Source organism: Gymnogyps californianus, chromosome 3 (assembly GCF_018139145.2).
Source record: "Gymnogyps californianus isolate 813 chromosome 3, ASM1813914v2, whole genome shotgun sequence".
NCBI lineage: Eukaryota > Metazoa > Chordata > Aves > Accipitriformes > Cathartidae > Gymnogyps > Gymnogyps californianus.
Genome location: NC_059473.1, coordinates 110,803,662 through 110,916,636, shown reverse-complemented (window position 1 = coordinate 110,916,636; position 112,975 = coordinate 110,803,662). Strand labels below are relative to the sequence as shown.

Here is a 112,975-nt window from a genome sequence, read left to right as displayed (position 1 = left end):
CTGACGCGAAGCGTCCCCGGGAGGCGGTGGGGGGGGACGGGGACGGTGCTGCAGAGGCTGGGGGAGCCAAACGGCCGCTTGGTGCTGCCTGCTGTGACGGGGGCCGCGCTCCTGCCTTCCCCCGGCGGCGGCCACCGGGGGCTCCGCCTCTCGCCTTTCTGTCGGAAGCGGGTTTACCGTTTTATCATTTATCAGGTTATCATTTGGGGCTAGAGGTAAAAACAGGAAGGAGAAAAGCAAAACGCGGGATGCGGCGCTGCCCTGCCTGGCTTCTCCGTCCCTCACGCCACCGCAGAACCCGGAGTCTGAGGCAGGGCTCGATGCTTCCTGCATCCGTAGTGGAATAGGTGCCCCGCAGAAAATGCGTGTGCTATGTAATGGGCTGCTAGGAGCTCCTTAATCATCTAATGTATTAAAAAAGCTTGTGAAATAGTGTATATTAAGTTCTGCCTTGCTGAGAGACTACCGGCAGAATCAGCAAATCTGCCTGTGTTCTAGCAGCTGCTGCTCTGAAGGAGGGGCTGCTAGATCCATGCTGGTGGCTGGAAGGAGCCGCGAGGGACGTGGGTGTGCTAGGTACCACGATGCCTTGCTGCACCACTTGTCGCTGAGGGTGGCTTTTGGTCTGTCAGGGACCAAGTGTTTGCTTAATGACAAACACAGCAGCAGTCTGGGGACTGTAATCCAGCACTGCATCACAGATCTAAGCTCCTCCTTGTGCATCTTCCATTGTTTTCTGCAGCGTGAGCTGTCTTCAATAGGCTCTCTTCCTCCTTTGTTCTCTTTCTTCCACCTGCCTAAAATTTCTGAAGCTTTGTAATTAAAATATTCTTCTCTGAAGCTGGGAAGTAGGGTTTCAGCACTCCCTGATTGGGAGCCAGCATCCTGCTTCTCGACACTGGCCAGCCAAATGTTAAGTGAAGCAATTGAAATAGTAGGGCAGATACAGGAAACATGGTTCTGGAATACTCTCCGAACTCCCAGTAACTCAGTTCTAAAGCAGTAAATGTAACATGCTTCTTGCTTTAATTTTCAGGAACATGTTAAGTAGCAATGGCTGCTCCTTGAAGTATTACAATCAGTAGTTTTTCAGAAGTAGGGTTTTTTGTTGGTTTTGTTTGTTGGTTTTTTTAATGGGAGCATAATCTTTGGAGCAGGGATTGCATTGGATGCACTTTGTAGGGCATTTAGATTGTAGTTAGAAATAAAAATCATCTAATGCTTTTAAGTGGGAATATAAATTTAAAATTTTGTTTCTAAATCTGTATCTTTATATGCACTAGAAACTGACCTTTGCAACAGTCTGTAAACTAGGTAGCAGCATTTTTTTGATGAAACAGAAGCATAGAGAAGTTTTAGCAGAGAGCTTGAGGGACTTTCCCCAGTCACACATGAAGAACACCAGAGGAACATTCCTACTTCCGTTCTCAGAGTCCTTTACAAGTTTCCAGTTTTTGTCCACTCCTTCCCTTGATGATATGACAGCTTTAATTTTTATTTTTCCTACCTAGAAGATCTTCCTTGATCCAATTATGAAAAAATGTTTAGAAAAGGAAAAAAACGACACAGCAGCAGCAGCTCACAAAGCAGTGAAATCAGTACTAAAAGCAAGGTAAGCTGAATTGGGCATATACTCTGTTTATGGAAGCACTTTCGTTTGTTACAAGTTGACAGTTCAGTGGTTCGCTTGCGCTGATGGTAGGATGTGATTTCCATAAAATGCCATGTTCCACAAGAACTTTCTACTTCTACTATGCCTCAGATTGTGTTATGAGAGTTAAAAAAAAATATTTGTTATAAAGCCCTTGTATTCTGAGATGAATGCTCAATTGCTTCCATAGTGAAGCCCACAAACGCAAGAGTTTCTGGCAGCACATAGTAAGGTTTGGAGGAAAAAGTGGTACGTTTGTTCTGTAGTGATAAATAGTGTCTTTAAGAAGGTGCCTGGTGCTAGGTACCAAGAATGAGTTTATTCTTCAGTACTAGTTGGTTACTCAGTATCTCTAAAAAGTATTCTTCATTTTGAATAATGTGTCCATTTTGTCTGATAGGTTTTGGAATGATCAGTTGAATATTCTGGATTTTCCAAGGTGCCGTTTCACTTCCCTTGCACTGCTATGTTATTTCAAGCATTGGTGACAAGCATGTAGTTGTCAATTTCTTCAAGTTAAGATGCAGTACCAGAAAAGTCTGGACATAACCTTAAGGTTCATTTTCTCTTTTTCTTTTATTTCCTCCTTCTTTCAAAATATTTGTGGACTTCTCAAGGGTTCCTGCTGAATTTATATCAGTCTAATCTACATTGAGGCAGAAAGATAATTTCATGAAAGAAATAGGTGTTGTTGTTTTTTTTCTCCCCATTTTGCAGTGCTGCTTAAGTAATTAGAACATAAACACTAGTTTATTTTACAAAAAGAGTTGAGGCAGGGCATCTGAAAGTGAATTGCTAATATGGTCTCAGTAACTTTCTGATGATACTAATTTTTTTCTTAGTCTGTAGATTCCAGTCTTGGGGGACTTTCCAGGTCTAGTACTGTGGCTAGTCTAGATACAGACTCCACGAAAAGTTCAGGTATGTAATCACAGTTTGAGCAGATATGTATGAAGCAGGATTAACTGCATGTGTGTTCGTGTAAAAGAGCAGAAAATGGAAAAGGTTAAAATAAGTATTTTCAATAATTGTGAGTGAATCTGTTAGATAGCCTGTTGACTAATGCATGCATAGCTCTAGGCTTTTAAAGTATTATTAATGATTCGTCTAGGATTAAGTCACTGTTCTCGAAGTAAAGTGTCTGAGTAAGAAAAACTTCGTTGCGTTACCAGTCTGTAACACAGCATAAATCTGGTATAACTTTTTGGAAGCTACGTTTCCTGCTTTTATAAGTTCACATTTGTACTGAAATAATGGAAATAAGATTTGATTTTACTTGTTCTTGCTCACCAGATCACAGCGCATCACTGTTGAACTGTTGAACCAAACAGTTCATTTAAAACAAGTATATATATAGAAAAGTAGAACCAGCTTTTCTATGTTTTCTGATTCAAGGTTGTTAACTCCAAACTTGAATTAGTATAAACAATGCTGTATCATGGATTCATATGAAACTGTTGCCTTTACTAAGGGCTGTTCTGAATCAACCTAGGACAGTTCATTAAAGAGAGGAGTTAATATACTGTGGTGAGGTTAAGTGTTTGATGAAGGTCTGCAAAAATTACGGAATTTAATAAGTTAGCCCCGTTAACACCAATTAGAATAGCTTTACTGTTCTGGAATTCTTCAGAATTGCTTTGTTTTATTTTGTTGCAGGACAAAGCAATAGTAATTCTGATACGTGTGCAGAATTCAGAGTTAAATATGTTGGTGCCATTGAAAAACTGAAATATAATGAGAGCAAAAGTCTTGAAGGGCCATTGGACTTGATAAATTACATAGATGTTGCACAGGTAAGTGGGTTACAAAAGACAATACCAACAACATCAGAACATCTTAAGCTTAGGTGTATTTCTTTCATATTATCACGTGATCTGACATCTTTCTTTGTAAATTTTAGACTTACTAGAATAAAGTAGCTTACTTTAAAAAACATTAAGCTATGAATCTCAAAAGCTGTCACACTCAATTCCATCCTATTGAGTAACTGGAGAAGATGCACCCAAAAAGCCTTTCTGAAGAAGCAGGCTGAGCGAAGGCCCCTTTCATGAGTCACTACTGAACAAGTATCCCAATTGAAAGTTGTTATATTGTCTTCAGCACTGTTAGGATTAGTATCCGGGAAAGAATGTCTCCTCCAGATTTCCTCAGTATTGTAGAAGTTTTCCTGTAGAGGAAAATGTCAAGTTTCTGCTTATAATGACTTATGAACCTGTGACCAAAGAATCTGAATAATATTCAGGTCATCCTTGCCAAACTGTGGTTGCTTGTACTTATTTTTGTACTAAAAGCTGTAACTGGTTGTTCTCATTAGGTAGCTGATCGTTTGTATCTTTAAAAGCCTGGAATGTCTGTTTATCTTACAGCAACTTGACATTTCAAGTGTCTCAATATATGCTAAAACTATTTTTACAGCTACATAACAAAATTGCTGCCAGTATGGAACATAGATCACCCAGGGTCAGCACAGCATGACAGGGCATGCATTATTTTTCAGCCCATTTGATTTGACCACAGGGCCAAACTGCCCCCTGAGATGGTAAATTCCTTTCTGGAATCATGTAATATTTAGAATAGAATAGAATAGACTATTTCAGTTGGAAGGGACCTACGACGATCATCTAGTCCAACTGCCTGACCACTTCAGGGCTGACCAGAAGTTAAAGCGTGTTGTTAAGGGCATTGTCCAAATGCCTCTTAAACACTGACAGGCTTGGGGCCTCGACCACCTCTCTAGGAAGCCTGTTCCAGTGTTTGACCACCCTCTCGGTAAAGAAATGCTTCCTGATGTCAAGTCTGAACCTCCCCAAATGTATTTCACATAACGTTAAGAGATTGGATGAGTGCAAGAGTGGCAGGCAGGCTCCACGCAGCAAGATATGAGCAGGGTTAGCGATGTTGCTGATCCAGTGGACTGAAGTACACATAAACACATTCTCTATTATGTATCTTCATTGTTCATGTTCTTCTGTCTGCACTAAAGGCTTTTGTTTGTTTCCCTCCAAAGCAAGATGGAAAGTTACCTTTTGTTCCAGGTGAAGAGGAGTTTATTATGGGAGTTTCCAAATACGGCATTAAAGTTTCAACATCTGATCAGTATGTAAGTGATTCACAACAGACTGTCTTTTTGGTGAGAGTTGAAAAGTGTTTTTATTTATTTCTCTGATAGATGATCTGTGTGACCAAAATGTCACTTCTGGCTTTAAGCAAAAGTCAAACAAACAAACAAACAAAGCTCTCGTAGCAGCACTGCTTCATGTCGTATCTCCTCAAGGCTCTCTGTATTTCCCTGGTTGGATTGCTTGGATTTGTGACAAAAATCCACTCCTTTTGAGACAGAGCACCAGACAAAAGGCAAGCAAGCCTTTGCGCTCTTTGGGCACATCTTCCTTTCTCTGTGGCTGTCCTGCCATTCTCTCATGTGGAAAAGTAGCATGACTGTGGTGGCCAAGACTGTAGGTTCCTCAGCCTGAGTTAGTTAGTAATGCAATTCCTATTGATGTTACTGTGGAGAGGAAAAAACAAAGGATGTTTTTTTCAAGAATACCTGAGTTGTCTTCCCCTTTAAAGTTCCAGCCTTGCACTCCTAATCCAAGAGTGTGGGTTCACTCTAGCATTAAAGCCTCATGATTCCACTTTATTGATCAAGCCTGTTTTTTGTTTGCATTATTTCCTACATGTAGTTTATTTTCCTTTAGTGCGCTTCAAGTAGCTTTTTTGCTAAAAATAGAAATCCGGTCTCTTCCCCAGGGCCCTCCAGTTGCCTTTGTGTAGCTTTGTATTGCAGCCATGTGGTTTCCTTCTGGTTGCCCTCAGAGCCCCAGATACCATAAATACTTGGCCTTATGAAGTCATGACCCATCAACAACCCAGCAATGCCTCTTCATAAAAGCCTCGAGTATGAGCATGGTGAATAGCATTGCTCATAGCTGAATACTCTGAAGATAGCCAAGAAGTTTCCTTTGGTCCCTTCAGAAAATAAAACACTTGTTTCTAATGCCTGGGAGGAACTGTAGTAGTTGTTACTCAAACTTTGAATTCTTTTGGGTTCTGTTTTCGCTGTCCTCCTAAATTCTTAATTGTCATTAAGAACATAGGTTACGCTGTTATTAAATTCCTTTGTCCTTTGATAAAATTGAATAGGTAATTTTAAGACTTTTATCCATCATTCTTCTGTCTTCAAGCTGAAAGCATGCACAAGCTGATAAAGCCTTCTGTGATTAAGCTAGCTTGCACTGGCATTTTATTGCATTGCATTCTGTTTCCCAAATTCTGGCTTTTTGCATCTGTGTCACTGTTGACATTTAATTTGTCCTTTAGTGTGTTAGTCTACCTAACTCTTTTCATAGGGTTCCAAGATGGAAAGGCTTTCTCTGCATTCATGCAAAGAATTCAGTCTTTTATGACTTTGGGGGAAAGGTGAGAGTTCTGTGATTTGTAGATACCTTTGCAGGTGAACAGGCAGGTAGCTATTTCAGATGCCAAAAAGAGAATTGACTGCAGGATACAAAATTTTTCCTCATGGATTTCAGCCAGCGTTTGAGAAATTATTTCATTAGTGACTGAAATATGTACAGATACGTAATCCACCGATACATTTCCATTGTTTGTGGATGCAACCACTGGAAACCAAAGGCAAAGTATTTATAGAAGTCATACTGAGGCTTTGGCCTTCTTCACATTCTGTTTGCATGTATTTGTGCATTATATACACGTATGGCACAGTTTGTCCATCTGCCATCTCATTTCTCTCTCAACTGCAGAATTCCCTCATAGCCAAATACTGGAAGGAGAGGAGGAAATGACTTTACAGGGGGACTGTGTACTTTAAAGAATTCTGTCCTCCCTCTTTTAGTGATAATCCACATGCACATTAGTACTGTAGCAAGTTCCAAGCAAGTCACTCTAAAAAGTTGCAAGTAATTGGAAATCTTGGCATCTTTCATACAGAGACTGGAGGGTTGATCCAGTAAGTTCCACCTCGGGTCCAGCTGCCTTCAGCATGGTATGATGGTATGGATAATTGTGAGTGATTGCCGAGTGAATGTCAGGGATGGAGATGTTTTTCAGCAAGGTGATCTCGGAGCTCTGGTAGAGGGCTCTCCCTCGAGGGTTTCATAGCAGGCATCAAGCTCACTGTTCATTTTTGCAGCTTCTGTATTGAAGTGGACATTTCTTGAGACCCTTCAGCTACTGATAGGGACAAGGTGTTTGATGCCACGAACATAGAAAAAGAGCTGTCTTGAAGTCTTAAGACCCTAGAGGTGGTATGACTGGAATAAACCAGATGAATGTTATTGGTTGGGTAGAATGGCTTGAGAAGAAAGGCTTTGTGTAGGGTAGCTCTGCAGAGACCTTGTACTGGACAACATCAACCAATCCCTTTTTGGAATGATCAAGATCAGAACTGTTGGGACTATGGTAAAAGCCTGCAACTGTGGTGGAGAGGAGAAGTCTCCCGGACTAGATCTCTGCAAGAGTCAGGACCCATGCTGTGGTTCAGGCCACAAGTGGCCTGGCTATAGCCACATGGCTACCCACCCCCAAAGCAACTAACCTTGTCCATACCCTCTTCTGGGAACAGTTTCTCATGTGCACCCTTCCTGGAACTGAGACAGGGGATTGTCTGGAAAAACACTGGAAAAGTAAAAAGTTGTTTTAAGTTACCTCTGAGCCAGAGGTGCAGAGTGTACCACCTGTCCTACGCACAGAGGGCGAGCGAGGATAGGTGGGAAGCGAATGCGTGCTTTCGTAGTATGGCCAGGAATATAGTCCACATATGAATGCAATTCTAAAACAGAAGCGAAAATTAAAGCTAAAATTGTGTTGAACCACCACTAATTTTTTTAAAATCTTGACTAAACTTTCCATTTAAAAAATTATAATTTTACCAAGGAATACTTTCCTCCTGTAAATAAATCTGAAGTATTCTTTTGTAAGAGAGAGAATCAACACAGGTGGAAAACTGAAATAGCTGTTGCAGTGTTCCAGAGTAACTTTTATTTGCCACATGGTTTCAGGATGTGTTACATAGGCATGCTCTCTATTTAATTGTACGGATGGTCTGCTATGATGATGGTCTGGGAGCAGGAAAAAGTTTACTGGCTTTGAAGACAACAGATGCAGCCTCTGAAGAATGCAGCCTCTGGGTATATCAGTGCAATAGTTTGGTAAGAGTTTATGTTTACAGTATTTAATTTAGGTATCAGTGTTTTGATTGTAAAGGGAGGTTCTAAAACCCAAGGCCCTTGTGAAGGCTTTTTGGCAGAAGGGGGATTGCTCAATTAAAAAAGAGTATAAACGTGTCCTGCATGATTTAGGGGAGGAGGAGAAAAGCCCCGCTGACTGCATTTGATCAGCTTTGAGGAAAAATACCTACATTCCCTAAAATTGCCAATGAATGTACACACCTGAGAAAGCTCTTTGCAAGCTGAAGAGTGCTATTGTAGCTGCTAAGGACAATCCTCTGTTTGTATTTTTAAAGACAAAAACCTCTTAAGATCGGACAGAGCAGGGAGGGATTGAGTAACAATTCTGGTAATAGAGCATACATTCATATTTATAAGCAAGGGAAGTGATCCCTTCTTAAGAGTAGAAGAATTCATTGTCAAGGTACCATGATATGACACACACCCTTAGCAGCACTGGGGGAACACATGAACTGACCTTCTGAATGCTAGTGTCATGCTATGATGAAAGCTAACAACTCTGACTTGTTTCAAAAGAGCTCATTTAAAACGGCTTCCCACATGTCATTGCGAACCACAGAAATCAAATTAAATCTCACTTGTGCTACTCCATTTTGCATGTCTCTGCCAAAAGAATGATAAAGGTCACGTTCCGCTTTAAATGAGTTTTGAAACGTTTAGAAGTTCTTCAGAAAGTGTTAATGCGCGTGTTTGGTTTTTTTTAGGAACAAGCACAAGCTATTTGCAAAGTGTTATCTACAGCCTTTGATTCAGTTTTAATGTCGGAGAAGTCCTGATTTTCTTCAGCAGCACATGACTGTGTAGTACAAGAGGCCTTTGTGTGAGGAGGAAATGGGGCTCCTTTGTGATACCACAGACTGGCTGTAGCTACACACAAACCTAGAAAAGACATGCTGTGCAAAGAAGAGCCATGCAACCTTGCACGTGGTACTTTGTCATTCCCCAAACATGACTTGAAGAAATTACTCCATCTTCAGTTTCCAGGACAATACAGAATTTTATATTTAACACGATTTCTTTTCCTAAATCATGTTTTGTATATTAATGTCAATATTGTAGAAATGTAAAATAAAACTGACACTTGCTTCTATCTCTTTGTCTGAAAAATAATTTGTTAATATAGACTTCAGTTCCGCTTAACCTAGATATTAGAGTTAACAAAACAATAAGAGCAAAGTGATAACAGGTAGTCATTTGGCGTTTACACCTCTAATTTAATCTTAGGTGTGCCGTCTACACAGTTTCTACATTCAGCTACAAATCCACAAGATGTACTTTTTTTGTTCACGTGCTACTTGTTTGTATTTCTCATTTTACACATTGAAAAGACGACTATTGCCTAAGTAATGCAGAGTAACAGAAGAGAAGTAGCCAAAGGGATTTTAAAAGTAGTTTTATTTTTCCAGACATTTGACTGGTTAACAAGAGTAAAATTTATTAATCATGCTCTAATTATAAATCACTGCATCCAGGACATTGAAAATAAGAGTTGATTTTAGGTTATACAATATATACAGTTGCTCTGCAACTAAACAAAATAAAAACAACTGAATTGAATATTATACATCTCATAGCATTCTAAGCTGCATTTTAAGTGTCACTTGCTCCTTTTTAAACAGTTAACACAGCAACCTAATAGTCTGTCTATGAACAGGTTTTTTGAATCAATCAGATTTGAAAAGTTGTATGAAATATGCCAAAGTTTTGGACTTAAAATTCTTAATTTTATATTATAAATAGATATCTACAGGCTCTAGAATTTCTTTTTCCTCTGCCAGAGGAGCAAACTTTGAGAAACATGGAAAGTCTAGGGATAAATTTTGCTTAGCTGCTCTTTATTGGTCCTCAAGATTTTCTCTGTCTGCACTGTTAGTGCTATTAAGTTGTATTCTACAAGTTTCCTAGTCTAAGTGACCAGTGAACAAGGTTGTGACGTTTTAAAGTGTATTCCTTTTCTAGCGGAACTCAAGGAAAATTTGCATCATTGTTTAACTTTACGAGTTGTTACATACACTATAAGATTCTGTGTTAAAAATACTGTACATTAGGAGATCTGTGCAAAATAATATGCCCGTTTACTCTCTAGACTCTATCAGGGATAGAAACATACAAAATAGTGTTGCAAACTGAACATATCAGTAAGTGAATAACACTGTAGTGCTAAACTATTACTCTATTGTTTTACTGGGAACTTTGAAAATACGGACTAATTTGCTTCAACTTACAACAAAAATATCTTGAAACATTCCAGTTTGTTCCCCATTTATACTGCAGCAACAGCATCTAGGAAATGAAAGTTATGCGTATACTTGGCTGTACCCACACATTTGAGAGGCTATCAACCAACGGTACCATTTAGGAAAGGCGATACAAGGTAAGATCAGTGTTGCTCTTCCAGCACTAACGCAATGCGATTTTTCTCCAAATAAGCATATATGGTGGTGGCCTGTTTTCATTCCCTTCAATATGAAATGGCCAATTTAAACACCATTTGTCAGAAATTCAAAGTTCTCTTGATAAATCTAGAGATACAATATTCACGAACCGTGATCAAAGCCAATGTGACCTAGACATTGATTTTTCTTATCCTATGCCATCAGTTGTTTCCTGTAGCATAAGCAAAACCTGGTACAATTTCACAATATACAAACATCAAAATGACGTCAGATTTGCGTTGGTGTTTTGTATTCCATCAACCAACTGGGAACTACCCATGGCCTAGCCTTTGTTCACAAATTAGTAAAACAAATTTAACAACAGTGTAGCTACCATATATGTGGGTATATTATATAAATACAGAGTGAGTTAGCAAACTATCATTGTTTGCAAGGTAGTGGCACGCAAATTTTATAAAACAGAACATAACGTAGTGTACTTGTGAGGTGTCAGATACCTTATTGACCAAGGATAATTATCTAAGTGTTCCACCAAATATGTTCTCTCTGTGAACACATTGCTGGATGATTTAAGAAAATTCAAGAATTTAAAAACAAAGTCTAAACACTATAATGAGACAAGTGTAAGAAATGCTCTGCAATCCATCATCATAGTTCAGTACATTTCAGGAAGTGCAGTTTTCATATCCTTGAGTTAATGTAGTAACTCATTAATATTGCCATAGTTTAGTTAACCAGCAGTAGTCATATTAAATGACCAAAATGGATGTAACATACATAAAGAACATTCAAAAAACAGGTTCTACACACGTGCAGCATAGAAAAATGAAACAGTCTCAAGCTCACAAAATTAGAACTAGAAAGTTCAACGACTAACACAGATTTCAGATAACTCTAAGCAAATATCTACATCCATTCTGAACGAAAGAAGTTTCTCCTGTGGTAAACTGAAATACTTTTTCACTTTTACCTGGCCAAAGACACCCGATTAAAATAGTTTCTTCTGTAATTGTTGACATCCTGGATGACAGCCAGTATGGCAAGATGCTGAATGAGTGCAATTTAGTACTACGCAGCAGCTTGCATGTTTTGGTTCCAACACGTCAAATGGTATCGAGAATTGGATAAATTCACTGCCCTGTTAGATGCACACAATTTCTTTGACTGGGGAGGCAACACTGAACTGTGGTATTGTCATGTTACAAAAGGGAGAATAAAATTACAGTGAATTGATTGAAAAGAACATTAATAATGTTGTGATATTCACACACTTATATGGATTTTGATTGTTAAAGCTTTTCAGTTCACCTTGAAAAATACAGGAAGAGTTGCTTTTTTTAAAGTGTAAACTGCTCATGAGAAGTTTTCACATAGAAAAAAGTTTTAAAAGTCCCAAAATCAGAACAATGGCAATAAAAAAGTAAGCTACAGTACCTAGGACTTGGGCAGTGCTCTGGCAAGGTGTCTGCAGATAGGTAGATGAAATGAAATAGAGCAAAACTTATTTCTGTGACCGCTGGAAATGAGAAATGTCTCCACTTATCAGTAGCAATTTAGTCAACAATAAAGTGCACAAATGATACAGGGAAAGCTCCTTTCCGACTGGGATCTCCATCAATATGACCAATCTGAAAGAGTCCAGATATTTTTCAAGTTAATCTCAAAATGGCATTTCAGCGTCACCAAAATGAATACCAGTGACCTTCCCGCCTGTAGTACAACAAGCCTCTCCCTACATCTTTTCTGCTGTAGTGGTGTTTTTCTTTTGTGAATGGGAAAATTCAGTCCTACAGGGTGCATTTGTTTTTCGGCTATAGACATTCCCCCCCCCCCCCCCCCAATTCAAATGTTTTATCCAGTTCTTTGAAAGTAACACCTCTTAATGCAGTACCGCTGCTGCATCATTTCAGTGCGTTCTGTAATGCCTGACATATTCTGCCTCTGTTAAGTTGCTTCTGCTTCCCCCTCTTAACAATCACTGAAAGGTAAAAGGATGGATCAAGCTTCAACAGTTTTGGGTTTTACATGAATCTATTTGTGTTTATACAGCATTATTGTCAATTTAGACGCAATTTAAACTTCGCTAGCTAACAGAGTAAGGCAAGTGTTTTCATGCATAACAATTTCCCAAGACTTGACTTTAGCTGATGAGACTCTGGAACGTAAATAGTTGAGATGGTTTCCCAGCTCAAATAGACCATTTGTCAATCTCAGTCAGCTGAAGAATTAGGACAATACAAAGCTGTCCTTCTGAGGCCCACCACACAGCATCTGAAATAGTAGCAGATTCTTAAATTGCTCACACTGCCCAAGAATTTCCTGAATCACACAGACCATGTCCCCTGTGTATTGTGAACCCTACTAATCAGATATTTTTCTTTTCTGAATGAGAAAAGCTAAAAACTTGTCTGAAATTTGATTTTTTTTTTTTATTTGATTTTTTTTTTTAACAAAAGAAATCTCTGGAATCAGGTTTCCATGAGATGAAACTTCTTGTTATTTGGAAACCCAGCGGGGGATCTTCAGAAGTCAGGGTCAACCTCTAGATTGCATTTATTTCTTTCAAAGTGTGTTGATAGAAAATGCAAAATACTTACCCACCACTCCTGATCTTCTTCACCATCGACTACAATAATATCTCCCTCTGAAAAAGTTAGCTCATCTGGGTTATCTGCTACACAGTTGTATATTGCTTTTACTCTCTTGGGTTTAGTTTTTGACTGAAATATAAAAATAAGTAAATGTAAATAATACAGCACAGAAGAGACAGAATAGACTTGGAGTTGATCTAAAGAAAGCTTCAGAACTGCTTCCAACCATTATTTTTCATAGGTTAGAGTTCAGCTACATCTTTTATGCTGGGTGCTCGTGCTTCAGGCTGAATTTGGCAGCATCCAAAGCATTTTGGAACCACTGTGCCACCAACGTGGGCCAGGTTTCCCTTAGCAATCTTCCGTTTTGACTCATCTAAACCTGTCTTCAGAGCTCTACATCACTGCAGCACATACGATTTTATTCAGAAGATGGGGTGATCAAGATCAAGTGCTACGCAGCAAGTGTAACAGCAGCAGCATTACCAGAAAAAGGCCTGAGCCACCTGCCAACACACCCCTTCTTAATTCGCTAAACCCATTTCAGGAGTGTACAAACCCTCCGAAACGTCCTCTGCCTCTCTGTAGTGCTTTGAGGACTGCAAGCCACAGGAATGGTTTGGCAACCCTTCCAATAGGAAAGTTTAGTAAGGAGTTGCAATATTCCAATATTGTAGTGGGACTCCAATCCTAGTTGTGTTCTATTTGAAGTGATGCCAAAATTGTTTTGCTCTGCTATCACAGTATCCACCATCCTAATCTCACACTTCTCCCAGTGCAACCCGGCCTGCTGCTGCATTTGCTTTCAACCTCCTCATTCTCTGTTGCAGACCAACAACAATGCTACCTACATAATGTTTCCATGCAAGGAGTGGAGAGGCACAGGACCTGGAGGCAGAATATAAGCGTTCTACCATGAGTCCACCCTTTTCCCCAGTTTGCCCAGCCATAGCCAGCAAAAATCTCTCCTTTCTACCCTAAGATGCCAGAGCAGAGCTGTAAGTGCCATTTAGGTGAAGAGACATCTGTTAATGCAGTGGGTGTGTGGGACAGAGGCTCCAGATGGGATAAGGAAAAGGTCTTATCACCATCCTGGAGTCCCCCAGGGACTGGTCCCAGTCTCTAGTTAGGTCAGCCATAGAGCAGGAAGCTTGTAAGGGGAGAAGAGACTCCATTCACAAGTCTACTTCTCTCCACCAGCAAAATGCTGTGCTGTAGACAGTACTGCCCAACAGCCTCTTAATGTGCCATTTTGTTAGAGCTGAGCACCATGCAGAAAAAGGGGGATGTGGATGGGGAAGGAGGGAGGTAGCATGATTGTTATGCTCCTCTGTAAGCATCCATTTGCATTTTAGTATTAAAAACCTGACCTGCCCAGACCAGGCATCTCCTTAGGCTCTATCTGTGGGGCACACCCCTGTGAGTTGGCAGCCTTGCACTGCATCACAGCAATTTTGCCAGATGCTCCATCTCAGTCAAGTTACAGTTTGAACCACAACCACCTTTTAGGTCAAGAGGGAAAAGCTTCACGTCAGTACAACAGAGATATCATTACTAACTTCAAAGTGCAGTAATTACAGGTATTTCTTGTTCTTTAGAAGGCAAGGAAATTAAAATAGATCCCATTCCCAGAAGACTAAAATCTTCCAGGAAAGTTTCCCATGTATCTACAATATGGTTTCAAAAATCTAAAATATACATTTAAAAAAAAAAAAAAAAGGCATCAGGAATTTCCATCTGAAAAATAGGCCATTGGGTAAATGCACTGCCTAGGAGATAAGCCACTGGCTACATGGGCATGTACAACTAGACCTCTTTTTTCTTTACTCAAGGAGCACTTCTGCAATAATTTCCTAAATCTGGGCTGGCCTCTGGATCCTCTGGCAGGGTAAAGACTTAGCAAAAAAGGCTGGAGTATAAGGCTAAAAGGAGCAATTTAGCCAAAGTACTTTAGCTAGACTGATCTAGCTAAAGCTCTTTAGCTGAGGGGCCCTTGGCTAAATCGCAGCTAAGATACTTTAGCTAGATTGATTTAGCTAAAGCACCTTAACTAGCACACACTCCCTGAGCCAGGTTTCCCTTACTTCTCTGTCCTATGACAGAAGAAAATCATCCAGCTGATTTTCTCAGTCTCACAAAATTCACCGTACCGAAGCCCTAGAGACATCTGGAGGGTCAGATCTGTTCTTCATATTATGTGCAATTAATATTAAACAGTGGACTATTCCTAGAAGCTAGCCAGGATAGCCCATTCACTCATAACTAAAGCAATTTGTCCTATAAAGCAAAAACGGAGAGAACAAGATAGAGAAACTACTACAACTTTAATTTATACAGAAAGCCAGGTAAGAAGCTGTTTCAGAACCAACAGATATGTGGAAAAGATGTAGACAGTGCTCACACCTGAATCCCAGAACATACAACAGAAAGTGTGATCAGGGTCCAACAGCTTCACAAAGTAAATATGGGAATTCCCTTGGTGCATGTAAGCAAAAGGGATAGATATTCCATTTAACACTACTTAGATAATTTAATTTTATTGTGGCCTAAAACATGAAAGTTATTTTGATGCAAGACAGACAACAACTTGGTTGACCAACACTGGAGAAGGCAAGAAAACAGAAGATTTTATACTCCCAACTAATGCAAGATGAATTCCAGATGTCTCTGTGGCTTTTCAGCATTATCAGATGAGAAACAGCTAACAGGAATTCTAAGAGCTCAAGACAAATGTGCAAGGCTATGCACACAAACACACTGAAGTCTGTCCTGGAGAGTTACTATTTCAGTAGACATGGTTAAGGAAAAAACGGATGAAGGGAGAGAGACAGAGGACTGAAGGCAGGTCTTTTACAGTCCGTTAATAAGACAATCGCAGAGCCAGGAACAGCATGTCTCCTACCTCTCAGTTTATTATTTACCTACTGAACCACGCTCCTACACAGAATGTAAAACATGGAAGAGCCCAGACCTAGTCACATACAGCATCTCAGAAAGTATGGACTCTCTATATTGTGATTTCCTTACTGCAGAGAAACACTGTCATGATCAAGCATATGGATGTTTTATGTCTATCACACAAGAGAGCAACACAAAATTGGAGCAAGGACCAAAGACCTAGCTGAACTACACATAATGTACAGTTTCAACTGACATCTGGAAATCACTCCCTTTACCTACACTAGTATAAGAATACAGGTATTGGCACTAATATGTGTGTTACCAGTCATGGTCCTAGATTATAAATAATAAATAAGAGTATAAAAAGGCCACACAATCGGATCAAGAGTCCATCTAAATCCAGTCTTGTAACAGTCACTGTAAGGCTGGGGGAGGGTGGAGAAGAATAATATACAATACTTCCAGCCCGATACTTCCAGCCTTCCCCTTCACCCTTCAACCACCTTCTGGTTGGGGATGTCTCAAGTCAGATGTGGTTTCTGTGTACTTACCAAGAGATTTCTCTCCTGTCACCCAGTGAATGCATGACAAAGAGATGCAAAGAAAACCAACTGCACAAAGAACCAATTTCTTTTGTTTTGAGCTTGACTCCTACTAGTCTTGTCTGAAGCCATTTGATCTACCTTTGTAAACAACTACGAGTATATCTACTTCCATTATAAAAGTAAGCACAAAAGCTCCCTTATTACTTCACTGAAGTTTAAGAATGAAGTTACACATGATCTACAAGTGACTCACTCACCAAGTTCACCTACAAGTGACTAACTTATGAAGCTCATCTACCTTCAATAAGTCAAACCATACATTCTGTGGATTGTGTTGGTCACATTTGGACACAAGCAAAGAATCTATACTTCTTTTCTTTGGTTTCTCTTTGGTTTTTGTTGGTGGTTTTCATTTTTAATTTAAAATCACATACTATCATATAGGAAATGCAAGAAAAGCAAAGTTTTCATAAATATTTAGTACAATTCATGCACATATTTAACACAGGATACAGGCTTTATATTTTTCATGATTCTCACACTTTCTCCATAATAGGATACACTATCATATCAACAGTGTCAATATCAATAGAATGCAGAAGATTTAATAAAATCAAAATCCAGATTGCCTACTTACTATTTGTGATTTCCTTGGCATTGGTGCTGGTGGCTGGATTTGTGCCAAAGTATTTGTTGTAGAACCAGTTTGTGTTACTGGAATTTCGCATACAGAAGACGACTCTCCTGCTGCTAAGGTAAGTAAAACAAGTAAATTTTAGGCATGCTTTAAAAAAAAGTAAGAGTAATTACACAAATTGAAACCAAATTCATTCTTATTTAAAGGATACAAATAATTTTATATCCCATGAGTATTTCAGTTTTTAATGGTACTTTCTAAATAACTAAACAGAATTCTTCTATCCTTTTCCTTACCAAAAAAGGCCTCTTTTCCAAAAGACAATTACCTAAGACCTTTAATACTGCAGATATGCTAAAAGAGAAAAAAGCCTATAAAATAGATGAGAGCAGAACCAAATATCCCATTTCCCCATTCACTCACTACAGACTGTGTGCTTTTAGAACCCTTCTTTCCCAGTAAAGACCATCATTATCAAGATGCTGTATCCTTCACAGGAGACTCCTGACACAGATGGCAGATAGTCATTAGCAAATTACCCTTGGGTATGTCAAGAGGAAATAAAAAAGAATCACAGTAAGAACCAATGAACATAACATATACAGTGGAAGGGGAAACTGGGTAGGAGAAATTTCACTACAAGCATCACAGAATCCACACAAACTGTACTTTGGACATTTTACTGAGATGACATTATTGTAATGTCCCAAAGTAGTAGTTACTTTGAACAATGAAAAATGCAGAATGAATAATGAACTCTGTTCACTATCATGAAAGAAGCAACATCAATTTGCAATTTAATTAAGTGACACTATATTAGCTTTAGATTTTCAAACTAGAAACACATTCTTCTATTCCAAAATGTGTATCTGTTACCTTGTTTATGACACATGCAAACAAGAGAGTAAACTAACTAAAGTTTTCATAGTGCATCCTTTGTTTGAGCGGGATTTAGGTGAGGTTAGGAAAGCTAAAGCCCAACTGGAATTGAATCTGGCAAGGGATGTCAAAGACAACAAGAAGGGCTTCTGTAAATACATAGGTAACAAAAAGAAAATTACAGAAAACATGGGCCCATTGCTCAATGAGACAGGGATCTGGTTACACAGGACAAGGAAAAGGCTGAGGTACTGAACGCCTTCTTTGCCTCAGCCTTTACTAGCAAGACCAGTCTTCAGGAATCCTAGGTCCCAGAGACCAGGGGAAAATCTGGAGCAAGGAAGTGCAAAGTCCTGCACCTGGGGACGAACAAGCCCATGCACCCATATATGCTGGTGGCCACCCAGCTGGAAAGCAGGACCAGAGGCAATGGGCACAAACTGAAACACAGGAGGTTCTGTCTGAACAGCAGGAAACACTTCATTACTGTGAGCGTGACCCAGCACTGGCACAGGTTGCCCAGGAGGCTGTGGAGTCTCCATCCTTAGAGATATTCAAAAGCCATCTGGACGCGATCTTGGGCAACTGGTTCTGGGTGGCCCTGTTTGAGCAGAGGGGTTAGGCCAGATAATGTACAGAGGTCTCTCTCAACCTCAACCATTCTGTGATCCTTTTTCTTATTACACGGCCCCATTATTTACATTAATTGGCCCACAACTCTGTTCATGCAGAAGAGCTTGAGGCATGAGGGCCTACGAAATCAAGAAGAGAAACAACAAGAATACTAGTACTGATTGTATTTAGATGTGTAAGGTAAATAAAAAAACCCCACACTCTTCCTTAGACTGTTATAATGATAGCTTAATTACAATAAAATAAATCTCTAAACCACAATTACCAGTTTGTTGTAGAGACCCAAGTCCTCTGGACTGCCCTTTGTTAGTTAAGCCAGATGACTTCTCAGTCCTGTGCAGAAAGTTGGAAAGTCATCCATTTAAGAAACAAACAAGAACTTGAAATGCAACAATACAGAGTATTTTCCAAATTATAAAATTCTTGTCATGTCTTCAGTATATTCTGGTGACAGCTATGTTGCTTTTAAAAATACTACTTTGCTTCCATATTTTTGATTATGCCAATCATAAGCTGCACTTAATTTAAAAATGTAAGGCAGGAGAATAATATAGGTTCAATTACTGCAATTTGTGTAGAGCAGATTTTCTTTTCCCAAGTTCTGAAGTTCCTTTCACTGCTATTTTAAAATTCTTTGTTAAAATTATGTATCCATATTAGTCTGTACATTATAGCAAGCTTCAGCAAGTTGCTTCTCCCTTTTACTTAGTATGGTATATGCAATCAAAGGATTAGAAAGGGAGCTCAAAGGTCAAAGGTTGTTTACCTCTTTCATTCACAAAGGATCAGCCACGTATATTATTTATCTCACACACACACATACATGTCCCTATATCTTATAACTACCTAAGTTTGTACAGGCTGTACTCCGCCAAATTTTCAGTGTCAGAATCCAAAAACTTCCCAGACAAGTTACTACAATATTTCCCTATGCTTACGTTTGGAAAGCTCTCCCTAGTGTCTAACTAAATTATTCTTGCCACAACTTAAACAAAAGTTTTCTTTTTTAGAGCCATCATGAGATGTAAAAAGGAATGGCATAATCCAACACTTTGTACATATTTGAAGACGTGTATCTATGCTACAACTTCTTTTTTAAAAAAATATAAGAGAATCTTAATTCTTCCAAACTTTTCTCACAGGTCATATTTTCTAGACTTCTTATTACCTTTTTGATCTCCCCTGGTTTCTGCCTCACTATCTTGTATCTTTATTTTACTGCAATGCCCCATACTGAACACAGCAGTCCAGCTGAAGCATTACCGATGTTGAGGCAATTGGAGGGATTAATTCATATAGTTTGCAGGCTATAATCAAACAATACTATTTCTCTTTGACTCTTCCACAACAGCATGCATCATCTGACTTACTTTTATTTATGATTCACTATGTTCTTGCAGATCCTTCTCTTAAGGACTTTTGCTTAACCATACTCCACTGTTCTCCACACTTTGTTTTCGTAGTTGATTGTTCTTAACTACTAAGTGCTGCTTACTGAATTACACCCCTCTTCTCCCTTGACTACTACTCCAGTTTCTCAAGGCTGCTGTGGATATAATCCTGTTTTCCAGTACACTTGTCCCTTCTAACTTTGTTTCCTGCAAATTTAAAAATCGTATTTTCTGTTCCAGGTCTCTCTACTCCTGCCACGAATGAAAATATTGAATGGAACTGAACCTACGCAAAGCATGTGAACAATAAATGGCACAATCACACATAAGATCCCATTATCTCTTCTTTGTTATTAGATCAGAATTAGATATGGATTATTCTTTGTGGCTTCTTATTTCCATCACAGCTAAGCATTCTGTAGATACTCTGCAAGTCACACAATCTTAAATCACTAGGCTGTCTTGTTTTTACTGTGGGAATCCTTGTAATCTGCTCCCTTAGTGTCTGCCTTCTGTTCATTCCCATACTCTAGAACACATCATTGGCAGAAGTATGCATGCTTTATAGATGACTTGCATGTTATATACCATAAAATTGAAAAGTTACTAATAAATATGAAGTATATTAAATACTAAAATGACACCAGTTACCCAGGAATAGGCTTTCTTTGAGAGATTCTACTAGGAGGTTGTGGGGGCAGTGGTGGTGGGGTTGGCTTAGTTTGTGGAGGAGCTGGTTGCTGTTTGGATTGCTGGTTCAAAGCTTCTATAATGCTGGCTGTCTTTGCCACTGGAGGCGGCGGTGCTGGAGAAAGCACATCTATAGAAGAAAGTTAGACAGTGAGATGGAATTAAATTTCTATTTACCATTTTGTTTCTTGGGCTCTCATCCACAGGTTTTCCTGTTACAGGATTTACCCCCATCCAAGAAAAATGCTTTACTATATGTAATCAGTAACTTAAACAGAAAGCAATCCTTCCATTGGAAGGAGGACCTCTTTGGAAAGAGGTTTACCTTTTGTTTCACCTAGTCAAGGTCAGAGAGCTCACAAGTACTTCAATTCATGCAAGCATTAAAGTACAAGCAAAGAAAATTCTTACCGAAGTCAGTCATGTTCTTGAAAATAGTAGATCAGAATATATTTAATAAAGTGCTAATATTGTTTGCTCAATCAAGGCCTTCAGTTTGTGTTTTATGGAAAAGTAACTGAGTAACATCTGAGAAGTTTTATTTAGAGCAATGTCTTTTCTTAAAATCCTGTTATGATGAACATCTAACTAACTTCACATTAGGTTTAGCAATTAATTAAAAGTTCTATTGAATTCTTGAAACCACCACAACAGCAGCTGGCAATGCATTAAAACACCTTTTTGCATTCCTACGGTCTGCAAGAATCAAGCACAATGTGGAGACATAGCCCCAGGCCTACATGTAACACTCATCTTAACAACTAGTGAGAAATGCAGCATCGAATCTATAAAGTGAAGAGCTCTTTCGCTCTATTAATAGATAGCATTTCCTGTTGACCCTGCACTACACCATACAATCCTCACTGGAACATCAAAGAAGACAGTTCATACAAAGTTACTGGATGGGAACGATAGGCCAAAGCTACAGTCACCAAAAGAGGAAGTATGAGTTGTGGAAATGGAAAAATAAGCCAACTATGATTAGATACAGCAGAAGGGAAAACAGGGGAAAGTGGAAACATACTTGTAGATGTTACACGCAATGGCGGCACAGGGGGATGAATAGCTGGTGGATCTGATGAAGACCTCTGCCTGCTTATACTTTCCACTCCTAAAGAATTTGTCTTCCACATTGCATTAGATGAAGAAATTGTCTGAATACCACTGCCAAGAACTGAAGGCTGAACTAAAAAGAGAGGAAAATACTGTATTATTATTATTGCTTACCCTAAGCACAAAGTGTTAATATTCACACCCGTGCTTTTAAAAATGGTGCAGCTAGACCACTATATTCAGCAATAGGAACCACTGCCATCCTGCTGGAATGCCAGAGCAGAAATTAAAGTCTAGTGTAAAAAATTACATAGAAGTTTCTGGGTGAAGTCTTACTAACACTTAAGTAAAATTTGTCTCCAGCCATTACTTTAAAATATGTCAACACTTGAAAAGGCAGAAATTTCTCAACAAGAAGACAGAAGGCAAGTCTGGCTACCTTCTTTAATCCCTCACTGATAGCTGTAATCTTCTCAGGTACTGCAAGAAAAGGCCCTCACTCTCGCACGAGCATTAGCAGACATTGCTGACTCAAAGCGAAACATCAGTTTTGACTTGGAATTGACATAAAACTGTAACTCTGAATTTCACCCAAACAAGAAGCTATAATAACCAGTCATGAAACAGTTACAAAGTATGACTTCTTTGGGGCCTCCTAAATGACTCCATTCTTAGGCTGAACAGCCGCCTCCCCATTTCATAAAAACACACTACGGGTTTTCTTCATAAAGCCAATATTTTGCACATATCATGCCACTTCTCCCTACTCAGCACATGAGTATCATATTAAGAAAAGATGAAACAGAGTAAGGTATGAATAAATATTAGGTTGCAGGGAAAAGCATAAAAAGCTCAGAAGACTTGGAGAACAGCCTAAAGCAGGAGTAATAATACACCATAAGCATAACATCAACAACATCAGCAACCAACAAGAAGCTAAGATCGATGATACTATTGTAGCTTTTAACTAAGAATATAAAATAATAGGCTAATACATTGCTAGAGTAAAGAATATGAGCTAATAATCTAAGCCAGGCAGCATGCTTTCTTGGCGTGAGTTGCACTACACCGGTGCCCAGAAGTCTGGGGTTGGGAATGAAATTAAAATGACACTCTTTGAAAAGCGTCATTTAATCAAGGGCAAACAGTAAGTAAAACAGTATGGTTGGCCGTGATTAAAATAATATCAAAGGGTAAAACAGTCTTTTTAACGATCCAATTGTATTACTAATTTAGAGATAGAATCTAACAGTTAAACAGACTATGCAAGCTCCTTGGGTGAATTTTCCTGTTTGGTGGAGGAAACATTCCTTTCCATCAAGTAAAAAAGCGTCTAGATACTAAGCTTAGACTTCATGCAAAAATGTTAGATGAAAGGAATCCCACCCTGGTTAAGTTTTATATGCTGCTAAACTTCCCTCAGTCTCATGCTACCCTTTTTAAGTAACCCAGTACCATGCTGTTCTATTGTTCTCAGTTTTTCTGCCCCCAAAATAACATATTTTAATATGACTTTTATGCTGCAGCCATTCCTGTGAGACCAATAACTGACTTCTCATATTACACAGATGTTCAATTTGCCATCTCAGACACGACCACTGGTGCATGGCGTCTTGCATTCTGACCTCTGCACAGTGCTCCCAAAGGCAGAAGCCACTCACATATGCCTAGAACATTCCCCGCTCGTATCTCCTCTTACGGATTCTGAATTACAGCATCACAGAAAATCACATGTTTACAGTCATTTTTCTTGAATTGAACTTTACATAAATTTAGCATCCATGAAAGCTGCTGGATTAATAAAGGTATTAAAACAATGAAATACACCGAACATGTACTGTACAAAGAGGACCTATACAGATTTCTCTACGCTTCTTTACTATGATCCAAACAGATTATATATGAAGGTAAGAATGATGTTCACAGCATCAGCTTTAATGGTAGATTTGCAAGCACACAACCTTTCTGAATCAGGATGAGACGTGTACATTTCACATTGTTCTGCTGATAAGGGTATAACCAGTAATTGGCAGTTACATTTTCAGTCAGCCACCAGTTCTCTAAAATCATCCAGTTCTCCACATCATGACACTTATACTTTTATTTCAACAACGATGAAGCATATATTTATTAAGAGAAGACTTTGCAAGGTTAAAAACTCTCATGTTCTGCATACACTCTCCATTCTCCCCAGTCTTAAACAATTTTCCACAGCAGCCAAAAGCTATTGAAATTGTATGTTTAAATTGAACTCTGACAATGACATCTTCAAGAAACAGAAGTATGAAAAGATGGAATATAACAAAAAAAAAAAATTGCTGAACTAAATTGACTGCAGCCCTCCTTTTAATAAATTGTTTAACTCTATTGAGGTTACCTGGGCATCGTTTTCCCAAACACTATTGTGTACTTTCTTGCAGGTATACTGAAAATCAAACTCAGAACAGGTTGTGCAGATTCACTTCAAGTATGTAAAATGAAGTCATCAATAAACTGTTCCGATACTTACCTGTGAAAAATAACTGTAAAAGAAAACCTAAAACCATAATAATAAAAAAAATGTTACGATCCTATTCTTGTAACATACAATGATATTTTCTGGTGTTAGTACCTTTGCCAATATTCCTTGGAGGTAGAGGAGGCGCACTACTTGTAACAGGTACTGCAGGCTGAATGGGAGGTGGACTGCCACTGAGTATTGCTCCATATGTTTCATTCTGTAATATACTTGGCATAAATCCTCTTTGCTTATCCTTAGCAATGTTCGCTGCATCTCTTGCCAAGGATGCTACATTAGGCTGAAGTTGGTTCGATCCAAGTTGATAGAAGCTGACAGGCCTGTCCTCTCTCCGATTGGGACTGGGTTGCTTAAACACAATAACAAAAGTACTCACTCATATCACATTAGTTGTACTCATTTTATTTATTAGTTGATAGAAAGTTATTAGCTTCCAGAGAGAAAAAATGGCTTCTAAAATGCATTTTTGTTGCTTTTAATACATAATCTAAAACCTACATTCCGCCCTCTTCAAAAAAAAGTAACTGTGCACATTAACAGAAAAAAGATTAAATGTGAATTGCATTTCAAAACAATTATCATTTTCTCATTTTCTCCTGTAGTATACTCCTAGAGGATAATACTGTATCCTTATATACACAGGACTATACTCCTACAGATAGTCAATATAGATACTCAGACTGGATCAAGTAAAGTTTCCCTGTATCAAAATACCAGGCAATATTTTCAAGAGTAAATAAACAACTGAAGATCCTAAGCCTCATCTGAAGTTCAGCAGTGCTAGACCCCAAATAGGTGATCATGATCTCAAAAACCAGCCACAATTGCATCTAAGTATTCTACCTGTAGCTCAGCCAACAACAAATCAGGAGCCAAAACTTCTTGTGAACTCTGTTTAGCTCACTAATATCGCTGGACAAGTTCAGGAGATTACTTCAGTTGGCAGCTGGGACGGAACATTGCTCATCCCATGCACATTATCAAATGAGACCTAATTAGTTGACTTTGAGATTTACAGCAAGTCATCTGCTTGCTATGCACACTTAGCATTATTTTTCCTGTTTCAACAGCAAGTATAGTAATTATTGTTATCAAATGATAATTAAAATAGCTGGAGTTATAAATTCATGTGGCTAGTACAGGAATGGGTTGTAACAATCCACAGCTCAGAGAGCATAAATATGCCTTTAGAAATAGTGTTAGATAAACATGTCACTGACGTACTGTCTGTATGAAATTAAAATAACCATTTGTAGTAATAGCATTTAGGCAGAATAAAGATTTACATCAACAGTATCACAAATAAGCAATCGATTTTCCTCTGACTATATTCAATGCTTACTCTGGATTGATCATGTAGTGCCTTTAGACATGTTATAGCACAGCATTATAGTTCAAAGATTTATCAGCGTGATGTATGTGACAGCCAGACGCATTAATCCCTACCTTTACTTTGGCTTAGCAGCCTCACTCCTCACTGGCTGACACTCTCCATTCCCTGACCTCTCCCCTGTCCTGGTTCTGGTATTTGTTTCAGCCCATTTGCTTCTGCTTTCTAAACCAGCAGAAAATTCTTTTTTCTTTTGTTGATTTAGCTTTTCACTGGTTTACCTAACTGAAACAGCTCAATACAGGCACAAATGTGTGCCAGAATGGAGGCGAAAGATGAGGAAGGACCAGCCAGCCAGGGTGTGGAACAGCAGCAGAAACCAGTTGGATTGTCTCAGCCTTCTTTTAGGTTAGACTCTCTCTTATATGAAAAATTCTGGACTAAAAGAACTTCAGTTTCAGACATGGGCTTTTCTGACAAAGATTACAAAACCTATTCAATTGCTTTACGAGAAAGAGAGACAAGCCCAATAGTTTGACATCTGTAAACAGAACTCTGATGTGATCGTAAGCAATAGCAGTATTCACCAGTGCATTCAACGTAGTCACAGACACTGGTCTGTGATTAATAGTCCTTAATCTCCTTTCAAAAGTCCCTGTAGTATAAGCTTATTAATAGTGGGCAGTGAAGTAGCAGTTTCATTAGCCATTTTGCTGAGTAGCAGGTAACTTCCTATACGAGATGGAGCTCAGGGACTAGGCAAAAAGAGAACGCTCAACTACAGAAGACAACTGGCAACAATGAAGTGAAGGAAAAAACAGATCAAAAATATAAATTTAGAGTGTCCCAGAAAGGGATTTGCTAGATATCTAGTTGTAAATTACCCTAAAGGTTTTACAGCTGGAAAAAATGAAATCTCTAAAACATAACAGAAAGTTTCAAGCTGCTTTATCAAAAAGGTCATCATTACTGCTGTTATTATCTGAACGGTGATACAATATATAGCAATACATAAATACTGGGATATAATATGAAAGCTTACCCAGAAGAACTGGATTTAGCAGCTCACAGATTCCAGATTCTTGCACAGATACCAAAATTCTCAAGAAAAATCTTAAGAAAAGTCTCAGAAGGTAGGAATTGTGCTTTGAAAGGGATGGCTTGTGACACGTTTTTTGCTCTTTGTCGCTAACTAGTTCAAGTCAAGCACCAGAGGTAATAGCTATCTTGGACTAAAGAGACAGGACATGGGGAGAAGAATCCCATGCAGACAGGAGCTTGCAAAAACAGTATTTTGCAACATAGGAAACTTACTGATGTCAAAATTAGTCTCCAAAACATTAAGCCAATTCAATGGTCTGGTGACCTAGCATTTTTAAAGACATTCTGTGAAGGCAAAGAAAATGAACCTATGACTGCCAGGTTTTAATATTTCTGAAAACAAAGAAAAATCCAACACACAAGATCTGGTTTTACGTTATTAATTAAGTATTAGCAATTCATGCCCTAGCTGAGATGGGGAACTTTGCAAAAGAAGTATTAAAATGCTAAAACTTGTAGGAAGAAAAACAGACAAATTTCATTATCCAGAGGGGAAAGGGGTTTTTGTTAGCTACTTTCAAGAGAAAAAAAGGTTGTGTTAACATCTGAAGATTAACTAATATAAAGCCTATTGCATATTCCTTGCACTGTATCAAGGAAGCAGAAAAGGCATAAGCAATTCTAACACCGCACACAGAAAAAGAACAAAAACATGTGTTCAATACTTATATGGAATACTTCAAATTATGAAAGTTTCAGAATGTCATTAGTATTTAGGAGCCTATAAGTCATTTCAAATTACTTGGCCCCTAGAAATCCAAGACATTTTTAAGTGTTGTTCTAGTATCAAAACATAGTAGTTTGTTCCCTGTCTGTATGTTTAGGTGCTTAAATACTTTTTGAAGTTGGTCCCTAAATTGGGAAATTAAATTTTGAAAATGCAATGAAGTTCCTACGCTACTGGAATACTTTGTAATACTTGTGATATGACCACCCCTGGAGATATTCAAAAGCCACCTGGACATGGTCCTGGGCAACTGGCTCTAGGTGACCCTGCTTTATCAGGTAGGTTGGACCAGATGACCTCCAGAGGTCCCTTCCAACCCCAACCATTCTGTGATTCTGGACTCAATAGAACCACAACACCACCAGAAATTTCAGGTATGAAAAGGGAGAAAGCCAAAAATATTTTTACATGAAGATTCAGAATTAAGACCCTACCCTGCTATTAATGGATGTAGCTTATTTAATACGTAAGTTTAATTCCACTGAAGACAAGCCAATGCATAAAGTGTTCCAAAATTAAAGACATCGACTGGAGCTGTTTCACAAACATGAAGAGATACTACAAGGTGCATCTCTTTTTAAAGGCAGTTTTCCTAGCTCATGTTAGTTCTGCTTCACAATCAGCAGATCTAAATATTCCTGATGTATTGAAACAAACTATTGACTCCATCAATAAAAAGATATCACATCTGGCTAATCGTAATTTGATCATCACCACACGGTCATATGTTTTATACCTTACATTAAAGAGGAAAAAGAAAACAAACTATGATTTAAGGAACTAAAATTTAAGCTATGACATTTTACTACAGAACTTTATTTCGCAGTGTCTTCATGCCTATAGTAAAAAGTAGTGTTACTGAAATCATTGTGAACATCATGCTTACACATATACGTGTACAGAAAAATAACAACGTATTGATACAAACCTGCAGCTTTTCATCCACATCATCATCACTTTCGTCCAGATCTTCATGGAGTAACCGCCATTCATACTCTACATGAACATGAGAATTAAATCTTCCGGACAGTGCTTGAGTAAGCTAAGGAAAAAAAGATGACTGTTGACACCTATGTTATGTGCAGTACTTATTTTAAAACAACATATTTAAAAACAAACAAAAACCACATATAGAAGGAACCTTGGTTTCTAAGTACAAATATTACTTTTATTTTAAAAACAGATTTCAGTAATCTGGAAAGTTACCACACTGGGGCGAGTTTAAAGAATTACGCTCTGTGACTAAATACAACACAAATAAATCAAAAGCAACTAGGCTTGTCATTAACCATTGTAGGCCCATTCTCCATTTTCTGACAATAAACACCACAGGTTTTTTTGAATCAGACTCACTTATCAAGAAGCCTTGACCCCACTAACACATTTTTCTATTTTACTAAAAGTAGTGATGGTAGCCAACTTCTCTTCATTGAATCACAGAATGGTTTGGGTTGGAATGGACCTTTAAGGATCATCTAGTCCACACCCCCCACCGCTCCCACCCCCCCGCCATAGGCAGCGACATCTTCCACTAGATCAGGTTGCTCTAACTCCCATCCAGCCTGACATCGAGCACTTGCAGTGATGGGGCATCCACAACTTCTCTGGGCAACAAGAAAACGGCCTTCAACCATGGCCTTCACCCATAAAAAGTACTTTAGTGATTAGATTTCAGTGAGATGTCAGACACTTAGAATCACAGAATCATAGAATCATTTAGGTTGGAAAAGACCTTTAAGATCATTGAGTCCAACCGTAAACCTAACACTGCCAAGTCCACTACTAAACCATGTCCCTAAGCGCCACATCTACATGGCTTTTAAATACCTCCAGGGATAGTGACTCAACCACTTCCCTGGGCAGCCTGTTCCAATAACAGGAATAACCCTTTTGGTGAAGAAATTTTTCCTACTATCCAATCTAAACCTCCCCCGGCGCAACTTGAGGCTGTTTCCTCTTGTCCTATCACTTGTTACCTGGGAGAAGAGACTGACACCCACCTCGCTACAACCTCCTTTCAGGTAGTTGTAGAGAGAGATAAGGTCTCCCCTGAGCCTCCTTTTCTCCAAACTAAACAACCCCAGTTGCCTCAGCTGCTCCTCATAGGACTTGTGCTCTAGACCCTTCACCAGCTTCATTGCCCTTCTTTGGACACGCTCCAGCACCTCAATGTCTTTCTTGTAGTGAGGGGCCCAAAACTGAACACAGTATGCGAGGTGCGGCCTCACCAGTGCCGAGTACGGGGGACGATCACTTCCCTAGTCCTGCTGGCCACACTATTTCTGATACAAGCCAGGACTCTATTGGCCTTCTTGGCCACCTGGGCACACGGCTGGCTCATATTCAGCCGGCTGTCGACCAACACCCCCAGGTCCTTTTCCGCCAGGCCGCTTTCCTGCTGCCCAAGCCTGTAGCGTTGCATGGGGTTGTTGTGACCCAAGGGCAGGACTCGGCACTTGGCCTTGTTGAACCTCATACAGTTGGCCTGGGCCCATCGATCCAGCCTGTCCAGATCCCTCTGTAGAGCCTTCCTACCCTCAAGCAGGTCAACACTCCTGCCCAACTTGGTGTTGTCTGCAAACTTACTGAGGGGATCTTACTTGTGGATCTGGGACTAATAGCTCAAACAGAACCATCCCCTGGCCCCAAGAAGTTTAGCATTTCCAAAGCATCTAAAAAGAAATATAATTTTCTTCTTAAAAGCATATAACTTGATACAAGCATATAACTATTTCTAAGCATACAACTATTCCGTCTGGAATATATTTGTTGAATACTCGACTGTAAACTGTTAAATATTCAGACATGATTCTGCTTATAAATGCACAAACACACAGAAAGATGCAACACTTACCAACTCTTCACAGTGAGTATGTTTTAAACGTTTAGCTATATCAAGTGGCGTCTCTCCTGATTCATTAGCTATATTACAGAAAGAAAAGAAAGTTATGATGACAGGCATCACTATTAACTAGTCCATTACTAAAGACAAACCTGCAGGTACATAGTGAAGTACTAGACCAACACACTCTAAAATTCATCTCTTTCCTTCATATGCAGGTCCAACTCATACCAACCCTCTGAACGTGACAAACAGTAGCAACTCAACATGCCATATATATGGAATGATAGCCATCAAATGGCAGTATATAACTAGGCAACAAGATATCAGTTAAAAAATCTTGGTACTTACTTATCTAAATTTGTTTAAAAAACAAGTGTAATGTATAAGTCAATTTTAAACTTGAAATAAACAGTGAACATTGATTTTTTTTATGATGAAGATTATATTCAGAAGAATATATGATAAACTGAGGAGAAAATGCACTTCTTCCACCTTCACTGTTTCTTATCTGAAGCAGTGACAAATATGAAATTGAAGTAGACATTACCCTTTTACCTATTTCAATAGAAGCTTTCCCTCTCAGCAGCAGTTTGAGGCACTCAACGTTGTCCGTCAGACAGCAGTAATGCAGGGCTGTGCTACCTTTACATGTTTGCTTATCTAGATTGCCACTATTAGAGTAAAAGAAGAAAGCTGATTAAACTTAGTTTCCTACCCTGTATTAATAAACCTCACTCATAAGATTTTCAAAGAATAAAATTACATTTGCAAATACTAGAATTAGTTTTAGTATTTGCATTCATTTAGTATTTGTATTACTTGACATAAAAGAAGTATCAATAATATTTTAACAGTTTTCCATACACTTACCTGTTCTGCACTAAAAAGTCAACTATATGAAGGGATGTTCGATCAACTGACCTAACAGCAAGGTGAAGTGCTGTTTCGTCTTGCTCCTAAGAATAAAACAAAAGAACACATTCGTTTCTTCTGATCTACAGAGAAGCAGAAATTTTATTAAGACATAAATTAGATCAATTAAAACATTTAATTTCAAAACATTCAGACATGCTACCATTAAATCATCTCTTGTGAAGATTTTTATTGCTTCCCTTTTGTTCCTTTAAAGTAAACAAACAAATGGGTTGAAAACGAATAGATTATTGAATGATTTAATGTTTAATTTTTTAAAATACATTTAAAAGATGATAGTATTTGGAAACAATTTTAGATTAAACTATTTGATATCTTCTTTTGTTTTTGTCAAATTACATCATTAAAAGGACAAGTGTTCAGAACAGTGTTTCAAATCTTATTTTCAAATAAGAAAAAATAGTCCTTTTTAATTAATGAAAGCATATTGCACTTATAACAATTTGTCTAATAAAATTTACAACACTTACATGGCCATTGGCCAGTGGAATTTTTTCTGTGAGATCCACACCGTCAGCATATACTTGGACTAATCCAAGAATGTCTCTTGATTTGACTGCTTCACAAAGAGCATGCAATTTAGCTGCATTGTCAGCATGCTTTTTCCTTGCATATTTTCTCTCAATATACTTGGCAGTAATATAATCTTTTCTTGCATTCCTGAAATCGAATATAATTTACTTCTATAACTTTTAGCAGAAGATACACATTAGAATTTCCATAAATATATGCAAGTCATTTGAAATAAAATCTGGGAAAGACTATTTCTCATTCATTATGATAATTTTTGGTTTTAAATATGCATATAAGACACGCAGTCTCGTATTTCCAGTATGAAATGTAGCTACAGAAGATGAATCAAATATCCAATATGAAGACAGACCATGAATTTTCCCCTCTGAACTCTGGTGTGAAGTTGAGATCAAGATTACCCAGCTCAATGTACAGAAGATACATCAAAGCTTCATAATGCTGGTTTGCTAACAGCAGCCTTGCAGGTTTATGTTTACCTGACTTGTACTCCTACACATGCTGGAAAGGGATGGAAGGCATGGGATACAAATATCTGTCTTATACCTCTGCACAGACTATCCAAGCCTTGGATCTGTATTCACAGCAGCGAGTATGTTCTGTAAAGCAACTCTTCACCACAACTGTAACAGGGAGGATGTAGTGGAGTTCTTAGTTTTGCCTCTAAACTGAGGTGAAAACTTAGTACACTTGAATCAGCACATGAATTATCACTTTTGCTGTTGATACCCAACTAACAAATGACTACTCCTCTTCCCATCACAGCAAGACAGGAGCTTGCATGCCTCCCAAAGGCATAACTTCTTACCAGCTCTTGGGATGTACACAACATTGCACAGAAGACATTTAACAAAGCCATACTTTATGATCTAGATGATATATAATGGGCAAAAACAAAAAAACCCAAATAATAATAAATTGAATCAATGGATAGCTCTTGTTCCTAAAGCATATGACAGTATTCCTTCATAGTTTTTAAAAAGTGTCTGTCTTCAGGTTCTCATTTCATTAAAAAAGCCCCAAATTTGATATGTAGATGTATCAAACTAAATGATTTTTCTAAAATATCAATTTTTAGAAGTCTTCTTATGCTATTGATCTAGTATTTAGTAAAATTATTAGTAATTTTAATTATTAATATTAATATTCTGTATTATTATTATTATTGATAGTGGTAGTCAAAAATTATTTAAACTGCACGGTTTAACATTGGTTCTGTCAGAATGGTGGAAGTCCAGATAATGTAAAATCAGCTTCATCCAAAGCCAATTCTTCTGGGTTTGTTTCTGCATTGTTTACCACCTCTTTTACGATGGAGTAGTATCCAGCCAAGCAGGCAGCTGTCCTTGCTGTGTCTCTGCCATCACTGTTCAGTGTTTTCGAGGAATTCAATTAAACGTTCTTTCTTTATTCCACATAGTTACAGACTTAAGTCCTAGGTGTAGTTTCTAAACACTAGGTGTTCAGTATCTTTCAGGTAAAATGTGCACCTTATTCCAATTTCTATTTTGTGTTTAAATAGTACAAAATTAATAGCTTTGGTTTTAATCCCTACCTTTGCGTGTCTTTAAAATTCCCAACAAGTCATGTTTAATTTGTTTCTGTCCTACAAATCATGATTCAGAGAGTTGGTAAGATAATCCTTATTATTAGGGAAGGTACAATCAGATAAAAGTTAAAAAAACCAGGCATGCAAAGCATCAGAAAAAAGGTTTACTCCTTGGCTATAAGGCCATATATAAGACATTATACATCTTCCATGGCCTGCTGGTGCAAACCATAATGCACAACCCATTAGCAATATTAAATTAAATGCCTGCCTTTTTCAGAAGTAGTGGCTCTCTACTTACATATCGCTGCTTGGATTAGGTTTGACCATCTCATCAACTGGCAGGCAGAATTCCATAATCTCATTAAACCCAGCATTCCCAATATTCTTTGCAAGCTGTTAAAAAAAAAAAAATCCACAGCTCACTTAATAAACGTGTTCAGTTATCGGCCATGAACATAGTAGTGGGAAGACAAGGGAAAATGGGAGTTGGGACTTTTTGTTTCTGATTCCTAGTTCTGCTACTATGTCAGTGATCATGAACAGATCAGGTACCTTTTTGGTGTCAGTTTTCAGTTGGGATTTAATACACAAACAAGTAACTGCAGAATAATCCATCAAGACACCAGTTCATACAATAAATGCAAAATACTTTGTGCTGGGTAAGAACACTCATATGAACTGTCACAGAGCAGATGATATGTGGTAACTTCTTTGTGTAGCAAAGCTGAATACATTTTCTTCCTTTGAGGATTAAAGTTCTCTTCTAAAATAATGCTAAATAATTAATGGGATAAGTATTTGTGAAGTCCTTCAATTTTTCATCTGAGAGGCACATTTATATGTCAAACAGCTGTGTTCTTTTAAAAAGCAACCAAGGGTAAAAAGACTTGGAAACACAAAAAATATGAAGCCTCTACTAATCTGAATTCGAAGATCAGGCAAAGTTTACAGTAAAACACTATGTTCCAGGAGGTTCCCTTAAACTTGAAGAATTAAGCTTTCTTAAATTATGTTTATCCACAGGCAACTGTCAGGATTGGAACAACATACCGTTAAAGTGACAAAAATATACTTGTGTTGGAAGTATTTTATAATACTATTTTTAAGTTAATAAAACCAATTTGATTACCAGAAGTTCAGATGTTCCCAGCACATCTAACGTAAGTGACTGCATTCTGGAATAGTGAACACCAAGTTCTCTGTGGATTCCTGAGCATTCAATGCAAGTTAGAATTCCCAAATTTGTTGAAAGCCAGGTAGGATCTGAAACAGAAAGCACTCACAGAATTAAAATTTATTCAGGTAATTATTTCATTCTAGAAAATGTAGTATACAGAAATGAAATTCTGTAAAATAAGATTCCTGTACATGAATTATTAGTTTTTTTAATTTATGTCTTTACATTTACTGTATTGGGAAACACAAACCAGGATTTTTTTAAGTGATGAAAGAAGTGAAGATGCAAATTTTTTTCTTTTTTTTTCTTTTCTTTTTTTTTTTTTTTTTTTTTTTGGTAAAGGACATTGCTCTCCAAGGGAGCTGCTCAAACAGTCCAGTTTGTCATTCTCCACACAGCTTTCAGGAACTGCGTTTTTCTACCACCAATATAATGGTGTCACATTCTCAATTGGGGGTATAGGTGCAGTACAAACTGAAAAAAACAGTGCCTTCAGGGGTTTTTTTTGTATTTCAAGTATAGACTTTAGACTAACTGAAGCAGCAGTGATTCTGAAGTATACACACAGCACCACACTACAATGGATTCTCACTCAACTATTACAAAGATACTAAGGCTCATCCCTCTCCTTTCGTTACCCTTGCTTGTCTTTTCTCATGGTATTTTGCATTTTTGCTATAACATTCCATCATGTTCCAGACAAATAATTAATATCTGAAGATTTAGACATCTTAGAAATTCATTTATTTGATAAAGGTTTGGTAGTAGCTATTTAGAATCTTCTCCTTTAAAGACAGCAGGACTGACTCTTCCCATAGTTTTATACAGTATCTATTGCTGGAAGTTACTATTGATTTATAAAGTGCATACAGCTTCAGATCTGATGTTTTCAGCTACAGTTTCAGATCAAAAAACCCTAAGTCCTGCAGTGCCTCTGCAACATAAAGAACATAGAAAACAGCAGGATTTAAAAAATAATTTGAAGAGGATTAAAGTAGAAATTCATCGATCAACAAAACCAATACCGCAAACACTGCAAACTATAGTCAGCAGGTGCATTCTTTTCCAAATAAGAAGAGTCTTAGACATACTCCCTGGCTCAAAGTCAAACACAAAAAGTTTAAAAAAAAAAAAAAAAAAAGAAAAAAAAAAGAGGTGTATTAGGAAAATGCTTCAAGTATCTTACTGCTATCCAGTTTTACCTAAATCTTATGTAAAATATGGGCTAATAAAGTAAGTACAATTGATTTATATAAGCAAAATTTACAATTAGCAAAATACATGGGAGAAAAATAAGCTTCTTAGTAACTTTTCTCCCTGCTGACAATATGCATATAGCAAATCAATTTTACTGAAGTAGTGCAATTAAATTGTTAGCACATTCTACTGTGTGTATAATCTTTGTGAAATAAGGAGTAAAAGTGAAAGCATAAAACATCAGCTTAAATACTCTCATGAGACACAGAATTTTTACCAATTAGAAATATGCTTAATTGAGTCACCTTGTGCTCCACAGTCACAACACACATCATTTCCAGTCATCCTCTGGACTTCAGATATAATTTCTTTTGTCAGTTCCTGGACAATATTATTTTCTCCGGTGTTATCATCTCCTTTGAATGCATTATTTAAAGCTTCCTCTTTGCTGTTTTGTAGCACAGATGTCCATCTAAAATGGCAGTAATATTTTGCTATTAAATGTTTTGGCACTTCTAACATTCAAGATAACGTCTCAGTAGCACACCAGTATCAAAAAAAAAAAAAAAAAAAAAATCAGCAAAGTAACTCACATTTGACATTCCTGTTCATCCTCTGCTTGAAAGTGGTACGTTCTGTCGTCTGCACAATAAATAATTCACATACTGATTAAAAAAAATGATTGAAAAACTGATTTTGCAGAAATCTCTCAGAAAAAATCTAAAATTAATTGATGTATGACTCCTGAGGTGTCTAGTCTCATCACTGGAGTGTTGACAGGCAAAAAGTCTATTGAGCAAGTTTCACTCTTACTACCTACAGTTCATTTATGTTTACACAAGGTCGCTTGTTGCTCTTTAAACAGAAACTGTTTCCTTCAGTGCTGTGCTTCTATCGCATAAGCAGCAGCAGAGCATACTAATTTTTCCATGTTCTAGATATAACCTCAGTAATCACAAGTCTAAAGTTCTGGTGGGGGTGGTGTGTGTGAGTAAAATATAGAGTCCATATTTGAGTTTATCTGTGTATATAAGAAAGATTTAAAGTTTCAAATGAGCTCTTAAAACCACAGTAATCAAAAATAGCAAAACAAATTTGCCAGACACGAAGTCCAAACTACAATCAGAATAAGCCTCAAGCTGTTTCAACTAAATCAAGTGCAAAAATTTAATTTACTACTACTTTTGTAATTCTAAGCATTGTTATCATAGTGTACTATTAAAGAAAAAAGCATAATACGTTTTAAGTCTGTGAAACAAATGAGATATGATACAGTTTAATGATTTGAGTTGGAGTTAAAATTAGAATAGTTGATGAGAACAGAGGTAAAGCTACTGGCAAAAAAGATACTCTAGGCTGAAGATTCCTAAAGTTTGAAAAATATTCAGGCAAAAAGGTATTAAAAGATAGTTTCAAACATGGAAAATATTAAGAGAGTAAGGATACATGAAAGGGCAGAAAGGCAAGTGCTAGATAAAGAATAAGAGATTTTATCTTGCCATGATACAGCAATTTGAAGTTTTTAAAAACAAGTAGTGTTTTTAAACTCTGTAGTAAAACAAAGAGAAAAAGTGATCTGGAGAAGGCTAACAGGCCGGTTATGCCTTGTCATATGTATGATGGGACAAATGATAATGTTGTGATAAGCTGATATTGGGCAAAATGTGACACGGTCATCAACAAAGACAGTGCAAAAGTAAACAGGGAAGACCACTTGCTTGTGCAGAAATGGAAAAGCTGTATATTGCATACATGAGTACTAGTCCATTAACATAAAGTAGCATATCTTACATTTACAAATACAGAAGAACTTTATGCTCCGATAAAAGAACAAATGAGGAATAGATTTATATTCTTCTCCCCAAATAAACTGATAATACATATTTTAGTAATGTATTTTTATTGAGTCCATAAATATAATACTAAAATGTCCCAGTGAGAAAACAAAGGAAACACTCTACTATACAATTTTGTATCATCCCATTCAGTTCCCAAACTTATTCAGTTTTGGTGGTTTTAATATGTAGACTCTTTATCTCACCTTTATATCTATTATGAGATAACAAAACTAAAAAACTTTTCTTCACATTTACATGGCAACCAGTATGCTTAAATTCTAAGAAGTTTTGTCATGGTTTAAAAGCTTCTTCTGATCTTGTACAAAAGTCACAACTTTTCAAGATGATCAGCTATGACATTTTCAATATAAAGAGTGATGTCACAGCAAAAATACTGTTACTCTTTTGTAAGGTAGCACAAAATTATACAGAAAGAAGGAGTAAAGACAGCTTTAAAAACAAGTGGTTTTCCAAAGAAACAGGTACAGTTAGTTGCATTATGCTAAAATAAATGAAATGGTAAATTGTCATAGGAAGGGCATTTTATAAAGGGAAGCATTCTACAATTGTGAAAATGTTTAAGGGGATTATTGACACATCTACAGAAATAATGCAAAACTCTTTGATATTAGCTGCAAGTAGAAAGACCTAAACAACAAACCTACGTGATATGAGGTCAAAACATTTTTTCTCCTCTGGGTTTGTTTTCACTTGGCAGGTTAACAGATTGAGCTTTGCTGGAGGTCGGTTAGCCTATTTGAAGATAAAACATACGCATTTTAGTATATTGATACTGACTGAGCCCTGCAGTCCGAAAACATAGGATAACGTCCCACTGGCCAAAAAGACTTGACAAATGGCTGTTACTTTAAGGTACCCAGGTTTTGATTTATGTTTTCTTCTGCATCATGGTTTGCAAACTACATTTTCTTATGTTTGGCTATTTTTGTTCACTGATAACTGGATGGACACTAGAATTTTGAAAGGGGAGAGGAGTAAAATCACTTTAATTATCACTACTCTGATCACCTGACCAGTAACGCTTATCTGAAGGAATCAGGTATGACAAAGAGACAGATTCATTTTACGTAAGTTTAATCCTCTAACATTTAGACCTTTAGTTTAAAAAAATTAGTTGTCTAGGTTTTCAATAATCAAATAATTTGACTGCTGCTAATGTCTTTAAAGAGAGCCTAGATAACTAGTTTAGAACAAATGCTCAATTTTTAAATCAGTAAAGGGACACACTGAAGGAAAATAAGAAGTTTGCACAGAGAAGTCTTGCAACAAACATATGCAAAACTAAACTGAGATACTTCACTACTAAAAAATGTAGTGAAACAAAATATATTCTATAATGATATACATTTTCTAGTCAAGTTCCTCTCAGCTATTTCAGTTCCTTACTGAATAAAAAGTGGCAATGTTTTACTAAAAGCAAAATGCACAAGCAAACTTCATTTTGAAAAAGTCTCATAAAGGCTACAAAGACTTTTTAAATAGCATCTGTGCACTGATCTCTTGTTTCCCTTAACCCGTCTGTCCTACAGACCTGGGGTAGGACCTAGAAAGACATTATGTTTGCAACCTTGACCTGAGGAATGGCTTGCACTTGCTACAATGGATAACTAGTTTCACTCTTCTTTTAGAATAATTAAATCAGAAAGCAGATTTAACTAGAGAGACTCTGCTCTAGACAATAATATCTGAAAAATAATAATTTAAATCGTTAGGAAAGTACTATTATAAAGACAGCAATATACATAAACATATTACCACACTTATTGTTGCATTCTAACAATTTTAATCTATCAAGTTGCTAAAACAAGATTTAATCACCTAAACAAGAACTATTATCAAATGAAGCTGAACTACCACATAATGTAATTAACTTGCAATGAATCATAAGAAACGTAGATCTTCTCAATCTCTTCTAAATTTATTGATGAAAACATTTCATTCAAACAAGAAGGTAGAACAAGTCTGAAGGGTACAGATTTCCTTGAAACAATCTGATAAAATGATGTAGCTGGCCAAAAAAGAAGAACATCATCATCATTATATCTGAAGACCAGTTTAAAAAAACAAAACCATGGAGAAACATAAGAAGGGAAACAATTATGTGGTTTTTTTCCTGTTTTAAAAAAAAAAAAAAAAAAAGAAGCATGGTGTCCTTGAAAAACAGCATGCTCATGCTTTGCCCAACATAAGCAGCAGACATAACAAAGTCACGCATGCTTTGAAGTAACACACCTGCAGGTCACTTGCCAGGCAATGTAAAACAGATTTTACCCAAGAGAGGTTTTGGAGGCAGCAAGATGACAATTGACAACCACATTGTATTCTCTGCCTAGTAAATAGCTTTTCAAATTCCAGACATTCCTTTTAATAGTAAAAGTGCATACAGTTTTCATTATTTTAGCCTCTCAACAACAAGAGTTCTTTGTAACTAGAAGCATGCAAGAAAACATCTTGAAAATGCCAGCTTGGGCCCATTTTCTCGGTTATATTTAAATATACTTAATATCCATAGCACTAAAGTTTCCAATGTTTACATTTTTAATGTAACTGTTTGTTCAAGAAGTGTCCAGAAGCTGCCTATAATGAAAATACAAAATAAAGCAAACAAAAATCAAAATATAAGTATTTGGTAAACGAGCCACTGGGCAACTCATATATACCTTTCTCACAGGCTCTATGAGAATGTAAAAATGCAAGTAAATTCAGGTTAAGAAAGAATCCACTTGCCCCAGGACTTTGGATCCAAAGTGCATTCAGGACCTAACTAGTTTTCCATAACTTATGAAATATGAAGCTGTAAATGGATCCACTAAAATGCTTCAGAGAGTTCTGAAGGACCAATATACACAGAACTTGTCTCTCTGGATAGGAGAATGCAGTGTAAGAACTCTGTATCAGGATCCGAGAACCCAAAGAAATGGCTACAACCTAAAACACATCCTGGGCCAATGTGCTGATCTTGGAATCCAAGCATATTCCAAAGCTTTTAACTGAGGACCTCCTAACCTGAAGTCAGCATTAACAAGGATATTAAAAAACCCTGACATCTTCACATGTGGCTGATACCACCTCATTCATGCTTCTATCCTGTAGCCGAATAACAGCCTCCCCCCACCCACCTCCCCGACATGTGCCTGTTACTTGGCAGACAACACGCTTCCATCACACAGCAGATGCTGCTTGGGGAGAAGTGAGAGCCACAAGACAAAGGGAGGTAAGGTTGTATAAATTCCTTAGCAACACTAGGCTGTAGGTGGATCCGGACATTTGGCAGGATTAGGAGACGCTAGAAGTAGAAAATGGTAACAAATGTGTAACTGCTGTTATGCTATTTGTTTGAAACCTCTGAGCTTCATTTTCCTGCTAAGTGTAGGAATCAAAAGGTTAGGCCTCTCAGACAATACCAAGGAGTGCCACGATATGGAGCTGATTTTTACAAAAGGCACGAGCAAATGTGTTCACTTACTTAACAGACTGGTTGGCTGATTTCATCATGCATTTTTTCTGGATATCACAGTGATTTACTTAAGAATCAAAAGATTAAATCTGATTCTTTTGCCTTCAGATTGTCCTGTTAATCATAATGGTAGATTAAAGTTTCCAGCAGCAAAGAACTAACAATAAAAAAAAGATTCCTTGATAACGAGTCTCTCATATTGCTTTTCTGCAGACAACCAGCAAATTCCATTTAAGCTCTTTAAACACAAATCAACTTTGAGGAATCTGAGGTTCCTTAAATGTAAGTTTTTCCCTTGTGACTTCTTGATCCAGAAACCACTTAGGAATTCCTATTTACATGGTTCAATCTGCTTCTATCATTGTTTTTTCATCCATGTGCATTAAATTGCAGTCAGGTAGATGTCAGAAAATTTCCAACTGCTAATAATTACACGAAGAGGCAGTGTCTGTTTTTTCATCAATCATTACCTTGCATGTTGCTCTATGAATGCTAATTTCTTTGAAGCTTTTAGTTGTCTAAAAGGATAACTTCTGCACATACGCCAATGCAGACGTGTATTCAGCGTTAGAGCTGGGTGACTGACAGAGAACCAACCATATTCTCCCCATCCATATCAGGAGAGCACTTGGCAGGCAAGTTTAAGTCAGAATACAGCATCTGCAACTGCCTGAAGATAGATGTTCTAGAAACTAACTGAAAAAATAGTCCCTCATAAAGAGAGGCTACATGACCAAAGAACAGAAATCCATGAAGAATACTTAGCCTTTAAAGGAAAAGCATTTACAAATTTCTATTTGATAAAGCAAACAAAACTGACAACTGAATTTCTGAGAGATGGTTCATTTTGATGAACAGCTGGGAAGAGAGAATGACACATCATATTTTAAGACTCCAGGAGATATCAACCCTGAGAAAGCTTGGAAATCAGTATTGTTGCTTCAGAAGTCTCAGAAGACATTCAGAGCAGCCCAGAAAATTCTTAACAAACAGAAATCGCTTCTACCCATTTCAATGTCTATGAAACAAGCATTAATTTTTTTACACAAAACTGCCATCAATACATAAGGGGAAAGTGAGCAAATCAGTAAAAATACTTTTTAGGAGCATATTTTAAAACAAGAAGGTACTTTTTAAATTTTGTAATACAAAAAGATCAAGACCAAACCTATGAAACCCATATATCTAACCTCACATTTAAGTATCTACCTTAGCAACTGATTTCCAGCTGCAGCTTCACTGATTTCAGTGGGAACTTACTGCTTCTAAAAATGTTAGACCATCTGGTAGACAGCTTATAAGAGAGAAGAACAACAGTATCTTGATAGACTCAGTAACTGTACTTGCATGTGAAAGTTTTAAAATTCTGCTCCACAAGTGGATTTTGCAGCCTCTGCCAGCTCTGAGCTGCCCTAGCTACACTCCTACTGGTACCACTATGGCACGTCCAATGCGAAGCGCATTTACAGCGCATGGAGACACCAGTATAGAATAGACTAATAGACTTTTCTCTGACAAAGATGCACTCATACGCACTCAAATGAGAACAGGGATAAACTGGTGGACAATTCCAAAGCCATAGTAATGACTCCACTTTGCAGGCCCAGTTTCGCACTCCTCCTTAACTCCTGGCTGTCAATTCAGAAGGCAACAGCTTGTGGTTAGATGCACAAACGAGATTGATTCATTTTTGCTGCCAGGGTCAACTTGTAGTCATAGCAACAGGCATAACAGGATGAAGAACAGAACGGTTCATAACAGGATCAAGAAACAGGACTGTTGATTAGACCAAGAATGGGAAATACTGTCACTGAGTTGATTTTTCCCTTAAGAAACTTTCTTAAAAGTTTTGAGAAAGCAATATAAAAAGAGAAAAGTTATGGGAAAGCAAAAACAGCTGAATTCAAAGCCAAGTGTAAAAGGTCCCAAATATGAAAGTATAAAGTTTTAAAACTTTAAGTATAAACATTAAAATTTGTTAATGTGTTTCAAATATTGGTAGCAAAGAAAGAGGGACTTCTAACTCTCTATCTCTTGTTATTCCGGTAGAAGTCACCTTCAGAGTTGATTTTCCCCAACAGCTACTCCCCAAGAAAGCTACTTTCATAACAGATTACCATATAGCAGCAAATCTGGGGGAGAGAAGAGCTTCAACATCCTCTCAGTTTGTCTTGTAAATCTAAAAAGTTGTTTAACCCATATCTAAAAGATGGCCTAACGCCCAACCATATCTTTCCAAAAAAACAAAGTTAGAATTTGTATTTTAGATAGCCTGGTAAAATATGAACAGTTTACATGAACTAAATGAGTCATTAAAAAAGCCTTTTTCCCATTAACAGTCATGAGCATTGAAACAGTTGTATTTTTAGATACTGTGTATGTCTTGATATATTTCTGAAAGACTGCCTTAAAAAAATGTATCCATCATATTCAAAACACTGCATCAGGAATCTAGCTAATTCCAAATTATAAATATAGACCAGCATAGCTTGCCTTTTTGTATTAGCAACCATGTACATAAAATACTGTAAACAAATACTTACTGTACCATGGGAAATTGTAAGAAAACCATTTTTAACTGAGCACTTCCTTTTCTGCCACACTTTTCTGATTCTGGTTTAAAGGGAGGGGAGAAAAAAAAAAGTCACTCAGTTTTTAATATATTTAGTATTACACTGCTTCAGCTCTTAGGACCTAATTTTTTTTTTCAGTAGAATTCAGCAGTACTTACCCATCACTTTTCTTGTACAGACTACCATTTCGTTCAGTGCCATGTTCCTTGTTTCCCTGAGGCTGATGTAAACTGTAAGCTGTACTCTGACGAATCTGAGAATCCTGAAATATACAGAACAGCAATTTGTAATGCATTCCACACTTTCAACCAAAATATCCCCCCTACTAATGGGTTGTAGAGCCTTTCCTTCCTGCTCTAATCACACAGGCCCAACAAAGCACGTTCTTCCTCCTCAATGAGAGAGAAAAAGATCCATTTCTTTTTTCAGAGGGCACAAAAAACTTCTGAGAAGTAGCCATTATCAGCACCTGCCAAAATCCTCTTTCTTACTTTTACTTAGCTTTACTATTGGCCTTAATATATGGGTTTTTTAACCCAAAAATTAATTGAGCAGTGGGCTTTCCAACTCACGCAAACACTGCAGTGTACAAACACTAAAGATTATTAGTACCTGCAATTCCTAGTGCGCCCTTCCATTGTAAAAAAAAATTACATATATAAATTTGAAGAAGTGGTTTTCCTTGTGGAAACTGAGTCAAGTTATTGTCTGAAAAGCAGAAGAGACCTCCTGGAAACATAGTTCAGGAAGCGTACATGAAAATTGAAAAGTTATTTCCATAAGAAGAATAATTTAAACCAAAATATCTTGAACAAAGTAGAATTCTGGGACAGGAAGTGACAAGGATTAACTAAACCTTTCTCACTGCTCTCAGAACTACCCAGAGGCAGGACCCACTGCTGCAAGAGTCCAAAAATAAGAACGTGATAATGACGAATCTGATGTGTCGTGCTATATTAGCAGCAGTAACATGACGGGATTGACTTTTCAATGTATACAGTAACAATGATTAGTACTTATAATATTTATTGTTTTCTTTTCTACTATCTTTGCTCTATGGACGTAATACACCTGTTGTATATGGCAGATAATGCAAGTATAGTGAGGAAAAAAAACACAAAGAAAGGAGCTCACTTAAATGACTGAGGTATTCTAAGCAAAAACTTAAGAGATATTAAGAAATAAACTTACTAATTTGATAAAAAACCCTCTTTTGCTAAAAAGATGAGATAGTGTGTCTCAGATATACTAGGAGTACAATCACAAGATACATCATTTTGGGTTTTCAGAGCGTACACATGATAAAATAAAATATACAGTGATCTAAAAAGTATGAATTAAGAAGATAGTTTCTCTCTAATTACAATTAGCTTCATACACTTTATTAGCCTAAGTATAAGGCATCTCTGGATATAAGCAGGGGAAAAAGACCAACTAAAACCAAGAACACACTTGGACTGTGCTTCTCCCCAGAGAACGCCAGCTCAGATGGAACACTGCTCCTTTACAAGCTCCAGCAGCACATTCTGCTACCAAAGCTACTAATGCACCCAAAGCTGTTCAGGATCCTCCTCAACAGTAGTGGCAAGACATGACAGGTCCGAAATATGATGGCAGGGACAGAGCTACCGCCTACACCCCTGTCCAGTGCACTTAGGACTCCACATCTCCAGGCTGCAGGATTTCAGGCTCATCCTGAATACTGTGCTGGAGCTCAGTGGTCCAGGAAAACATGAGCCAAGCTCAAGGCATGCTGCAGCACTCCTTGGTGCTCCTTTTCAGCAGAAGCAACCTGTGCCCATTTCCCTGTCTCTCAGGTAGTGATCTAGGAAGCCGTATCAGGTAGCTACAATATTCATTTGAGTCTTTTAAAGGGACTACAAAATCACCACTTAAATGACCATGCCTGACAAAGCATCCCTTCAGATTTAAACGAGTCTGTTTATCATTCCTCTCCAGCCTGTTTACACAGAACTATTTGGTTTTGCACTCTGGCTGCCCAAGGTAAAAACAGAACAACACTTAAAAAGAATTCTCGCCACTCATTAAGAACCGTTGCACGCATACATTTACTGACTTCTGAAGAAAATCTGATCTGACACTGCCTACTGTGTCCTACCAATGCCTTGATCTCTGCCTCCCATTAGTCAGTAAAGGAACTCCATTCCCAAGAAGATTAGAGGCCTTACAGGAAATTAATTTCAGTTCTCCACATCCTCAATTATGTAAAGATTTCAGATGACCTCCAACACCTGCCCATAGCACCATTCCCATCACTTAAGATTGTGCTGCTACTTTTTGTGCATTATTTTCTGCTGCGTTTCAGCTACCTCCCTTCAGCTGTTGTTTACACTCAGCTGCTGTGTTTGGCCAAACTGGCATGCCAGTAATACAAGCTTCCTGCCTTATTTCAACCAGAGAGGAAGCTGCTGTAGCTGACGTGTATTTCCACACATTCATTACCATGAACAGTATCTTTAAAAAATTAAATACTATTTCATGAAAAGAACCTAAGGACAAGACAAGGAGATTTTCAATTTTAAATCTTTGGTTCAGGCCATGTCCAAATCAATAGTATCTAACGTCATTGCCAGATGATGGTTTTCCACAGCTTTCTGACAAGCAAGTTCATGATTTTGATCTAGCTCCTAACAGACGGGATGCCATACCACAAATCACCATCACAATTAACATCCTTCCGGGCAATTTCAGCATGCCTTTTCCATATGCAGGCTCCCCAAAGGATCTTCCCTTATTTCTGGTTTGCATATTGCACTTAACAGGAGTACAAATCACAGATAACAGGGTCAGACCCAACGGACTCATCAGAGGAGCAGGAACAATGTACATTACCTATGGGAGGAAACAGATCACCACAGGATATAGGACATAACTAGCGCAGAGTATTGTCATTTTAAATATCTCTTGAACATAACAAGATCAGAACAGACTGAAGTACACAAGCCTAAGAAACTGAACTTTGTCCACTTTATCAGCTTTGAAATGCAGATAGGCATACAAAAAAAAAAAAAAAGTGAGTCATTTCATTGCAGCATGTTTATAGTGAATCACTTCACTGACCATAAAGAGGTTTGAAATTATTTCTTCCAAAGTCTTATAAAGACCGACTGACTTCTAAATCAAGCTGAATAGCATAGCTAAAAATGAAAGAAATGTGAAAACAGCATTCTGTAAAGATGGTCTGTGACTACTGATAAGAGAGATTCTAAAAACCTATTTATCAGCCACACTATTTGAACACAACAGAACTTTCCATACAAGGCGCCTTAACTTATACACGGCAAATTTTGGCTAGCCATTCCACAGCTCCCATGGAGGAGGATTTTAGACTGTCCGGATCGCTCCTGTGTGTAAAGCTGCCAAAAAGCCCTTACAGCTCTCCAAGAGCCTGAGTTTCTCCTGCATTTGCAGGATCATTGCCAAGAGGATGTTTCAGAGATCCATCCCTTATCTATTACAGCCCCACAGAGCCTCCAACAGATGTATCTGCCAGAACCCCCTGCAGGCAGCCTCTCCTACAGCACAGCTACCATAATTTTTGTCAAGAAACACAACATTTATCCTATTTTGCAGTGGCCTAAATAGATTATAGGTTCTACCAAACATATAGAAGTAGCAGAAGCAAATCTAAACACTACAGTAAGGCTACCTTCAGAGAGGACACAGGAAAGAGAGAAATGAAGGCAATACGACTCTAAGGTTGACCCTGAAACTTGTAGGAGCTCTACAGTTTGAAAAATAAAAGTTTAAAAATTAGAAATTATGGAGGCGTACACACAGTGATGTTTCAAAAAGAAGTTTCAACACAAACCAGGTTTGAGGAAGTTCTGTGCAGGAGAAAGCTATGTATACAGGCACAACAAAAAAGGTTCACTCTGAGTGTTTGTGGTTTTTTGGTTTTTTTTTTTTAAACACAACAGAAACAATATTTGTCAACGTTCTATTATTTCATACATGAAGTCCATTTTAATTAAAAATACATATATCTTCAAAATCTTGCAAGAACATCAAATCAAGCAACTGGATTTAATTCCCAGAAGAGAGTAAAAAGGAAATCACCAATTTGTCTTACAAAAATTTTCTTTCCCAAGAACAATCTAGTAACTTTTTTTTTTTTTTGGTAATACAACAAACAGAAGAGGAGAAAAAAAGAACCAGTCTTTTCATACCAACAGAAAAAAGCTTAGAGGAAAAAATCCAGTTTCTTGAAATCTGAATGGAAATCATGCCAACTATTTTCATTAAAACATAGTAACACTTACTCTCCTAGACTTCGGTCACAAAATGTAAACGCATTTCAGGAAGAAAAAAGAAATCAGTTATAGTAAAGTAAATTACAGTGCAACAAGAATAATATTAGTGGGTCGTACAGTAAATTATACCAGGATTGTTTGGCATCCCACTGATTAATTGATGTTTTCAAAAAACTTTAAAAATAATTATAGTACTTCTCATACTCTGCAGGTAAGCATCTATATCTAAATTTGCAGAATTAATAAATAACAAATATAGCATAAAGCACTTTTTACACTTGTATTTTTAAATGCAGCAAAACAAGTACAAGTAATAAATTTATGTGTATTATTACATTTTTCAGTCTGTGAAAAGATGTGTGCTCACCACATCTTCCATATACATTTAATATCAGTATCACTGATAAACAGGTAAACATAGAGAAGCAACATTTCCAGCAACCATGAAACCCAACTGCTTCTATTATCTCTCTTGGACAAAGACCCGAATAAAATGGGAAGCCTGCTAACACACCCTGAACAGCAAAGACTCCTTATTGAGAGTGGGCAATCAATGGTGAATCCCAAGTAGTCACCATTTCCACTAGGATCACTAGCCTTTCATTCCACAGAGCTCAAATTTGGAAGTTTTTAGCAAATGTACCCCTCAGTGAGTTCTAAATGCCAGGCAGAACCTAAGAAAGTGCTTGCAAACTGTATGGGACTTTGTACACAATGGTCATTATTACAAACTCCACATGGTAACAAACAGCAGTGAAGAGCATTTAAGACTGTTTGAATGCCTATCAGCAAGTCACAGAATAACAGAATGGTCTGGGTTGGAAGGGACCTTTAAAGATCACCTAGTCCAAACCCCAGGCCATGGGCAGGCACATCTTTCACTAGATTAGGTTGCTCAACAACCACCATCTGGCCACAGCTAAGAGCTAGGAGTCACCATAACCTTTATGGGAAGATGAAAGGAAGACCGGAAAAGATCAAGGAAGTCTGAGCTCTACAGACTAAACTATTTCATTGTGATCCCTCTCAGAAAGGGAATCTGAAAAGGCGGGAGGGAGTTCATTCATCACTTACTCATGGCCCAGCAGCCACACAAAGGAAGCTGGCTGGCATTTATTTATATGAAGAGGAAGCATTAGCAATCTGTAACAAAAGTAGACCCAATATTTAGGATTATACAAAAGATGCCTGCTTCCAGATCAGAGTTTGCCAAATAAAACTACTCCAGAATTCTTTACCTCTAACAGCAATCATAACTGAAACTCAAAAAACACTTATTTGTTAGATTGCCGAACTGACCCAGCTCTTGCATGTTTGAAAACTGGCATCTTGCAGCAGAGTAGCAAACTTAATTGTCATTTTTGCAGATGATGACAAGAGGTGTTTTGGGATTTGAAGTTCAGTTTTACATAATCTTTATACAGTTTGGAATATTACTGTGAGATAAGATTGTACTAATGGGGTCTCCTTGATATTGCCAAAGTTCTTCCACTCGCAGTTTGAGCAAATAGACACCATTGTCTGTTAGTTCACAGACAGTGCACCACCTTAAGTATTTTGCAATATTGGTAGCAAAAAGAAATTATTTTGCAGTAAGTCTCATATTTTTAGTGGGAATTCATTTAAAAAAAAAACAAACCTGCCTTTGTCAGAAACATTCAATATCAGCATCAAAACAAAGATGAATAAACAAAAGAAATTAGATGGCTGATAAAAGTTAAAATAACTCTATTTCAAATACTAACATTACATTAGAAGTAATTAAAATGGGTATTCCAAAGTTAAACCACCTTATATGCTCACCTCTTTCTGATCAACCTGGAGTGCCGATTTTAAAATATCTCTAAGCTGCGTTAATTGTCTTCTTTCCTCATCTTGTGCTTGTTTAATCTTGAATGAAGAAAAACACAGGTTAAAAATAACATTATTGTTTCTTTCAACACAGTTCTTCCAAACTTGCTACTTAATTGGTTCATTTTTCTGAGAAATGTTCAGCAAGAATGAAAACACAAAGAGAAAAGATAACGTGATCAGTTTATTTTCCTTTATATCTTCAGAAAATTTGATAATGGCTAGAATGTTGCTGGGTTAAGACTTTGATATTGTCTTACACTGTTCTTGCTTCTTTGTGTTCAGTTTGAAACGATATGTTATTTTCCACTTAGTCAGTAAACATTTTAGAGCAAAGGCTGTTTTCCTAACATTTTACACAGTGGGGTCCTGAACTGAAACTAAGGCTTCTGGAGACGATATTAAAACAAAATTTTATTCAAAAATCTACTCAAAACCTTAAAATGCTGACTATTAAAACAGTCAGCCAACCTGAACCAAAATGATCACAGTTCTACTGTAAAAAACTAAGTTTACAACACAAATGTTAAAGGTTGCTACTCACTGTATAAAGATCTGTCGAGAGTGTCTCAATTGAAGGCTTGAGACTTTCAACTGCTTTTAACCCATCCTGAAAGAAACTTAAAAAGAAAAATAAAAAGCAAACTGTTATTAAACCTTACTTTGTGTTTTCTGTTTAAAAAGTTGCCAAAGGAAGATGTGCATATTATTATGCCATGCCATAAACTTCAAAACATTAAACATTTATTTTTTATGCACCTTTGACTGATCCACCTCTTTATTTCCACCATAGCCTATTCTAACATGCAAAATCCCCAATTAGACTCAGAACTGCCACAATCCACTGCCACATAAGTTTTCCTCATTCTCACCTCAAATACAGGTTCTCATCCCACTTTTTGAAGGCCCAGAACAAGCAAGATTCATTTGTAGAACAGCAAAAGCTCTAGTAGATATAAAATAATTATGACTTCTTGAAGCCTAATAATTTCACGTCTGATGCAATTTTCCTACTAAAGGAAAACCCCTTTGTTTCCTAAGCATTAATTATGGCCTATATGCAAACTGAATATGCTACATCTCACTGTATCATAAGTATTTTTGTGTTGGCACAGTAATGTTATCTATGCCAAGTATTCCAGCTCTTAAAAAAAAAAAGTGAGATTTAAAAAATAAATTTAAAGAAACTACAACTACAGGCACATTTGATTAAAAATTGCTGCACCATTTGCAACAGAAAATATTTTCACTCTGGGCAGCAGACATGAAAGTGACAACACAACACAGCATTTATGTTGTTGAAATTTTATTAAATGGACAGAGCAGATGAATGACATACTACAAGTGAAACTGATTTTAAAAGCAACATAGCTACACAGGGAAAAAAACTACATAGATGCAGACTGGTCTTTTAAGATGAAAACTTACTGAGTTGAACAGGTTAACAGTGGCTCTTTCAAGTTTATAGCTATGACTTTATTGCCATATTATTGATCTGTAAGACTACCATAAAAAAGTACATCATTCTAATGAGAGCTTTGTGTTTTATTACTGAGTCCTCCAATTAATTAGAAAAAGATTGATTCTTTCGATATAGTTTTATCCCACTGCTTACGCAATTTATTTTTCTTGAGCACAGAATTAATTTAGATCATTGCTACATACACTCAAAAAAGCCCGTCAAAACAAATGGACCACTAACTAATAGACCAAACTAATAGCTCTGTTTCAAGAGTAGTTTATGAAATATGCCAAATTATTGTGCGGCACTCCTTTGGAACAGACAATTATATTCTATGGGACTAGCTCAACCTCATTACATGTTTTGGAATACAGTAACAAAAGCAATGACTAATCTATGGCAAAAGCAATTTGTCAAAAGACATCAGTGAGAACAGTTGAATCAGATTTATTTTGAAAAATCTAGAAAAGTGTTATGATGATGTCAAAAGTTTAAAACAAAACATTGCTCCAGTTATTGTGTAGATATAAAGAAAACTAAAACATACTTGCACTGAGCATGAAAATACTTGATCAAGTTCTGAAGCAAGTCCACTCCTTTTTTAATCTTGATTTCATTGACTTTCAGCAGGTACTGTTAAAACAGTAATTCACAAAAGAAATTAATTATTACTGCTACAGTATTTTTTTTTAACATTTTATTTTCAGTTATATTTCAACAAGCTTTAACAGTTGCAGATTTAGAAGACCTAAAACAGAATGCATCAAACAGTGGCTTCAAGGGTTAATCACACAAAAGCAATTGTTGTCACCACTGATTTTTGATACCCTGTGGGGGTACTTCACTATGATTAGTTCAAATTGTTAAAACATCCTTCATGGCTCCTAGTGGAAGCCTGTGTTAAAGGAAGCATAAAAGGTTTGTGTGGTAAATTTAGGAACCCATTCTTAAACCTAGCAGCCCCTCTAAGTATCTATCTCACTAGTTGTTATATTCATTGCTAAACAGATGTCATTAAGGAAGAAAGCAGTTTACTCAAAAAAAGTGAGGGATTATTTTAACCATTTTTTAAATCTGCCTTCTGATTTTATCGTTTTCTCTATCAATTCCTTATACACGGTAATTACAGCAAATCACAGTTTAGCAAGAGATTTTAAAAAATTACTGTCAAGCTAAAAAAAATGTAATTAATGTCCTTTTGCATTAGGCACAATCAAAGTCCATATTAAGTGACAGCTCCTCCCCTGAATGCCATAGCACAAAAGATGTCAGCCATGCAAGCAGAAGTAAGATTGACCAAATATTTACATGAGTCCTTAACTGACCATTAAATGATGACAATTTTTAAGCCCTCCTTAGACAGTGACCTCCAAGCAAAGCAGTGAATGCCTTCTTAGCAATGCTCTAATGCATCTGCTTTTCCCCTACCCACAATACACCCTAAATGTTTTAAACCCACTAAAATAAAGCAGGATCCAAGTGCCAGCTTTCCGTGTTGCAGCTTTTTATGCTGGTTCAGGTGAACACACGATTAGCCTAAATGTAGACATGTGCGCTGGACAGTATTTAGTTAGAAGAATCACCTCTCCAGCTCCTGTTAATTTAAAATGTAGCTCTAGACATCTGGTATTTGGTTCACTTTCACAATTTATAGAGAACTAGCCTGTACTTATGATATAACTTCAATATGTCACACTTCTGATTTACTAATAAAACCAAAACAAAGTCCCCTTTTATGGTGTGCTAGACTGGAGTCTCTCCTCATAATAACACAACAGCTGCCAGCGTAGGGAACAATTCAGAGAATGATCTAGGGCTTAAAATAACTTACAGTGAAGTAGTAGTGTAAAGGCTTATTTATTGTCATCTCTTAGCGTTTAACTGAGCTTTGCATTATTTATTCTACAATTTACTTGTTAAGTGAAATTAGACAAGATCTAAGTTACCTGCAAAGTTAGCACATCAGGATAAAAAAAAAATGTGTTTTAGCAAATGGAGTCCACTAATAACTTGGCATTTCCCTTTAACATCGCAGTTACCATTAAACAATTGTGTTTTTCAAAATTTTCCTAAAAATATTAGCAGAACAATACGAATTTCACATTGAATCTTACCTCACACATCTGTAACTGGAAGAACCTTCTTTCTTTCTCCATCTCTTCTGCAATTTCAGCTCCACTTATTTCTGTACGGATCATCCCATGCAGCTTAGCATGCTCTTTTTTCTCCTTCTCTATTTTTGTACTATAAGGCAAAGAATCAGTCAATGAAGTGAGAAATCCACAGCCTCTCAGGAAATCTGATTATTCACAAAGTCTACTGACAGATACGGAGCCAAACTCTTGTAGCTTTGCATATGACTTACTTCCAGATGACATTTCATTTGGAATTTGACAATTACTAAAGATCAGCAATGACATACAGTAGCTGAAATCTAATTCAATCATCTGTTAAAATAATGTCCTGACAGATATTCCAAAACAAGATACTAAATGAGAGGAAGATACTAAGTTATTACATTGAAGAAAAAGAATCCAGAAACAAAATAATGAATTTTAATTGAAAACGTAGGGGGATGTTTAATCCCAACTGACCAAACACTGGTTAACAGAGTTCAATTATGTCACCAGATTTATTGAGTCTTGCCTGTCATCAAGCCATCTTCTATATATACAGGGTTTCCTAAGCCAAAATCACAGTTGCCATCTCTACTTGCTACTGAGCCAGTTGGCACTGGGAATGCCGGCCAGCCGGCTGTGTTGCAGACTTCAAAGTCTGCTAGACCAGCTGTCCTAATTCCCTAAAAGTTTCCATGAACATTTTCCAAGAGCTCTGAATAAAACAGGTTCTCCTGCAGAATATAAATGAATAACCAATGCTTGCCATACAGTATAACTCCCCTAAACATACTTGTGTATTTGTTACAGCTATTCTCAATATTATTCCTAAAGGCAGTAGCATAATTATACTACCCAGTCAGAAAAGCCTGATATGAAAAAAGATATTAATAGAATACATGAGGGTGTTTACTTTTTGGAGAAAGACTTTTAGTTTGCCACTTGTATCATTTAGAAACTGAAAATTCTGGAAAGAGCTTCCTGAGGAAATGCTATACTGCTTTTGAACAAGAGGAAGCATTACACAGGAATACAGGAAGCAGATGAGAGGAACAAATAACACATGCACTGTCGTACCTCCTCTTGGGCAGTCAAGTGTCTCTCATCTCTCTCTCTCTGAAAAGATGACATGTCTCAAGTGCGCTCTTAACCTGATGTTAACATTACCCTAACAGCTTATGGGAAAATGTCCTAGATGGTCTAAGGACTTCCAGTCAACAATATATTCTGTACTTATACTTCTCGAGAATGAGGAACTGCCTCCTCTTACACCTCAAGCAGCAAGGGAAAACTAGAATTAATCCCATTAATCCCATCCCGTAACATTCCCGCAGGGAAACGTTTTGAACCGCAATTCAAAAAGCCCCACTGCGCTCTCAGTACTGGCAGGCATAGCAGAGCCAGCCCCGTGCAGTATTCCAGCAGACAGGACATCCAGCCAGCACTGGGCTCCTTCTCAGCCCATCGCGTCCTGCCAGAAGCAGACGTTCAGAGGGAAGCTCCTCTCCTTTGAAATAAATATTCTGAAAACCTTCACTTGCCTGAAGACAAACTTGATTCCAGAATGTTCTGTTTTCATCAAAAATAAGTCTGTACTCTTACCCACTTACTGCCAATTATGCCATTTTGTAGCCACAGAATACAGAGTCCAAACACAAGAATTAACCAGACATCAACTGTGAACAAGGAAAATAAACCATTATAAAAAGATTCACAGAAAATTACAAATATGCAGCTCCTTTCTAGCACACGCTCTAGGAGAATTTACATTATATCATACTTGATAGTTCTAAAAAAGTCAAACCTCAGAGCAAAGATCTGGGACGGTTTTAGTTCTCTCAATTTCCACATTAATCTAACAATTCATGAGGCCAGAGAATTCACTGAAATGTGAGTCAAGTCTAATAACTATCAACTGCTATTGTATTGTATTTTCATTGTTTACAGAGAACAATACTCGAACATAGGATGACATAATCACCTCTAAAATTTTAAGACCTTATTAACATGTCATAAGGTGTCTCTAAATGCTAGTTAAACCGTAAGACAGTACTGCCAAAGAGCCAAACATTATGCACAATATTACAGCATACATAGTTTTAAGCAATTGAATTCCTTTTAAAGAAAGAGCTAGATTTCGGTGAAAGAGTCCTTTCTACTCTTTAAAGGATAAATCATACTCCACAGGCAAAAAGTAGTTAAACCAAGACTAAAGCATACCGACATCTACCAAGTAATTCAGAGAAATAAGACATCCTTGAAGCCGTTTGCTGGAGCTTCAGGCTCCATGGCTTCAAAAACTTCAGAGATGCTTTTCAAAAAAACCAAACCATCTCTCGGTGACAAGTACCAGAGATACATGATGGTGTATTTCACATTTCCATTTCCTTATTATTTATGCTTTTAGTCTCTAACTACATTTTCAGCTTTGTAATCCAGAATTTAATCTGTTGTTTTGCTACAGTAGTATGCTACCTCCTATCTGACTGATACTGTAGGGCACTTTGTTTCTAGGGAAACAAAGAAACCATGTACAGCAGTGTTGCATGCACATCTTCTGAGTGCTAAAGGTTGGCTGTGTTTCCTATCCACATGCAACGGCCAACTCGGCTTCAAGTGTTGCCCTACTGTGACATTAACCAAATCCTTCTGGCAAAGACAGTTCTACGATGTACCACTGTGGGATTTCCAAATATTGCAGGGTATTCAGGTTTTCCAGGCAGATCAATTAAACAAAACTAATAAGAAAATTGGGAAAACTAGAAAAATCCTCTAGAAGCAATAAGAAGGAAGCAAATGTTTTTTAAAGCTGCTGTTCTTGAAGCTCATGCAACACATATCACATATATAGACTTTGATGACTAAGATTAAAATCTGAGCACACTTCAGTCCATTTACAATGCAGCTGCACGTGACTAATATACAGTGAGCTCAGATTTGTGTAACATAGAAGTAAAGCTGAAATACAGGATGAAGAATTACAACAGAAAAGTCGATCAGACACAAAACAAATGGTCTTGCCCATTCAGTTTCTACTATATGATTATTTTTACAGCTCCAATTTGAAAAGCTACTGTTTTTCAATATAAATTTTAATTTGTATTTCAAAGAAATCAACATTGTCATACAGATCATGGTATAAACAAACATCAAAGTAGGCATTTTTATTTTTTTAAACTTTAAAAAGGACAGGACCTATTTTACTGTTTAACACTCCAAAGACTGGTATTTATTTTCAGTCAGTGAACAAGGGTAAAAAACTAGAATACCCTGTGTACATGCAGCAGTAGTGAACTGGCTGGCTGGGCAGCAACTCTTTCTTCCTTCCTCTCCTTTATCATACAGCAGTAAGCCAGGCTGAGTCTGGGTACGTACATGAGAAGGTGCAGAGACTGCAAATAGCACCTGGAAGGCACAGACTTGAATGGGCAGCACTCTGGAAAATGGAGTGCTTCCAAAGGCTATTTTGTTTGACAAAATAATATTATACATTTTCATTTCAAATATCCTTTCTTTGTCTAGTCTTCCTTTTCAGCCTGACTCTCCAACTTAAGCTCTGGCATCCTAGTGTTTCAGTGAAAGGGCCTCCATCTTATGTTATCCTACTATCTGTCAAGGCTGACAGTAAAGCATGACTTTCTTATCACCCAAGTCCTGAATGGAGAAGTCATCTTTTGCCTTTGGAAATGTTGGAAAGCTTTTTCCTTTCACTCATCCTGCACTGGAGGATGGGGGAGAAGAAGGCAGAATGAACAAAACGTGTCCAGATCTTTCCAGTATTTCATCCATAATATCTGGAGATTCATTCAAAGCTTTTTCCATTTAATTTGCAGGTAACCTCTTTCAAAATAAAAATACTTAACATGAAATCTCAGGCTCAAAGCAGTATATTGTGGATGTTGTTTACCTGGACTTTAGTAAAGCCTTTGATACCATTTCCCACAGCATTCTCCTGGAGAAACTGGCTGCTCATGGCTTGGACGGACATACTCTTCACTGGGTTAAAAACTGGCTGGATGGCCTGGCCCAAAGAGTTGTGGTGAATGGAGTTAAATCCAGTTGGTGACCGGTCACAAGTGGTGTTCCCCAGGGCTCAGTATTGGGGCCAGTTCTGTTTAATATATTTATCAACGATCTGGATGAGGGGATCGAGTGCACCCTCCGTAAGTTTGCAGACAACACCAAGTTGGGCGGGAGTGTTGATCTGCCTGAGGGTAGGAAGGCTCTACAGAGGGATCTGGACAGGCTGGATCGATGGGCCAAGGCGAACTGTATGAGGTTCAACACAGCTAAGTGCCAAGTCCTGCCCTTGGGTCACAACAACCCCATGCAACGCTACAGGCTTGGGCAGCAGGAAAGCTGCCTGGTGGAAAAGGACCTGGGGGTGTTGGTCGACAGCCGGCTGAATATGAGCCAGCCGTGTGCCCAGGTGGCCAAGAAGGCCAATAGAGTCCTGGCTTGTATCAGAAATAGTGTGGCCAGCAGGACTAGGGAAGTGATCATCCCCCTGTACTCGGCACTGGTGAGGCCGCACCTCGCATACTGTGTTCAGTTTTGGGCCCCTCGCTACAAGAAAGACATCAAGGTGCTGGAGCGTGTCCAAAGAAGGGCAACGAAGCTGGTGAAGGGTCTAGAGCACAAGTCCTGTGAGGAGCAGCTGAGGCAACTGGGGTTGTTTAGTCTGGAGAAAAGGAGGCCCAGGAGAGACCTTATCTCTCTCTACAACTACCTGAAAGGAGGTTGTAGCGAGGTGGGTGTTGGTCTCTTCTCCCAAGTAACAAGTGATAGGACAAGAGGAAACGGCCTCAAGTTGCGCCAGGGGAGGTTTAGATTGAATAGTAGGAAAAATTTCTTCACCAAAAGGGTTATTAAGCACCAAAAGGGTTATTCCTGTTATTGGAACAGGCTGCCCAGGGAAGTGGTTGAGTCACCATCCCTGGAGGTATTTAAAAGACATGTAGATGTGGCGCTTAGGGACATGGTTTAGTAGTGGACTTGGCAGTGCTAGGTTAACGGTTGGACTTGATGATCCTAAAGGTCCTTTCCAACCTAAATGATTCTATTATTCTGTTCTATGATTCTATATTAAAGCTACCTTGTTTCTATGCTACACTTTCATTCTATGCCACTATTTTCAAGATGTGACCTCCACTTTGTCTTATGTACATGCTTTAAAAGGAAACATGGCAGAAATATCTATGATCTATGAATATCAATGATCTACTGAGTCAAGTTAGAGCTCTGAAGAAGTAATTTGAGAAAAGTTTGCAGAATTTTCAGATAAATTTTTTAGATATTGTTTAAAAAAAAAAAAAAAAGAGTTTACCAAACTGGAAACACCATCAATCAAATAGCTACGCAGATGTCTTTACAGAAGGCTGTAATAAGAATTTGTTCATTCTTCCATTGACTTCAAACGGTTCAGAAACAAATCATTAAGGATAGAGTTATATCTAGGTACGAGTGCTTGCGTTTCTGCACAGTAATGTAATGCACCTCAGCCTACTGCCTTGATCTTATAATCCTATAAGCACATTCAAACAACTTGTTCTCTTCACTCCGTTGTGCACAACAGACCTCATGCCCGGCTTTTAAAAGGAGAATTGCAAAGGAGGAGAGGGAGCCAGCCTTCCCAGGAAAAGCTCGTTAGTTTTCATTAAGCATTTATGTTTCATAGCATTAGCACAACACTTATTAGCAGAGGACTTCTGAAGATAATATATATTTACAGGCCTAAAAATCAGACACCTTTACTTAAAAAAATTAACATTTACTTCTTTTCAGGAAAGACAGGTTTATGTCTGGAATACAGACACTACTATTCAGCTAAAAAATGAGTAAATAACATGCTTCAGTAAGTTTATGCTTCTGTTTCTTGTGCAAAATTGATACAATGTCTTTACCTCAAAATCTACCACAACAGGACTGATTAAACTGAAGAATGTGGGTGAAATCTGGCTCACTGCCTTGTTGAATACAGTCTGCCTGCTGGGAGAATGAGCAGTTTTTATGACATGTGTACTCCTTTCCCATATGCTCCCCCGGCACGTCTGCCATTAGTGTTTAAGTACATGGGGGAAAGCAACTGCCTCATAACAAAAAGATCCCAGTCTGCACCAATTCTACCCAAAGGACACAGACAGACTAGTCCCGCTGCAGTGCTGTAGTGGCAGGCAGCATCGCCCAGCTCTTACATGGGAAACAAAGACTGTAACGGAGGTCCTAAGAGAAATGCACTGCTTTTAACTACTTTAAAGCTTTAAAAACATTTTAAAATCTTTATGGCTTCAACTGAAGCATGTTAATGAGTGATGGTGAGAAAAGATGAATTATTCATTAATGTCATCTCAGGATGTTCCCAATTTTTGATTGAGGTAGGCTGGTATAAAGCTATGGGTTACTTGCTCCTCTTACTCCCTTACTCAAGAACAGTCCCAAGGTATAAAGAAAAATGGATCCAGCCTCTCTCACTTACTTCAGCTAAGGTGATCTTCAGGAAAATACTCTGAGAAGTTAGGTAGTGTCCTAGTTTCAGCTGGGATAGAGTTAATTTTCTTTTAGTAGCTGGTACAGTGCTGGGTTTTGGATTTAGTGTGAGAATAATGCTGATAACACGCTGATGTTTTAGTTGTTGCTAAGTAGCACTTATCCTAAGTTAAGGATTTCTCAGTTTCCCATGCTCTGCCAGCAAGCTGGTGTGCAAGAAGGTGGGAGGGAGCACAGCCAGGACAGCTGACCTGAACTAGCCAAAGGGGTATTCCATACCATAGAACATCATGCCCACTATATAAACTGGGGGGAGTTGTCTGGGAGGGGCGGATCGCTGCTTGGGCATCAGTCAGCGGGTGGTGAGAAACTGCATTGTGCATCACTTGTCTTTTCTTGGGTTTTATTTCCCTTTTTTTTTTGTTATATTTCTTTTCATTACTATTATTATTATTATATTATTAGTTAGTATTATATTTTATTTTACTGTAGTTATTAAACCATTCTTATCTCAACCCACGAGTTTTACTTTTTTTTCTCCTGATTGTCCTCCCCATCCCACTGGGAGGGGAGGAAGGAGTGATCAAGTGGCTGCATGGTGCTTAGTTGCTGACTGGGGTTAAACCACGACAGGTAGCTACAGGGCGAAGAAGTTGCATAATAATCAACAGTGATGGATAGTGATCTAAGAGCGTAAGAATGGATCTTAACATCACTCTCCCAAACAAGACTAAATACACGGTAATTTTTAAACATACTTAATTACATACAGAGCTTGAAGTAGCAACTCAGAAATTGTTATGGGGAAAAGGCAAAACAAATGCCATTTCTGAATTAACTGAATTTCTTTTCAAATAGGTCACACTGGGGTATATTAGCACCTGATATGTCATCACACAGGTGCAAGTAAGAGAGATGAGATATTGAGGCAAATAAGCTCCAATTCTTCTTATAAAGACAGCCTATCAAGACAGAAATCAGGATGAAGACACTGTCACTTCTCCACAGACTACAAAAACACCACTTTGATATATGGCACTTAGCTTCACAGGTCTGTACTTGTGACTAGGAAATGCAGATGAACAGTATGATTTTAAGCATATGATACAGAGGGATATGCAGACAAAGAGCAGCCTAGCAGCCCTGAACAGTTTGTTAACCCAAAGGGAAAAGAAAAAGAAAGGGGAAAAAAAAAATAATAAAAACAGATATTCACTTATTTGAAGAAGTATCACTGGAAAAGACAGCTAACTAAGCATAAACCTAGGACTGGTTTTAGGCACAGTCCAAACAAGAAGTCATCTAAGGTAACAGATTGAAGAAGGCTGTGTAAACCTCTGGCTATCAACACCTACTCTGGCAACACAAGCTGTAGGTGAGACTGAGGTGAGCTCTCCCAGTCCCTTTGCCCTTTTTGTTAAGGCAGAGACTGTGAAGATATTACAACAAAGAAATTCAATTTGTGATTTGTGATTCCTATGTCCAAAATTTAGCAGAAGATAAAGCTGACCTGAACAGATTCAGGCTCAAATTAATATTTTCACCCTAGCTTCAAAATCACATCATTAAACTTCCCATCTCTGATTTGTAAAGACCAACACTCAATAATGACAGCTGGCAACATCTCAAGTTATCTGGGAACTGATCTTACGCACAAGAGGGTCTGACAAATCCCGCAGTCCTACTGCAAGGGCGGGGGTCTCGGGGAAGTTGCAGTCTGAATTTAACTCAACAGAACTATGGAAAATTGGTCTGCTCCTTGGTAGAATTGAGGCAGCTTGCACTGAAAAACAATACTCCCTGACTGCCAAACTTAAGCCACAATAAGTAATTTCTGCTGTAGTAAAACCACCACCACCACAAAAAAAAAAAAAAAAAAAAAAAAAAGCCCCTTGTTTTAAAGAATTTTCCTGTACATAGAATTCCCAGGCTCCCTATCCTAAGCCTCAAGCAGATGATCCTTTGGTCTTGATCAAAGTGAAGGAGTCCAACAGGCTAGACTAAGAGCTTTAAACTCTAGAATACTGATGTGGAGCTTTCATCTAACCACTTAAAAAAACTAGAACACACAGCAATTGTACCAGCCCACCACCTGGAAATATCACAGAAAATGGTAATGGATCTGAAAGAATTTCCTGATGAACATGTGCTACCTTCAGATTTTGCATGTTGAATAACCTGACACATAAATGGCTTAGAAATAAGCATTGTCAAGGAGGTGTGCTTCATTTGTTAAAAAATCTTGCAGAAACTACAGAGGTAACTTGGAAAGAGGTATCTCCTTACAGTGGAAAAAGGAACCTGTTTCGGATCAAAACCCAAAAGTCTTATTTGAAAGCAGAGTCATAAAGCAGGCTTTCTAAAGGACTGTTGGTTAAAAGGAAAAAAAAATATCTCATTATATCATACAAGCAGCACTGGATTCAATCCCACAGACAGAAAATAAACACAATGTCAACATCACATTTTCAGGTCCTGAATGAAATAACATACAGGACAATGTTTCCAGGTATCTACTGTCCTTAAACTCAAATGAGAATCCCCAAATATACAGATTCAAATACATTTTCTATGGGCATTTTTACTTCTCAAGTACTTAACTAACTTAAAAAACAAACGAAAATATTTCGGGAATACCTGACACTGAAACAGACCACCCACTCTGGCCAAAGTGAGGATCAAAGCACAAATCTTTACTTCACTGCAACATACTCATACTGGTGAATATTCTATCAGAAATTCTAAAAGCATCAGAGATCTTGGTCCAGTAGTAACAGTGTTCTTGGTATATGTCCCAGCAGCGTGCAAATGTATTTTAAATTCTAGACATAAACTTTGTGGGATGTCACTATGATAAAGTTATATGTAAGTAAACAAGCTTTCAGATCCAGCAATCAAACACTGGTAGACAATAGCAGACTAAATTACAGGACTGTTCTTTATGGCCTACCCTCAGAGATCAACTGCTGCCATGGGCAATGATTAGAAATCTTAATTACTTCAACAGCCGATAACTGGCACGGCACCAAATGAGATTGTTCACTGGTATTAAGAACACAAAACACTGGAGCCATCACAATCTTCCAAGGATTCAGACTATCAGACTGGAGATTTATCTCAATATTTCAGAATGTCTTGTTATGAAAATCCAGCTATAGCTAGGCAGTTTCAAAAACCAAAAGCCACTCAGGTCCTCCTCACAAATCGAGCCTAGAAAGCAGTAATTAGACTGTTCTCATTGTTATTCACAAAAGGAATAATGAAATTTAGCTAACTTGCTAAACTTGTTGTTTTTGTGAGTAAACCACCTACAGGAATAATTTCTGAAGACTGTTTGCACACGACTTCAGATGGGCCAACTCAGTGGGCACCAGAGAATCATTATAACTTTGTGCAACTAAAAAAATATAAAAAAATGGCACTAGATTCTCAGCCAGTCTAGGTGGCTAGGGATCTGCAAGCTATTTATGTTAAACAGTGTCATCATATGTGATTCTTCTGGACCTGTATCATCAGAAATGGTCTGATACATGCAGCACTATCTCAGAAGATCAAAGATGGTGGATGCGTGACACGAAACTCAAACGACAGTCACAATCCAGGTAATACTGGAATAAGGAATAAAATCCACTACGAAATTCTACTTCAGAGACTGTCAGCTGTGCTGACACAATGACGTGGCCAACCCAGGAAACAACAGTTCCTGATGTAGGGCACTAAATCACTTGAAGATTTACAAGGTACCAAAATTAATTATGTTTGATGTTAGGTGCTGAGCTTTGTTGATTCATTTGATTCATTTAGCTGGATATAAAATTCTGTTATTGAAATTGATTTTATAGCTGTTTATACTGTGCATCAGGTACCTTCAAACAAGTGGCTTATGGTAAGTTGGGCTAGACACACACCATGAGACACAGTTGACAAGACTCAGATAGGTGTTCATCCACTTCTAGTACACAATACACCTGCTGAGAGCATCCAACCTTGGCATTAAATGCAGAAAACATCCATATCTTTAAACAAACTGCACTAATTAAATGTGGTTTACTAAGGTTCCTGGTACTGGATCAATCTGGAATCATGTGCAGTTTTGGAATGGCAGCAGCAAACACCCCCACCAGCCTTACCACCTCGTTGGTAAGTGCCAAAGGCTCAGCATCAAATAAGGTCTTCCTTGAGACCTCAGCATTGGGCACAGTCTCATAAGATGTGCTAGAGCCAGAGACATTACAGAGTCATTACAAGGGTTTTAGGCTAACAAATCCAGAACTAAACCTTGACTTGCATACTCTTGATATTTTTTGTTAAGACATTTCAAAACACTCAGGCATAAAGTATATAATTTCTTCTGTGCTCTTCAACCAAAGAAACTTGCTAATTATAGTGAATTAGTCACTGATGAGGAGAAAAAAAAAACCCCACCAACAAAAAACGCTTAAAAGGACATCAAGTACAATTACGTTGCTGCACTTTTGGTAGTTAAGGATGAGAACACAGGGCGGCTACCTTTTCGTTTTATATAGTAGTGTCCTCCAAAGGTAAAGGTAGAAAAGGAAGCGGACTTTCAAAGGTAGTAGATTACAGGGTAGTAATATGGATACTATCAAAAATCTAAAAAATTTCTTTCCCAATTAAAGCAAAACTTTCTCAATTGAAGTGGAAGAATATGCAGTGGAAGAACATGCGCTGGGAGATTATGCTCGTTACTTGGAACTTCATTAAGCAAAGATGTCTACCATAGACACTAACTGTCATGGTATACAAACACACACACACAAAAGACAATTTACTCATGAAATAAGTTGTACATTACAAAATTTGAAATTATTGTGTCTATGCACTTGTATTTTCACACAGCTCCAGGTTTTAAGAAAAAAAGAAAAAAAAAAAAAAGGCTCAGCTTCCCAGCTAGGACTTCTGGGTGGGACCTTAACATTAAATAATGACCTTTATAGATTTCAGTTATACTTTCCTTTTAAACAAAAGTTCAAAAGATACATACACTTTTGTTTCATAGTCCTTCCAAGCTTTATCAAAGGGTTTTTTCAGGTCCTGTCAAGAAAAAAATACAGTTAGTTATTTACCTGAAAAATACTGTGGATCTAACAATGAAGACACATCTTGGCCATTTGCAGTGCTTACTAGAATAAGGGACTCCACTCTTTCTTGAATAGCTCACCTAAGGATTGTGTAAAAGCAATCTTGCACGTAGGAAAAACAATCTTGTACACAGAATTAATACACTCATGTTTTTAAAAGCATCTCTAGGATGCTTTTTACTATGCTTTTTACAGTTCCATTTTACTCTTTAAAAGGTATAACCACATGTCATCCCAAGAGCACACTATGCAATTAATCAAATCAGCTATTTTCTCATCATTCCATCTCTGGTTCCACTGGAAAGAAGCACCTCTCCTGAGGCTGGCTAAGGAGTTTGATTAGCCTTGGCTAAGGACTTGATTCATCCCACTGAAGTTAAAGAAATCAATTTCCCACTGACTTAACGGGAACAGTATAGGCCATACGGCTCAACATAACTAATTCTGTGAGAATTTTGAATTACTTATGTTCCAAATTCCTTTATTTTTTCCCTCTGAAGATGCCAATTTGGATAAAACAATCTTAACAAGTTGTAAAAATATGATGTCTAAAAATGCAGCAGTTGAAATTCTGCTGGAGTTCAAGAGATCAGCCAACTACAAAAAAAAAACCACGCAACTAACTGTCAGATGCCAGAAAAATTTTGCAACTACAGATTAGGAACTAATTCTTACATGTCAGCTAGTTATTTCAACAATTATGAAATTAATTAAAGCAGCATTTGATTATTTTCTCAAGTCAGGAACATGGGGCAACAATGTATTGCAATAAATGTATTTATTCTGACATAGAAAAAGAGAACAAGAGGAGTAAAATGTGGTAAAGCCAGCACCACAAAGATAAGAAGCCTATCTTACTAAATAATCTCTTTATCCTCCAGTAATTTACAGAGACCATTTTTAGTCTATGTACATTTTTCTTCTTCCTTCGATGTCCTAGAACAATAGCTGCCACTTGCTTCCTGTTTGCTCTGTAGTAAACAAAGTGTAAGCCAAATAAGTTTGTTGGCTATAGGCTTTGAAATTTACTATAAACATATCATCATTTGAGTCCTAAGTTATTATTATTTCAAATAGGAAATATCCTCAGGGCACAAACAGATTTCAGCTTTGTTAAGAAAAATCCTATGCTCACGCAGTCTAATGTGTCTTTCTTAATAATCCGTATAGTTCCAGGTAAGTTTAGAATGCTAAATAAATATATTAATAATAATCCTTTTAAATAAAGTACTAGCTCATCCTCAACTAAGTAAATATCTAAATTCTTACACCTCTTTCTCTGCCTATCTTCTATATCTCAGGGCTGCTTTTAAAGCTTCTCAAATGTTGTTTTGTATACATAGTCAAGAACATCCTGTATGCGAAACCACAAACAGAAGGGATGACTCAATTCACCAAAAAAAACCAAAACAAAAAAAACACCAAACCCCAAACCTCTTGTTTATTGAGCTAAGACATTACTTTAGTATCCCATGCCTTCCATCAAATAAGATTAATACACTAGCTAAATGTATTTTTTTTTACCAACAATTATTTTATATATAAAAAAAGAAGATAAACATACCCCTTTTACTCCTTTCAGGTCTCCCTTCAGCAAACTGTCCAATGGAAAAGTGATTATGTTGTTCATATTCTGAATCTGTAACAAGAAAACTGCATCAAAACATTTAATATATTTTAATGCAGAACATACACTGTCTCAATTCACACATTTCGGAAAGTTTCACAAGGAAATCTTATATATTATTTTCCTAACCCTGCTTTATGAAGATGTTTATCAGTACAGCCAGTAATCAAAGATGGAGGCAACATGAGTTAATTAAACTTACTCTGGAAACACTATAATCCAAGCCAGTAGGAAACCTGCAGAATTACTGCTGATGATAAATATCTCATCCAACAGTGACTGCAGAGTAAGACCACTAATTTTTACATTGCCTCATTTCACTGTTTAAGTTATATGAAAACAACCACGCAATTTTTCAGCACTTACATATTTTAAGTTCATCAGTATATTTTAAATTAATCTTGTTTATTTTCCAGTCTCTTCAGACCTATTCCATAAAACATACCTGCTATTCTCACAATACATGGCATCTTACTCTGACAGAAGTTATGAAGACAAAGAATGCCGGCCTGTAAAAAAGCCACTATTCAAATATTTTCCATGTATTTTTAAAAAGTAATGTATCTGCCTTATATATCTCATACAAACTTTGAAATAAGGATTTTATGAGGTCTTGAGTATGCAAGTAATTCAAGAGTAAACAGTAATTCAAGAAGAAAAAAATAATTTCAAATGAAGACAACAGTAAAATAATCATGGTTTTAGATAAGTATTTGTACGATAATATTTTGATAAGGAAAAAGAATGAAGAAAGACAGTAGGAATAAGACCGTAAGTAGCATACACCAGGAAAAGAAAGACTTCATGTCCAATCTTTTATGATGCAGGGAAAACGTTCAAGGTATGGGCCATGATGTCTAGGCACAGAGTTTAAACTGTAACAATTCAAATGGATTGCACTGAATAGTGAAAACCAGAGTATTTTAGAACCACACGATGGAAAAAAATCAGAATACCTTTTGCAGCAGTTTGGTGAAGGTTGCCTTTGGATGGGTTTCTTTTTTAATGATATTGTTAGCTGTTCTTTTAAAAAGGGATTTTTTTCAAGAAGCACTGAAATGCATATATGAAGATGGATTTCAAATGTTCAAAGTACAGAAAGAACTTTGCATTATGTAGCAACAAATGCTTCTGTTTCTTCAGGAAGAATGTTAGGAACATCAAAGTCCCTTTTAGCGTAACCCATCCAGAGAAGAAAGGACACTAACAGGCACTTCAAGAAAAAGTATTTCCAATTGTGATGCTTCAGCCTCCCCAGAATGGAAAAATACAAAACATTATCACCCTATAGTTACTTGGTGGCCTCACTAGAACAGACTCAGGGGTCCCATCCCCAGTGGTACTCAACAGCTGCTATTAAAACAAACAAAGCCCCCAAACCCCCACCCTTCCTCTTCAAAGATACTACCTTACTGTATTTGCTTGAAATTTCAGCCAGCAATCAAAGAGAAAGTGAACATATATCAATTTGAAAGGTTAAACAGATTGCCTCTACATGGGAAGGTCGAAGAAATATAGAAAATCTGGTCTTTTAAACTCTTACAACAAATTGCATTTCCCCTCCTCCACCCTACTTTTCCTCCTCCCCAAAAAGCTGCAGGACTCAACCACAGCCCTTTAGAATCAACAAGTTAAATTTCAACTCTCTGCCATTTTTTTTTTTTTTTTTTTTTAAATAATTCCTATAAAAATTGAATGAACAACATCTACACATACTTAGCTGGCATTGCTGGAAACCATCCACCTCGTAAGTTCTCAGCAGTACTACAACATCTGCATATCAACATAACCATGCTCAAAGTTAATAAAATTATATGTTGTAGATATAGGAGATAAGTGAAAAGATTTAAATCACACAAAACTTAGGTAAAAAAAAAAAACAACCAACTTCTAGAAGAAGACAGATGGAACACGTACATCTATGGACACACACATCCAGAATGGCTATCTAGGTGGAGAAGCAGAAGAGGTCTCATCTAAGATATCATCCCATGCAAATTTTTCTACTTTGTTACTCTATTTTATTAGTATGATGCATTCAAATGTCTAACCTAAAGATCAATACTTTCATAGCCTCTGTTTAATTATTCTTCAAATCCAGATGAATAGGCACAAAGCAAGAATAAAGCATTTCTCAACAGCAGACTCAAGAAAACTGTTTTTTCCTTGAGTCAGAAAAGAAAAAATATCAGACCCTGAAGTATTATCCCAGACATATTCATGTAAACATCAGTCAGCCTCAAAAACAGTTCTGGATGTTTCCTAGAATTTCAAGTCATGGGGCCTGAAGTCCAAAGCAACTTTAAAAAAAAAGGAGAAAAAACTCAACATTCTTTTTAAAAGCTTGGAGAATGTTTGCCTATTCAAAATAATTCCTTCTGTATGCTGTCACCTGTACATTACTATCAGTCTATTGTATTCCTTATGCTCCTATTTTATTTGCAACAAATATAAACATACATAATGCATGAACTTGTCATTATTAACCTAGTTAGATGAATCATACTTGCTCATTTATAAATCAGCAAGCAATATACAGAAGAAAGATCTTACATGTTTTTCCCCTCTTTCTTGAGAAGCTTAAGCTGAACTATCTAAAAATATAGACCCATTTTTGGCACCCAGAGAAGCATTAATATGCTGCAGCTCCTACTGTGTGTATACAGGGAGCTAAAATGTATACAACTGCCTCTACATTTTGACTATTTTATGTTTTAAAATATTCTTTAAAAAGAAACATGCACAAAGGTGCAGGAAAGCTTCACAGAAAATAAAGTCATCCTGTGTCAGAGGAACACTAGCAAGTTCCATGTGTTTTAAAAAAAAGAAAGAAAAAATAGTTGACCTGGTTTCCACTTCCAACACTGCTGCTTTGGCAGACTCGCTGTTTTCCCCTGACAGCTTCCAACAAGGTAAGATGACAGAGACAGGGCAATAAATTAAAACTTCCTAAGTTGGAGAAGGCTCAGAGGAGGAGAAGAAGAAATGGCAGGAGGGAGAACATTAAAAATAAACAAACATGTAGCTGTCAGAAGTGATGGTAGAGGCAACAGGCAAGCCAACATTTGCGAAGGGGAAAGAAGATTTTCAAGTAGTTTAAAAGCCTATGGCTAAACACTGAAGTTCTTATTCTGCCAGCCCTCCTGATTACTTTAATGAGTCTCTTCCAGAACAGCTCTGGATACTGGTACCTGCAGTACTTCAACAGGTTTTGTTTTCTAAATCCAAGCCAATAAAAAAAAAAAGCCTTTTCACTACTTCAGAAGTTAAATACTTTTAACATGCAGATAAACAGAGCGGACCTTAAAACATTTTCAATTTAAGCTAAAATTCAGGCAGTCAAACAGTGTATGATATGACTCCTATTACCGTTACTAGATTCTAGATGCAGTCCATGTACTCAGCTGTGGGCTTCTCAACCACCAATGAACTCGGGTGTGCGCAAGTGATGGTAGTACTGCTTGCTGACAAATCATTGTTTGTTTTATTTTCATTTTTTTATGGCAAGTACTATTGGATTTAACACTTTCCGGAGTTTTCCCAGTGATGTGAGCTTTAGTAGGACAAGGCTAATCAACACTGCAGGGAGCAAGTGGAAATCCACTATAGATGAGACATTGTTTGTCTGAACTCTAAGCTTTTAGTATCTAACCCCAAGACTTCAGAAAATCATGTAACATAAAGACTTGTAGCACAAACTTTTATCTTTGCACCATGCCTCCCTCTCGCACACAAGGACACAACACTGCCTTTCCGCTGTCCTCACACCCTGCCCCACCTGCAGCGCAGTGGTGTGTCCCATAGCACAAACTGCGTCCCACCAGGCCGGCGGCTGAGGCGGGACATCACCCCCACCCACGCATGGTGTAGGAAAAGTGACTCCAGCGAAGCAGGAGCTGAACATCGCTAAGTGCCCACACAGAGCTGCTGGCTCAGCTGCCCAGAAAAATGCCTTCGCAGAAGATACCGAGTGTTGCCACCACGTACTACCTGGAAACAGCCCCTGTACCACCACTGATACACAAACTACAGGCTGGGAACTTCTCTATCAGGACGTGCAAGCACAAAATGACAGGAAATACACTTTTAAAGGTATTCTTAAAAGCATAAAGTGAAGAATTTTAAAAGCAAAGGAAGAAAGAGCCTTGAGGTTATTCCAGCCCATCTTCCTTGCCAGTGAAGGAGAATTCCCAATTGCACATTTTCTAACCTAGTTTAAAACACCTAAGTGGTAAGCTTCTATCACTTTCTCTGGGACACTCCATCTAATATTTTCACAGTGAGATCCCATTTATAGGCAATTTATTATTTTCCTCTTCCACAATCACAGTTATCTGTAAGGCAAACCATACATTTCCAAGTCTTCTAAGCTTTCTTTATAAATCAACCTATTCAAGCCCTGATCATTTTTGGTTACTGTCCTCTGAATTTCTTCCAATTGGATCAATATCTTTTTGGCAAAGAAATAAAAGATAAGATTCCAGGTGGAGCTGAACCCATGCCACAAAGGAGGAATTATTACATCTTGGTTTCTCTCTCTACAAGTGTAAATCAAACAGTACTCTCTTTTTTCTCTCACCATTAAGCCAATCCTTCCTCAAATGTACCAGTGAAAAACAGACACAACACAACTTAAATCATCAAGCTTCACACATAATACTCCAACCTCAAATATGTATATCTGTAGCTTTTTCTATGCTCTTAACTAAGATGAGTCCTTCTAAATAAAATATGCTTGTGAAGGTTCAGGTTCCAAACATTTTTTTCAAAACCTTAGTCTGAACTATTACCCTGGAAAGAAAATTCTGGGCATAGATTTCTTAAGGTCATTCTATAATACAGAAAAGATATTTCCTTTAGTTCTCTTATTTGTTACCTTCTACATTTAAGCAAATCTCCTTTCTTCTTACATTTAAAAAATGAAGTAAAACAGGAGCATATGGTCAGAAAAATATTATCACTGTTCTTCCATTTCTCCTGGCTAAAAATCCAAGGATTATTAATAGAAAAACTTCTCACATGGAATCTCTTCCTCCCAGCTACCTTCCACAGAGTGGAAATACCAGATTCCAGTCCTCTCAATCCAGCATGTTTCATGAGCTTTAAATTTAAATAAATGAAAAAGAAAGGACAAGAGTATGTGGAAGAACAACAAATACAGAAAATGGAATTTGTTAAACAGCTACATCTTCTTCACAGATTAAATCTCTTTACAAGGAGTGCTGACAGATGACAGGCAACTACAGATTTTATTTCTTCTTGGTGTAGCAATCTAAGAATAGGATTTAAAGGAAAAAACATTTAAAGTGCAAACTCATTGCAATGAGCCTTTCCTTGTCCTAACATTTTTCATATTAAGACTCACACTTTTATCGCTTGGCACTAAATTTATTAGGAAGACAGAGCAATTAACACTATAAGCAAGTGTCATACAGACCTAACCTACTTGGGAACTGTGGGTGCTACCATTCCATCAGGAATTAGCACCAAGGTTACCATCAAGAAGCAATATTGTACATGCCACAAAAGCGTACTGTGTTACCTCTGAAAATGCCTCTAGTATTTTCTGATAGTTCACTACCAAAAAAGACATACTGATTGCTCAATCTTCTTAAAAACATTTCTAATCCAGAAGAAGTTGAAGAAAAATTTTTAGCTTGATATTGGAGCTATGGCAAGAGAAAAAAAAATGCACAATATATCATAAACTCATCGAAACAATGCAAACAATGTGTTAGAAAGGCTGAAGTGAGTAGTTACAAGGACCTGATATACAGTAAATGTCAATTTATTTCTTCTCTTAAAGATGTGTTCTATAAATCATTTCAAATGTGAAGAAACAAAGGTCTTCAAAGTTTTTTTTGAGTTTTATGCACTGTTTATAAGTGCACACATAAAAAAAGCGTAGCAAAACACATATAAAAAAAAACAAGACCTGAACTTTAACTTGAATAGTTTACAGTTGAATAATTGGATTCCAAGAAAAAAAATTTCAGCTGTTAATGAAATATTTTAAAACACTGATGCCTTGATGAGTCCATGAAAACATCAAAGTCTTTTGGGAAACCTTTAAAAATATTAGAGAAAACCAGAACCTAAAACCCCCATTAAAGTAGAAAAACGCTATAATGGCTTTCCTTTACCTTACTAAAGACAAGTTCAAGGAAAATTTTTTTTAGAAGCGCTTTAGAGCTACAGCTCTAAATGCCACCCAGGCCAAGAGCTGACACAACACATCAGCTTCTAGAAACAAAAGAAAAATATCTGACAAAGCAAAACTTGACAGTAGCCCTAAAGCTTTGCCAGTGTTAATAGCTTTGGCATCTGTTCCAGTCTGAACATGTCCTCTCACTTCCTTGCACATTCCCCACTCATTTCAGCTAAAATCTTCTGTGGAAATTTAGCGCCCTATGAAACTCCAGGGACAGGTCTATTTAAAAAGAATACCTTTCAGAATGTTTTTTTAACAACAGCAGGTTGTATGGCCCTGACTACATTTTTGACGAAACTATTTACAACCAAAATATGTTGGGTTCTACAAGGAAACACCAGAGGAGAGGGATGTTTTTACTGCCAACATGCTTACAGCATTCAGAGTTGGATACTTCACCACACTGTGAGAACGCATGGGGCTTGTTTCACATATGGCTGTAAAAAAATAGCACCCCAAATTATTTCCAACTACTGTATAGGACTTTTTACACTAGTCAACACTCTTGTAACCTCTTAGAAAACTAGACCTCCATCAGTGAACTTATGAACAGATTTTCTAAGTGACCAGTTACCAACAATTTATTCTAGTGGTATTAACTTCTAATAGGCAAAGTTTCATAAAACTATAGTTTTGTTCTATAATTCTTTTATAATTCTAGAATTCTTGTTTATAAATATGGTATTTTCAAGCAATAATGAAGTTTACATCTTTTTTTCATATGTATTTCTTTCTGGAGGAAACTGTTTTCCTAGAGAGACACCAAATTCAAGGACCATTAGGTTCCTCTATTTCTTCAGTTTTCCTCTGCTAGTCAGGAGAAAACAAAAAACTTCAAACCTCAACGGTATGAAACATATTAGAAAAGAGCAGAACCTTACAGAGACCTGTCCTTCACCAGACAGCATTAAAGAAGAGAGAAGGTGCCTATGCTATTGCAATGTTTTAAAAAAAAAAAAAAAAAAAAATTACATTCATGTCTATGCAAAGTTATTATTCACTTCAAAAATAGAGAAAATCAGAATCACAAACTGAGAAAAACTAAAGACTTAGCTACTATCTCATGACATACCTGCTTGTTATACATATAAACTGAAGCAAAAATACATAGTTGCTAGTGAAAAAGCAGTACACAGCAAAAAGATTTAGAAATATTCCTTGGAGAAGGCACACAAAACACGTGGATAAGGAAAAGTAATAAAAACATGCATCCCACTTCCTATAGATATTTATTTTTATTTTCCTTTCCAGTTTATGGAAGAAAAGTTATTTTTGTCAGAAACACTTTGGAAAGACAGTAATTACTGTTTTTAAGAGAACAAATAGCTAAGATTTTTGGTAAACAGCAACATTTTTTAGCTTTTAAAAGTCTTCTTGAAATGTAATACATTAAAAGGTTTTTCTGGGGACAGGGTGCAGCTTTTAGTAGATTGCTTTTTAAAACCACCTCAACATCACATTTCCCAGATCCATTTGCCTAATGAAGTCACCATATTGCAATTAACATATGATAGAGAGGGTTCTTTAGTCAACAGAAGGTATCAATTAGAAGACCCATTCTATTTCCCCTTCCATATGAGCAGTCTACCTCTGTATGGAAGACTCAGGATAGCTGACTGACACTCAATAAGGATGCCTCTTCTGATGCGTAATCTCAGCTAGTATTTGTACATCCAGAAATATTCAAACCAATATGACCAATGTGAAATACGTTTCACTGTTGATAAATACATTTGGGGCTAGATTCTCTCTCATCAATATGACGACTGGGTAAAAAGAGAGGACAACATCAGGGAGTGAATGGGACTGCCCTAAATCCCATCAGCTGGAAACATTCCCCAAAGAACTGATTGTGACCAGCTGGCTGCAAACTACAGACATTTGGTCTAGACTCACAAAAGCATTTGATGTGTCTCCATCCCATTGATTTCAGCAGGCACAGACTTTTAAACGCTTGTAGGAATCTGGGTCATCTCCCCTTCCTAGCCCCTGGTTTAAGAGTTCTGTGGTTTCAAGTAAATTTGGGACTTATTCAGACATGGGAAAGCTCTAGCTAGTAGGACGTAGTCAGAATCTGCTCTTTTTGTGCCCTCTGATGAATGTGAAATTGAGGCTGAAAATTCTCCATTCATAATTAAATCTCCCGTTCTTCCATTTGGCTCCATCCCATTTGGCTCACTGAAGAATGCTTTTAAGCCCTACTGGCTTCAGTTGCAGGACTGGTCCCCAGTGGACACTACTGTCATTATAGCATTATGTCCGATTTTGTTTTCCTGACTGTTTTCCCTGAGAAGCAAGAGACTCTTCCAGGGACACTAAAATCTCTCTTTATAAATACAAATGGAAAGTGTGAAAAAGTAAAGTAAAAGCAACATGAACACAGAGTAAACCAAGTTGGGTTTTGCTGGTTTCACAATTTTAAAGCAAATTGATATGCGCGTTCTATAATACATGTTATAACTACTTTATTGTGGGACATGACAATTGTTGGACGAGGGTTTTTTGTTGGGTTTGTTTGGGTTTTGTGGTGGTTTGTTTTTTGGTTTTGTTTTGGGTTTTGGTTTTTTTGAGTTTTGCACAGGGAAAGGCTAGGGCATGAGACATTCTCCTAAGCCAAGAATTTTTTAACAACAGTGGTTGCTAAAACACAAATTGTCTTCAACATGAAGAGCTGTTTAATTCAGAAATACAGCCTTTGTAATGGCCTTAAAATTTCAACATGTTTTTCTTAAGTAATTCTTACCAAATTTTTGAAGAGTGCAGTTAATTCCTTTGTAAACACGGAAAATTTTAAAAACGCTGTTCCCAAATCTGGGTCATCCCTGCAAACACAGTTGCCTCCGAATTTCTCCAGTGCTTGTGTATACTGTTCTTCATTTTCCACGTGAGCTTCAAAAAGAGCAAAACATGAAAATATTACAATTGAGTTTTTAAAAAAGAGAAAAAACTTTTCAGAAGATTTCTTGCTAAAAATGTTTACTTGATACAATAAACATTTATTATTTATATTTTAATGCTGATATGCCAGAAGTATGACATATCTCACTAACTCCAGTTTACGTGTATCTATCCACATGCTGTACAAAGGACAATGCGTCATCAAGACAAGACAATCATCTGACAGGTGTCCACTCTAGAAAGACCCACAATATTTCTGCACCACACCGAGACTGCATAACAATTCCCAAGTCCTATAATGAACTTGTAGAGTCTTTTATTAATACTCCCTAATTTTAAATGTGTGCTGTTATGTTCAACTGTGTGCTAAACAAAGAAACAGAGGACATCAAGTGTGTTGGGAGAGTCCTGGATCTCTACAATAGAAGGCAATAGATCAAATAAGACTCTCAGGTCATCTTAGGAAATGGGACTACAAACTACATTACAGATGAGGACGAAACCCGTATCTATGTTAGCTCTCTGATTCAGAGCAGCAGTGGGGATCTGAAGCAAATCCTAGCAGTCTGCATTTACCACAGGCCAGTTCAGTTCTCAAAGCAGTTTTGGTTCACAACTACATTCCTTTCTGAGACAACGAAACCAGAAGCTCTGCCCCAGAAATGGTCCAGTGCTTAACAGAGACAGCAGGTTCTGAATCACTGTGTGGGCTACACCAATCCAAGTCATCCAGCACACACCTAACACTTCTGCCCTTCAGAAAGCTTCGAGCTGCATGTGTTGGGGAGTTATTCAGCCCAGGGAATGAGATGAAATCTAAGCCTAAAGCAAGTTCCCCTGATTCGAATATAAAGGAAATCTGAGGGGCCTAAGTCTTAACTACTTCGACCTACTGATTCACTCCTAGGACACCAGATTACTTGCTTGTGTAGACAGGCATAAGAAGTCCCTGTCAATTTGATCTGTGGAATAAAACAAAAAGTCTTTCTGAACCCAAGCTTAGTGACCATGTCAAGCTTGAGCACACGGACAAAGCACACCAAGTTGGCACCTGAGAAAGTTAATGTTGCCTATTTCTTATTCTAGTTGTGGCCAATTTCTAACACTTCAAAGGAAGTCAGGGAAAAAAAACCACACCCTAGAAAACAAATAATGCATTAATAAGAACAAAGACCCTTTCCTGGTCATTACATGAGACCAGCATAAACCCTGAAGATTATTTAGAGAGGACTAATCTGTTCAAACAAGCAATGATCCAGTTTCATTTCAAGCCCTTTTGTACACATCAACACATTTAATATCCAAAGGATTCTTGATGCAATGTCCTCTCTCCAGATTTCTATGAATTAGTAATACAACCTGTTCAATAAATCTAGCACACTCCAACATAAAACAAGCCTGTCTGTTCACATTCTTATTTGGACAGCCATTCAAGAACTTTATTTCTCAAGTAGCTACAAATTTTCTTTAATTTCCAATATATGAAACTAAAACCCTGTGGAGTAGTGGTATAATATTGTGTAATTACAGACTGTCATAACGTACATGCAGAACTGAAGTTACACAAACGACATTAATTCTACAAGTTTCTACCTTGAGCGCTTGAATTTGCAGCCTGTAAAAGACAGTTTGCATATAGCCATTCAATTTAAAAACTAAGTCCTAGCACTGAACTGTACTTATTTTTCCTCAGCATCAACAGCAGGGGCTGAGCACTTACCCAACTTTTTGCCACTTGAGCTGCAGGATGAAATAAGGATGTTCAACTAATACTATTGTGTGACGTACACACACCTGAATAAGCTTTGAACGAACTGGCACAGACAGCAAAAGACAGGATGTGGCAGGTTGCAATTCCTCTAGTTCACACAGCTACCCAGTAAGGTGAATTATTTCCATATTGCTTTCTCCTTTCTTACTGCTTCCTGCATCCAGCTTAGCGTAGTTGAACCCAGGTGAGGGTGGAGGTCAGGGCACAACTCATACAGCAAAAAGAGAAGGCTGCCACTGCATGAAAACAAGGTGAAAAGGCTGCTACCATTAATTGTAGTAGTTAGATATGCAATCAGCAGCTGAACCATGCTGACTTTTTACCTTAGGAAACTAGAGCTTTCTATTCCATAAAGCATCCCCAAGAGTTTTCTATTCCCCAGCATCCTAGGGACCATTCTTCTGGATCTATGTATCAGATTAAACAAAGGCAACAAACCAGCAGCTCAACAGCAGTTCTGAGACATTCCCCAGAATACTGATGGTAGTTATTGCAGCAATACTATTAGCTGAGCTAGTACTCCACAAGTGCTTCTGAAGAACACAAAATGATATTTTTTCATGGAACCCTACAAAATACTCTCCCTGCCCTATGGTTTCTTCCTGATGGATTTTAAAAGTTTCTCTACAAACAAAAGGTTTGGAATCTATCAAAAAAAGAAATCTGAGCCAGGTTTGTTTGAGGGTTTAGAAGCTTTTTTAAAGAAACTAAATTAGGTACAAATTGGAGTCACTATCTAATCCTCCATAACAGTTTCTAAATTCACACGTTAAAAAAGAAAGTCAAAACACGTATACTTAATATTCAGGGAACCTATATTAAAAATCCAGTAACTGTGTTCTTATAAGTGCAGGGCCACAGTTTTTGTTTTGTCAAAAGAAACCCCAAGGGCTGGCAAGTGGCTGGGTTAGTGACATTTCTGCTGGTGGAAGAGAAATGCCTCCAAACCTTTATTGTCAAGATTGGGCAGCATGAATTTAAAAACCAGGCAAGGTACTGATTTTATGCAAAAACTGTAGTGATTTGCTACAATGCTCTAAAAAGTACACTGATTATAAGGCACAGTTAAGCACTCAAAAATTAAAAAAAAAAAAAAAAAACAAAAAAAACCCACAAAAACCCAACCAAAAAACAAGAAGAAGGGTGCCAAATAAATATGTAACAGATGACATAGCTCCAGATTAATCTTAAACTGGACCCTCCACGATCCAAAGATAACAGCTTCATTGCGTTAGGCAAGAAGGAACTTCCTTTCAATTAGCTGATAAGAATTATACCACAACAGCAGTTCTTGTTATAACCTTGTATCTGAACACCAACATGCCCACAAGTTCTGTCAGATATTGGTGGCTCTCCAAGGTCACCAGGCCTATCTATTTTGCATATAATATAGTTTTTGTTAGCTCTAATTGCTATGAACTGCAAAGCAAGAACAAAAGCCAACAAAATGCTGTTTCTTACCCACAAAAACAAATGCTGTTTCTTATTCACAAAATGCTGCTGATCCACAGAAACAAAAGCCTCAGTTATTTTTTCAAAGAAGATAAACACACAAAACTCCATGAGATTGGCACACACATAAAAATGCACACAGCAATAGTTCTTTGCATTTTTATCAGTGTTGTAAGAGAAATATCTGACTTTGCAGCTCATCAGCTCTCTCTCGTCATGAAGTTATCAACACACATAACTGGAAGCCACCAGGAAGGGTAAGGTTTCACAAAGCAGTAGAGCCAATGTAGCTTCTTATTGCTGCCAAAGAGAGTAATTTCACTCCTCCCATGCCCTCAGCTCTCAATGATACATATGCCTTACCATTTCAGGTGCTCATCTAATCCCAGCTGATTTCACTGCATATGCAGCTTTATATGAGCTAAAAATCTCATCTAGGGATCTGCCAAGCACCAGGGGTGGCAGAAGGAGCAGGTAGCCCAGATCTGGTGGAAAGAGGAAAGCACAGCTTCCCCACTTGGTAGCAGTATGCCAGCTAGATAGGTTCAGCTACCTCACAAAATTTCATGCTTACTGAGCTCATGATCAAGTAGCTAGTTCAAGACTGCTATTTAAAATGTGCATTTTTCTCTTCTCAGAGTTACCCGTGTAACTCTTTCTCATTCAGTAAGACGACTGACTGTTTAAATCCTCCAATTTCACCAATATAAACTACCAGGAATTATTATGTACTTACCCAGACCAGATATGTTTATGGCTTTCACAGATTTCTTCATTTTATAGAGAACAGTTCGGTCAACATCCAGAGCCTAAAAAAAAAAGAGAAAAATTAAATATGAAATACTGGATTGTCCTCTGGTAAACCTGTGCCCTGGAAACCTTCTGTAATTATAACACTATTATGTTAGTTAACTTTATTTCTGTAATTAATAAATTACTTGCCAGTTGCTCCCACCCCCATCCATACAACCTATTCTGTTCCCTTGTCCTCAAAAATACATCTTCCCTCTTTTGCTGGTGACCAGCATCACATATATCCAGCACCATCCAAAATGAAATTATTTAAACAATATGTTCTTCCTATGTTAAATTATTAAAAAAGCTTAAAACAATTTCAACCCATCGTATGTTCTGACACTGCTGAAGAAACAAGCAATATCACTTCCCCAGGCAGAATATTAAAAATGGAATTTAATTTCAGTTTTCCTGGATAATTTAGTTAATTAATTGCACTCCCAACCATATGAACTTTCTCACTGCTATGCTGAACGAAGTAAATTGCCTATGTCTCAAATATCTTTCACACATTTTATCACCAGGCAAAGCTTTCACCAACACAACATAAAATTCAAGTTTAAATCCTGTCCAGAATACTCAAGCACTTATAACCAATTTGTTTCAAAGAAAGAAGTGGACGCAGGCAGCCGTTTTGCTTACTGAAGTGAAATATGGGCAGACCCAAAAATGTACAATTGTTCCAGAACGGAGAAGCAGAATTATGGTTGTACAAAGGATTTAAAAAAAAAAAAAAAAAAAAAAAAAAAAAAGAAAAAACCTTTTTGAGACTGCAAGAAAATTTAAGTATGAGTTCCAGAGATAGTGATGTCTTTAGACCCCACTGAAGAACAATACTGAACACTACAAATTACATTATGCCAAGAGCTGTTTAGCATGATACATGCTAAAAAAGCAAACAAATTCGTTCCAGTTTTCATTCAAAAGATTTCAGTGAATAGCAGCAGCTACACATCTGACCTACCATTGTTTTATTGTTAATAACTTGTGTAAGAGAAATGATGTGGATAAGTCAGTCCCTAGGACCCTATCCAATCATTTTAACATACTGAATGCAACAAGAAATATTATCCCTCATATTTATGGGAGTATTCTTAAACTGAATCCATTCAGACCACAAATAGCTGGGCAAAATCTTTGCAGCATTCCATGGAAACCAACAGATTTAGATGTTGCCTTAACATTAACATTATAGTGTCATGGTACTTGCTATATCCATTGGCAGTTATCCTCCAGTACTTTTGTAGTTCACTTCTGAAACATATTAGCAGGAGAAGTGCAGAGGCCTTTTCACCTGGAATTCTGAAGTACAGAGAAGGGAAAAAAAACCCAAAGAAAGCCCATAAAGTCACACACAGCCTCTTCAGCAATTTGAATTGTATCCACTATAACAAACATGTATACAGTGCGATCTCAAAGGTTAGATTAGTCACCTGTCTGGATGGGAGTACATAAAGTAAACTCCCTCATTGTGTATTCAGTGATTTCTAAAAATAATCTCAGAAAAGCACCATCTGATCAGCTGACTACAGAGGAATGATAACTTCATCGACAACTGCATCGAAGGGCAATTACGCTCTTGGAGACAAAGCGAAAGGAATGTCTCCAACTACAAGCATTACAAATAATAGTCCAAAGAGAAGGCTGACGGCCAGAGACTTAAAAGTTATAGATTCAGTTCCCAGCTAAGTCTCAGATTTGTGTGTGCAGTTGATAAATTATTTAGTCTCTGCACCTTAGTTTGGGGGAGGGAGAAAAGAAAAAAAAGAAGATAGTACTTCTTAAAAAAGAGAAGTACTGGACTGATAAATGCATTGGATGAATTATGAACCACTTGTACTACTGTGGTCAGGGATCCAGATAGACCTATGGATTCATAAAATCTTCTGGCCCATGACTGCCTCAGTCAGAAAGCACAGACTCTCAGCAAGAGAAAAACTTCAAGTCCTCTTCCTCAACCAAAGTGTCGTGGTTTAACCCCAGCCAGCAACTAAGCACCACGCAGCTGCTCTCTCACTCCCCCGCCCCAGTGGGATGGGGGAGAAAAAAAACAAAAACAAAAACAAACAAAAAACTCGTGGGTTGAGATAAAGACAGTTTAATAGGACAGAAAGGAAGGAAAAATAATGATAATAATAATATGACAATAATAAGACTAAAAGAATTAGACTAATCAAAACAATGCAATTGCTCACCGCTCACCAACTGATGCCCAGTTAGTTCCCGAGCAGCGATCCACCCCTCCCAGCCAGCTCCCCCCTGTTTATATACTGGGCATGATGTCATATGGTATGGAATATTCCTTTGGCCAGTTTGGGTCAGCTGTCCTGGCTGTGTCCCCTCCCAGCTTCTTGTGCCCCTCCAGCCTTCTTGCTGGCTGGGCATGAGAAGCTGAAAAATCCTTGACTTAGTATAAACACTACTTAGCAACAACTAAAAACATCAGTGTATTATCAACATTGTTTTCCTACTAAATCCAAAACACAGCACTATACCAGCTACTAGGAAGAAAATTAACTCTATCCTAGCCGAAACCAGGACACAAAGTCATCATTTTGCATTGCAACTTCTCTCAACCAACTCCCGCTTTCACTGGGATTAGGCAGTAGAAGAGTGAACTCGTAAAGCACAGCATAGCCAGGGTCCAACAGAAATGATAGCTAACATCCCTAACACACCAGTGATGACAATTCAAGCATTTAGCTATCTCAGCCAGCCAGTCCACATAAAAATTCAAAACAAGGATGACAGGAAAAAAAAAACAACCCACAGACAGTACTGAGGGCAAACAGAACAAGCAAAACCTAAAGCCCTAATGTGGTGAAAATGTACAGGACTGCCAGGTCAGGCTTCCTTGGGTCCTCCCTTCTTCCCCTGCCTGCCTTTTGAGCTGTGCCAGTGCAACTGCTTGCAGGGATGTGTCGTAAACCACAGGAGAGAAGCGATCTGTTTAAAATGATGCAAGGAGGGGAAAAAAAAAAAGTTATTTTTCAGTTGGGTCAGCTTTCCAACTCTGGCTATCAGGCAGCCCCTTGATACAACACAACCCAATGGACAAGACAATGGGAAAACTAGGAATGAGTAGGAGGACCAACATACACAGGTGCTCCTGCTGAAGAATCCTTCAGAGACATTTCCAAACAAGAATTCAATAGCTGCATGAGTGTGGCGAGCATGTTTACTATGCTGTCACTACCACCTACATTTTTTTTTAACCCTTAACATTACATTAGTCTCAACATTTCTTCACATATTCATTCACCACAACAGAACACGCTTTGTAAGTTCAGTTTGTCTGGAAACTGCTACCACATTTTTACGGTGATAGCAGACATTGAGTCTGTAGAATGATGCTGAAACATCCAGGGAACCAGTAGGACTGAAGCAGACTAAATACCACCTTGACTAACACTGACTTAACACTGACTTTCCTAGTTGAGGACTCAGCTCAGCTTCTGTTCAGGTAGATGATCTACTCCAAAGCCATGAAAAACAGAGAAAAATTATCCCAGTAGCAAAGTATCCTACCTTTGTATCAAGACAACATGGACTCAACTTGTTATTTCTTCCCTCTCCCAGTCAAAAAAGAAAAAACAAAAAAGTGAGGAATTGAAGTAATTTGTGACAGTCAGTACTCCATGCAATTGTATTTGCATATAAAACCTAAAAGAGTACTGTAATTAGCAAAATGAATAAACTGTCACAAAAATAAACTATGTTTCATTCTTTAAAAATATGAGTGTTTTGTTGTTGATTCAATTAATTGATGTGATGAATGAGAATGGGAAGAAATTCAACAGTGAAGACTGCAAAGTTGTGTATCCAAGGGAAAAATACATATACGTAGTGGGAGATCAGTCAGAAAAAACGAAGGAGAATAAAGGGGTTTGGCTTACCAGATGCTTGCAGAATCACCACAGGGTGCCAAAGCGATACAGCCATGAAAAACAAAAACATGAAGATAGAGGAGATCTCCTTCCACCAACAACAAGGAAACAAACAAACAAAAGTCACTGAATAGACATACTCTTTGAAATGCAAAAAAGGTGTAGGTCCAAAATGTTGCTCTTGACAGCTTACATGTCTCTCTGAACCACCGCATTTTTGACTCTGATAAACACTTACGGAAAAATTACACACACAAAATGGGAGGCAGTGTAGGTGTTGCTTTCATCCACCAGTATGCGAAGTATGCAATGGAATAAAAAGTCTTTCTTGAACTGCTCTGGTTTTATAATTAGATTATTGGGAATAAACTGTAGCAAACTTAAAATTGGCTAGCTCAAGCAGATAACTAGAGGGAACTGGAATGTGCTCATTACACAAATATAAATAAATAAAAAGCACAACATGCTTAAATAAAAAAATAATTAAAAAAATTAAAAAGCACAAAATGTAGGAAGAACAGGCTGACTTCCTGAAACAGTCCCCAGTCACCCAAAGTGTCTGGGCTATTATATAGGGAACTAATGATCAATAGGATTTTGTTTGGATAATACGGCACTGATTGCCCATACCTTGTGCTTCTTCAGTTACCCTGACAGACAGGCTGCAAGTAGCCTCCTCTCTCCTGAATGGAAAGGGTCCTACCTAAATTCCTTACTGGTGGTAACAAAGAAGAAAAAGGGATAAACACAAGAAATATTTAAGGTAAAAAACAATGTTAGCGTAAGAACAGCTGAGTAAAAGCCATACCGGAACAAACTGCAACTAGAAATTGGGAAAAACAAATCCAATTCTGGAAAGCCTTCCAAACAGGAGATAAAGGGTAACAGATATCTAGCCATTTTAAGAGGGACCTGAATAAATTTATGAAAGATTATTATGTTGTTTCCTATCATGGTGAGAAACTAGACTTGCTCCTGTAGGAGGTTTCTTCTAGTCCTCCATTCCTTTGTGAAATCTTTTGATAATGCCGCATTTAAGAGTGGCTATGTATGCCTACAGACTAATGGACAAAATACTGAAAAACTTTGTATCTTTAATACTGTAGTCTTGCTTATAAGTGAAAAAAATGGGGAGGGAGACTTTGCCTTTGTTTAATTGAAAGACATTGGTGCCTATTCACAACCAGTATTTCAAAGGAGTCATTTCAGCCTAAAATTTGAAAATGTTAGCTCTTTGTCTTTAGTACTGTTCTTCATATTTTCTCATCCTTTTCTTTGTCCAAATCTTAGCCCTTAGAAATCAGTTTAAATACAGCTGTAGCTTTATTATACTTTGACTTTTTAATCCTGCATGTTTCATAAATACACACACACACCACACTGACGCACGCACACGCCAAAATGCTACCCTCCTCTAATTCAACTGCTTTGTGCACTTTCAGTACACTGTTAGAAGCAGTGAAATTTAAAATGGCTTCTAACACTGCATATTGTAGCATTTCTTTTTACCCACTTAAAATGCCCAGTAAACCTCTGAACCAGAAGAAAAGTGACCATGTAATTCAGATGGTGGGATCATTTTGTCCTCTCATGTAATGCTTCTAGTTTTGACTCAGAAAACTCTATTGCAAGACTGTTTATTTTGGCATCTGTTTACTTCAGTGCAATGTAGTCAGAGGCCATATAAATCATTTTCATAGTCCCAGTCAGTTTCTACTGATGAGTGCTCAGACTTCCCTCTTGTTAAAAACAGTAAATATAATTTTGATTTAGGGAAAAACACCAAATTCCATACAGTACATCAGAAAAGAAGCGACATTATTGTAGAAGTGGTGCTATGCAGGGTGAACTGAACATAAACTCAAAAGCGACCTTGACTGTGCCCTTTTCAGTGCAGTATTTTTCCAAACACAGTATTTATGTCTTCTGTTCATTTACTTTTATGTGACTTCTAATGTAAATCTTCTGAAACCATTTTTAAGGTAAGTTACTTTTTATACCAGAATCTATGTGGTGTTGCTGTAGCATATCTAGAGATCATAGAGATCACTTTTTTGACAAGTCTAAAACAAATATGCTATGATCAGCCTGGTATTGATCTTTTTCTCTTGACATGAATTTCAAGGCTTCTAAATAAAAGGCAATATTGGATTAAAATACATGAATGTTAGGAAATTTATTATCAAACCTCGTGCTCGTATCAATATTCTTCTTCAAAATGCATAGCTAATCTCTCTTAAAATGGCATAGAAATATGACTTAGTTTGAAAACTGTTTTACCTTACAACCTAAGGCTACACAGTGAAAACAATTACAAAAGACGTCTAAAGTTTATTTGCTACTCTTGAAAAATCTGTAATTTTTCATTTTTTCTTGCTGTATCATCAATTAGTTTATCTCTCTGTGCAGTTACCACACAAGATCATATACACCACAAAAACCCCAACCCTAAAATTACCTGCAATATGTGAAATTTTTTTAAATTGTAATTCATGTTGTTTTTTTCCTAGCAAGTTAAGGCTAACATTTTGGCACCCATCAAATACGCTTTGGACACACCGTTAATGTATTTTTCACAAGGTATTCAGTAATACAAGCATTAGGTATTTGGGGTGCCACAGGCTGAAAATTTCAAAATTACAATAATGAAGTAAATGCATTTCTGAGGCCCATACAGGGTGTAGATGCAGCAATTCAAATCATTACACAAAATATTTTAAAGTTCTATATGCCTGATGAGAATTTAGCAACAAACATGTCTGCAATAAGTATACTAGGGAGGGGGACAAGCATATCAAAATAAACAGAAGAAAACACAGCTTTTAAAAAGAGCACTAGAGAGAGAAGGACACAACTATCAGTGATCAGTAGCAAAGCTTTTTTCCTCATGTAGGAACAAGGTCCAGTTTCACTTGCCAAAGGCCAATTTCCATTTTAACTGCTTCAAAGCTTTCTGCTCTGAACAATAAAACGTGCCAACTAATTAGAACCAAACCCATCTTACCAGGAAGAAATCACTCCGAGGTTACTGAAACTTCCTGAAATGTTATTTTACATCCTACTTCGTATGCCACAATCTGCCCAGACACTTTAAAATAGTAATAATAATAATAAAGCTGTTCAAGTCCATTTCACATTGCCTAGAAAGATTTAAGCCCACTGGGAAATACAATGTTCAAACATTTCATTGCTGTTCATTAAACATCTTTTGTGCCAAACTTACAGCAGAAGTCTGGGTCTTTATCTTATGTAAGCGTCCTTACAGCAGTGCCTTATTTCTTTGTGGCCCAGAAAATAATTATTTATCTGTAGAGGAACAGAAAAATAGCCATACTGGGTCAGATCAACACTCCATTTAACCCGATATCTTCTATTGGTAGCGGCCAACAGCAGATGTTTAGGGCAGCAAGCAACGAAAAGCACATACACGTCCTTCCCCAGGATAATCTCCCAGTTTCCAGCAGTTTAAAAAGAAAAGACTGAGAGATTCTCAACCAGAAACACTACATAGCCAAACAGGCTATTCTCAAGAGAAACAAGAAGCCCAAGTTTTCTAACTCCAAACAAGGGAAAGAAAAAAAAACCTAAACTTGACTTCTCACAGCTCAGTGTGAGTGCCTTCCTGACTGCACGACAGCCTACTGTGGGAAGTAGTGAGAGAGGAAGGGGAAGGGGTCGGCCATCGTCTTTGCTCTATTTTTTATTTAAAACAGTTGAAAGACTCTAATACATTCCTTTCTTCTTACCCACAGCAGCTTCATTTTAGAAAGGCTAAAATTAACTATTTCACATTTTTGGTTATTTGGATGAGGTTTTTGCTGAAAGTATTCACAGAACTGGATCTGAATTTGTGAAAAGTCTCAAGGTAATCAATTTTTTTTCCTTTTTTTTTTTTAAAGAAATAAAGAGTCTATTGGAACAATAACAAAAAAAAATGCTTGGAAGTACTCCTAAAGCAGTAACAAAATTTTGGGAAATGAATCCTCAAGCCATTTCAAAAATAATCCTGGAGACAGGAACCTATGTGTTCTTCCCCACACTGCACATCTAACTGACAAAGATACAAATAAAATATTAACATACTGACTTTAGATCCAATATAAACAATTATCTTAACCATTATATCTTTAAAAAAAAAAAACTAATCTCACTCTCAATTTTAGCAATTTGCATAAAAGTACAGCACATACAACAGCCATAAATCACTCTGTACTTCACCCATTCCAGTATTTCAGAATAAGTAATAATGCCAGAGGCTGCTGCAGATGCTGAACAAAAGAGAAACGTCCTTCCCAAAAACAAAATGACGCAGGAAGAAACTTGGTCAGTTAGTAAGGAAAAGAGAAGTGATCAAATAATTACTGTAGAGACGGCAAAGAAAGAATCAGCTCTTATGCCTTACTGGACTAGTCTTGTTTAAAAAGTAACAATAGCAAGTTTTGAATATTCGTACCCATCAAGCACAATTGTTTGGCTTTTCTGGTGTATCTGTACAGGCAATCTGATACTTGCTGTAATTCATCCTCTCTGACTCAAAAGATCAGAGATATCCACAGACATTCTATCTCAGTTTGTTATTTTTCTATTAGAAATGAACTGTCTACACTGCTGGCCTCAATCCACTTTTCTGTTACAGAAGGTGGTAAAAAACTTCCTAAATCACGTTATCCCCCTCCAAAATCCTCTTTCCATTCTCCTACTGTTATATCATTTCCTCCCTCCATGTATTAGTTTCTTTTCTAAACCCTCTACAGTTTCCTTCCACTGATCACCTGGCACATTCAGGGAGGGACTGATAGAAAGGGTGGAAAAAACCTCATAGGCGTATTCTGGGGCAAGGCATTCTAGCCTCTGAACATATTCTAGAAGAACAGTAATTTTAAAAACTTTAATTTTGGGTAATCACTTTATTTGGAGTGTGCATGTGAAGAAATGTTCCAGAACATTATATTCTACAGCAGCTATGACAGTTAATTTGTATAAATAAGCTCTCAGGCGTGAGACCTGTCTGCTTAAGAGACTGTGAAGGTACAGAGACAGACATGCAATAAGAAGGACAAGGTTTATGGCAGAATTGTCTCTGCAAAGTCCTTTCCACAAAAGCATTATTTCTCCAACATCTGGGTTTGTGGTTCTTGTGGGCCCAATGCCAAGGCAATCTGTTTGAACAAGCACTGGTCTATCTGGCAGAAAAATGTAGTAAACATTTCGGCTCTACGCTATTGTGCGTACAGCTAAGGGTATGCATGGTAGGAGGAGGTAATACTGCTGCTTTGGGAAATTAATAATTGTAAGTAAAAGGTAATACTTGTTGCAAAGGTAAAAGATGGGAAAATTTGACATTGCTCTATGTTGTATACAGAAACACACTTGAGCATGATGACTTTGTACAATGACTTTATTTTTTATTAAAACAAAGAAGTGATGCCTAAAAATCAGAATTCTCTAACAAACTACTTCTATCAGTAAAGAGAAATCCCAAATCAGAGGTTCAGAGCCTACGAAGTGTTACATCATTAATACAAGTCACTACATGATACTGTTGCACACTGAACAAAAAAGGTGCTGTATCTGTGTATTAATCATTCAATTTCCACATGCTTCCCTCACTACATGAAGTTGGAAATGCAACAGATACTTAAGCAGGGGGCAGACACCAAGCATTTTTGTATAATAAAACCTCTTGCCTAAGAGAAAAGAATGGAGGCCACTTATGCCAACTATTTCTCCAGAACACATCCACCTCCTGCATTAACCAATTTTTATACTGAGAAATATATTTTCCTTCTCTTTTCATAATTTCACCACCAACATTGCAGCTATCTGCTTTCAAAGACAAGATGACTGGACTTTAAATACAGATCTCATAAGCAACTTAATAGACTTGATGCACTTACTCTTTACAGTGGCTTATTTTTAAACAAAGGGTATGTAAATAAAACTCCCTTATTTATTATTTGTTTAATTTTCCAGTTGCACTAGCCAATTCCTGATATCCATGTATTTAGTATTACATGCTTCAACATCCTAAGATATATCACTATGTAAAATAAAGTAACATAGATAACAAGATAAAGTTCCAGTGACAACTGTCTTGAACAGCCAAGTAAAATTTACCATCCCTTTACCCGTGTCAAAATTCTCTGGTCCTCAGCCTGCAAGAGACTTTTCTCTAGCTTCATGTTTTTGCATTTCTGTCTGCTGTCAGCACCCATCAAAGCCCTTCATGGTTCGGAGCCCAGCTGTTGGAAGAGGCTGATCCTCACCCTGTGTCGCTCAACAGCGTTTATGATGAGCTAGGCTGATGGGATTTTCCTTTTGCAGATTTCTCAATTCAGTACTCTTTTCCCTAGTATTAAATCCTTTTATAGACCATCAGAGCCAACAAAAATTAATCTTTGCAGAACATAATGCCCTTTTATTCTGCATACGACAAGCTTTTTTAAATAGAGAATATTTAGTTATTTATGGGAGTAATCAACAAAAGAAACAGTTTCCAGGTACTCAAAAGTTCCCATATCAATGGTCTAATTTGGTTTTAGTAGTCTTCAAACCCTCTACTTGAACCAGGCAGACATCCCAGTTGCAATCTCTATAAAATGATTAAAAACTAAATAGTAAGTTTTCCCTAAATATGATGCACTTACTCTACCCTAAAAATTAAAACCTTTGTGGTGCGTGCACAGATCAACTGAATGCCATAAACTGACCTATCCCTCCCCATCCAGCACTTTGACTTTTTCTTCATTTACCTTCTTTATTTATCCAATAATTCTAGGGACCAGAAATTAACCAAGAAAAGAAAAGAGTCTACAGCAACATAGCACAATCAAACCTCAGTCTTAACAGGCCTCTGAGAACTTCTTAACAGAAATAAATAATAAAATCTGTATTACAAACATCTTTGGCAGACATATATATGAGGTGGTCATTCTGAAAGGGAATAAAAGGCACACAAACTTTATCTAGTTTGTGATACACCTGGAACTTTTAGGACACCATACTCCCACAACAAAAAATGGCAGGTAACTAGATGGGACTCCAGAAGAGACAAAGACAAATCACCTCAAATGTACCAAGTATTCCTAGGGAAACACTGAACCAGTGGTCAAAATTAGGATAAGGAGAGGTAAAGCAACACATCAGACATCACCTCTCTATTATTAGGGTAGAAATTTAAGAAAGGCATCTACCTACAATACTGGTAGCATATTAATTACTACAGCTTAGTCTTCTTCAGTGGAGAGTTGTTTCCTTTTACAGTTTAACACATTTTGTATAGTTAACCTTTCAGTTTCATTCTCCAGTTCTCACATGAAAGCCCAGTGTCAAATGATAAAACTCATTTTCTCTTAAAACACTGTAAAATTATTTTTATTCTATAGTGGCTTCCAGACTTCAGCCTGTGATTTTCACTCTAACCTCTCTATAATTCAGTATACCACCTTCGAAAATCTCTGCATGGTCTCTCAGTATTAATACATTTTTTTCCCCATTAAAAAGTAACTGCATGATAGCATAATTAACAGCAGCTAATGCAAATATAAGATTAGCCAACTTATGGCAATCAAACATTTGATAACATCAGTATCTTCCTCTTTTTGGTTAAATGGAAAAAAGAAATTGCACTAATTTCATTTCGTTGATGCTTTGTCATGCTGTAGCTGTCAGTAAAGAGCTTCAGTTCTTGTTGTATAAATGCATAAACATAATATTCTATGAATTTCCATTTGAGAATTGGTTTTTAAATGAAAGAATGCATCCAAACTGTCATATATTGTCATTCATTTTAGGTGCCCAACTAGAGAAATCTCAAGGCACTATTACAGTCCTGAAAACAATGATCTTAAATTCTGCTGGAATTTCAACAGCTTTAAGAATAACTAAAATTAACAGTTCAGGCACTCCTGTCACTAAGGACAGCTTCCTAGAAGTGTAAGTGAATTTTAAGTCACTCAATTATTAGCGTACCAAACAGTAGATATAAAACACCTATTTACATCATACTTGATGTAAAAATAAAAGCTTTCCCCCCAGGGTGACCTTTGCCAAAATAATTAGGGAGTTCACGTACATAGAAGATATCTATAAAATGGAACAAACTGTATTTCCCTATACCACTGAGCATTAGGAAGGTAAATTCATACACAGCTGCTACCTAAGACAAAATACTGAACAACAACTGCATTTAAAATTGAAGCAGTTTAGAACAGAGAAGCAGGTCCAGGCCTATCAGCACTTTTGTTGTGTTCTTAAAAGAAATAGGAAACAGCTACTGAATCAACTGACTGAAACTGAAGAGACAAATGCCTGAATCTATATGTAACCAAGCACCATGTATCCTTGCACCATCACCACATGCATATGGCTTGGGGGACAGGGAAGGCAGTGGCAAACGCTACCACTCCATCCCTAGCACAGAGAAAACTGACTGAAAATACTTACCTGAAAAGCTTGTCATCCACAACCAGAGCAGTTAAGCAACAGAAGAGAATGAACTAAGCAAAAGAATGAATGAAACCAAACAAAAAGCAGCTTACAAAAGATTTACTACTTCATTGCTTCTTCAATGCTACTCTCTTCAGCGCAGCTAGCATCTAGTCTACATGGAGCTCAAAGTGTAGGAGGACTCTGCTGGTATTTTTTCTGTTGTTGTGTAACATACACCTACAGGTCTGGAAAACAAACAAATGATTAAAAACATGTGCCTTGCAAGACTCTATACTGCATGTTTTGCATGTGACAACAGAGTAGGGGCTCTGCGTTTGCATGTGCTAAGGAAATTTCCACTCCTATTGCTATAGCCAAACAGTAATCCTGTTTGATTGAAGGGGCTTAAAATAACTAGTAAATGCATTTATTTCTAAGTTGACTTCCCTAGAATACAGTCTAAGTTTCCTTGAAATTGCATATCCTAGGAAAGAAATCTTTCACTAACAAAGAACAGAAACCATAAAACATGAGAAAATAATCCGTATGATTGTTCACATCGCTTCACTACTTTTTTCCCTTCCTATATGCCTTCTAAATGTAGAACAAAGCTTTCAGGAACGTAAAAGTAATTTGTTCAGCTCTAATCACTTCAGCTGTTTTGATGTATCTACATGCATACTTAGCATAATGCCTAGACAGAATTATAAATTTCAGACTAGAACTACATTGATAATCTGATCTTTAATCAGGGATAGCTGAGGGGTCCACAAACAGCAGATGGTTCTATAAACCATACTGCTCCAAGACAATGGGGAGCAGAGTTTCAGCCTTCCCTCTCAATTCTCTATTTCTTCTTGGTTTAACAAGTCAGATGCTAGAATTTATACTATAGGTTCTTTGATGTTAACTTTTACAGCCACCTCTTAAAGAATATATTCCAAAGAAATACACTTCACTGCACGATATGTCACTTCCATAGTAAATATTTTTGTGAAAGAGTTCATATACAAAGAAGCAAATTTTTCAAATTCTGTCCAACACCTACTCACTTGAAAACAAAGCCTACTACTCTAGATGAAAAGTACTGAATCACACTACCCAAGATTATTTCCTGCAAAGCAGCATTGCTCATAAGAAAAAGCTACTCAGTTACAGTGCTGTATCTCAGTTCCTCCATCAATAAATTCTCCCCCATAAGGTAAGTTATTTTCTCTTTCCAAATAAAATTGAGATATATCAACAGCTAATAAAGTCTGCATAATACTTAGCACTATGTCCCATTTTCTGGATATATAACATGCAGAACTCTTCTTCCACTCTCCTAAAGTATAGGGTACGATGTAGCTATGATACCACCATTATCCACTTTCCTCCATCACTATCCCTTCCCTATATCCCTGCCTGCCTCCTTACTATACTGATCCTTTTCACATTAGCCCTCCCTCCACATTCTCTGCCTGGCGTTTTCATCCTACTTTCTGCATAAACACTGCCGCGCTCCCCCTTCCTTTGCAGTTCCTGTCAATTCTGATTCCTCTGAACTTCCTTAGACTTTTGATGCATTTCCTTACCCCCTCCTTAATGCTTCTGCCTATATGCCAATTCCTGACCCTCCACTCCTCATATGTCATCACAGTACTTCCGCCTCTGGATGACTCTCTTGACTCCCAGTTTTTCTTTAATTCAGATTCCATTTTCTTGCTCTTTACTTTTGACTGATCCTCATATTACCTCCGAGACATTTCAGCTATTACTTTCTGAGTCTTACTTTTTCTCGTGTTCCCACTTTTTGTTGTTTCCTAGCCAAATTTACTCCTCCACTGAATCCCTACGTTGATGCAAACTTCATGAAAGAAGTCTGGATTTAGTCTAAATAAAAGAAGCTGGTGGTCATCATCTTAATCAGAGAAAACCTCATACCTAATGCCAAAAGCCTTCAAGCTTACATCTCTGTCCCCACCGAGAGCAACTGCATACAGTAAGCATTTTGCATACGGAAGAGCTTGAGCCTGATGCTAACAAATGTGAGACTATGTGGGGAAAAGGCTAGGGAAAAAAGAGAAACAATCCTACCATCAGCTTGCAATACAATCAATAGTTACGAACACAAACTTCTGTTTGTCCCATAACTTGATCTACATTTTCCAGCTGGGTTTAAATGGGGGGGGGGAATCTGTCTCAGTTAAAATGGACCAAAGCAGAGATTTTAACTTTACGTGAAACCTGGGTGTAATCACCCTCTACAGCTTTACAAGTATAATTCTCAGTAATTCTGTTTTTCCATAAGAAATTGCCAGCATCAATGCAAGAGTAAACAAGGAGCCACACAATTTCTCCTGATGGGAAGTTCTTGCACATCTGACCATGCTACAACTTAAAAAATGAAAGCAAATGTGAAAGTACTGTCTTCTTGCACAGCGGTGGCAGTTGCTGTAAATACTTGTTTACAGTATTTTTCAAGCATTTCTGGAAGCAGGAAGGAGAACTAGTTACTTTGCTAGCCTGCCACTCATCCAGGGATACTTGCAATCTTTGAGTAAGAACATCTCTCCTCCTCAATTTAACAGTCGGTCTGCATTTCTGCATCCATTGCAATCATTTTTACTGGCTGTAAATACTTCTCCTCTTCTCTCCATCCCTGCTTTTTTAACCCTCTGTGCTTAAATCAGGTATCATCCTAGTCCTCAGAGGATTTGTTAGGAGCATTTCCTAGTTACCATGCTAGTTCTTTCAGAATCCTGGAAAATACGCTAAGCAGCCCCAACAAACTGAGTGCTTTAAGCTCACAGTTTTGTTTATTGCTTTGGTCACTTCTATCTCTATTCCCACTATCCATTCTACCTTCTCCCACACTTTGAGCTCAAAAACTGCAGCAGAGCATTCATTTACATTTGGCAATATCTGCATTATCTTTAATACTACTACATTCTAACTGAGTATTACCCCTTCTTTTTCTCCTCTCAACTCTATGTGCTTAAAGAGTGTTTTTGTTTTCTTTACTGCCTGCTGTCATTCCTAAGAAACTTGACTTTTGCAAATTTGTCTTCTATCTTTACACATACTCTTTTAATGCAAAACTTTCCTCTGACTACGTGGCTTTTTCTTGCCATTTCTGACAGGCTCTGCTCATTTGTGACATTCTTCTTGGGGTGTTTCAAGTCTGTAGTTTTTCCCATAATCTTCCCCTTTCTTGGGATACTTCATGAACATTCTTCATGTTTTAGTACATAAACTCTTCAGTTCTACTGACCTCACCAGCTCTCAGTTTAATGACTTTTTCCCTAAATACAATTTTTTGCTTGTTTTGCCTTGTTTTTGCTTTTAATTTCTTTGTTTTGCTTTTAGTACACAATGAATTGAGCCCCAACCATTCAACAAACACTTCACTTGTTTCCAGTCTCATCCACAACATCCACTTGATTCCTGCCTTTAAATCAGCGATTCTCACATTAGCTTCTCCTGCTTCTATCTGTTTCCTTCTGTAAAAGTCAGCATCTTGGCTTGTCGTCACAGATGCCTGACCATAATGTGGCTGAAATACAGCTCTTATTTATTCCTCTTGCACTCTTCCTCCATGCTTGCAGTGTTAGCAGACAGCCTGCTTTACCAGACCATAACCAACAGGTTCTCTTAAACTGAAACCTGTCTATCATCAACCACGCAGATCCCTTTTGCATAGTACCTCTAAAACGTAGCCTTTCACTCTAAGCTAAGGTTTTTATCCATGATCTCATCATTTAATTTTTATTATTTCAACATTCCAGCCTTGACAAATACAGTCTTCCTCAATCACATCCACTCATAATACTAAACCTTTCAGTTTGTCTTCTATGCAGTGAATCCCTCTCCATATTTATAACTGCACTCTCCTTTGCATCAAGTGTAAGACAGAGGTCTTTGATTCTAATACTTATTAGCAGGCAACACCAATCATCTGTTGTTCACTCATGACTCCCCCTCCCTCCGATCAGACTAACTCCAGCCACGAACACCCATTTGTTTCTTTAGAATCACACCTTCATGTTTTCCTGCCAACGCTTAGTTGGTACTTATCTTACCAACACTTATGTTTTATAGCATCCACAAACTCTTCTGAGCTACACAGATCACTAAACATAGAATGGGAAGGGGAACGAGGATGGAAGGTATCCCCACAGCTGGAGAAGCTGCAGAAAGATTTCACCCAGAGAGCACCTCTTCTTCCCTCTCTAGCAACTTCATGAAGAATATAACATTTATTGAGAGCCAGTGAGGACTGAGGGCAAGTGAAGACTCTTGCCGCTAGCCCATCCATGAGAGACACCCCTGCTCAGCGTGAAGCCCATCTGCGCCCCAGCTATGGCTGTAGTACCATGGACAGGGCTGGGCCAAGGCTATCGCAGAGGGGGCAAGGCTAGGGAGCTCCGTAAGGTAGGGCAAAGCACTGAAAACCTCTGTAGCAAAGGAGTTTCAAGAAATTAAGAGAGATAAGGAGACTGTAAACATCGAGAAAGTATAGAGAAGCTTGATACCCAATACAATAGATGGAAGAGCTAACCTAAATAGGGCTAGGCCCAGCTTTTCTGGTGCTTCAGGTGCAAAGGTTGTTTCTGGGGAAATGGGGCAGACAGATCGTGTGGGTTGTTAAGAGTAAGGCTCAGAAGCCGGGGTACAGGAATTTAGACAGGGAATGGTTGTATGTAATATATATACATATATATACACACACATATGGAAGGTGCAAATTATAAAAACATAAAAGATTTAAGAGTTGAACTAAAATGTTTAAGAACCACTACTCTAATGCATATGAATAAAAAGAAACAACTTCACAGTAGTTCAGCTACAAACACAGTACACTAGTCAGGCGCACCAAGTTTTCTTGGATTCCTCCACCTGTATTCATCAGCCATGTCCACTTGACGTGAACTGTAAGCGCTTTGGAGCAAGGATTAGCCTTTTGTCCTGTGACTTTGCAATGCCTTTCAGAACAAAGGCCTCACCTTTACCTAGCATTGCTGTATATTATGGTACACAGAGAACAACATGAAGATGAGAAGAGGAAGTGAAGGTGGGTTAAACCTAAGCAGAAATAGCCACTTTCCACATCTACTCTCTTTTAGCATCAGCATGAAGTACACTAAATCCAGATAAGATGGTTCTGAGAAATGCAGCAGCACTAGGGAAAAATCAAAAGACAAAAGCCACAGTTAATAAAATACTTCAGAAATGTACATATTTTCCATTGATCCTCCTACGGGGAATGGGGGTATTTGGTAATAGGAAGCAACAAGGTAAGGTGCACAGCAATCCACTTATATGGCTTGAAATTGTTTTAACTGACTGCACATTGTCTGTACTTTAAAGGTTTAAGGTTTAAATTCCATATTTTAAAATATGCACAAAGTTCCAGCTGACGACCTACAGTTTAGCTCCTGTATTTCTGCAACTTCCACCCTCTACATTCCTCTCAAAAAGAAAAGAATTCCCACACTCCTTTTGAAATCATCATGCCATTTGTGTCATAATGACTTTTCCAGAAACCTCTTTGGATGCTGATGAGAGAGAATCATGATTCCAGAAAGGAAGCAGAAGTGGAACACAAAAAAAGTTTTAAACAACATGTATTTACGGAACTGTATTTAGTAATGAGGTAAGAAAAGTGTGCAAATATGTTCTACCAAAGAGCACATTATAGTGGGCACAAAGATATATTTTACTAAAAGGAAATATACAAATACAATGTATGACATTTCCTACTGCTTCTCGAAGTATACGAAAACACCTTCTTCACATAGCTTTCAAAAGCAAGTCGCAATCATGTAGTATAGGAAGACAGAACTCCAGTCCTAAAGACCTAACAAGCAAAAAATAAATGATGGGGAAAGCATAAATTTTAAAAACACACATGTTTATACATGTATCCAGTCTCACATTTGCCCACCCTACCAAGCTGTTATTACCTCTCGCCCTCATTAGCTTTGCAGAACCAAAATGGAGCAGAGAGAATTACAGAATTTTAACGTACAAGAGGGAATGAAATCCAATAAGCATCGATCCCTTACACCTCTCCAAGCCAGCTGAAAACTGTGGGATTGCCTTAGGTGGCAAGAAGTTGTTACCATTTCTGATATAAAAACTTGCATTATAAGTGACAGTGAGGAAGAAAAGGATTTGATACTGAAATGACATGCTGCATTCCTAGGAGTGGAAATCACCAAAAAAAAACCCCAAAACCCCAACACACCACTTTTAAATTGTAAAATAACAGAAGCATTGAGGTGCAATAATCATGGAATAGGACCTATAGAACAAAGGCAAGTAGAGACCTGAAATTACAAGTTATGGCTTTAACATTAATTTCACAGATTTTACAGAAATTCCTGGAGTGTGGCTTTTAAATAGACCCCAAACAATTAAAATCTATTTCTATCCAGAGAACTAAGACCATCTTTGGTACCACTATACTGTTTCTTTCGGTTGTATGTTTTACATCTTTCCACCACGTTTGTCCCGTCTACTTCTTACAACACATTCATCCCAGTAGCAAGTGCCACTATGCTGGGAAGGGCGTTCCAGTAACCTGTTAAACTTCTCCCAATGTTTCCATTCTCCTCTCTTTATAGGGAAATCTGTGCATGCAGTGAAGTTTAAGTAGGTGGGGTAAACTTTGCACCTCAAGTCCTGAATTAGATGGAAATGTCTTCAGCACATGAACTGTCTGCTACTCTCTGTACACATAGTAGCCTGCACAACAGCCCCCCACCCTTCTTTCTTGGTCCACAAGCACTCGACCACAATAAACAGGTAGAATAGAAATAAATAGGTAGGATTTTTATGTGCTTCCAGGTCCAGTCTTAATTGTAAAACTTAACCTATGCTTCAAAAAAAGTGGCACACTTGTATTCTAGTCATTAAATCACTCTATAAAATAATTTCTAAAAATCTTTAATGATCACAGCTATTAGGACCACTTTGCAGGCTCCATTACAGTTTAGGGACTATTTTGTTTAACTTATAGCACATAAAAGAGAGAAGTGTATGTTCTAAGTAATAGCAGTACTAAAAATCAGACTTTTAAGCGTTCATAGCTTAAGAATGGTCACCACACATTTTTAGATCCTGGGACCTTTAATAGAAACAGTCAACTAAAAAGATTGCATTTGTCAGACTAGATTACTGATTTCAAGCAACCCCTCCCCCAGTCATGTGACTGCTCTGCACTCTATCAATTAAAACTTGTTTAATCTTAGTCACTATCATACATGCAAAGATTAAACAGTAACCTGTAAGGGCCTGTGACATACACTGTTCACTTGTAATTTTGTTTTAGCAGAAGCTAAAGATTCCCAACATTTTGCTAAGCAACATCCTAATCCGAGAACAATGCAGAAGTTATATGATTCCTTTTCCTTTGAAATCATGTTGTGTTCCGCAAGCATGCCTTTCCTAATCCCTTTTCCACTACTGAGAGCAAAGGATCAGATTCTCTTTCTCCAAGTGTTTGAATAGGCACCAGTTCCCAAACTGCAATGCAGGCGCTTCCGGTGATCTCAAAGGCCATGATCCGGGGTCTGTAATTGGTGTATACAATCACATAAAACAGTAAAACTCGAAGTATTTTCAACCGATACTAAAAATCAGCCATACTCTGCAACTGTCAGAGGTCAGTTAATCCAAGTTCAGAAAACACTGACTTAAGGCAATACCACTGCCCACAGAGACATATCGGTAAATTATACACTTATAATTGTCCAACATCTTATTGATTTCCTCACTTAACAAGCCTTTTCCACTCCATCACTGAAAGCAAGGCCTCATTAACTAAACTTTTAAGACACTATTAGATACCTGCTAATTAACTAAGACAAAATTACAAAACGGGTAGCCAGCAGTGTTAATGATAAGTGCAAAAGACTTCCCATTGGGATCTGGAAACAGATATCTGTGTTTGCACAGAACTGAGCTCAGGCTAACAAGTCACACTAGCCCCCACCTCCTGTGCTTTTTGCACTGCCTCCTCCTGTGCCTCTGCTTCCAAGGGAGACCAAGGCTTGGGAGACTCAGGCTGGCTTCATGCAGGCAGCTGCACAGTCCATTCCAGAACCAGATTTGCTGGGAAAAGCAGTTAAGAGACATCCTCAAAGTATCAGTATTAACCCGTTAATTTGTTGATTTAATACACATATACAGTATCCTGGAAAACAAAAACTTAACTGCCTTCCGTTAATAAACTAGCTCTTACAGTCACTTGTTAAAATCAACGCATACACAAAGTCAGCAGTCAGCACCATTTCGACTTACCTATTAACTGTTTTGAGTAACACATTCCCTAAGTCATACACAGCCAGACTTCCTAGTTTTCAGAACCGTACTGTCTAGTGCAACAGAGCAGCATGCACTGGAAACTGATGCTTCACAGTACTTGTGACACTGGAAACGCACAGGTTCTTTGTATTACCTGTACATTTTTAGATGCATTCTTTACTAAGTCTTAGCTCATAACAAGCTGATGAACTAATTCTTGCCTAGCCTTTTAGAAAAAAGGTGCTGAGCACTGACTTCTCTATTACACAATTTATAGACAGCTTTTTATCAAAGGATCACATTTAACCTGAAAAACCAGGCACATCATGCTAAAGGACCTGAGTATTTCCAAACCAAAGAAGTCTAAGTCTGAAAAAAGATTTCAGAGTTTTAAACCATGAAAATTTGTTTGTTGCTCTTGATAAATCACAAAGAAAAAAATTCAGTAGTCATTTCAACACATGCTTTAGGACAGCAGCACAAACAGGCAGCAATTGCTGATATTTTGCCACAAGTGCTAGATAGATCGATACTATTACGAACAGCTATAGCCAGTGCAATCTCTCATCTGCCTTGCAAACTTTAATTAGATCTGTAAGACACTAGGCACATTCTTTATCATCATTATCATGAAAGATAATTTTTGTACCTAAGCTAGCAGACAGTGTCTAATATCTGAAATATGCAGAGATACAAACAAAGATTTAACATACTGATTGAGTTTCTTTAAAAATCAAACAGCAGCGTATCAGAGAGATGACACAAAACCAAATGCCAAGCAGACAGACTAAATAAGAAAGGAATCCACCATATTCAAATTTTTAAATGCATATCTTTCTCCCAATGTAAAAAAAACAAAGGTTTTCAAGACACAACTTGAGTTGGATCTTTAAAAGACCTTAAGATCAATGTTACAAATTTCATGCCGTCATATATAAATTTTGTATTATCAGACATGAAAATGAGAAACAAAAACTTTTTTGCATGTTTTTTCTGAGAAATGATATGACATTTTTGCAACCATATAGCTTTAGAAACTGAGGCTTAGAGAAAGACCAATTTTTTGAGACCTGTAATAAAAATCTCTAAATCTAGCAAAACTGCTTTGGACCCAAACATTTACATTAACTTCAATTTTGTGTTAATCAATTATTAAGCAGCTCTACCTTACAACTAAAATGATTCACTATTATAAATATTCTTTAAGTAAAAGTTATCTTTGATACAGAATTGTTGATCTTAAGACTATCAGGTTAATAAGGTATAATTAAATCCAGGCATTTAAGTGCAAGCTTGCAGGGAAGAAAATTACCTCAGGAACAAAACAGTAATTCCTTCTGTGCAGATTATTTTGAATTCAACTCCTTGCTTTAGTGGTTTTGGGAACTGGCAAAACAGGAAAATCTTGAAAAGGGTGTTTAAACACCTAACCTGGGTTTTGCTCACTTAAGACACGTTAATAATCCATTGCTAGTGGCAGTTCTTTTGTAAGAAGGGACATCAACTACTGACAAGATTCTTTTTGCTGAAGAGGCTCTTTTTAAAATATATGCTTACTGCAAAACAAATCAACTAAACACACACTGTAAGAACTGATGTAACAGGTAGATGGAGCAAATTAATCTGCATCACAAGTAAGATTCCCCCCCTCCCACAAGTTACTTCAGAGAAGCTGCTAGAGGAATCAAGATACACAGACGCTTCTCATTTCATTGTGCGTGCATGACTGGGATGTGGAATGTGCTCTCACTGTGTTCAGACCTGTCCCAGATTTCCCTCTGATTTGAAACACGAGGGAAAAGAGTCTCTCTCTCTCCCCACTGCTGGCAGCCACCCCCCGTGATAGGGAGGGCTCTTAACATCAGGTTCAACGGCACGTTTCAAGTATCTTTAAAGAAAGAAAAACAAACAAACAGCTCTCTTCGCGACACAAAAGCGGCTCACACGAAGTATCCGCAGCCCAGGCTGTCCAAAGGGAGGCAAAAAAGAGGGAGCTCAGGCTCCCGCGCACCGAAGAGAGGCTGAACCGGCGCCACTTTGGGGGCAGCGTGTTCTCGCCTCCCCGGGAAGGGCAGGCATCGCCTCACGACCCAGGAGAAGCGGCCCCTGAGGGAAGGGTACCTTAAAGCATATGCCCGAGGCGGGGACGGTGTTTAAATTTCTGTGTGCGGGGACTGGAAAGGACACTGAACCCCACCTGTGCGAGGAGGCAGACAGACACACACACATGGAGGAAAGGACACTCCAACCTCCCGTACCGCCGGGGCTGCCAGGGCCCAAGCCCCACACGGCAGCTGGCGGGGCGGGAAGGAGGCGCAGCGGGGCCGAGGCGGTTCAGGTGTCGCTGTGAAGGAAGGGGCAGAGGGGGGAGGCGGGAGAGTTCAAGTCGCCCTCCAGGTAGGAGGCAGACAGCCGGAACCGACCGGCTCGGGGCTCCTCCGGCGCCAGGAGGAGAGAGAAACGAGGGCTCGGGCTCCCCTGCCCCCAGGCTGAGAGAAGCGGGGGTGGGGGGCGGCCGGCGCCCCTGCCCCGCCGTGCGCTGAGGGGCGAGCTCCGCGCGGGGAGGCGGGCGGAGGGCGAGCCCCGCGAGCCGGGGGGCAGCAGCGCCTCCGCCCTTCCCCCCTCTCCTTTGCTTTCCCCCCTCCACCCGGGCGAGCCCCATTTCCTCTCAGCGGCAGCCGAGGGCGCTCCTCGGGGCCGGGCGGGGAGAGGGAGCGGCAGGAGCCAGCGCCGGTAGCGCCTTGTTCTCTGCTGCCGCCGCGGCGGGCAGCCAGGCCGGAGGGGGCTGCGCAGCCCGCTCCCCGCCCCGCCGCGCCTCCCCTCCCGGGGCTCACCTCCTCGATGGCCGCCACCGTGTTCCTGCACTGGGCCATCCGGGTGGTGAAGTTGGAGGCAGTAGGTGACTTGTAATCCTCATTGGTCTCGGACACGAATTCCGACACGGAGATCTGGTCCGGCATGGCGGGGCGGGGATGAGTGAGGGGAGGGGAGAGGAGAGGAGAAGGGGAGGGGAGGGGGGGAAAGCAGGCGGCTCCGGGGGGAGGGGAGGGCCCAGGGGGGGCTCCCCCCTCACATCGCTCGGCAACCGGCGGCGGCAGCGCCCTCCTCGCAGCCCCGCCGTCTGGAGCGGTGTTGTTCCTCCGTCGCCACACAAGGAAATTCCCCGCACCCACAGTCCTCCTCCCCGCGCGGTCACGCAGCACCGGGGGCCGGGCACACGCCCAGCGGCGAGCTGGGGGGAGGCGGTGGCGGCGGGAGCTGCCTCCACACCCCGCCCTCCCTCTCGCTTTCTCCCTCACACACACACACAGGGCGGAGGCGGGCCGAGGCGCGGCCGCATGACCCCCTCCCTTCAGTCTCCGCACGCCCGGAGGAGACCTGCCGCCACGCACTCGCCCCCCGGCGCCCGCCCTGAGAAGATGGCGGCCCCCTCCCTCCTTCCCGAGCCCCGCCGGGGAGAGAGGGGCGGGCGGAGGTGGGGGGGCACAGCGCGGCTCTAACGGCGGGCACGGGCTGGGTAATCCCAGGGACAGGCAGGACAAATCCAGCCGTGTAATCAAGATCGTGTTTAACAACAACAACCCAAGGGCAGGGGAAGGTGAGGTGCGATGCCTACCTGATGCAAGGAGGGACGAGCAGAAGCCCACAGGACAGGTTTCCGCAGTGTCCCCGCCGTGGCTGCCTGGAGGTGGCAGGGACAGTCCCTTCCCTCACAGTTCATAATCTATATTTCGACAGTTTAATCTGTTTTACAAGCTCGCTGCCTAGTTTCGAGGGAGCTGAAGTTGAGAAGTGCTGTCGTTCCCAAGAGGTCCGTCTGAAAATACTTTCAGGCTAAGTAACATTTATATCTAAATTCTTAGAAAGCTGCTTCTGTACTCAAAGAGGAAGCGTTATCAGAGGAGGAGATGCTTTGTTCTTTAATATAAAGCCACAAGGATTAATCAAGGCAGAAAGGGCAAAACTCAGCCCCAGCAGTGGCATTCGTGACTGATGCGGCAGAACGGAGATTGGCAAGGTGTCACCAAGCAGGCATGGTGCTTGCTTGCATTGGGAATATGGGGATGTGATCCACAGCGGTGGTTTCTCTTGGCCTCAAAGCCCTTAGGACTTCCAGTCTGTTAGTGCAGAAAGCTTTGGAAGACTGTATTTTGGCCCAGAAACTCTCCCGTGGCTCTTTCACTCCCCTCTGGTGATACAGTTATTAGCTTTCTATAAGTGATTCTTTATTACTGTGATTTAAAACTCTCCAGGGAATTCAGATGAGTAAGCAGGTACTCTTTTGCTGCAGTTTGTAAAATGTCCAAATAAATAACTGCAGGCCTACCCAGATGTTACTGCCCTTTGCAATCCTTGCTAGTGTTATGAGAAGTTGTCCTTTAACATAAATTATTAAGCTTGTCAACCATATTTATTTTACTGGTAGTAGCAAAGCAGATGAATGAACAGTGACTATCTGTATGTTCCTTCCTTTTTTTAACTTACTAGTTTTTCCATTCTAATAGTTCCTTATTTTCTCTCATAAAAATCACCACCGTTATTTTGCTTTTAACTTCTGTCTCCATATAACTTTGTATTGTAAACACCTCTCCTTGTTAAGACTTGCGCGTGTTTCCGTTAATGGGGCATGTACAGGTATAAATTGTTCCAATGCTAATGCATTAAAATTCTTGTCTGTATTTGTATGTCACATAATAAATGAGTATATTTGTGACCAGGTTGAGTATAAATATTCATTCTTGCTAAGAATATGTGTCATCTTACACCTTCATTTTTGTATTAGCTGATGGTGATACCTTTAGAGCAATACTTATCACACTATTACCCAAACTTAGTAAACACTAGCATTCTTAAACTGTCTATTGTATCTTCCAGTGTGGCATATTTATTTAGAAATTTTGAAGGGGATGAAAAACTTGGGGTCTGAAAGGCAAATACTACTAGATTTTAACTTTTTGCAACAGCTCTTCTGTGGGGTATAGTCCGAATCTGCAGCATATCAATGCAATCTCTAGTGGTTGCATCTTCAGTTTGATATTGGTGTATATACAACTAAGGCAGTATTATGCAAGGAATCTTTAAATTCTATAGACTGTATTTACACAGCAGGTTAGGTTAGATGATTGCAGTGATATCTTCTGATCTTTAACTTAATAGATTCAAAAATTTACCGTCCAAATGAAACTGCTAGGCCTTTTTGCTTGACAGACTGCGCATTTGACTCAGCTCTCCTTTTTCTGAAGCTAAAGACTTGTGCTTGAGTGAACCTTCTAGAAGATATCTGGTCTTCATATCAAGACTCAACAGTTTGGAGAATCCACTGCTTCTGTTAGTGTTTTATGACAATGGCTAGTCACGATTACTGTGTCTTCCAGCTATTGCTTGTTATTACAATTTTTTGAGTAGGTTAAGGAGCTATTCAGTACTCAGACTTTTCTCCCTATGAGCATTCTTGTACACTGTAATGAAATAATTTCTCAGTTTTGTTTCTTGATAAACCAAGCTGATCAACTCCCCTCTTTTAAAGAGGGCAGAGCTAATTTGAATTGCTTTGCATTGGCTACAAACCAAGATTGAGTACACAGATGGTGACTGTGGGTCAACTGACATGTGGCAACTCGTTACTCTGCAGTAACACTTTTATTAGTGTGTGTGAGTCCTGCGTCTCTCACGGAAAGGATATTTTCTCAGCCCTTCCATCATTTTCGTAGTTCTAACACCTCAATAATTTATTATCCTGGTTCTCTACTCCCTCACTGTTACAGTCAAGAGTATCATTAGACTTTCTGGTCCCAGTATCATACTGGCTCATCTACCTGTCCCCTCTGGCCTCTAGGTATGTACGAGCAACACTTAATTTCAGCATCCAGCCCCATTCTTTGAATCTGCGAATAAGTGTTGCAGTGGAATGGCCTGATAATGAGACAGCTGTGAACGAGGCTTGCTTATGTGGGATCTGGTACTACTATTTTGTCTGTAGGTTTTTCTGCCTGCTTGCTCACCATTGCTCCTTGTCCTCTGGCTTTGGACACTCCTTTCTCTCTTTCTTTCTTATCTGCAATTAATACTAGATAAAATGTCACTGTCTTCTTTGACCCAGTCATGCAGTTATAGGTCTACTAAAGAGAAATAAATAACAAAAATGCTTTCCAAGGATCCAAGCTCTGCACATTGCTGAAAAGCTTCTAGTCTTGTGGATATGCATAGACTACAACTCCATAAAGCGGTGTGAAATATCAAGGTTTAGGTCTCTTTCCCTTGCAGAAGATACGAAAATCAGAATACTTGATTTGTACAAACATTTCTTCCTACACTGACTTTAAACCAGCGTTAATGGTTTCATCAGTCAGTGTTGTTAAAAACATGTCAGACCTTCAAAATCATAAGATAGATTTAAAAATAACTAATTTTCTTCTCTTTTTGGTTTTTGAGCCTTTAGAAATCTTATCTGTATGTCAAAATATTTATTTGCATCACTGCCAGTAAGAACAAACCCAAACCAAGGACCAGGTGCTATACAAACACAGAACAATAAGGCAGCCTCTGGAGATCTGAGCATCTAAAATTAGCTAATGGAAAGGCAATTGAGTGAATATAAGGAAATACTGGACCATTATTGGTCTGTATGACAGTCTGTGATCTTCGCACACTGTTGCCCACTGTTTCTTAAGACATTTTAAGTAGGGTTTTCAAGAAGGATTATGAGATAGATTGGGATGTTTAAGGGGGAATTATTACAAGAATGGGGGTCAGCGTGAGAGAAAGCACACAACACCTTGTGTCCTGGAAATTTAACTGTTCAGAGTTGGAGGTTAACGTCATGGATCAGAGGCAAAAGTTAAAGTCTGTTTAATGAAAGGACATGCTAAAGAAGTTGTCAGAATAGCAGGGAGAGAACATGATGAGCTGGTTAGCATATTCGATGATCCCTCAAGCAGCTGCCTGGGATAGGACTCAAAACATGTAAGGAATTTTTTTTCCACAGCAGTCATGTCATTATTGCCCTTCACTGACTAGCTCAATAACAGATTGTTTCATAGTATTTGCTCTGTCTATCTTTCTTTGATATCAATGTTTCTTCACAGAATTCCTTTCTTTGATAGCTTCAGATAGTTGGAGGAAGTATTTTTTTCTTGGCGTTCTTTTTATGTACTCAGTATTTACAAGGATTCTGAGGTGTATTTGTTAATTCTATTAAAGGTGATTTGAGGGAACACAACAAGAAGGTGGTTCATAGAAAATCTCATTAGCCTCATCATTGCTCATCTTTGAACTTAAAAAATAAGCGTGTAAATAAATGTGGTCTGTCAGCTGCTAATTACTGGATGACAATTTTCAGGGAGGTAGATGTTAAACTCAGAAATTTATGTAGTAAATAAAAGTCACCGCAGATAAGTATAACACTGTGTGATAAGCCTAGTTACTGGATCCTGTCATTTTATCCCAAGGCTTAGGATTTTTTTCTTAAAATATCAATCCCTGGTGTCCAGTACTCAGATAAACACTTTCAAAACAGATTCCACTTCTGCAAATTAGTTCCCACAGTTTTGGAGAAAGGCTTCTCATGATTTCTAAAGGTACAAACCCCCAAAAGAGCAGGTATTTGATTATTTTTAAGTCTCTTCTATGATTCTGGATGTCTAACTCATGTTTTAATGATACCGATTACAGCATGTAGCAGCTTTAGAATAGCAAGTGTGTCTGCTGTTTAAGAATGAACTCGTGGCATTATTCTGTTGAAAATTATTCCTATTTGAAAATATACTTGCTCTCATAGGTATATTTCTAGAGATTTATTTCTACAAATAAGTGCAAATTCTGCGAATTTAAAAAGTTAGTTCAGAAAAGTATATTTTTTCAGGTCCTTTTGCATTTGGAAGTGCCTACTTGGGAACCTCTGTTTCAAGCACATGTGATTGTATGCTTTTCCCATTCTTACTATGTAATCGTGTTCCCTTGCATTGCTCTCAGACTTTTGTGGAGAATTTACAAAGATCTATTTTCCTAGTATTAATAGTAACAACACCACCTGCAACTGAAGTGGTAGCATGTAGAGAAAGGCAAGAAAGAAAACACAGAGAAGAGTGTTGGTATTTTGTGCTGGTGCCCTCAAAACTCCCAGAAGATATTATTTTAACCAGTAGTGGGAGAGTATGCTACTTAAAGGGTGAAACTGGACAGGACTGAGTCTGTACACCTTTCAGTGTGATGGCAATTTTGCTTACTGAGGTTTGGCAGAACTGCCCCATATTTTTTAATTTGAATTTGGTAGTAATATCTTATGGTCACAGTATTTGTAAGGTATGCCCTGGATGAATGTGTGTACTCCCGTGTGTTATATAAGAGTGTTTCAGGTTTTTGGAGTCCAGTGTTCGCTTCAGTGAGTCAGACTGGATATGTCTGCACTGCTCTTTCAGGATGCCCTCAAGTGCTGCCCCCCTCATGGCGCCTCAGGCTGGATTGTGTTGCGTGGATCAAGCTGCAGGCCCTTGGGCCATCTCTACAACACGCATCAGATGGGAAGCCCTCAGGGATACCAACTGCTGAAGAGTTATCTTGCTACAGTCCCAGAAAGATTCTTCTAATATTCATGCCGTACAGATTGTGTTTCCCCGGATGGCCTGCTACCTCACCCTTTGTCATTATCCCTAACTGCCACAACCTTTCAGTCTCTGCACTGGTCTCGTAAACCAGCCTGCTAACACAAGGGGAGGAGAGTAAAATCAGGAAAGGGAAACTCAGTCTTTCTAGTACCTAGGCAATCGTAAACACCACTGCGATCACAATATTCACGAGAACAAGCACATCATGGACGGTCACTTCTCAAGCCTCCTGTCATCATGAACCAGATCCTTCCTGTCGGCAGCTCAGCTGTGCCCGAAGAAGGTAACACAATGGAGGTAGACTGCATTTCCATAGACATGCCTTTTTGATCTTACTCTGATCCTGCAGCTCCAGATCACCAATGAAAATAGTCAAAATCAGCAGTATGTGGGCCACTTTTGCACTCACCAGACCATATTCAGTACACTGCGCTCTGTTGCATCAGCTCCCTGATGTATAACTTGGGATAAGGTGATTTCTTTTCTGAGAAATTCCAAAGTTGCAGTTTGGTCCCAGAATCAGCAGAGTTTCAGGTGACAGGACTTAACAGAAGACAACTGAATCATGTTTAGGAATGAAAAGACATTAGTTCCCATGGGCGCAAAGTGAAGAGAAGAGGAATGTTCTCGGATTCAAGAATTTTTAGAAAGAGGAAAAAAAATCCTGTATTGTTGTCAAACACAAAGCGCCTTTATTTCTCTCATAAATTTGCTGTCAAGAGAGACTCCTGAAAGTCAGTTCAGAAAACAACAGTGCTCCGTTGCCCCACTGGAATTTGTAAACTGGAAAGTGGTCTCTCTTCAAAAAGACGACTTAGAATACTATGAAACCCTAAGAAATTAAATACAATTTCATCTGGCTAGGGCCTGAGCTGGGTAGAGAAAGACAGACTGTCAAAAAAGGGAACTAAGACTAAAGTTCACCTGGCTTTAGCATGGAAAATAAGCATAGAAATTCAAAGTTTCCCCATTGCAATGAAGTGTGGCTCAAAATAAAGTAGAATTTAACAACAGAGCATAACTCTGTTTTGTCTCCCAGAGTCAGGCTTCCAATCAAGAGTGAAGCGTGTGTGATCATGTACTTCATGAATGTCTTAAATAAAATCTGATGACCTTTAAAGTGGAGAATACATTTAGAAACAAAAATAAGTCTTCTAGCCTGAAGTATTCTATCCTTGTATGGTAAAGTCCTCACCTCACGTGTTCAAATGTAAGCCAGATCACCTGCCTTGAATGCGAATATCTGGCAGTGATGAACTAGCTGCCTTGGATGCCTTTCAGGGGCCATCCTTTGCTACATTGGTTGCTTGCCTGCAGCAGATGATCTGGAATCCATGGAAAGGGGTAGGAAATTTTAGGTTACTCCGCAGGACAACTGCTTGGTGATGGGGGACATGGCAGACCCTAGGCAGTGCAGAAAGGAACTCCCTTCAGAGGTCGTGGTTCTGCTCTTGAATTCTGTCTGAGCAAGGTCCTGCTCTGCAGGTGCTCCTGACACTTGTACTTGGCTAGTTTGGCATTTCAGTTCTACAAAGGGCCTGGATCCCCCTGGGAGAAGTGCTTATAGCAGCTCTGAGTAGTAGGGAAAGAGCCTACAGAATCTGTACAACTTGGGCCAACCCATGCCTCATGAGGCTCTCAGGCAGGAAGGATTCTGTGGAGAAGGTCATTCCCTCAAGTTGTACCAAGAAGACATAGTTTGTATAGCACAGCACCATGACTATATGAATCGAATCGAATCGAATCTTTCAGTTGGAAGGGACCCATAATGATCATCTAGTCCAACTGCCTGACCACTTCAGGGCTGACCAAAAGTTAAAGCGTGTTGTTAAGGGCATTGTCCAAATACCTCTTAAATACTGACAGGCTTGGGGCCTTGACCACCTCTCTAGGAAGCCTGTTCCAGTGTTTGACCACCCTCTCGGTAAAGAAATGCTTCCTGATGTCCAATCTAAACTTCCCCTGACGCAGCTTTGAACCATTCCCATGCGTCCTGTCACTGGATACCAGGGAGAAGAGATCAGCACCTCCCTCTCCACTTCCCCTCCTCAGGAAGCTGTAGAGAGCAATGAGGTCGCCCCTCAGCCTCCTTTTCTCCAAACTAGACAAACCCAAGGTCCTTAGCCACTCCTCATAGGACATGCCTTTCAGCCCCTTCACCAGCTTTGTTGCCCTCCTCTGGATGCATTCGAGTACCTTAACATCCTTCTGAAATTGTGGGGCCCAGAACTGCACACAGTACTCAAGGTGACGCCGCACCGATGCTGAATACAGCGGGATAATCACCTCTTTTGACCGGCTGGTTATACTGTGTTTGATGCACCCCAGGATGTGGTTTGCCTTCTTGGCTGCCGGGGCGTGCTGCTGACTCATACTGAGCCTGCTGTCAACAGCAGGCTCAATGGATATGGATAATGACAGAGAAAAAGAGAAAAGAGTCAAAAACACTGCATTTTTCTTGGGATCACTAAGATGTGCCCAGAATATTAGGGAGGAAATCTTACATAGTTTTCACAAATTTGTAAAAAATACTAGGACAGCTGTAGGTGAAAACTTTTGTAGGGTATGAATCCAGTGCAAGAAGAACCCTGTCTCAGAGCAGAGCTCTTCCTTTTATAGTCCGTGAGGAAATACTGTCTTATCTAGGCAAGTTATCTTAGGAAAGCAACATAATGCAAATGTCTGCTGGTTACTCACAGCCAAACTGAGCGCTGACCTTTGTAAATGGAAAGCCCCAATTCTCACTTCTGAGTCTAATTGCCACAAACCTTTTTTGGCTATCTTTTGAGGTTACTCATACTTTCAATAAATTTCCATGCATATTTGTTTTTTCTTCATGTTATCTTCTAGTACTTGGCATACTGAAATGTGGAATAAGTTAGTATGAGGTATCTTAATGGCCTACAAAGTTCAGCCAACGAGTTAACTGCTGGAGAAAGGGTAACTGAGAGTGAAGGCTGGGAGTGGACAAAAATTAGGATTAGATTGTCCTTATGGATTAGTGCTGTCTGCACTGTTGCCGATATGGCCTACTCTCTCTGCTTCTAAGGTGTCCCAGCAAGGAGGTGCTTTACCAGGCGTCACAGTGTCAGAATGGCAATGACACCTGGTTTATTATATCATGATACCATGAGACTGTGGAGTGTGAGACATCAACTTCAGGCAAATATCAAGCCTGCCTCCTCTGCCTTGGCCAATTTTCCAAGGGTCGCATGGCAGCCCAAGCCTCAGGCTCCCACATGGAGTCCCCACCTGACTGCTCAGCTCCTTCTTGGAAATGGACTTGTGTGATCTGAAGGACCTCACAGAACTTGTACCAGAGCTTGATGGTTAATACCAGTAGCATTGAATGGTGCGATAGCAAGGAAGTGGTCTTCCAGAAAGGTGAGGAGGTAAAAAAGAAGAGGAAGTGGTGAGGATAGAAGGAGAGTGAAGATGAAGGAGTAGTGTATCCTGTCTTCTCCATCCTACAGGATGAGTCATGCTAATGCAGGACCACATGATGAACTGTATTTGCGACATCTGCTTAAAACTTAGAGCTGAGCTGTCCATAGAGTTTGGCAGCTCTTGGGATGACAAAGGAAAACTTCATCTCATCTCTACAGTGTATTGCCAGTCCATCTCTGTGCTGGAGGGTGGCAGACTGGAGAAGACTCAGAAGGCAGATCAACTCTAGGCCCTTGCAGTACAGAGAATGTTAAATCTCGAATTAATGTTATATTTTCACTTGTGTGCTGTTGTGTTCTTGCATACTGGCCACAGGCAGAAGTAGTGATTATTCAAGAGTGTGATCATTGCCTATCTCAGTTGCTCCTGCTTGGGAAAAGGGAATTGAGGCAGCACATCACAACAGACAGGGTTCTCTAAAGCACTCAGTATAGAAGGCAGGTTTTGAGCGGCTAGCAACCTTGGGCTGAGACGAGTGTGGGTGTAAGTGTCTGACATTTGATGTAGGGGTATTTTCTCACTGGATTAATCGGAGTTGGTTGATTTGACCTTGATGCTGTCTCTGAGGATTATTTTACAGGATAGTGTTGGTGCAGCCATTCCATCTTCCATTTCAGACTGTGCTTTGTGTATCAGGATTTTAGTTACAAAACTTAGATTCAATTGTGGGTCTGATTTTATGGAGTTATCAAATAGGAAGTGCTTCCAGACTGGTGGGCGGTGTATTTAGAATTGTGAATATGTCTGTCTTAAGTTCCCATTAATAACCAGTCAACATCTAGAGAGTTTGGAAATTTTTCTTTTACATCAGGGAGCTTGTCTTGGGCTACAGAAGTCAACAATTCAAATCTATGGCTTAGGTGAGTTCTCTGCCTTCTAGACTTGAGACATTGTCCC

The 112,975-nt window shown here is 38.4% G+C and overlaps 2 protein-coding genes across 7 annotated transcripts; one reads left to right on the top strand and one right to left on the bottom strand.

Annotated features, from left to right (window-relative positions):
• The first annotated feature begins 1,540 nt into the window (after positions 1 to 1,540).
• Positions 1,541 to 8,950, top strand: ITGB1BP1 (integrin subunit beta 1 binding protein 1). 3 transcript variants are annotated; one of them, XM_050894381.1, is made up of 6 exons: positions 1,541 to 1,612; positions 2,494 to 2,572; positions 3,308 to 3,444; positions 4,659 to 4,751; positions 7,672 to 7,821; positions 8,565 to 8,950. In XM_050894381.1, exons 1-6 carry the CDS (start codon positions 1,541 to 1,543, stop codon positions 8,634 to 8,636), a joined length of 603 nt encoding a protein of 200 aa, XP_050750338.1. In that variant the 3' UTR covers positions 8,637 to 8,950. The 3 variants fall into 3 exon arrangements, with proteins under 3 accessions (XP_050750338.1, XP_050750339.1, XP_050750340.1); XM_050894382.1 differs by lacking the exon at positions 7,672 to 7,821; XM_050894383.1 differs by lacking the exons at positions 2,494 to 2,572; positions 3,308 to 3,444.
• A 287-nt stretch (positions 8,951 to 9,237) lies between these two features.
• On the bottom strand, positions 9,238 to 102,988 carry ASAP2 (ArfGAP with SH3 domain, ankyrin repeat and PH domain 2). Of its 4 annotated transcripts, none has more exons than XM_050894347.1 (28): positions 102,863 to 102,988; positions 79,364 to 79,436; positions 75,250 to 75,395; positions 66,233 to 66,307; positions 64,572 to 64,621; positions 53,078 to 53,207; positions 51,511 to 51,596; positions 50,046 to 50,121; positions 49,454 to 49,540; positions 43,535 to 43,638; positions 43,347 to 43,416; positions 37,991 to 38,078; positions 36,081 to 36,129; positions 35,793 to 35,959; positions 34,243 to 34,376; positions 33,412 to 33,506; positions 31,501 to 31,690; positions 30,968 to 31,053; positions 30,653 to 30,768; positions 30,107 to 30,174; positions 28,181 to 28,294; positions 24,188 to 24,443; positions 21,548 to 21,709; positions 20,485 to 20,653; positions 18,708 to 18,775; positions 16,931 to 17,043; positions 12,854 to 12,976; positions 9,238 to 11,884 (listed from the first exon to the last, which is right to left on the bottom strand). In XM_050894347.1, the coding sequence occupies exons 1-28, from the start codon at positions 102,986 to 102,988 to the stop codon at positions 11,810 to 11,812; spliced, it is 3,096 nt and encodes a 1,031-aa protein (XP_050750304.1). In that variant the 3' UTR covers positions 9,238 to 11,809. The 4 variants fall into 4 exon arrangements, with proteins under 4 accessions (XP_050750304.1, XP_050750305.1, XP_050750307.1 ...); XM_050894348.1 differs by having other exon boundaries at positions 16,931 to 17,007; positions 18,702 to 18,775; positions 21,548 to 21,697; XM_050894350.1 differs by lacking the exon at positions 21,548 to 21,709 and having other exon boundaries at positions 16,931 to 17,007; positions 18,702 to 18,775.
• Between the last annotated feature and the right edge of the window lie 9,987 nt (positions 102,989 to 112,975).

Bases quoted from the DNA above. Each gene is read 5' to 3' on its own strand.
- ASAP2 (XM_050894347.1), bottom strand. From the start codon at position 102,988: ATGCCGGACCAGATCTCCGTGTCGGAATTCGTGTCCGAGACCAATGAG. The intron at 64,622-66,232 runs GTATGTTTATCT...TTTTCTTGACAG, and splicing joins ACCTGAAAGGAGTAAAAGGG to GACCTGAAAAAACCCTTTGA. The intron at 21,710-24,187 runs GTACTAACACCA...CTCTCTTTTTAG, and splicing joins TCCAAGGAATATTGGCAAAG to TTCAGCCTTCAGTTCTTGGC.
- ITGB1BP1 (XM_050894381.1), top strand. From the start codon at position 1,541: ATGTTTAGAAAAGGAAAAAAACGACACAGCAGCAGCAGCTCACAAAGC. The intron at 3,445-4,658 runs GTAAGTGGGTTA...TTCCCTCCAAAG, and splicing joins ATTACATAGATGTTGCACAG to CAAGATGGAAAGTTACCTTT. The intron at 4,752-7,671 runs GTAAGTGATTCA...ACATGGTTTCAG, and splicing joins TTTCAACATCTGATCAGTAT to GATGTGTTACATAGGCATGC.